This window comes from Chiloscyllium plagiosum, unplaced genomic scaffold (genome assembly GCF_037043375.1).
Source record: "Chiloscyllium plagiosum isolate Xiang-an unplaced genomic scaffold, Cpla_swu_hap1 HiC_scaffold_31, whole genome shotgun sequence".
Taxonomy (NCBI): domain Eukaryota; kingdom Metazoa; phylum Chordata; class Chondrichthyes; order Orectolobiformes; family Hemiscylliidae; genus Chiloscyllium; species Chiloscyllium plagiosum.
The window spans coordinates 38205456-38349634 of NW_028270169.1; the positions used below are offsets into that span (position 1 = coordinate 38205456).

At 42.0% G+C, this 144179-nt stretch overlaps 2 protein-coding genes across 3 annotated transcripts; both read left to right on the forward strand.

The window, feature by feature from the left end:
* Positions 1-651: 651 nt before the first annotated feature.
* LOC122564097 (eosinophil peroxidase-like) lies at positions 652-39669 on the forward strand. The gene is made up of 14 exons (XM_043718658.2): positions 652-725; positions 7159-7252; positions 8753-8928; positions 9651-9783; positions 15189-15318; positions 16580-16786; positions 18197-18551; positions 20049-20209; positions 22346-22604; positions 25227-25397; positions 29049-29286; positions 37262-37467; positions 37827-37988; positions 38278-39669. Exons 1-14 carry the CDS (start codon positions 653-655, stop codon positions 38469-38471), a joined length of 2559 nt encoding a protein of 852 aa, XP_043574593.1. The 5' UTR covers position 652; the 3' UTR covers positions 38472-39669.
* A 14172-nt stretch (positions 39670-53841) lies between these two features.
* On the forward strand, positions 53842-105999 carry LOC122564098 (eosinophil peroxidase-like). Of its 2 annotated transcripts, none has more exons than XM_043718659.2 (14): positions 53842-53926; positions 61725-61795; positions 63798-63891; positions 69264-69439; positions 70594-70726; positions 77133-77262; positions 77768-77974; positions 80729-81083; positions 87575-87735; positions 90965-91223; positions 93561-93731; positions 98670-98907; positions 101295-101500; positions 102717-105999. In XM_043718659.2, the coding sequence occupies exons 1-14, from the start codon at positions 53871-53873 to the stop codon at positions 102923-102925; spliced, it is 2466 nt and encodes an 821-aa protein (XP_043574594.2). In that variant the 5' UTR covers positions 53842-53870; the 3' UTR covers positions 102926-105999. The 2 variants fall into 2 exon arrangements, with proteins under 2 accessions (XP_043574594.2, XP_043574595.2); XM_043718660.2 differs by having other exon boundaries at positions 53846-53926; positions 63798-63859.
* The last annotated feature ends 38180 nt before the right edge of the window (positions 106000-144179 follow it).

The window sequence follows — 144179 nt, forward strand, 5'->3', positions numbered from 1 at the left end:
CATTTTACTGAAGCTCCCTATTACTAATATTGTTAAGGTGTAGTTAGTTGGAAAAATATATTTTGTTTCTGGAGATAAATAGCTAAAAATGAAATGTCAGTGCTTTGCAAGTAATCCAAGTTACATGTGTACATGTTTGTACCTATTTGTCTTGACATGTTTCTATGTATGTGTGTGCTGTGGTGTGTCTGCTTCTAAAGGGTGGCATGGTGGCTCAGTGGTTAGCACTGTTGCCTCATAGCACCACAGACCTGGGCTCGAATCCAGCCTTGGGTGACGGGGTCTTTGTGGAATTTGCACATTCTCCTGTGGCTGTGTGGCTTTCCTCCCACACTCCAAACATATGCAGGTTAGGGGAATTGGCCATGATAGATTGCCTTGTAGTGTTCAGGGACGTGTAGGATAGTCCAGGGGAAATGTATTATAATAGATTAAGGGAATGGGTCTGGGTGGGTTCCCCTTTAGATTCCAGTATGGACTTATTGAGCTAATTGTCCTGTTTCCACACTGTTGGGTTCTTAAAAAATGTCAGTCTGCACTGGGAAACATGGATGGCCTTGCAGAAATGTTCACTTTATATCTTCAAGTTTTACTATATCAGTGATCTGTATGTACAATCCCTGACACATTGTCTAAATGTGGATCTTTCAGAATGGCACCTCTGTGGTCTCTGTGCGTGCTCCTCGCTGCACTTGTCCTGCTTCAGAATGATAAAGCTCATGCAGGTAAGAGTCTAAACTAACAATTCACATCATTAACATTTAGCATGGTACAGTCGGGCAAATTGCTGATGACACAAAGATTGGAGGTGTCGTTGATTGTATCAAGGGCATTTGCAGACTATAACAAGACATTGACAGAATGCAGAGCTGGGCTGAGAAATGGCAGATGGTATTCAACCTGGATAAATGCAAAGCGATGCATTTTGGAAGGTCGAACTTGAATACTGGATATAGGATTAAAGACAGGATTCTTGGCAGGTGGAGGAACAGCGGGATTTTAGTGTTCAAGTGCATAGATCCCTCAAAGTTGCCACTCAAGTGGATAGGGTTGTTAAGAAAGCATTTAGTGTTTTGGCTTTCATTAACAGGGGAATCGAGTTTAAGAGCCGCGATGTTTTGCTGCAGCTCCCTGGTGAGACCACACTTGGAATATGGTGTCCAGTTCTGTTTGCCCTACTATAGGAAAGGTGCGGAGCCTTTGGAGAGGGTACAAAGAAGGTTTACCAGGATGCTGCCTGGACTGGAGGGCTTGTCTTACAAAGAAAGATTAACTAAACTCGGACTTTTCTCTCTGGAAAGAAGGGGGAATAGAGGTGACCTGATTGAGATATACAAGGTAATGAGCGGCTTGGATAGAGTCGAAAGCCAGAGACCTTTCCCCAGGGCAGGATTGACTGTCACAAGGGATCACAGTTTTAAGGTGTTAGGAGGAAGATATAGAGGAGATGTCAGAGATAGGTTTTTTATGCAGAGAGTTGTGAATGCATGGAACACGTTGCCAGCGGTGGTGGTGGAAGCAGAGTCATTAGGGGCATTTAAGTGACTGCTGGACATGTACATGGACAGCAGTGAATTGAGGGATGTGTATGTTAGGTTATTTTATTTTAGATTAGGATTAATCCTAGGCACAACATTGTGGGTCGAAGGGCCTGTTCTGTGCAGTACTTTTCTACGTTCTATGTTCTAAACTGAGCCCAATTCTTCATATTTGCCTCACTTTGCCTCAGGCTAAATCAGGTGTGCAACAGTTTCTGTGTCCTGTGGGAAATGGCTTAGGGAAGTGGACAAGCAAATGTAAGAAGACTACTGTGTTAATGGTATAGAATAGCCTCTTAATAATCATAGTTAAACAAATGCAAAGTTTTTCTTGACAGGACATGCTAATGGAAATTTCTCGCCATAAGTAAGCTTGAAGCAAAGACATGAACAGTTATGCCAAAAATAATACATGATAATGAGGGGATTTAATCTGACAAATGATATTCATTACTTATTTCTTAAATGTAAAAGGTTTTAAATAAAGATATTTATGGCATTGGTAAGTTTAGTAATGAGTCATATTAACTTCTGCAAAATTCGGATCCATTAGATGTTTCACTAAAGTAAAATGTAAGCTACATTCAAGCTTGGAGTTTCTTTCTGCAAGCAAAAGTAATATGTACCCAGGATGTGAAGGACTGATATTTTTAATCAACTTATTCAGACATAGATCTGGTACAAGAGAGGAAACCCTTGAATCCTCACTTTCTAGTCCAGAGTATGGACAATATAACTGCACTGCAAGTCTCCAGAAAGATGAAATGGATATGCCAAGATGAAATTATTCTGAAGTTACCACACAAGCTGAACAGGATCATAACTCATGATGAGATAATAAATATAAATCGCCAATTGATTAGTTATTTCAATACGTTAACCTCCAACATCACGACACTGAATATGACTAACAGGAAACGAACAGTTTATCAGAACTTTCACAGAAAGGCAGCGGATCAATTGAATGCTTTAATGCATTGCTCATTTCTGTTTTCAAGTGACTGCTTGTCAATTAATTAATTATTATAACAGAGCAGGAATTGTTTGCATGACTTCAATGACTGCTGGTTACCTGCTTGATATACCCAGTGCTTACGAATTAACTAAATTCAAATTAACTTTGAATGATTTTACAGCAAATGCTACAACAGGAGAAACAAGCATGGGTCAATGCGTTCAATTAATTTGTATTCTGCAGGAGAGAGGAACATGTGCAGAAGGGAAGAATTGTGATTGATAGCGTAAAGGGGAGACGGTTGTGATTGATAGTGTGACAGGAAGGGGCTTTTACTGACAGTACACGGAGGAACTGGGCTGTCATTGACAGGGTGGAGCTGTCATTTAGAGGGTGAGACTGGGGCTGATATTGAGGGGGAGACAGTGAGGCCATAATTGTTAGATGAGAGAAGTTCACTAATCAGCAGTGCAGGCAAGAGGTGTTGTAATTTTTTTATTCAGTCATGAGATGTGGATTTTACTGAGGAAACGATATATCTTCCATTACCATTGAGAAGGTAATGATGAGCTGCTTTCTTGGTGAAGGAAGTTATTTCCAGATTTTGACCCAATGACAGTGAAAGAACAGTGATAAATTTCCAAGTCAGGGTGTTGTGTGGCTTGGAGAGGAACTTTCAGATGATGGTGTTCCCCTGTATCTATTGACCTTGTCCTTCTGGATATAATGGATATGGATTTGGAAGATGCTGTCTAAGAAGCCTTGGTGAATTTCTACAGTTCCTCTGGTAGACGGCACACACTGCTGCTATGTGTATCAGCGGTATAGGAAATGAACATCAATGGTTGTGAATGTGGTGCCAATGAAGGTGTGCTGCTTTGGTCTGGATAGTCTTGAGCTTCTTGAGTGTTTATAGAGCTGCATCCATCCAGGAAAATGGGGATTATTCCATCACACTTTTCACTTATGTCTTTTGGACGCTTGTTAGTTCTGAAAACTATGACAAAAATACAGGCCAAGATTAAACAGAAAAAGAAAGCCTATGATAGTCACAAAAAAACTTAACACTGCAGAAAGCCTATAGGAATACAGACAGCACAGGGATTAAGTTTAAAAAAAAAAGGAAATCAGAGCAAGGGCATGTAAAAATATTAGCCATCAAGACAAATGAAAACCTAAAAAAGATGTTTTACCAGCATATAAAGAGCAAAAGGATAGTTAAGGAAAAAGTAGGACCTATCAGAGGTGAAGAAGGAAACTTGTGTGAAGATGCAGAGATTATGGGAAAAACTTTAAATCAATATTTTGTCTCTGTATTCACAAGGGAAAGGGATGATGCAGATATGGTAATCCAAGAGGAGTAGTGTGAAATATTGTACAAGGTAATAATAATACAAGAGGAAGTGTTCAAGGAATTGGAATCCTTGAAAGTGGATAAGTCGCCAGAGCTGAATAGATTATTGCCTAGAATATTGAAGATGGTCAGGAAGGAAATAACAGAGGATTATTTTCTAAACTTCAATAGACGCAGGTGAGGTGTAGGGGGGACTGGAGAAATGCAAATGTGTTCTATTGTTTATAAAAGGTACAATGGAAATGCCAATAAATTATAGGCCATTTAATCTTACTTCAACAGTGGACAAATTGTTAGAATCAATCCTGAGAGATTGGATAAACTATCACTTAGAAAGGCATGGACTAGTCAGCTCTTGTGAAGGGAAGGTCATGCTTTATAAATCTGATTGATCATCCTTCTCACAGACTCAAAGAATTAATGAGAGTAATGCAGAAATGAATTTTAGTAAAGCATTTGACAAGGTCCAACATGGCAGACTGGCCAAAAAGGTAAAAGCCCACAGGACAAACAGTAATATGTCAAATTGAATCCAAAGTCAACTTAAATTCAAATTCAATTCAACTTAATAACAAAAAAAAGGATAATGATCGATGGCTGCCCTTGCAAATGGAAAGCTGTTTCAAATAGTGCTTCATAGAGCTCAGTGTTGGCACACTTGCTGTTTGTTTTATACATTAACGATTTGGACTTGAACATAAGGGACACAATTGGGAAATTTGCAGGCTACAGAGAAATTGCTCCAAAATTATATAGGCGGATTGGTGGAGAGGGCAGGAAAGTGGCAGATGGTGTTCAATTCAGATAAGTGTGAGGTAGGTCAAGCAGTAAACCAGAAATACACTATAAATGGGAATATACTGAGAGGCGTAGATGAAGTGAAAGATCTTGCGCATGCAAGTGCACAGGTCCTTCAAGGTAACAGGACAGGTAGGTAAGGTTGTAATGAAGGTAGGTAAAAACAATGACTGCAGATGCTGAAAACCAGATTCTGGATTAGTGGTGCTGGAAGAGCACAGCAGTTCAGGCAGCATCTGAGGAGCAGTAAAATCAACATTTCGAGCAAAAGCCCTTCATCAGGAATAAAGGCAGAGAGCCTGAAGCGTGGAGAGATAAGCTAGAGGAGGTTGGGGGTGGAGAGAAAGTAGCATAGAGTACAATAGGTGAGTGGGGGAAGGGATGAAGGTGATAGGTCGAGGCGGGGGGGAGGGTGGAGTGGATAGGTGGAAAAGAAGATAGGCAGGTCGGACAAGGCCTGGGGACAGTGCTGAGCTGGAAGTTTGGAACTAGGGTGAGGTGGGGGAAGGCGAAATGAGGAAACTGTTGAAGTCCACATTGATGCCCTGGGGTTGAAGTGTTCCGAGGTGGAAGATGAGGCGTTCTTCTTCCAGGTGTCTGGTGGTGAGGGAGAGGCGGTGAAGGAGGCCCAGGACCTGCATATCCTCGGCAAAGTGGGAGGGTGAGTTGAAATGTTGGGCCACAGGGCAGTGGGGTTGATTAGTGCGGGTGTCCTGGAGATGTTCCCTAAAGCGCTCTGCTAGGAGGCGTCCAGTCTCCCCAATGTAGAGAAGACCGCATCAGGAGCAACAGATACAATAAATGATATTGGTGGATGTGCAGGTAAAACTTTGATGGATGTGAAAGGCTCCTTTAGGGCCTTGGATAGAGGTGAGGGAGGAGGTGTGGGCGCAGGTTTTACAGTTCCTGCGGTGGCAGGGGAAGGTGCCAGGATGGGAGGATGGGTTGTGGGGGAACGTGGACCTGACCAGGTAGTCATGGAGGGAACGGTCTTTGCGGAAGGCGGAAAGGGGTGGGAAGGGAAATATATTCCTGGTGGTGGGGTCTGTTTGGAGGTGGCGGAAATGTCGGCGGATGATTTGGTTTATGTGAAGGTTGGTAGGGTGGAAGGTGAGCACCAGGGGTGTTCTGTCCTTGTTACGGTTGGAGGGGTGGGGTCTGAGGGCGGAGGTGCGGGATGTGGATGAGATGCATTGGAGGGCATCTTTAACCACGTGGGAAGGGAAATTGCGGTCTCTAAAGAAGGAGGCCATCTGGTGTGTTCTGTGGTGGAATTGGTCCTCCTGGGAGCAGATACGACGGAGGCGGAGGAATTGGGAATACGGGATGGCATTTTTGCAGGAGGTGGGGTGGAAAGAGGTATAATCCAGGTAGCTGTGGGAGTCGGTGGGTTTGTAAAACATGTCAGTGTCAAGTCGGTCATCATTAATGGAGGCTGTGGGAAGTTGTAATGAAGGTATATGGAATGATCTCTCCATCATTAGCAGAGATATAGAATACAAAAGTCAGGATATAATGACGAAACTATGGAAGACACTGCTGAGGCCACAGCTGGAGTATTGTGTGCAGATCTGGTCACCACTTACAGGAAGGACGTAATTGCCTGGAGAGAGTGCAGAGAAGATTTACTAAGGTGTTGCCAGGGCTGAAGAATTGTAGCTATGATGAGTGATTGGAGAGTTTGGGATTGTTTTCCTTGGAACAGAGAAGACTGAGGGGTGACATGATGGTGATATATAAAATTGTGAAAGATAGAATAGACTGGAGGAAACTGTTTCCCTTCCCAGTGAGTTCAAAAACGAGAGTCATTGATTCAAACTGAGTGGCAGAAGGATTTGAGCGGATGTGAGGTGAAAGTTTCTTTATGTAAAGTGAGGTGGGTATTTGGAATTCACTGCAGAGTTAGTGGTGGTGACAGAGACCCGAAACTCTTTTAAAGAGTACCCAGATTTGCACTTTAACTGCTTTAAACTGCAGTGCTTTGGGCCGTGTGCAAGAAGATGATATTAGAAAGGGCACCTGGGTGACTTTGGGTTGGCATGGACAAGATGGTCCAAATGCTATCCTTCTGGGCTGTACCATTTTAATGATTCTAATACATAAATAATTGTTGAGATTGAGACAATCCCAATGTTTTGGGAGAGTAGTTGTGGCAGAGAATACTGGTGAAGGATATGGCTTAATATGTACAAAGCTTCTATTTAACTTTGACTGTGCGTCCATATCCTCTCCTGTCCCTCTATCAATGGGATTTTAAGATGTACCCTACCATTTTCTTTAAATGATGGCGATTGTTCCCAAATTACTTTTGTTTCATTTTCTAACACTGTAGATTAAAGAAGAAAGTAAAAGTATTTCAGTACATTAACAGGTTGTTAGTTTCACTTTAACAATTTTACAATACTTCCATGTATTCAGCTTTTCACTCAATCTTTCCAAACCTTTTAGTCGAAGAATGCTTTTATGTCCCTACTGATTCTGTGTGACTGAGAGGTGTTGTGTTTCTACTGTAGATGACGACAAATCCTTGGGCAGTCCATTTGTACAAAGAGCTGTACGGGAAGCCATTGAACTGGTGGACAAAGCGTACAAGGAGACCAGAGTTAGGTGGGTTCTTTGCTTATGTAGCAGTGTCAGGTTGGGTTCTCTATAAAGAGCTCAACTCCTAAAATTTATATGGAATAAGGGCTATCATATTCGCAATGCAAAGAACATTTATTTTGTGAAGAGCAAATTTCAGTAGAGACTGTCAATTTGAAATAAAGAACATGTTGAAAATACTCAGCAGGTATGGCAGCTTTTGTACAGAGAGAAAAAGTGAATATTTCATGTCTGCCATCTTTGATCAGTTTTTTGGTGTGCTAATTCACTCAAAGATCTGGTATTGAGGTAATCGACTAACCTTATTCTGGGCCTATAAACCTGAGCTCTGGATACTCCAGGTGGCAGAAACAGTTTATTTGCAATCTTTAAAGAACTATACACATTTTTGTAATATCATGCTACGTTCATATATGACCAAAGCAAAATGTACCTATTCTACTCACCCTCTTCTCAAAGCACATTAGATTAGATTAGATTACTCACAGTGTGGAAACAGGCCCTTCGACCCAACAAGTCCACACCGACCCGCCGAAGCACAACCCACCCAGACCCATTCCCCTACATTTACCCCTGCCCCTAACACTACAGGCAATTTAGCATGGCCAATTCACCTAACCTGCACGTTTTTGGACTGTGGGAGGAAACCGGAGCACCCGGAGGAAACCCACGCAGACACGGGGAGAATGTGCAAACTCCACACAGTCAGTCGCCTGAGGCGGGAATTGAACCCGGGTCTCTGGCACTGTGAGGCAACGGTGCTAACCACTGTGCCAACCTGCCGCCCACATGCTAGGAATCAAATTAGCGTGCCATTATTACAGCATTTTTCCATTGTGAACCATGTGAAAAATGCATGGTTCTCCAGCTGCTATTACAGCAAGACCTCTACAATATTACAATGCAACCCCTTAGGACAAAATGCCAGCATACAACTTCCCTTCCCTATTGTGTAGTGTTGATACAGTACTATGTTAAAGCTGCAATTTGTAGCGTTCACTTGAAACTGCCATATTGAGCAGCACCAGTAGATGGAGATAGAAGAAAAGCCGGAGCTAGAATAGAAAAGCTATCACTAAAATATCTAGATTGTTTAATTCTACAATATTAAATGCTCATCTCTCTCAAGTCCAAAGAATCCCGAATCAGTCAAAAACCTCAAAACTTGCTTGTTGTACTTTCTATTTGTCATTCTCTCGGGTACCTAAATCCCTCTGAGTGCCAAAATGATTCTCACCTTTTAACACAAAGCCTTCTACAATTGCTTTACCTATTGCTGCCTTATTTCCAACCACCTTGCAGCTTTCTTTAGTCCCCAGCTTTGTATCATCAGAAAACTTGCACATAGTGCACGCATGCTATTATTGAAGCCACTGCTCAGTGAGTGGATCTCCATCACTGATTTTAAACACTGAGCTTGTTCGTTGTAACATGCGATAGCTGTAGTCTGAGTCAGGATCTGAATCCCTCATTATCTCTGTCTGATTTGAGTCTATTATTTTCCAGCCAAAAACAGCATCTGAGCAAAAGATCCTTGAGTGCTGGTGACCTCCTGCGTTTCTTCAAACACCCAGTGGCAACAACCAGGGTTGCAGTGCGATCAGCAGAGTACATGGAAAACACACTGCGCCTCATTCAGCAGCATGTCCATCGAGTCCACAAACGCTCACTGAATGCAACAGGTCAGTTAGAGAACAAGGGACTGGGACCTGGAGCAGATACAGATGGGCTTCCATTGGCCCAGTCTCCTCCTTCTAACGTTCCCAGTGAATGATGGGTTAGTTTTAGAAATCCCTGTGATTTTACAAATCCCTAACAAATTGAGCTATGTAGGATGATTCAGAAAAGCCAGGTTTGCAGGAGGATGGTGCGGGAAGAGGTCAGGGTGAGTGTGAGCCAGGGCAGAACAGCGCTTGATGATTGAATTCAGTAAACCGAGAGGCAATATCCTGTCTGATCTTCAGCAGCTTACCCTGCATTTTACCGGATTGCTTCTTGTGTCAGATACCTGCCCCAATGCTCTGCAGTCAGTCTGTCCCATCCTTTCAGCAAGAGCAGGATCAAGGTGGATTTCCTCGGTATCAGCTCTAGCTGTTGACCAATGTGAGAGGCTGTCCTCTCATAAACATCTCCGGAAGCAGCCTGTTTGGGAGCTGGGGAAAGTCTCTCATACATAATTATGTGAATCAGAGATCAAACCCCCAGTGGTGCAACAGCAAACCACACAGTGGTACAAAGCAACAGACAGAACATGGAGTGTTGTGAATGTCTGCACCGTTATCTAACCAAGAATTTACCAACTATAAATACGGGGACTCCTATTGAACTGGTTATTTAACTGGTGTAATTAATGAGTGAATTTCTCAGAGATCAGAACTGGTTAACGAGTGTGTGTTTCCTCCAGATTTATTAACACCAGCTGACCTGGATACCATTGCACGTGTCACAGGCTGTCTGGCCATACGTCAACCTCCAATATGTAAAGACGACTGTTTTTCAGACCGATACAGGACTTTCACCTCTGTGTGCAACAACAGGTAGGAACTGATGCTGCTACCTGACCATTTTGTTAAGTTCCAAGAAGGACCAGGAAGTCAAAATATTTAACAGGTGGAGCTGAACATGTGAGTCCAATCACATGATATAATGATGCCATCTGGTCTAACCTTGCTGTCTGTTTACTCAACAGACGGTAAAGTTAGGCCAAACTCTTCTCACCCGAAATGGCAGATGACATCATTATATCACATGAATGGATCCTTAAAGTGACAGTCCAACAAACACACACAAACATTCAACATTCCGCCCCCCACCCCACACACCCCACTTTACATTAGAGATTCCTGCAATGAAAATATCCACGATATTGACAATCATGTATACCACACTTGCTAGGTAAGATGTTCTAGAAGATGTCGATTCCTGTGTGGCTGTCAGGGTTCTTCATGTGTCTATTTATTTTTTTCATAGACTTAGACATCATCTGTCACTGTCCTTTTCCTGAAATCACTGAATGTTTGAACAGTGTTGTGCTATTCTTCACGAAGGTACTGAATTGACAAATGGCCAAAGTGTTTAATAGTGGGAGCTTTATGAAGGAGATGTTTATTTTGAAGGCATCAAGGTTAAAGTACCCTGCTCCCATGCAAAATGTTCAGTGATGTCATCAGTACGTCATGTGAGTGGACTTTTAAAGGGACAGTCCACCAAATGTACACACACTGGATTGGTCGCCTATAGACACGAGACGTTGTAGTGTGGAAAAGACATTCAGATCAACTCTTCAAAACAATGCACCAGAGATAACATCAGTTGAAGATCTACAGATTATGTGTGAAATAGAAACCTGGATCCAGCTGACAATGCAATAGCAACACCTGAGGGAGGCATTTGATGAATGTCTGCATTTCTTTATCTTCATTCTAATTAACATGTGTTGATAAACTGTGAACTATGAGCACACACAAAAAAACCATGAAGAAAGCTAGCTCTTCTGAATAAAAGAAATGAGTGTGTTTCATTTCTGTCATTTCTGCGGGGGATGGTCAACATTCTTTTATCATGTGGTGATTGGATGATGTTTTCTCATACACTCGCAAAGGACAGGCCTACAACTGGTCAGCAGCAGCTTCAGAAGCCAGCACAAAGTAATGACAGGTTCCAGCCTCCACATGCTACAGACTGAAGGCATTTTCAGACTCTGCCATATTTCAGGCTTCAGACAAAGCAACTTGCATTGATATAGTGGCCTTAACATGGAAAACTATCCCAAAGTGTCACATAGAAGTATACTGAAAGAAAATGGATAAAATGCGTTGAGGTTGAAGGATTGTCAATTTGAAGAGTATGTTTCAAGTGTGGATTCTGAGATAACAACATCCTTTCAGCAGCAGATGAACTGATAGAGGGGAAAAGACAGATAAGATTGCAGAGTGGCTTGTCATTGTGAAGACAAGTTTCAAAAATATAGATTCAAAGTTCCTCAGGCTTTTCTGGGCAAAGGCAGACCATTGAAGCCAGACAAGGGACCTGCTTTCATAGAAGCAAAGCAAGCATATGTCATAGAGCTGTACGGCATGGAAACAACTCATCCAAGCTGACCAGATCTAGATACAAGAATAAAGTTAGCTGATATCCCTATGTTTGTTCACAATCATATTAATCAGCAACATCTCGGTGAATAAGAAGAGATTCTTCAGGGACTCTGGAAATAATGAGTCTAGGATTTGGAAGTGTTAGGCCACTGAACAGTTCCTCCTTCTGAGCTGCGCAATCTCCATTTTTAGTTTATTTTCATCTCCTAACATTTTTAATCTCTCTCTCTCTCTCTCCCCGTTAGATGAATATCTAATATTATCTCTATTGTTGCAGTTGTTTTTACAAATGATGTCTTCCACATTTGCGACAAGGGTTAATTTTACCTTAATACCTTAATCCCAAGGCTAAGCAACATATAAAATGTCTTTTGCCTCTTCTAAATTAACAGCTATAAACGATAAGCAACAGAAGCAAGAAGAGGCTGTTTGTTTCCTCAGGCCTGTCAACCATTCAAAATGTCATGACTGATATACCTCAAGCCTCAACTCCTCTAACATAGCTTCTCAGTGCCCTGAACTCCTGATATTACAAAATTCCATCCAATCCTTCTTTAAGTACTTATAAGGATTTTGTCTCAACAGCTCTCTGCAATTGAGACTTCCAGGCATTCACTATTGTCCAGAAGAAAAATTCCTTTACATCCACTTTAGTTTATATGATTCCCCTTATTCTGTAAAAATATTGCCTAGTTAAAGATAGCCCCATAAGTGGAAACATTTTCTCTCCAACCATTCTGTCAAGGCCCCTCAGAATCTTGTATATTTAAATAAGATCATTCTCCTAAATATTAATGATTAACAGTCTAACATGTTTTGTCATTCCTAATAAGTCAACGCATTCATCCCAGGAACTGCCAGTTAAATCTGTTTTGAATTGTCTCTAGTGCCAATAATTCCTTCCTTAAAAAAGGGAACCAAAATTGTACACAGTTCTCTAGGTGAATTGAATTGAATTGAATTTATTGTCACGTGTACCGAGGCACTGTGAAAAGCTTTGTCTTGCAAGCAATACAGGCAGATCACAGAGTTAAATAGCATAGATAGTAAATAATAGGTGAACAGCGGCAAAATCAAAACACAGGTACAGGCAAATGCTAAGAGTTTATGAGTCCATTCGGTATTCTAACAACAGTAGGGTACAAACTGTTTTGAAACCAGCTGGTGCGTGTGTTCAGGCGTCTGTACCTTCTCTCCAATGTAGAAAAGAATTGCCAGGGTGAGATGGATCTTTGAGAATGCTGGCGGCCTTTCCTTGACAGCAGGCCTGGTAGATGGATTCTATAGATGGGAGGTTGGCCTTTGTGATTGTCCAGGCCGAGTTCACCACTCTCTGCAACCGTGTCCAATCTTGAATGGTACAGTTGCCATACCAGGTGTGGCCTCAACAGAACGCTGTATGCTTATAACAAGTTTTACCTTATTTTTAAACTCCAACCCCTCAGCAATAAAGACCAAAATTCCATTTGCCTTCTTAAGTACTTTCGGCTCCTGCATGCTAACTTCTTGTATTTCATGTTCGAGAACATCCAGATCACCCCACCCAGCCCTGCACTGGACCTTTCTGATGTCTCTCTCTGTCTTCCATGTAAGTAACAGTCTGCTTTTCAGCTCTTCCTCACAAAGTGAATGACCTCACACTTCCTTAAATTGGACTCCATCTGCCAGCTTTTTGCCCACTTGCTCAGTCTATCCTTATCCCCACGCAGATTATAGGGCCCCTCAAAGATCAGCAAGTCGGCCTTTGTGTGGTCAGCAGAAAATGGGGGAGATACTAAATGAGTATTTTCCATCAGTATTTACTATGGAAAAGGATTTGGGAGATATAGACTGTAGGGAAATAGATGGTGGCATCCTGCAAAATGTCAAGATTACAGAGGAGGAAGTGCTGGATGTCTTGAAATGGTAAAGGTGGATAAATCCCCAGGACCAGATCAGATGTACTCTAGAACCCTGTGGGAAGCTAGAGAAGTGATTGCTGGGCCTCTTGCTGAGATATTTGTATCATCGATAGTCACAGGTGAGGTGCCGGAAGACTGAAGGTTGGCAAACGTGGTGCCACTGTTTAAGAAGGGTGGTAAGAATAAGCTAGGGAACTAAGTTGTTGGAGGGAACCCTGAGGGATGGGATGTACATATATTTGGAAGGGCAAGGACTGATTCGGGATAGTCAACATGGCTTTGTGCATGGGGAGTCAGGTCTCACAAACTTGATTGAGTTTTTTGAAGAAGTAACAAAGAGGATTGATGAGGGCAGAGCGGTAGATGTGATCTGTATGGACTTCAGTAAGGCGTTCAATAAGGTTCCCCATGGGAGACTGATTAGTAAGGTTAGATCTCACGGAATACAGGGAGAACTAGCCATTTGGATTCAGAACTGGCTCAAAGATAGAAAACAGAGGGTGGTGGTGGAGAGTTGTTTTTCAGACTGGAGGCCTGCGTCCTCTACTTTTTGTCATTTACATAAATGATTTGGATGCGAGCATAAGGGGTACAGTCAGTAAGTTTGCAGATGACACCAAAATTGGAGGTGTAGTGGACAGTGAAGAGGGTTACCTCAGATTACAACAGGATCTTGATCAGATGGGCCAATGGGCTAAGAATTGGCAGATAGAGTTTAATTCAGATAAATGCGAGGTGCTGCATTTTGGGAAAGCAAATCTTAGCAGGACTTAAACACTTAATGGTAAGGTCCTAGGGAGTATTGCTGAACAAAGAGGCCTTGGAGTGCAGGTTCATAGCTCCTTGAAAGTGGAGTCACAGGATAGTGAAGAAGGCATTTGGTATGCTTTCCTTTATTGGTCAGAGTATTGAGTACAGGAGTTGGGAGGTCATGTGTGGCTGTACAGGACATTGGTTTGGCCACTGTTGGAATATTGCATGCAATTCTAGTCTCCTTCCTATCAGAAAGATGTTGTGAAAGTTAAAAGGGTTCAGAAAATATTTACAAGGATGTTGCCAGGGTTGGAGGATTTGAGCTATGGGGAGAGGTTGAACAGGCTGGGGTTGTTTTCCCTGGAGCATCGGAGGCTGAGGGGTGATATAATAGAAGTTTACAAAATTATGAGGGACAGGATAGGATAAATAGACAAAGTCTTTTCCCTGGGGTGGGGGAGTCCAGAACTAGAGGGCATAGGTTTAGGGTGAGAGGGGAAAGATATAAAAGAGACCTACAGGACAACTTTTTCACACAGAGGGTGGTACGTGTATGGAATGAGCTGCCAGAGGAAGTGGTGGACACTGGTACAATTGCAACATTTAAGAGGCTGTTGGATGGGTATATGAATAGGAAGGGTTTGGAGGGATATGGGCTGGGTGCTGGCAGGTGGCACTAGATTGGGTTGGGATATCTGGTTGGCATGGGCGGGTTGGACCGAAGCATCTGTTTCCATGCTGTACACCTCTATGACTCTATGACTCTATCTGTGGCCAATATTCCCCCATGAGGTGAGTTTTGGATCTATCTCTGTTTTGAGTATTAGTTTGTAAGTGGCTGGAAAGGACCAGTTGCTAATTGGTTCCCTGTTCTCCACCCAAGGTGACTGCCCTTTTTAATGAAACCAGTGGAAAAGGTGGGTAGGTGAGGTGGGTAATCCTTCCCAAAATAACAACTGGCCCTGAGCTGTTTAGATCAGGGACAATAATCATTTACAACTTTTACTTAATGCCATTGTTTGTTAATTATTACGTTAATTGAAAGAAAATTCCTGCAGAAAACGTCGAACAGCCACTTGCTGTCAGTCCTTTACTGCGATATTGTTTGTGCCAGTTCCCCTCAAACTAATTTCTTCTTTTGGATCAGGTGTCCTGCGTGCAAAGAAATGAATGTTTTGTTTTCCTGATTTCCAGGAGGAAGCCTCGCCTGGGATCATCCCACATTGCATTCACCCGATGGCTCCCACCTCGCTATGAAGATGAGTTTTCACTTCCACTGGGCTGGACTCCAAGCAGACGAGTATCAGGATTCACTCTGCCACTGGTAACTATGCACACTTCAGGCAGAAATAAATCTGGTTCACTGAAAAACCTACTCTCAAATGTATTGAACCCCACCTTCCAGGAAGCAGGCAGTGGGTGTGCTAGTACAGTGTCCTTTCACTTAGCAATAAATCCAATCCAGTCAGATGGAATGAAGCTCTTTTTTTCATCCTTTAGCAATCTTTAACAAGTTGTCTCTGTATCGAAAAAGCCCAGTTCCTAAAGGGCACAGCCACAAAATAAAGTGCTGCTCCTTAATGCAGTACAAACTAGCTGCAGGTTTGTAGCCACACTTAGAAAGACTGTTGTATGAAGAGATGCACAAATGACCTTGAATAAAAGCCAACTGTGAACTATCTTTGGAGCTGTATCTTTAGAGGGTTGGCTAGATTAATTCCAGTAATGAAAGACTTGTCTTACAAAGAGACAATGAGCAATTTAGGCCTATATTCACCAGAGTTTAGGAGAATGAGAGGCAATCTATAAGATGCAAAAGTAGATGTTTACCCCTTATGGGACAATCAAGAATGAGAGTTCATAGTTTTAGGCTAAGATGTGGCAGATTTAAAAGCAATGTGGATTACTTTTCTCTAAGTGACATGAATCTGTGGAATTCGCTAACCAGAGTGCCATGGTTGCTAAAACACTGTGCAAATTTGGGGAAGAGTTGGACACATTTTTAATTAGTAATGTGCTAAAAGGTTAAGGGCAGTGGGCACAAAATGAGACCAGCCATGGTTGATTAAATGAGAGTGCAGGCTTGAGAGGTTGAATTGCCTGTTCGCAATTTTTATATTTTTATATTTTTATTAACAGAAAAATACATTTGTGGGCGGCACGGTGGCACAGTGGTTAGCACTGCTGCCTCACAGCGCCAGAGACCTGGGTTCAATTCCCGCCTCAGGCGACTGACTGTGTGGAGTTTGCACGTTCTCCTCCGGGTGCTCCGGTTTCCTCCCACAGTCCAAAGATGTGCAGGTCAGGTAAATTGGCCATTCTAAATTGCCTGTAGTGTTAGGTAAGGGGTAAATGTAGGGGTATGGGTGGGTTGCGCTTCGACGGGGCGGTGTGGACTTGTTGGGCCGAAGGGCCTGTTTCCACACTGTAAGTAATCTAATCTAATCTAATCTAATCTAAAAAAAAGAACAGTATGTTTAATCAATGCCCCCTTAGTTGCAAACATAATGATGATATAAAGATGGTGTGATGATAGATTAACCTTTGTCCTGTTTTCCTGTAATGAATACTTTCTGCTTCTCCAGGCTCGCGAAGTGTCCAATAAAATCTTGAGAACACGCAATGAAGACGTGGTCAATGATTTAGAGGTCACTCACTTGTTTATGCAGTGGGGTCAGTGGATTGATCACGATATGAGTTTAACCCCTCATTCTGGCAGCATCCAGACCTTCAATGATGGCATTGACTGTGAAAGAACCTGTGTTCAAAGAAATCCCTGTTTCCCAATACGGGTGAGAGCTCTGTTCAACTTCATTCTGAAATAGCGTTTGAGTTTTTGCTCTGTTTCCTGACCACAATGAAAAAAGTCCTGGATCAATAATCTATCCAAGTATTCTTGGACAAAATTATCCCACAAACACAAAACGCACCCGTGACCAAATTGTATGTTTTTATGGGAATAGTTGAAGGATTATTTTCATTAGGTGAGAGGATGAATTGGGCTTAAAATTTCTCCTTGTGTTGTTAAGGAGACAGTGTTGAATTATATTACATCTTAAGGAGATCCCATCTTATTTTTCTCAAGATGAGTTCCTTGACTCTTTACTCATCTGTCAAAGCTGGTAGAAGATTATGCAATTGGATTTGAATCAGGAAGGGAGAGCAGTAGGGATCAGTGAAGATTGGTTTGGAGCATGATGTTTCACTTTAGCTGTGCAGTCAGGGGACCAGATATGTTTCTAGGCTTCACATTTCAGAAAGACACTTTTAATAATGTATTGTCTTAGAAATGTAGAAACATTAAAAATGGGCAGACTAGAGGGAGGCTATTTAGCTGTCATATCTGTACTGGTCAAAAAAAGTAACATTGCGTTATCACATTTTCCAATTCTATATTTTTTCACCTTCAAGCACACATTTTATAAAAAGAACAGTGAGGGTTTTCTGCCTCTACCACTCTTTCAGACAGTATGTTCCACATCCCCAGGACTTCTGTGGGGCTGCAGATCCCTCCTCAACTGCCTTCTCATCATCATTTCGCACTGGCTATTCACCTCTCTGTAAAACAAAACTGATCCTTCTTATCCACTCTGCAGGACCCTCCAAGTGTTATTTACTTCAGAGTAAGCCACCTTGTCATTTGCAGCTTGCTAGTGTGATAAGCCAACTATAAGTCTCTGGTTCCTGAGGGCAGCTGATGTCTCTTAGCCAACTGACAGAGAGGTAGAGTGACTCTTATTTCTATATGGTGAAGGTTTAATACCACTTTTAGGCATGGGAACCGTGGACAGAATTTAAAATTTACAACCTATAATGGTCAGTATACCTCCAGTGGGTAGTAAATGTCTGCCATATTGAAGCTTTGCACCAGAAATAACTGTTTCTGAATGTCTGAACTTACTGACTCCAGACAGACTATTTTCTTCCAATTTACATTCACAACGTATTCCAAACTCAGGGATCAGTTCCATAATTTGTCTGGTTTTTGAAGGCAAGTGATACCAACAGCATGAGTTCAATTGTCAGGCTGACAACCATAAAGTTGCCCTTCAATGAGCTGTGGGAACTCACATGTTATACTCACTACCAGTCATCTCTCTCTGTGATGAGTCAGCAGTCCTGTGCTCCTCTTAGACTTTCTATTCCTCTGGATGTATTTATAATTAACTATGTTTGACAGATTTCTGCACCTTTCCTGACAGATCCCTCGAGGTGACACAAGAATCAAGAACCAGAGTATATGCTTGCCATTCATCCGGTCAGCTCCTGCGTGTGGCAGCGGTGAGCTGGGCTCATTGTTTGGAGATGTCAACACTCGGCAGCAGATGAACGTACTTACTGCTTTCATTGATGTGAATGAGGTCTATGGCAGCACGGACTGTGTGGCCAACAAACTCAGAAACCTCACTAATGAGCTTGGCCTGATGGCTGTCAACACGGAATATTCTGACAATGGGCGAGAATATTTACCATTTAACACCATTTCAAGCAACCTTTGTGGAAGTATGGGGGAAAGTTGTCTAACCAATGAAAATTCAACTCCGTGTTTTATAGCTGGTGAGTAACAGTTGGATTTAGAAATCCTGTCTCAAGTCACTTTTGTATGGGACATTCTTTTTACATACACAGCTCCAGCTTTACTATTGTTTAACACACATCACAGGAATTTACATATAAAGGTGTTAGGCAACAGTGATGCAAAAGTTGGTTGATTAACTAGAAATGAACACCAAAGCTTCCAACTTGATGATTGTGTGCACTTACTGAGCTTCAAGAACAGCAGTCACCATATTGACAAAGATACAGATAGAGAGATCAATTTCTAGGATATGTCCCCAAAGTTCCACAGTGGTTCTGCTGTTTTCTCTCTCTTGCTCTCTCTCTCTCTCTCTCTCTCTCTCTCTCTATATATATATATATTTCAGTTTCTAACTATGTCTTAGTAGCCTGTGTAGAATCTCAGAAATACCCACTGGATGAGTGTTCCTCAAGTGATTAAAAAGTCAGCCAATCTGATTGCAGAGTAAGTAAACTTTGAGGTATCAGAAATTGCCTCAACTAGATGTTGGTAAGGCAGATACTCTGGAGTGGATTGAGGGCAGGGCCAGGAATGACATTAGCAACAGCAGCACACCTATTCCGCATTGCTATGCATTAACACCAAAACAATTAGCTGCAGGTTACACAGGGATAACGGGGCTTTGTGGCAAAAAGGGCCAAAAAGTCTGGGATCAAATCCTAACAGTTCTGGGTATGTCATAATGCTTGTGCACGTTGACTAAAAATAATTCTGATTCTTCACTACTTTGGGACAGGGACTGAAAACAGACATTTCACATCCTCTTTGTATATTTAAGGAATCTAATGTCAGTATTGGGATAATATCAAGAGAAAGTCTACAGATTCCAAGCAAATCTGGCATCAAGTATGTTGTGACACTGTTAGGACCTAGGTCTGATGCTTTGACATGAACGCTGTGATGACACTTTACACCAAGAGAGGGTCTAAAGATCAAATGTCAATTCTACATTTCTCCAAGATATATCCAGTCTCAATCCTACAGCAGAGTTCCTTCTTTCTGAGTGCAATGATAGCAGTGTGAAGAAACAAGTGATGTGGTAGCCTGGTGTGGAGAATAAACTGTATGCCAAAGAAAAGGAAGGGATGACACCTAACGACAATAAAAACAGGAAAGATGACTCAAAACTAGAGGAAAGAAAGGGAGCAATTTCTAACAGGGGATTTCTAAGCAACTGTGATTGTTACTGAGGTTGAGTAAGCCACATCATAAAACAGATGGGATAACCCACCTTAAACTTTGCTAAGGGTGATTCATTGTTGTTCTATTGAATGGGTAACACCATCTGGTTGTTAGAATGGAATGTATAATGCTGTTTGAGGTTCAAGCTTGTGCTTCCTTAAATCCCTGGATTTCTTGATCTTCCTGAACCATCTAATCCATACTCAAGTGACAGTTCTTTTGGATATTTCTCTATGTCTCTGTCTCCTTCATTAAGAAGACAATGGTAAATCCAACACTGATCCTGTTCGCAGGGGATGTACGTGTCAATGAACAACTGGGGGTATTAACCTTCCATACAGTGTTTCTCCGGGAACACAATCGTTTAGCGAGAGAGTTGAAGAAGCTGAACCCTCACTGGAGCGGAGAAACAACCTATCAGGAAGCGAGAAAAATCCTGGGAGCCTTTCAGCAGGTACAGAGAAAATCTCTAGGGTAACATCACAATAATTCAACTCTCTAACTAAATTCCAAATCCCATCATAGCAAGTTGTGGGACTGAATTTAATATATTTGTTCTAAACAGCAGACACTATTTTTATTTTTAAAATCTATCCTTCAAAAAGCAATCCTGTTTCCTTCTCCAAGGTTGAACTACATGTGATATTAGCCCTACACCATGTCATAGAGTCATAGAGTCCTCCAACATGGAGACAGGCCTTTTGGCCCAAACTGGTCCATGCCGACCAAAATGTCTGCCCATGCTAACCCCATTTCTCTGAACTTGGCCCATATCCATCCTGATGAAGGGCTTTTGCCCGAAACATTGATTTACCTGCTCCTTGGATGCTGCCTGACGTGCTGTGCTTTTCCAGCACCACTCTAATCTAGACTCTGATTTCCAGCATCTGCAGTCCTCATTTTTGCTTTGCCATATCCTTCTAATCCTTTCCTATCCATATAGTTGTCCAAATGCCTTTTAAATGTTGCTCACGTACCTGCCTCAACCACTTCTGCTGGCGGCTCATTCCATACTCATGCCATCCTCTGTGTACAAAACATTGCTCCTCAGGTTCCCTTTCATTCTTTCCCCTCTAACCTCTAGTTGCCCTGGTCATTGATTCCCCAGCCTGGGAAAAAGACTGAGTGCATGCCTCTCACGATGTTATACACTTCAGAAGGTTCCCCCTCAGTCTCCTAGACTCTAAAGAGAAAAGTGTTAGCTTGTCCAACCTCCCTCTATAATTCAGACCATTGAGTCCTGACAACATCCTTGTGCATTTCTTCTGCAGTCTTTCCAGTTTAGTAACATCCTTCTTAAGCAAGGTGAGCAAAACTAAATACAATACTCCAAAAGCAGCCTCACAATGTCCTGTACAATTGCACCATAACTTTCCAACTTCTATACTCAGTGCCTTGACTGATAAAGGCCAGTGTGCCAAAAGCCTTCTTCACTGCCCGGTCCACCAGTGGATGGGTCTTTGTATTTCTAACAAAGGGTTGTAATGCTGCCATGCCTGTTTTGCCCACATCCTGATCTAACTCAGTACTGAAGAGTATAGTCACCTGGACATTGGTGGAAGCTGCAAGGAAAGCAATCAAGAAAGAAGACTTTTGAAGTTAATAATATAAACTAACGAACGCCGGATGCTGGAGATCTGAAACAGAAGTAGAAATTGCTGGAGAAACTCTGGCAGCATCTGTGGGAAGAAAGCAGAGCTAACATTTTGACTGAGTTCTAATGAAGAGTCACTGGACTTGAAACATTAACTCTGCTCTCTTCCCACAGATGCTGCCAAACCTGCTGAGTTTTACCAGCAATTTCCGATTTTGATTCATGAAGTTACGTTCATTTACTTTGAAAGAAGACTGTTGCAGCTGACCTTTTATGAGAAATATGAACAGAATTGGCAAAACTCAGCTAAGCACGTTGCCCATCTTGTTGAAATGTTGAAATCTGAGGAGATGTTTCTTCAACGTGAAGAGTCAGAAGGAAAGCCATGAGAAATGGTCAGTGGGTTTTGGCTAAAATTCCTACAGGAAGGAACGTAAGGGGGAGCAAAGGGGTGCCCTCCTCACACTACCCCCTCCCCCACCCACGCTTGTTCTGGCAGTAAGGATGTCTGACCCCCTCCCCACCTCCCACCCACCCCGTGTTCAGACTCTATGGAGGCCCTGATCTCCCCCCCCCACCATGTTCATATAGTGGGGAGGCCCCAATCTCCCCCCTCCACACCCCCACCTCTCCATGTTCAGACAGCGGAGAGGCCCTGTGCACACCCTCATGTTCGGTCAGTGGTGAGGCCCTGATCTGGGGTCACACAGTGTGTTAAATTCAGATGATTGCTTCGTACTGTGGTAAGTATTTAATGAAATGAGACTGATTCACATGAAAATCTTGCGGTAAAGGCCAATTTGCAGTCCTTCTCACTCCCACACCTCAGCAATGGTGAAAACACGAATCCTTCTCTCTGTGCCAGAGCTGTAACCATTTAATATCCAGTGGCAAATAGATAATTTGTTAATGCTCTTAATGGTCCCTGTTAAATGGATTATTTTTACATCTCGTTGTACTGATTTTTAACAATGTTCTCGTTTCTCACTGCTACAGATAATAAACCACAGAGACTATGTTCCCCTGGTAATCGGAGAGGAGGCAACAATGAAATATCTCTCACCTTATGAAGGCTATGATGAATCTATCGATCCTGGTATTGCCAATGTAATTGCAACAGCAGCTTTCCGTTTTGGACATCTCAGCATTCAGCCAAAGCTATTCCGCGTTAATGAAAACTACCAGGAACACCCACAATTCAAAAGCCTTGACCTGCACCAGGCTTTCTTCACTCCCTGGAGACTGATCAAGGAAGGTAGGTAACAATCTTTAATATGATGGCAGCAATCTCATCCTGAGAGATTGCAGTGAGACTGGAGTCTTCTGATACAGATACTTCAGAACAATCTAGTTCAGGGTTAGAAACTGATGTATGTCACCCCTTCATATTCCAAGGCATAAAACATCCAGAAGTGCAAAGACAGCTCTTGAATTTTATTCATTTAATTGTTTCCAAGTAGCAGTTAGTGACATGAGTTACATTGGCTGGTTAGCCGTTGATTGTCGCCTTAGACATGTCTTGAATACACTGATTAGGCATGGCTTGGAGTTAATCGAATTCGTTAGGGATCCTGCACAGCAGACAGAAACACCAATGTGGATGGAAACACCAAAGGGAGGATATGAATAGTACAGTTTTGCTGAGATGAAGGCCACAGTCTGAAAGCTCCCATCAGTTGCCTCAATATGCAGAGATTTCATTACCCCAGTGACCAAGTAGTTATTGAATATAGAAAACATCAGTGTGTGCAATTTTGAGATTCAAGTGATTTATTTCTTCTCCAGCTGTATTGCACAGGCAGATACAGGAGAAAGTGATTGACAGAAAACCAGGAGAATCACTTTCACCGTGGCTGATGAATTTGTCCCAGAATTCACATTCAGGTGCTGATAAAATGATGCAAATGGACAAATCTTCTAGTCAGTCACTTAAATACTGAAGTCAGATAAATATAAGGTGGACTGTTCACACTTCAAACAAATCCTGCACATTTTGGTTTGGATATCAACCCTTGGGATATTAATCCATCCTTTTTACGTTTATTAACCTAAGGATTTGGATTAAAATCCTCTTACTTCAGCAAGTCCAGACGTTTGTCACTTGCTCTCTATAATAGCTAGTTACTACCAGTGCTGCCTTCAGTATGTTATCTGAATGTTGACAAGTCTCACACCTTGCCTCTTGACTCTGGTTGAACCTGCCAGGTCACATTCTTCATGGAATGTACAATTATATCTGTTGCTAAGTTACAAATGGATTATTCTGAATGATGGAAATTGGAAAGCAAAGCAAAAAATGCTGCAATATTCGGCAGATCTGGCAGCATGTCAAAAGAGAGAAACTGAGTGAATATTTTGTTTTTCTGTCTCCACAGATGCTGCCTGACCTGTTGAGTATTTCCACAATGGATGTAGGTTTGCTCGCTGAGCTGGAAGGTTCAGTTACAGATGTTTCATCACCATACTAGGCAACATCATCAAACAGCCTCTGGATGAAGCACTGGTGGTATGGAATCCAAGTCAATGTGTTTGTTGATAGAGTTCTGGTTGGAATGCCATGCTTCTAACAATTCTCACGCATGTCTCTATTTGGCTTGTCCTAGGATGGATGTGTTGTCCCAGTCAAAATGGTGTCCTTCCTCGTTTGTATGTAAAGATACTAGTGAGAGTGGGTCATGTCTTTTTGTGGCTAGTTGGTGTTCATATATCCTGGTGGCTAGTTTTCCACCTGTTCAGACAAACAGTCAGAAATCTGAAGAAGGGCTTATGCCCGAAACGTCGATTCTCCTATTCCCTGGATGCTGCCTGACCTGCTGCGCTTTTCCAGCAACACATTTTCAGCTCTGATCTCCAGCATCTGCAGTCCTCACTTTCTCCTCCAGTCAGAAATCTAGCCAGGACAAGCCAAACAGAGACACGCGTGAGAGTTCTTAGAAGCATGGCACTCCAACCGGAACTTTATCAACAAACACATTGACTTGAATCCCAGTTACCGCCCCTTGAGAAAAAGAATAGGAAATGACATCACCATAGGAAATGATGCCACCAACTCAAGAAAACCTGAACCCCTAAATAAAAAGTGGGCATACCACCAGTGCTTCATCCAAAGGCTCACTGATGATGTTAGTGCGTATGGTGATGAAATGTCTGAAACCAAACCTTCCAGCTCAGCGAGCAAACTTACATCCACAACTTCATCCTGAGCTACAAATCTTCTCAATAATCACTGTTTCCACAATGTTCTGTTTTTGTTTACAAACCCTTGCTGTTATTGGGTTGGGTTGGTTTCTGTGCCTGAATATGACTCTGATCTGCATTGTTTGCATTATTCATTCACCATTCATCAATGACTAACTTCTCCCTATAGAGAAGGATAGGATTCCAGTCTGTGTTCAGTAGTGAAGAACTTTTTATCTCCATTCTGGGCAACTGTAGATTATTGAGAATGTTCAGCACAATCAGAATTCAGGAGATTATTCCAAGTGAAGTCCTACACTTTCTCTTCAATTTATTCCAGATGCTAATGCAGGGTGATACCTGATAACAAATAGTTACAGTTTAATGCAATGAACAGCGGTCTATCCTCTGTTTTACTGCTGTCAAGAGGAACAGCTGTCTAGCATTGCCATTTACCCTTGTGTCAGTGTTGGTTTAGGTACTTCAGCCTCAAGGGTAAAAGAACTCATTATGGGTATAGTTTCAATGGTGCTTTTATTGGGTAATAGTCATTGTCACAGATATTCCTGTTTTGCTCAGTTGGAGATATTTAATGTGCAGCATCATTCACTGTACCACCAGCTGCATGTCAGACAGTATGTTGTCAAACTGGGAGATGGATGAAGGGGTCTTGTTTTGTGTATGTGTCTGTGTGTATTAGGTGGAGTCGATCCCCTCATGCGAGGGTTGTTGGGCAGACCAGCCAAACTACAGAGACAGGACAAGATGTTACCAGACGAATTGCGAGAGAAACTGTTTGAACTGACCGCTCATTTAGGAATGGACCTGGGTTCCCTGAATATGCAGCGTTCCCGAGATCATGGACTCCCAGGTAAGTAGAAAGCAAACACTGGATGAGTTTGACTCTGAAAAGCAAATTTGTAAAAATATGAGTTAATACAATAATTTCAATGTCTGGAGCCACATTATCAAGAGGTCAGCAGGAACATATTGGTTATACTCACTGAGAAAAACTGATTTCCCTCAGCATTATTGGGAATGATATGGAAAGGCTGATGAAAGGCTGAAATCCAGTGCTGGGTAGTAGAGAGCAGGTACTGAGTGAGGAACTGAGGAACAATCTGTGGAATCATCTTACAATCATCAGAGACTGCGGAAAATGGGATCAGAATCACACCTCTGGGTATCTTATCTGCTGTTATAGGATACATGTCTGAGATCTCGCAATAATTCCCTCTGAATTATATCTGGGATTATTTGCCAGGATGGATTCAGTCAGGAGACTTTATCAGAGGGATGATCATCAGGAAAATATTGACTGAGGAGTTTTGTTTTTAACAATAAAGATAAATTAAGGTTATTTACTCGCCAATATTTACCAGTGAGTACTTGTAACTTATGTTTGCTGAGAAGTATCAGACATGAAATATTTACCAGAGACTATTAATTGATATGTACTGACCAGAGATGATTTGCTGGAATTCATGCCATGAATTCTGTAAAGAAGTAGAGACCAATATGTGGAGATATGTTCTCATTGTAAAGAATTGGGAAAGAAAGTGATTTTGTCAGTAGACTATTAATCCAAAAACTCAGCTGATGTTCTGGGCACCTGGATTAAAATCCTGTCAAAGCTGGTGGTGTAGCTTGAATTCTGAAAATATCTGGCATTAAGAACTTACTGTTGGCCATCAAATCATTGTCATTTGTCAGGGCAAAAAAGACCCATCTGGCTCACAAATGTCTTTCAGGGAAGGAAACCCACTGTCCCACCATATCTAGCCTAGGTATGACTCTGAACCTACAGATCTGTGGTTGATTCTCAACTACCCTCTGAAATGGTCCGTCACCTTCTGAAGGCCAACTAGGGATGGGCAATAAATGTTGGCCATCTGGCGATGCTCAGGTCCCACGAGTGAAAAAGCAAAAATGAGTTAGAACATAGAACATAGAACAGTACAGCACAGTACAGGCCCTTTCGGGCCACGATTTTGTGCCGAGCATCTTAATCTAAGATCAACCTAACCTACACACCCCTCAATTTACTGCCATCCATGTGCTTGCCCAGCAGTCGCTTAAATGTCGCTAATGTATCTGACTCTGCTACCACCACTGGCAGTGCATTCCACCACTCTCTGCACAAAAAAACTACCTCTGACATCTCCCATATACCTTCCTCCAGTCACCCTAAAATTATGACCCCGCGTGACAGCCATTTCTGCCCTGGGGAAATGTCTCTGTCTATTGTATCTATGCTTCTCATTACCTGGTACATCTTTATCAAGTTACCTCTCTTCCTTCTTCTCTCCAATGTGAAAAGCCCTAGCTCACTCAACCTCTCTTCATATGACATGCCCTCCAATCCAGGCAGCATCCTGGTAAATCTCCTCTGCATCCTCTGTAAAGCATTTACATCCTTCCTATGTGAGGCGAGCAGAACTGGACACGATATTCCAAATGTGGTCTAACCAGAGCTCTATAGAGCTGCATTAAAACCTCATAGCTCTCAAACTCAGTGCCCCTGCTAATGGGAGCCATATACTTTCTTAGCACCTCTATCAACTTGGGTGGCAACATTGAGGGATATATGGACATGGACCCCAAGATCCCACTATTCCTCCACACTGCCGAGAATCCTGTCTTTAACCCTGTATTCAGCATTTGATTTTGATCTTTCAAAATGAATCACTTTGCATTTATCCAGGTTGAACTAGATCTGCCACTTCTCAGCTCAGCTCTGCATCCTGCCATGTCTTGTTGTAGCCCTCAACACTATCTACAACACCACTGACCTTTGAGTCATTGGCAAACTTACTAATCCACCCTTCCACTTCTTCACTCAAGTCAGTTATAAAAACTACGAAGAGTAGAGACCAAAAACAGATCTGTGTGGGCCATCACTGGTTACCGACCTCCAGGCAGAAATACTTTCAATCCACTACCACTCGCTGTCATCTTTCAGCAAGCCAGTTCTGTATCCAGACAGCCAAATTTCCCAGTATCCCATGCCTCCTGAATGAGCCTACTGTGGGGAACCTTATCAAATGCCTTACTGAAATCCATATACACCACATCCACTGCTCAACCTTCATCAACTTGTCTCATCACATCCTCAAAGAACTCAACCAGGCTTGTGAGGCATGAATCAGTTGCTTTTGGCTGGCTACTAGGTAGCTGACTTGGAGCTCTCTGGATGAAACCATTCATTATCTGCAATACAGTGGTGACTAGGGGATAGGTTTTCAACTATACCTTCACAGCAAATTAACACTCAAACACAGGCTGGTACACATGACAATGTTCAGCCCACACCAATAGAGTTGAAATTGGCTTAGTAATCTCTATTTTTGTGCATTTGTCAAAGAGCAAAACACAACATTGTCTACAGTTTGGGACATAATTTGCAGAGGTGGCTTGCTATGGGCAGCTATTCTCAGCCCTTTATTGCCACTGTGACAAGAGGTCATAGTGCAGACTGAAGTTTCGTTCACATCTTTAGATGCACCATCCCATCAATCACGCACACAGCATTCGCCAGCTGGCCAACATTGATTGCCCATCTCTAGTTGGCCCTGAGAAGGTGGTAGACCATTCCAGAGGGCAGTTCAGTCAACCACGTAATGGGTCTGGAGTCACATGTAGGCCAAACCAGATGAATGTACACCTGCACTTATTTTGATTTTTGCAGCAATCCTCTTTTTATAAAAAAATTTTGAATTAAAGACTAAAAATGTCCATAATATTTTGGGGTTCTAAGCCATTATTGTGATAGTAATTACTAGAGATTCACTGTGGTTGAATAATTTATGGGTGAATATTTAATGATTGATTTATTTATAAAAGAATATTTTTCAAATAGATTTTATGGAAAAATATTTAGCATTCATTATTTCCAGGGTGTACTTACCAAGAAATAGCTAAAAGAATGTTTACCAGAAAATGTTTGCAGCATATTGGGATGTCCTAAATTCCCAAAGGACCCAAAAGTAATGAGTTACTTTTGTAATATATTGAATGTTGGAATCTAGGAATCATTTTTAGCACAAAGGACGATGGTCACAATTGTTGGTACTCAAGCGTCTCAGGAAGTGCAAAGTCTTTTAATCACACCAACTCCGCCAGCTTGAGTCCTTAGTCTGAGGCAGTACCACTAGATGGAGACATGAGACAGCATCCATTCAAATCCACAAATCCATTTTGAATGAGTTATGGTGAGATATAACAAGAAGAGTACTTCCAGAACATTCTACAAAGCTTCAGAAAGGCATTGCCATTATCTGATGGTTAGCGGGCCAAAGTTAATTGTGGTGCTGGTGGGATGATGCAGCTGAGATGTGAACGAAACTTTAGTCTGCACTGTGATGTCTTGTAACTATAAAGGCAATAAGGTACTGAGAATATCACCAAATCTTTGAATCTCAGTGTCTATGTCATAATAAAATAAAGTTTATTGTGCACATTTTTTCCAGTGTTTAGTTGCTGACAGATATATTTTATGTTTCACACTCTCTGAACTTCACAGGTTACTATGCTTGGCGGAGATTCTGTGGCCTTTCAGCATCCAGAAGTCAGTTTCAGCTCTTCAGGATCCTCCGCAGTCGTGATTTAGCAAGAAAACTAATCAGCTTGTATCGAACTCCAGAAAATATTGACGTGTGGGTGGGGGCAATCTCCGAACCCTTCGTAAAAGGTGGCAGAGTGGGCCCTTTGTTGGCTTGTTTAATAGGACAACAATTCAAGAACCTGAGAGATGGCGACAGGTAAGGGACAATAGTAGCAGCAAAATAAAACTTAAAAGCGTTAACATTCATTGAGGTGAGGGTTTATATTTCACAATAAAGGCACTGCAGTTCAGAGATACAGAGCTACCAGCCTGGGGACTAGTAGGTTCAGTCATTAATTATGTTGTTGGGTAAAGCAGATAGAGGGAGTGCTGAAAGATTGTCAATGGCGTTTTCTTCTCCATAATTATGTTGTATAACAGCCAATTGAAAACCCAACAGACCATGAGGACCCCAAGTAGCCTCAACCACTTAGTCCCCTGAGGAAATGTAAGGGTTAAAAACATGCAAAATAACATTAATGTAAATGTCTGGGCCTGAGTTCACTGGAAAGGTGAAACAAATCGTAATGCAGTAAGATATTTCCAGAGTAAAATTATCAAAATATTGAACATGTAAAGCTGAATTAACCTCGTCTGCCCATTGCATTGGGAAAAATATGGCCCTAAAGTCATGATGCAATCACTGTGCTATTCCTAATCCAGAAGCTCCTCTGTTTCAGAAGGGACCCTGAGTACTGTATTTAAATTAAGGCCTGACAATGAAGGGAATCCCTCACCTCCCGTTTCCTTGCTGATAGCACTATAGATGTACCTACACAAGATTGACTAACTGCGGTTCAAGAAGGTGGCCCACCATCACCTTTTCAAGGACAATAAGGAAGTGCGGCAAATGCTGGCAAGGTTTACTCTCTATAAAAGAATAAGCCGAAGAAAAGAAATCCCCTGCTCTGGATGGGTCCTCTACTGGCAGCAATATAATGAGGCCAGTCACAAAGTAATCCTCAGCCTACTTCCTGCAGGGATGGTTCAGCATTCCGTCTGTTGGCCAATCCTTCCAGCCCAGAGTCAGTGTCTAGTTCATAATTGTTGGGAGACCAGTTGGTAAAAAGTTTGGTTCAGAAGAATCAACCATCAATACACAACAGGAAGTTGTTTACAGTTAATGTGTAACTGTAGGTAACTGCTTATGACAGCTCGCTATCATGGACTCTTCAGGAAAGGTAAGAGAGGTCAGCAGGTAGTGCAGGAGTCTTCTGTGGCCATCCCCATTTCAAACGAGTATGCTGTTTTGGAAAATGTAGGGGGTGATGGATTCTTAGGGGAATGTAACAAGAATTGGTACAGTGCTGAAGAAAGCCATTTGGCGGATCGTGCCTGTGCCAGTTCAAGAGCAGAGGGATGTGATGGATGGCAGTTATAGGAAGGAAAAAAGTTTCAGATACAGTCACATAGATGGGTTAACTCCAGGAAAGATAAGAGAGGTAGGCAGATGGTGCAGGAGTCTTCTGTGGCTATCCCCATTTCAAACGAGTACGCTGTTTTGGAAAATATAGAGGGTGATGGATTCTAAGGGGAATGTAACAAGAACAGTCAAGTTTCTTGTATCAAGACTGGCTCTAATGCAATGAGGGGTACATCGGGTTCCAAGATATCTCTAGTCCAAGGCACAGGCAGACATTTCTGTGTCCAGCAGTGAAACATCAGAATGATATGTTCCTTCCCTGGTGCCAGGATCAAGGATGTCTCAGAGAGGGTGCAGAATGTTCTCAACGGGGAGAGGGACCAGCAGGAGGTCATTGGACACATTGGAACCAACGACATAGGAAGGGAAAAGGATGAGATTCTGAAGGGAGAATACAGAGAGTTAGGCAGGAATTTAAAAAGGAGGTCTCCAAGAGTAGTAATATCTGGATTACTCCCAGCACTATGAGCTAGTGAGGGCAGGAATAGGACGATAGAGCAGATGAATGCATGGCTGAGGAGCTGGTGTATGGGAGAAGGATTCACATTTTTGGATCTTTGAATCTCTTCTGGGGTAGAAGTGACCTGGACAAGAAGGTTGGATTACACCTGAATTGGAAGGGGACTAATATACTGGCAGGGAGATTTGCCAGAGCTGCTCGGGAGGATTTAAATTAGTAAGGTGGGGGGGGGGGGGAAGGGAGAGGACTCAGGGAGATAGTGAGGAAAGAGATCAATCTGAGACTGGTACAGTTGAGAAAAGAAGCGAGTCAAACAGTCAGGGCAGGCAGGGACAAAGCAGAGAATAAGGTAGGACTGATAAATTAAACTGCATTTATTTCAATGTAAGAGGCCTAACAGGGAAGGCAGATGAACCCAGGGCATGGTTAGGAACATGGAACTGGGATATCATAGCAATTACAGAAACATGGCTCAGGGATGGACAGGACTGGCAGCTTAATGTTCCAGGATACAAACGCTACAGGAAGGATAGAAAGGGAGGCAAGGGAGGAGGAGGCGTGGTATTTTTGGCAAGTTATTTGGATGGAACTGAGAAATAAGAAAGGGATGATCACCTTATTGAGATTGTACTATAGACCCCATAATAGTCATAGGGAAATTGGGAAACAGATTTGTAAGGAGATCTCAGTTATCTGTAGGAATTAGAATGGTTATGGTAGGGCATTTTAACTTTCCAAACATAGGCTGGGACTGCCATAGTGTTAAGGGTTTAGATGGAGAGGAATTTGTTAAGTGTGTACAAAAGACTTTTCTGATTCAATATGTGGATGTACCTACTAGAGAAGGTGCAAAACTTGACCTACTCATAGACTCGTAGACTCATAGAGATGTACAGCACGGAAACAGACCCTTCGGTCCAACCCGTCCATGCCGACCAGATATCCCAACCCAATCTAGTCCCACCTGCCAGCACTCGGCCCACATCCCTCCAAACCCTTCCTATTCATATACCCATCCAAATGCCTCTTAAGTGTTGCAATTGTTCAAGCCTCCACCACTTCCTCTGGCATTCCATAACCAAACCACCCTCTGTGTGAAATAGTTGCCCCTTAGGTCTCTTTTATATCTTTCCCCTCTCAACCTAAACCTATGCCCTCTAGTTCTGGACTCCCCGCCCCCAGGGAAAAGACTTTGCCTATTTACCCTATCCATGCCCCTCATAATTTTATAAACCTCTATAAAGTCACCCCTCAGCCTCCGACGTTCCAGGGAAATCAGCCCCAGTCTGTTCAGTCTCTCCCTATAGCTCAAATACTCCAACCCTGGCAACATCCTTGTAAATCTTTTCTGAACCCTTTCCTGGGAAATAAGGCAGGGCAAGTGACTGAGGTGTCAGTGGGGGAGCACTTTGGGGCCAGCGACCATAATTATATTAGTTTTAAAATAGTGATGGAAAGGATAGACCAGATCTAAAAGTTGAAGTTCTAAGTTGGAGGAAGGCTAATTTTGACAGTATTAAGCAAGAACTTTCAAAAGCTGATTGGGGGTAGATGTTCACAGCGAAAGAGATGGCTGGAAAATGGGAAGCCTTCAGAAATGAGATAACAAGAGTCCAAAGACATTATTTTCATAGCAAGGTTTGAGATGATTTGTAGCTCAGGTTGAGGTTCTGGATGTAAGTTTGCTTGCTGAGCTGGAAGGTTCTTTTCCAGACGTCTCGTCACCCTACTAGGTAACATCATCAGTGGAGCTCCGGGCGAAGCACTGCTGTTGATTTCTGCTTTAATTTTATTATAAATAGAAAGGGAAATAGATGGTGACATCTTGAAAAATGTCCATATTACAGAGGAGGAAGTGCTGGATGTCTTGAAATACATAAAAGTGGATAAATCCCCAGGACCTGATTAGGTGTACTCTAGAACTCTGTGGGAAGCTAGGGAAGTGATTGATGGGCCACTTGCTGAGATATTTGTATCACTGATAGTCACAGGTATGTGCCGGAAGACTGGAGGTTGGCTAACGTGGTACCACTGTTTAAGAAGGGTGGTAAGGAAAAGCAAGGGAACTAGAGACCAGTGAGCCTGACGTCGGTGGTGGGCAAATTGTTGGAGGGAATTCCGAGGGACAGGATGTATCGGTATTTGGAAAGGCAAGACTGATTAGGGATAGTCAACATGGCTTTGTGCGTGGGAAATCATGTCTCACAAACTTTATTGAGTTTTTTGAAGAAGGAACAAAGAGGGTCCACTGCAGAGTATTGGATGTGATCGATATGAACTTCAGTAAGGCGTTCAGCAAGTTCCCCATGGGAGACTGATTAGCAAGGTTAGATCTCACAGAAAACAGGGAGAACTAGTCATTTGGATACAGAACTGGCTCAAAGGTAGAAGACAGAGGGTGGTGGTGAAGGGTTGTTTTTCAGACTGGAGGCCTGTGACCAATGAAGTGCCACAAGGATCGGTGCTGAGTCCACTACTTTTTGGCATTTACATAAATGATTTGGTTGTGAGCATAAGAGGTATAGTTTGTCAATGTACAGGACATTGGTTAGGCCACTTTTGAAATTTGTGTGCAATTCTGGTCTCCTTCCTATTGGAAGGATGTTCTGAAACTTGAAAGGATTCAGAAAAGATTTAAAAGGATCTTGCCCAGAGTTGGAGGATTTGAGCTATAGGGAGAGGTTAAATAGGCTGGGACTGTTTTCCCTGGAGTGTCAGAGGCTGAGGGGAGATCTTATCGAGGTTTATAAAATATGAGGGGCATGAATAGGGTAAATAGTCAAAGTCTCTTCCCTGGGGTGGGGAAGTCCAGAACTAGAGACCATAAGTTTAGGGTGAGAGGGGAAAGATATAAAAGAGACCTAAGGGGAAACGTTTTTTCATGCAGAGGGTGGTGCGTGTATGGAATGAGCTGCCAGAGGAAGTGGTGGAGGTTAGTACGATTGCAATGTTTAAAAGGCATTTGGGTGGGTATATGAATAGGAAGGGTTTAGAGGGATATGGGCCAGGTGCTGGCAGGTGGGACTAGATTACGTTGGGATATCTGGTCGGCATGGACAGGTTGGTCCCAAGTGTCTGTTTCTGTGCTGTGTGTCTCTATGACTCTATGACTAATGCCAATCTCCTGCTTTTTTCCCACACCCTTACACATTATTTTCATCCAAATAGCCACCCAAGGTCCATCCTGAGTGCTTCAATTGAACCTGCCTCCTCAACATTTCCAGGCAGCACATTCTGTATCCCAACTGTGTGAGAAAGTTTCATTTTCTCACATCATCCTTGCTTCATTTGCACATCACTTTAAATCGATACCATCATGTTCTGGTTCTTTTTAGAAATGGGAACAGCTTCTCCCTAAATACTCTATCCAGCCCTGCTCAAGGCTTTGACTTCTCTATTAGATCTCCCCTTGACTGCCTTCTCTCCTGTACATCTCTCCCTGAAAACACTCACTGGGTGAGGCAATACCTGTCCAGTGCAGGTGTTGACAAAGGGAGATTGTGTTGTCATGATAGCATTAAACTAATAATCCAGAGGATCAGTCTGTTGCTCCGGGGGTCTGGGATCAAATCCCACTGTAGCAGCACATGGAATTTGATTTCAATTAATAAACCTGGAATTGAACAACCAATTAGTAAAAACAAAAATCAAGTAAGAAACTATCATCAAACCCATCTAGTTCATCAATGTCTTAGAGGGAAGCAAATCTGCCATCCTTAACTGGTTTGGCTTTCATGTGACCCAAGACCCATGTTGCTTGAGTCTGAACTGCTCTCTGATATGGCCGAGCAAACCATTCCATTCAAACAGTTAGGGATTGAGAATAAATGTTGACAGTGAAGCCCAAAACCCAGGAAAGAATTTTTTAGAAAAAACATTTTGGATTGATGATCTTTGTTTGGAAGTGGAAAGTCTCACAGTAAAGTGTCAGAGAGAGAAAATAGAGTAAAGACAACCTTAGAAATTAATTGTAAAATAACCAGCTGCTTCACTCTTGTATGATGAACATATTAGAGTCATAGAGCCATAGAGATGTACAGCATGGAAACAAACCCTTCGGTCCAACCCGCCCATGCCAACCAGATATCCCAACCCAATCTAGTCCCACCTGCCAGTACCCAGCCCATATCCCTCCAAATCCTTCCTATTCATATACCCATTCAAATGCCTTTTAAATGTTGCAATTGTACCAGCCTCCACCACTTCCTCTGGCAGCTCATTCCATACATGTACAACCCTCTGCGTGAAAAGGTTGCCTCTTAGGTCTCTTTTATATCTTTCCCCTCTCACCCTAAACCTATGCCCTCTAGTTCTGGACTCACCCACCCCAGGGAAAAGACTTTGTCTATTTATCCTATCCATGCGCCTCATAATTTTGTAAAGCTCTACAAAGTCACCCCTCAGCCTCCAACGCTCCAGGGAAAACAGTCCCAGCCTGTTCAGCCTCTCCCTATAGCTCAAATCCTCCAACCTTGGCAACATCCTTGTAAATATTTTCTGAACCATTTCAAGTTTCACAACATCTTTCTGATATGAAGGAGACCAGAATTGCATACAATATTCCAACAGTGGCCTAACCAATGTCCTGTACAGCCGCAACATGACCTTCCAACTCCTGTACTCAATACTCTGACCAATAAAGGAAAGCATACCAAATGCCTTCTTCATTATCCTATCTACCTGCGACTCCACTTTCAAGGAGCTATGGATCTGCACTCCAAGGTTTCTTTGTTCAGCAACACTCCCTAGGACCTTACCATTAAGTGTATAAGTCCTGCTAAGATTTGCTTTCCCAAAGTGCAGCACCTCGCATTTATCTGAATTAAACTCCATCTGCCACTTCTCAGCCCATTGGCCCATCTGATCAAGATCCTGTTGTAATCTGAGGTAACCCTCATTGCTGTCCACTACACCTCCAATTTTGGTGTTATCTGCAAATTTACGAACTATATCTCTTATGCTCACATCCAAATCATTCATGTAAATGATGAAAAGTAGTGGATCTAGCACAGATTCTTCAGGCACTCCACTGGTCACAGACCTCCAATCTGAAAAACAACCACCCTCTGTCTTCTACCTCTGAGCCAGTTCTGTATCCAAATGGCTAGTTCTCCCTGTATTCCATGATATCTAACCTCGCGAACCAGTCTCCCATAGTGAACTTTGTCAAATGCCTTGTTGAAGTCCATATCGATCACATCTACCACTCTGCCCTCATCAATCCTCTTTGTTCCTTCTTCAAAAAACTCAATCAAGTTTGTGAGACATGATATCCCACACACAAAGCCATGTTAACTATCCCTAATCAGTCCTTGCCTTTCCAAATACATGTACATCCTGTCCCTCAGGATTCCTTTCAACAACTTGCCCACCACCAACATCAGGCTCACTGGGCAATAGTTCCCTGGCTTGTCCTTACCACCCTTCTTAGACAGTGGCACCACGTTAGCCAACCTCCAGTCTTCCAGCACCTCACCTGTGACTATCAGTGATTCAAATATCTCGGCAAGTGGCCCATCAATCACTTCCCTAGCTTCCCACAGAGTTCTAGGGTTCACCTCATCAAATCCTGGGGTGTTATCCATCTTTATGCGTTTCTAGACATCCAGCACTTCCTCCTCTGTATAATGGACATTTTTCAAGATGTCACTATCTATTTCCCTACATTCTATATCTTCCATGTCCTTTTCCACAGTAATTACTGATGCAAAATACTCGTTTAGTATCTCCCCTATTTTCTGCGGCTCCACACAAATGCCGCCTTGCTGATCTTTGAGGGGCCTTATTCTCTCCCTTTTGTCCATAATGTATTTGTAAAAACTCTTTGGATTCTCCATAATTCTACTTGCCAAAGCTATCTCATGTCCCCTTTTTGCCCTCCTGATTTCCCTCTTAAGTATATTCCTACTGCCTTTATACTCTTCTAAGGATTCACTCGAACTATCCTGTCTATACCTTACATATGGAGAGGAGTAAAAATGATGCCAAAGGAAAGGAGACAACAATGGTATCCATCCTTACTCTGAACACAATGAACAGTCCTGGTTACATCTTCAGGTTGAATCTATTCCTTCAATGGTGAAAAGTGCAAGTTTACTGTATCGGGGTCAGTAAATATCTTCCCCCATCACCCTCTCCGTTGTCCAGCTCCGATAGTTCACCTGTAATCTTGCCCACCTGCCAACACAATTTAGGTCTTGATCTGAAAATGTCAGGTGCTTAACAATTAAACTTCCCTTTGTTCTTCAGATTCTGGTGGGAAAATGATGGCGTTTTTTCTGGTAGCCAACGTCAGGCTCTTCAAAAAATCTCCATGTCCAGGATAATCTGTGATAACACAGGGATTGAGTTTCTTCCTCGGAATGCCTTTAAATTCCATCAATATCCACAAGGATACGTTCACTGCAGTGAGATCCCAAAGGTCGACTTGAGTGCCTGGAGGGAGGATGCACAAGGTATGGGATGATCGGACTCGGCCCCATCTGCAGAAAGCTGGCATTATCAATCAGTTATGTTTGAGTATGAAACAATTAAACTCTGATGGTATAATAAAAGGCCAAAAGGAATGTGAGAGCTCAGTTTCTGAAGTACCTGAAACATTCTCTCTCTTTTTGTTGATTCTAATATTTTATTCAAAAGTATTTATTTCATCTGGAACATTTTCCATCTGCACTTGTGACTAAGTCCGGCAGCACCTTGGAGAGAAATCAGTTAACATTTCGGGTCTGGTGACCTTTCTTCAGAACTGGGGAATAAAATAGGATAGCTCCAGGTTTCCTTTTTCCTAATTAGTGTCTGTTTGTTCTCTCCCCAGTAACCCCCTGTGGCTCTGTTCCTGTTGTTAAGCATGCCCATTTCTCCATCTGTAAGTCTTCAGTCAGATATACCTGCGAGTCCAGATTCAAACTGGTGGGAGGAGACACGATAACCTGTCTGAGTAATGGACAGTGGAACCAAGAACCACCTAGCTGTGTAGGTAAGAGCCGAATTCCAGTGGATTGCATTAGGACTGCCAATGGTTGGCATCGGGTGTAAAAGGTTAAATCTAAACATAGAAACAGAAATTTTCACCTCCATCATCTGAGCACTGACCTGTGATAAGCGGTCACCTTTCAAATCCTCCACCTGTGACCCCTGCACTGTTATCTCCGGCTACCCCTCTCTTTCTGTGAACATGTATGTTTATCCCAAATGATTTAATGAGAATTATTAAATAAATCTTTGATGCAAATAAAAATGATGATCATGTCTTGCAATTCTTTCAGATCCCCAGTCAACTGGATATCACAATGTTCGAATTAAAGTAATACAAGGAGGTAAAGGTAGTTGTGTACCAAAAGGACCTAATGGAGAATGCATTCAATCTGCATCACAAAATGATGTGGAAAAGGTTCAACTCAATGAAAAGAATGTGAAAATAAAAGATGCAATTCTATCTGGAAAGAAGAACAACAGCTAGAGAGGTTACAAAGATCAAATAGAAATATTTACTTGTCAAATATCTGGGTTTATCAATTTTCTTAATACTGTGGAGTGAGCAGAAGCATCATTGTGTACCTTTATAAAATAAAATTGGGCTATATTAAGTGTCTCGGGGCAGGATGCCAAATATGGGAGAAATACTTTTTGGGAAATAGCATCCTTCAGCTAAATTCTGGTGATCAAGCTTGATTTGAGCTTGAGCTGGTTCCTTAATCTATTACCGACTGTTTCCTGGCCTGCTTACTTTACAGTTTAATTACTTTGCTTTCCTTCCAGACATATATAAAGATCTTTCCAAGTAAATTGTTAGCAAAATTTGCTTTAGGGGTTTCTTAGAAACTGAGCTGGGTAATCAGGAGCCACTCCTGGTTCTTTATAGTAGACAAGCTGATTTCCATAATTCTCATGTGTAGAGCAAATCCATCCTCAGGTCTGATCTTGGGATCTGGCTCAGTCACAGATTCTTTTCCCAATATTATTTCAGGGCTCCCAGAGTGATTCAGCCAAAGAGCTGAGATGTTACCAACAAATCTCTGAGTTACCAAATTAGATTCACCTTCAGTGTGGAAATAGGCCCTTCAGCCCAAAAAGTCCACACCGACCCTCCGAAGAGTAACCCACCCAGACCCATGTCCCTCTGACAAAGGCATCTGACAATATGGACAATTTAGCATGGCCAATTCACCTGACCTGCACATCTTTGGACTGTGGGAGGAAACCCATTTTTTCACAATTAACATTTCTACCTGTAGCACATTTTGGACGAGCCATGTAGCAAAAATCTATTTTTGACAATGGATGGCAGTGAGAATATCTAATTATGGACACTTCTATGAGAGGGGCTGGTTAGCTTGGATGGCTGGTCTCTGATGCAGATTTGACAGCAACACTGTGGGTTCAATTCCTACACTGACTGAGGTTAGTATGAAAGACTCCCCTTCTCAATCTCTTCTCACTTGTTGTTAATTGGGTTCAATTATTAATGTGTGCATAAAATTTAATACATTAACTACAAAATGTCTAATCACACTGAGTGATGTAATGAATCATGTCTGAATTTTCTGGATACAATGTGACAAATTGTTTTCAAATTGTTTATTTCAATGAAAGTTCAAATGTTGAAGTGCGAGATCTCAATTGCATGGAACTTACAATAAATTCACAAGGACACTGACTGTATTTCCTCCGTGTCGTTTATTCGCTGTTGCTGCTGCTCTCACAGGTTGGCAGTGTCCATCACATGCCATCTCTGTCTGTTCCAGTTGTGCAGGACACACTGTACAATGATTATATCGTACATTCTGTACAGATTGTTCCAAGCTTCAGAAACATCTTTTCAGGAGGCCCCTCATCTGTTCGACTGTGATGTCAGAAGTAGAATGGGATGCTTTGTATCTACATTCCACCCTGAATCAGGAGTTGTATTGTGAAGAAATCAGCCAACAGGGGTGGTACAGCTCCAGGCCATGCCTGGGCCCGGGTACCTGACGACGGAGGCATTGGCATTCCAGCTGCAGAGCTGTGCGGGGTTTTGGGGACACCTGAGTGTTTGCAGATCGAGGGATGGACTTTGTGACTTTGTGCTTTTTCTGGCAGCGAGGACTCATGGCGGACTCAAGGGGTGGGGAGTGATGTACTAGACGTTACACTTTCTTTTGGCTGCTCCTTTTATTTCTGCTTCTGTCTTAAATTCTGAATTTTGTATCCTAAGGTGCACCAGAGATTGGTGACTGTACTCTTATATTCCTGGACTGAAATACACAGGACAATGAAATCTAAATCTAAGACAAAATAAACCAAAGGCTGCAATATTAAAGGGAGTGCAGAAGCAGCACCACCTGGATGTTTCGGTGCAAAAATCGCTGAAGGTGGCAATGAAAGAGCCATTAAGAATGCACTTGGCATTGTGGACTTTATAAATAGAGGTGCAGAGTATAAGAGAGGAGAATGTAAGTTGCTTTAACTTCAACTGGTGTGTTGCACTTAATCCTGGACTCCATACTTTAGGAAGCATGTGAAGGCATTGCAGACATTACAGAAAAGATTCAAGAGAATTTTCAAAGGATGAGAAACTTAATTATGTAGAAAGATTGGAGAACTGTGCCTTATTGGATAAAAGAAGGTTGATAGGAGATTTGATGGAATTGCTCAAGATAATGAGAGGGTCAGACGAGATCAGTTAGTGAGAAAATGTTCCCATCAGTGGAAGGATCAAAGACCAGAGGGCGCAGATTGAAAGGATTTCACAAAAGAACACATAACAACATGAAGAAAAGCATTTTCAGCCAGCAAGTGGTTATAAGGAATGCAGGGTGTGGTGATGGAAGGATCAAAGAAGGCTTTCAAAGGGGAATTGGATCATCGTAATTCAAAATTACAGACAGTATGGTCTGACAGGTTTCCTTCTCTGTGCGTTTAATTATTCAATTAATTCTGTGCGATATCTGTTAACAAAGGGATGGTATGCCTCAAACAATTGTGTTACCTCATGCATTATGCTGAAAGGGACCTCTCGATCTGCCTTGGCCAAATTGGCAAGAGAATCTGGAAAATTTCTCATCAATCTTGCTTATTGACAGGCTACAACACTGATAATGATCTTGGATAGTTTCTTCCTATTTCTTGTATGGTGTTACTTCTGTCTGTGCCATGAAATAGACAAGCTTCCTTAAAACATAAAACACCTTTATTCTAACATATTTCATCTTTCTATAATTTAAAGCCATGTCACTGAATGCTCTCCAACTTATCTGATTGATATAATTTGCCAGCAAGAACTGGTTCACTAATGTCCTTCAGGAAAGGAAATCTGCCATCCTTACCCAGTCTGATCTATATGTGACTCCAGACCTTCTGGGCATTTAGGATATGCAAAAACATTGAGGTCAATGTACCATGAATGAATTTTTTAAAAGTGCATAATCCAGTCCCCTGATTCTTTTACACACCTCAAACAAATTGATTCTGACATCTACCATTTTCTAGATTCTGGGCAGAGCCTTCCCAGCCGTGAATGATATGGTGACAATCTGGGAGAATAGCATGAAATGTTCAGTGAGGCCTTTCTCAGCACCAAGCCTGACAAGTTGCAACTTCCAACCAAGTTCCAGATGTCATGGCAAAATTCTTGCTCAGGAGCAGGGAGATGCGTCCTCAAGGGGCGGCACGGTGGCTCAGTGGTTAGCACTGCAGCCCCACAGCGCCAGGGACCTTAAGCGACTGTCTGTGTGGAGTTTGCACATTCTCCCTTTGTCTACGTGTCTTTCCTCTGGGTGCTCCGGTTTGCTCCCACAGTCCAAAGATGTGTAGGTCAGGTGAATTGGCCATGCTAAATTGCCCATAGTGTTAGGTGCATTAGTCAGAGGGAAATGGGTCTGGGTGGGTTACTCTTTGGAGGGTCGGTGTGGACATTTTGGGCTGAAGGGCCTTTTTCCACATGGTAGGGAATCTAATCAAGTAGCCTGCTGCTCTGAACCTCCATCTTAGACACTGGCACCAACATCCCAGAGCATGCCCAGGGCAGCAGCCACACTGGTACCTGACAGATACTACTGCTTCATCGTTGCACCTCTCCATTCCACTTCTGCACTTCAGTGCTGTGTTTTGGACAATACCAGTGCCTCTGAGTGTCAGGCTACTGACAGGACACCATGGTCACTTAAGGACAAGTATCACCTCATAAATTGGACCAAGAAGAATCTCAGGGCTGCTTGCTCACTCTCTTTGCTCTTTGCATCCACCTGGACAATCCCAGCATTCCTGCTTCATATTGTTTTTACAAATAGAAGAGGGAGCAGTCAATTCAGTATAGGCCTAATGAATTCAATCTCTCTGCATAAGACAGACCCCTCATCTCCAGAATCAGTCTAGTGAAGCTCTTCTTGTCTTGCCTTGGTGTTGTCTTGTATTTTCGTATTAGGTCCCCTCAGACAGACTTCAAAGGCTTGGAATGCTTTTATTTTGCCTCGTCTTTTGATGCAGACACAGAGCAAGGCAGCTTATTATGGTTCTCAGCATTTACTAGTCAAAAGGGTTAAACATGTTGCTCTACAGCACATTGCTGCACTAATTTCACACATACAGGATATGCCAGCAGTTTAAGCAGCAAAGACACTGCATTTACCTCTCCCAAATAGCCTTTCCTCCAACACAGAAGGCCTCAGTCAAGTCAAGAGGACTGCCAGCAGTCAGGGGATCCCGGCACAGTCAGTCAAGGGCATGCAATATTTGCTCACTGTCCAGGGGTCAGTTGTCTGGTCAGATGATCATGGTTAGGGGTTCTGTTTCATTGCAGTCTGAGATGTGAGTCTGTATGCCCAGTGCAAGCAGTCAGGGGATTCACATTTTTGTCAGGAAGCTGAATGGAAATAGGGTTAGCCAAAGGCTGAACTCTAAACCCATCACAGTCAGGGGTCCAGTCAGTTATCAGTCAGAGCTGTCTGTCCATTCTAGTCAGGGTAGTGGGCCATTGTCAGCCTTTAGGCTCTGTTCAATGAACATTAAGGAAGGAGCTGTCTGGGAACACGGCTATCATAGGGAAATGGGGGGAATGAATACTGGAGATTGGAGGCAGCAACCTCAATGCTGAGGGGATAAGGACAGTGAATGGGAGAAATTCAAAATATAGAGCAAGAGCCAGGAATACATGGGACGCTGCAACAGTGTGTTTAAATGTTGATATCATCACTGTGGCCTCAACAGGGGGTCCACATTTCACAATGGTGGTTAACACTAAACTGTGGGGTTTCAGGAATAAAGATTTAATTTGCAGGTGTAACTCCAAGTGGTAGTGGAAGCATGTAGGGGATCAGTAATGATGGGCGGTCTATGAAATGCCAGGTAGAAAAATACATGGAGCTTTGGGATGATTATGACTAGGCTGAGCCTAGCACCCATGGAGCTGAGGCTAAGTGTGCCTTGTATTGCCTTCTGTTATTTATCAATTTCTAATCCTATCAAACCCTCGAAATGGAAAATGGCTGTGATCACACCAAGATTGGGTAGTGTTTTTGTCTCTGGGCCAAAACGTGGGCTCCATCTCTGAGCAATGGGAGCCCCTTCAGAGGCAATTACATCAGTCATACATTTGTAGAGAGCAGCTTGAAGTCATTTCCAATTAGACCTGTATAGGGTGTAATTGCTGCAAGCAATCTTTCCTACCTCACTGGTCCTTTCAGACTGAAGATAGGTATCACTGTGAAGGAGAGGTAATCTCAGGCAACCTTAAAAGAGACCCCAATACACAAGGATAATGCAAGATCTTATAGGCTACAGAAAGTATGAAACTGGTTCAGTCTCAACTTGATATGTGTTGATAATATAAAATGTTCTTGTGTGCACTGTTGTATTTTATGGTAGGTGGGGACCGTGAAAGAAAGGTTCAATACTTGTGTGGGACTTGTAATGTCCAATGGTCTTAACTCAACTTCCCAGCCTAGTTTTCTTTTGAGGTTTTCCTCTATAGGATCGAATCTATTCTGTATGTCCAGTAATCAGGCTCTTTGTGTGGCTGCTCAGACTGGATTTACCCTCTTGTCTATTAATGGGCTTTTACTGCTCTCACTGCTTTTCTCTAAGAAGTTTGTATCCCCTCTTACTGCTTGTAAAAGTTGCCATTTACTTACTTGGTGAATTCTGTATAGGGGTTTTCTGCAGGAATTTTACCTTCAAACCTGCTGTTTAGCTCTGTGCCTGTTATGGCTGTTAGTTGATCTAAAAGCTGTTATGATTTTGTTTTGGAAAAGTGTTTTTCTTAAGTTCTCTTCCTTAACATTTGTATTCTATTCCAGTCAATTTCTGGTCTGGTCCTTAACTTCAGTTCTGCTATAATTTTGTAAGCGTGGAATCCTATCACTGACACTATTTTTTTTGTCATGTGGTTTTTGGGTCATACCTGAGAGTTTGAGGTTGAGTTGACAGGTTGAGGAGAAGGCAAAATCAACAAAAGTTTTCAGGCTTAGGAGTCTGTAGAATTCTATTGATTGCCTATTAATACTAAACACAACAAAAAATGGTAAACTGAGACATACTAGGTTCGGAGCTATTTATTATTTGTTAAGGGACTGTAAGCTACTTATGCTTCTAGCTTAATTCCACTTCCAATCTAATTAACTCCTCCCACACTGAGCTATTTATGTCATATGGGAGGCAGTTTTGTGATCTCATTGTAAGGGTGTTCTAGGGTCCTGCAGCTCTTATTCAGTACTTTGCGCTAAAGATTTTGCAAGTGTCTGAGATGGAACTATGCTTTCGTTGGTGCTGCTCACATGCATAACATTACAGTAGTGTAAGCTGAACAAATGATGACATATTTCATTAACGCTTTGAGATCAACTGCCTTTAGTAAGTGAACACTACTCGAATCTTGGTGCAATCTGTAGGTCATTCTCTATTATGATCAGTTCTCAGAACTAACTAACATCTCTCCAGTTGCAACAGAGGTTTAAGTATTTCATTTAGCACATAATGACACGCTTTTGCAATTACAATATAGCTAAATATTTTAATTATAAGCAATTAGGAGATAATTTCAGGGCTTCCATGAGTTTAAGAGTGAACAGGTTTGTTAACTGCTAAATAATAAAGACACCATGTTAAGCATTAAGACTTGGACCACACACAAATACAAAGTTAAATCAAAATGGGGATCATCATGAAAGAAGATAAAAGAATACATTGTTGAAAGTCGTTTGGATGTCCTTGAGGCTAAGGTTTCAACTTGAGACATCGGTTTCTTAGACTCAAAGTATTAGCAAAGGTTACAGTTATCTTTTAAATTCTTGGCTCTCTGAAACTTCTTTTTGATCGGTGTTGTCACTGGATATTTTATTTCTTTGTTTCTTGAGAGAGAGAGAGAAAGACCCTTCTTCTGTCTATGTTGAGTTGTGCAGACTAAAATTCACCTGCTCCAGCTTGTCTAGGATTCTCTAATGTATTGGCAGCACACCCTGTAAAAGTAGATCTGCCAACAAGGCAGAATGGCAATCAGCAGTGTAGGCTGCATTGGGTACAGGTACTGCACAGGATCAGGAACCCAGTCTGTAGCATGGATAAGGCTGCCTCCCAGGAGCACTCCTTTGCTGTCTCAGCACACATTCTCCTTGTGTCGTGCCCTTATTCTCCATGCCTTGTCTTGCATTGGCAATTGGCACAGTCACAGCAAGAGGCAAGTGGCCAAGCTGAGCAGCAGTCCTCAATCAACGGCACTTATCTTACATCAGTGTGCCATGCCAGCCTAGCAGCTGTAACAAGTGGCAGCAGCATTCATGACAAACACATGGCATAAATAGCAAGCAATGGAACATGCCTGAGAGGATTAGGATGTCTGCTTCATAGTGGAGCCCTTTGGAGGTTTGGTTGAGTGACACCTGATGCAGTGTAGATGTTGACAATTCTCCAGCATTCTCTGAGGACACTGGTCCTCTCTGTCCATGACTGCCACCAACTCGTCCAATGATACAGACAGCCAATTGCAGGACTTCCTCCACTTAGGCAGTGTCTGATGTGTACAGGCAATGTGTCAGTGAACTGCCTGCATTGCTCCAGTTTCTCCCCAATAAAGACTGGTGCCTCCTGTATGCCTGCCTGTCACTGCTGCTCCTCCCTGGGTAACTGGTGTTACGTAAGTAGTATACCTGTTAGGGCTGGTGCATGTGTGGGAAACGTGTTGACATGTTCCTAGGGTGTGAGGAGGCAGCGTGGAGGGTATGCAGGATTAGTGGTGAGGGAGGATGAAGGAAAATGAGAGCAAGCAAGGGAAGGTGTTTCATGCAATACAGTGGGTGAGACTTAGTGGGAAATGGGTGCAGTGGCAGAGATACAGTGAGTGGGAAGTAGCAAAGAGAAGTGTATGGCACTTTGTCTGGCAGGGTGGAGAAAGTGATTCACCTTCTTCTTGCAATCCTCCTCCCCTTGGAGTTAGCACTGACCCAGGTAGCAAATTCTGACCATGTCGACACAATCTGGTGGCGTGGCCTCTTCAGCTGATCATCCCGGAAGATGACTTCCCTCTTCCGGACAATCCCTGTCTACAAGGGACCTGACTTCCAGGTCCCTCCCTGAGGGGGGTGTATTCCAGATTCCCCATCTCGGACATCTTCCCCAACCGAGGGAAAGCTTTCAGATACCAGTGCTCCTGCTGGTGAACAGCAGCTTAGGAAGATGGCATGGTTGCAAGGGGTGCTGGTGATAGGTCGGATCTCTGGTGAGTGACGTGTTGCTCTGGTAATGACACATGCGGTGAAAATTGGACATGAAAGCTGGATTGCCAATAATTGTGACAAGTTTGGTAAGAATCACTCAGCCAAACTTGATATAGTTGCACTTTGCCAAAAAAAACTACTAGATTCAGCCCCATATTTTATATAATCGAAATAACTTTGTTTCAATCGTTTGAATAAATATTAAAGAGCAAAGGACTTACTCCAAACCTATGGTACAACACTAGTTTCACAAGCCCAAGCAAAACCATACTTTTTGATAGCACATTTCTACTTTTGGTTTTGGTGGATAGTTATTGATGGATACAAAGCTGTAATAAACTTGGAAGTTATTCACAAAGGGGCTGCAACATCATCTTTATTCATGATCTTGTGTTGTCCTAGATTAAGCAAACTAGCTGCAGGCATTACTGCTCTGAAGTTTGAAGTGGAAAAGAGGAGATAAATTGGAATATGGATACTTGTTAACAGTGAATTGGAGTTTTGAAAGCTTTCTGTTGTCAAGAATGAAACAATACTGATAGCACATGCTGGATAGTGAGCACATGTCATTAACAGAACCCTGAAGAGATGTCTGATTATGTCATTAAGATTAAAATGTAAGTATTGAACATTATTAGGGCATAAAAAGAAAACGGGCACAAACCTAAGCTGTAACGCTTTATAATCCTACTCCACTGTTTAATAGATAACAGCTGATCATCAACTTCAACTCAACATTCCCAATCTACCACTGTCTTCCCTAGTGTCCAAAAATCTTTCAATATCATTCTATTGATCCTACCAACATGTGGAGAGGCATCTTCCATCTGTTTGGCTGTTAAATGACTGCAGGTCAGGGGCTTGAACTTCCTGCTGCCTGGAGTTTACGTCATTGCCTGGTCTCTGCCCTCACATTGCTGCCTGCAGCATTGACTTCTCACTCCACTGGTTCCACCTTGAAATTCTGGGCTTGGTGGCTGCAGGCTGTTGTTCTTGATGTTATCGACGGATTCAGAATTGGGGAATTCCAGAAAATAATTTCAATGAGTAGGGACAGGAAATAAACAATTAGCAACAAAGCCCTCCAAACTAACATTCAGTAGTGACGTCAATGTTTACGAATACCTGTAGTTTTAATTATTAGTACCCTTCAAACCAGTCTTCATTTACCCATCACCAGACACTGACAATGCCATCACTAACTGAATGAGCTACATGGGAAGTCAAATAATAGTTTCCCACGCAACAATGGAACACAGTAAGCATCCAAGATCCAACTTCTAAACACAGTTTGTGTGCATCACTGGCAAACCCCAGCATTTGATTTTCAATTTCTGATCAATAATGGCCCTTGAGGTTGTTAATAATGGAAGATTTGATGATGGCCATTGAAGGCTAAGGGAAAGCAGTTAGACTGTTGCTTGTTGAACAAACTGGTTGACTTGGACTTCTCTAAGCTGAGTGCTATTTATGATTTCCAGACCTTTCCAAACAAAAAGGTGGGCTGCATGAATATTGCAAATGGAATTGAACGCTATCAGCACAAGCATGGATCCACTTCGGACCTTATGATGGGGAGAAGCTTGGAGCTAAAAATAGTTGATAGGATCCTGACTTGAAGAACTCTTACAGCAATGTCTTGTGGCTCAGATAACAAGCTCCAACAATCATAAGAATTTTCATTTGTGTGAGTGAAGATGCCAGCCAGTAGTGACTTCTTCCCCTTCAATCACGTCACTTCCAGTTTTCCTAGGTCTCCCTGATTTTTCCTAGGTCATCATTACTCAAATGCTACTCCTCGCTGATGTCAAAGGCAGTGAGTTTTACATCATCTGTACAATTTAGCTCTTTTGTCTTCATTTAAACAAAGACCATACTGGAGCCTGGAGACAAATTGTCCCGATGGAACCCAAACCAAGCAAGACTGAACAGATTGATAACACTAACAATGCCATCTCGTTCTGAAGCACAGGTCTTCAGGGATGTTAACCTTTACTGTTCCCAGAGTTCTCAGCTTTTCTTGACATCATGTGGAATGAATTGAATAGGTTGTAGGCTGACATCTGTGACAGCTGGAATCAAAATAAGAGATCAGTATGACACATTCACTCAATTCCTGTGGTGGAAAATGGTTATGAATTTAATTTCATATCAATGATTGAATGTAGTCTTCCTCATATTAATTGTCCAATTCGCCCACATTCTTGTGCCAAGTTTTCAGAGCTTTAATCTGATCCTTTGATTGTGAAACTCCTTAGTCTCCTATATGATGTGCTTCTTTAGCTTATGTAGAAGGTATTGTGTCCTTACAAAGTTAAAAATTCATGTTTGTTGCCCCTCTGTTCTGCACATCTCATTGACCACTGGATTTGTATTAATGGTACCTATCTTATGATCTGAACATGCGAGCAATCCATAACATTTGTGAAGCAGACAGTTTTAACAATTACTAGATGGCAACATTGAATTCTGCCCATCAACAAGGTTTTATTATAAGGTTTTCAAAAAGGACAGGACAGATCGAGGACCACAAAGGAGGGTCAAAGGCAGTGAGTGGGAAAATAAAATTTAAAAAAACAAATAGAGAAATGTACAGCCTTCAAGGCTTGATGTTGAGAACAAAAAGCCCCATTTTGCAATCAAATGTTGCTCATCAGGGTGAGATTCTTGTTCATGAGCAGGAGAGATCCATAACATGGGTTATGGCTCATTATCACCCCCTGCTACTACTTAATCTCACCTTATTAATATGTAGACTTCCATTTTACCACTGGCAGGATAAAAGCTAAATGCTGGAAATTCCTGACAGGAAAGTCAGAGTGGATACTCCTGCTCACCATGTGTTTCTCCAGACCTTCATTTTAGACACCCAGCACCATCAATTCAGGACACACTGTATTGCCAATGGCCACACACACCCCTTGTCCAAGGTCAGTGCTGCACAAGGGGAAGTATCCACTCCATGCTCAATTTGTCAATTCCCTTTAATATCTTATTTCTTGATCAGATTTCCTCGCATTCTTCCAAACTCTAGGAAGTATAGGCCTAAACTGTTTAACTGTTCTTCAGGAAACAAACTGCTCATCTCAGGAATCAATCTAGTGAATCTCCCCTGAACTGCCTCCAGCACAATTACATCCCTCCTCAAGTAAAAGGATCAATACTCCGGTGCAGTTCCACTAATGTCTTGTGCAGTTGCAGCAACACTTCCAATATTTTATTATCTAGTCGTTTAGCTATAAATAGTAAAATTCCATTTGTCTTCTTTATTAGTAGTTATACCTGCAGACTAGTTTTCTGTGATTCATGCAAGAGGACATTCACATTCCTCTGCATGAAACATGCTTCTGTTTCTAAATAAAAGCAAATTACTGCGGATTGTTTCTCTTCATTTAAATGATAAGTTGTTTTACTGTTCCATAGTCGGTCAAATCTCAGGTGGCGATGAAACAAGCTACAGACGAGAGGTAGAAGACCTGGAAAAATGGTGCATTGAGAATAACCTAGCTCTCAATGCCGGCAAGGAACTCATTATTGACTTTTGGTGGGATGTTACTCATGCCCCCCTACACATTAACAGCACAGAGGTGGAACGAGCGGAGAGTGTCAAGCTCCTGGGAGTAGTCACTTCCTTTAAGACACTAGGAAGCCATCAGGACCAGGGGACTTGTCTGCCTTCAATCCCAATAGTTTGCTCGGCACTTTTTTTCCCGAGTGACGGTAATTGTTCTGCATTCCTCCCTTTCTATAACCTCTGCATTACCTGTTACTATTGGAATGCTACTAGCTTCCTCCATCCTGAAAACTGAGGCAAACTATGGATTTAGTGTCTCCACCACTCTATGGTCCCAACTATTAATTCCCAGAATCATTCTCCAAGGGACCAACATTCACTTTTGCTATCGTCTTCCCTTTTATATATTTATAAAAACTTTCACAATCGGTTTTTATCGAGTTATATAGTTATAGAGTTATACAGCACAGAAGCAGACCCTTCTGCCTATTTCATCTATGCCACTAGATATCCTAAATTAATTTAGTCCTATTTGCCAGCATTTGGCCAATATCCCTCTAAATCTTCCTATGCATGTACCCGTCCAGATTCATTTTAAATGTTGTAATTGTACCAGCCTCCACCATGTCCTCTGACAGCTCACTCCATACACACACCACCCTCTATGCAAATAAGTTGCCCCTTAGGTCCCTTTTGAATCCTCCCCATTTACCTTAAATCTATACCCTCTAGTTTTGGGCTCCCCCTTCCCTGAGAAAAAAAACCTTGTCTATTCACCCTATACATGACTTTATAAAGCTCTAAAAGGTCACCCCTCAGCTCCAGGGAAATGGCCCCAGCTTATTTAGACTCCCCTGGTAGAGCAAACCCTCTAACCCTGGCAACATCCTTGTAAATCTTTTCTGCATGCGTCATGAACATCAACTAGCCACAAAAAGACATGACCCACTCTCACTAGTATCTTCTCATACAGATAAGGAAGGATACCACTTCGACTGGGACCACACATCCATTGTAGGACAAGACAAACACAGGTATGCACAAGAATTCTGAGAAGTGTGGCATTCCAACCGAAACTCTATCAACAAACGCATTGACTCGTATCCCATTTACCACCCCCTGAGAAAAAGAACAGGAAATGACATCACCACAGGCAATGATGTTGCCACATGAAATGACATCACTGACTAATGGAAACCCAAGCAGGTAAATAGAAAGCGGGCCATACCACCAGTGCTTCATCCGGAGGCTCACTGATGACGTTACCGAGTATGATGATGAAACATCTGAAAATGAACCTTCCAGCTCAGCGAGACAAACCTACATCCAGAACCTCAACCTGAGCTACAAATTTTCTCAAAACTTGCTTACTTCGTGCTTGTTTTCTTTCATAATTTCTGTTTTTTCTTTTCATTACTTTATTAGTAACCACCCCTATTAATAGGAATGATTCTTTGTTACTTTTACTTCAATGTATATGGATTGTATTCTGTCTTACTGATGGCCAATGCCATGTTTTAATACAGCCAGTATGTTATCTGCTTAAAAAAGTATAACTGCTCTTTGTTTTCCCTCTCTTTTTTAAACATATTATACTCTACATAGTTTAATTGCCAGCCCTAATATTTCTGTTTCAGCAATTCTTGAAATGTCTAGTTCCTTACAATGTGATTTCACTAGTTCCCTTTTCTCATTATGCTCATTCTACACTTTAGTATGTAGGCATTTTATTAACAATTCTCTCACTTCACTTTTGACCATATTTGAACACATTAGTTCTATTTATTCCCTGGCCATTTAAGTTCTCCATGTATGATGTTGTTCACTGCACTTCTTTTCTGTTTCATATTGTGCTTCACCTATTTTCTATAGCTCTCTCCCCAGTCTTAACAGCATAAGGTTTTGACTGTTTTCCCAGCAGGGCATGTCCCATTCTGGTTCAGGGAACGTTTGTCCCATTGCTCACTTCCTTCTTCTTGCTATTGGCAATGTGCCATGCAAAGGAGCCCATCTTGCCTAAACATGCCCTTCAGCTAAATGCTAATTCTCTCCACAAATTTGCATGTGGTTTGGGTAATAATCCAGAGATAATTATGTTTGACGTGCTTATTTATGACTTAGCTCCTACTTCTCCACCAACAGGGCTCATTCTCTGTGATGTGCTCGGATTCAGATCACCCAACTTTTCCCTTTCTTTCTCAAATTACTCTTCTGTTGCCTCCAGATATCCCTTACCCTGGCATCAGGTAGGTTGCTTATCCTTAAGTGTTCTTGCTTGTTGTGGCAGAATACACAATTTAACCTCTTGATCACAGAATTGCCCCATCACTACAAGATTTCTATTCTGTTTTTCTCCATCTCCTCCTTGATTTTAGATAACCTTCTGAGTCACAATGCCTTAGGATATACAGGGTATTGTGGCTGCCTTCCTCACATTATTCCCTTTGTCCTCACAGATAGGGAACTGGACAGCAGCCACATTTACAACGTATCCTTCCCAAACTTCCTTAAATCCCCAATGCCAAATTCCCTGGCAGTTATCTCTTCCCCATTCTTGATTATGGGATTTTCTCTGATGGATTACTGTGATCTGGAGAAAACTATGCAGAAATTCTTCTTCAACCACCTCTGTCACTGCCCCTCATCCCCAACCTTCCATGCATTCTGGGGCATCTCCAACTCACTCTCTAGCACAATGAGTTGAAATGGCTCAGCCAGAGCATTTCCAGTCTTTGTTGTAATTGCTCAGTTTCACTTAAAACTAATGTATTGGTGCTTCTCTAAAAGTGTGTGCTATTCTAGCACATTTATTGAACCAGTTAGAATCCAGTCATAGAATCCCTACAGTGTGGAAACAAGCCCTTTGGCCCAACTAGCCCACGCTGACCTTCCGAAGAGTATCCCATCTTAACCCGTTCCCCATTACCGGTTATTTTCAAAGATTCTGTAAGCATAAAAATTGTCCAGCTGAGATTTACTGGATCATAAATCCCATTGACTGTTGTTTGATCATTTTGTTTTCCAAGAAAATTCCGTGAAGATGCCCATTTCTCACATGAAACAAAATTTGCAAATATTAAAACCAACACAAAATGCATAACATCGAAAGATTTCAACGCTCGTGAATCTCAAACTCATGGAAGCCGTTGGATTACTTTCTGTATTATTAACGCAACTTCTGCTTATGTCATTTCAATTTGTTGTGATACATATCAAGTGACAAGAAAACTGAAATAATTCATAGTTAAAAATCACACAACACCAGGTTATAGCCCAAGAGGTTTAATTAGAAATAAACCTGTTGGACTATAACCTGGTCTTGTGTGATTTTTAACTTTGTACACCCCAGTCCAACACTAGCACCTCCAAACCAGAAATAATTAACTACTTACACAGCATCTAAGAATAGCATTGAGGAGAATCTGCACTTTTGACCATTCACCAGGTTTGAGTTTATGTAACACTGAGATTGCATTTAATTGTAAAGACACACACTCTGAGCTGACTTGGATGGGGTGGGGCTTATATGAAAGTGGGAGTTTGCCTTCCAGACTGATGTTTTCACCTCTCCCAGCCTGGAGCATTGATAGGTTTTTGGGGTGGGAGGAGTAGGTCAGGGGGCTGAAACAGCAACTTAAGTTGGTTGTAACAGCCTTTCATCATGGTATTGCTGAAAAATAATAGACAGAGTGGACAGAGTCCTGCTGGATGTCATAGGTAAGACTTTATCTAAAATAAAACATTTATCTATATGTCATTGGAATTGAGGCTTGTATATATGTATGGGGTGTTACAGGGTGAGAATTGAGTTTTGCAATGTCTCTCCAATCAAATAGTCTTTTAACATTCCCTGTCATTACATTATGGAAGTCCATAAAATTACAAAAGATTTTGATTGAGATAGATTGTGAAGCTTCCACTTGTCGGGAAAAACAAGCCTGCAGGCCATTCGTACAGTGGCTCATCAAGAAATCAAATCCAGAATTCAGAGGAAATTTCATTCCCTTTAGAACATGGATGTCACTAATACAGGAAGTGTAGGTGTTGAATAATATAGATACGCCAAGGGGACATGAAGGAGAAGATAATAGGGTGTTATGGAGATAGAATTTAACAAGACCGAATGGAAGGAGTGACAGGAAGGACTAGTTGAGTTGAATGGCCTGTTTCTATGCTGTATATTTTGATATGTGGTCACAAACCAAGAAACACAGCAGCCAATTTTGTTGAAGGAAGGTATCATCAATATCATGAAATGACAACCAAGCAATGTATTTTAGTCACTTCCAGTTTGGGATAAATAATGTCAGTGGCAAATAGAGTTTAATCCTGAAAAGTGTATGATGACGCACTTTGGGAGGACTAACAAGGCAAGGAAGTAGATAATGAATAGTAGGACCCAAAGGAGCACAGAAGAACAGATGTTCCTCTTGTGTATGTCCATAGATCTTTGAAAGAAACAACAAGGTGGATAAGGCAGTTAAAATGATATGTATGGGATATTTATCTTTATTAGTCAAGTCATTGAAAGCAACAGTTGAGATGTTATGATAGAGCTGGAAAAGATGTTTAGTTAGGCCACAACTGGAGTAGAGCAGTGCTGGTCGCCACACAATAATTGTACTAAAGAGGGTGCAGAAACATTTCACCAGACTGGTGTCTGCCCTGGAGTGCTTCAACTAAGAAGACAGACTGGATAGGCTAGCTACTCACTCACTTCGGATATTACTCCACATCCATGAAAAATGGTGACTGTGCCATCTATTTTCCCTTTCTTCATATCTGCCTCTCTCTCATTCCAGGAGGAAAACAGCCCACAACAGGGCAGAAAGTGTTAAGGCAGGGGGAGGGCTGGTTTCTCATCTGTTACAAGAGATGATCCTGACTCTGACCACCCCGAGTAGCTGACTGATTGTGTCCAAGCCTCTGGACTGGTATTGAAGGTTGCCCTTTACTTACTGAGCCAATCCCCTTAAGCAAAACCTAACTCCTTCAACTTGACAAACACGACAAGCTCTGCCTTTGTGTTTGTACTTAAATGGAAAGGTGAGGCAGAAGTACCATGAGCCTGGGATCTGTGACTGAAGGAACAAAGTGCAAAAAGGCAAGACAATGTAACGCAGCAATGCTGTGAGCAGCCAGGTAGGTTCTGAGTGAGTGAGTACCAAGAGAAAAAGTGAAAAGCCAGGAGACACAGCTGGACCAGTGCATGAGCCGGGTATATGTCTCTGAACACTCAATGTCCTTACTGCAGTTTTGCAATGATAGTGCCCGCCATAGCCCAAAGTGCAACATTGAAGTGTGGAAATATCCTGTACATGGATTGTAGAAACGCCATGGGGGTTGTGATAGCTGGCATGTGTTGGATGCCAATGTCTGTGGGTGTGAGATACTTGTAGCCAATGCCATGGAGTATGCCTGAGGTACAGGTTTCCTTTGCAGTCAGTGGCAAGGTAAGTCTGCCAGGTACCCACTCTGGTTTCTATATTGAGTTTTCTTGTCATTTAACTTGTTGGATATGTCTGGGAAGCTAGAAGTTGAGTATTAATGAGGCAAGTTGAGCCATCTACAAAGCAATGATTCCCATTATTTCGAAACTTGTCACTACCCAGTTAAAAATTCATCAAACTGCTCATGAAAAGCATAAAAGATGGAACAAGATGTTCCCAACATGAAGATCAGCCTTGTTGGACTCTTTTGTTACTTTGCCACAAATCCCACCTTTACCCATGCCACTCAGACTCTATTAGCTTGCACCTATGACATTGTATTACGATACTGTAGACAGCTCCACTGAGTTTTTCTGAAATATCACCAGATCAGTTCTTCAATTTGCTCGGCTTAATATCTCATCTGAAAGGCAGGGCTGCCTTAGCACTGCACTGGGCTGTCAGCCAGGAACAGGAGGATGAAAACAGGCAGGATCATGTGATTTTGAACCCACAACCAGCTGCCTCAGGGGTGATAGTGCTGTTGGGTAAACCATAGCTGGAATCTTTAATATACCATAACTGTATTTAAGGGTTCTTTGGGAGTTCTGGGGTTTTTGCCTCCACTTCCAAAAGACTCACAGATCCTCCTCTAAAACTGTGCAGACCCTGTGAGGTAATTCTCCATGCTTGAGAGTTAATATTTTTACATCCAAGTGAACATTTGACACCATATGTCAAAACTCACCACACGTGAGCATTGTTGAGATCAGTGAATGAATGAAATTGGCCTGATTGCTAAAACAGCAGATCTGTCTCTGACGCTAGTGACCCAGACTAGTGCAGTTAAGAACTGTCAAAAAAGTTTGTCCAAGCATTTTACAATCAACCTCATTTTACAAGGCAGTGAAGAGAAGCCAAAATATTTATTTTTTTGGAGGGCTTTTCCTGAGATTTCTTCAATAGCTACTTTTTGATTTTCAGCAGCTAAGTTTTTGTTTTCTGGGATTTTTAAAATTCACTTTAACTCATTATTAAGTATTACAGTAACCTGGTCACAATTCCTCTGTATATAAATTGATATTTGCAATATCTGGACTCACAAAGAAGAAAACTAGAACAATTTATCAAAGTCCTCACTCACTAAACTTGAAACCACAACATACAAGGAGAACATTAATATACTTTAAGTAAAAGTATTTAATTTAGCATAAAAAGTAGGTACAAGTTAGCAACAAAAACTTTATTTTTCAAAATAATTAATACACACTTCTGTACACAAAAAGCCACCACTCTAAACACATCTTCTGCAAACTGGTACAGTCACAGTTTATGTGTTTACAGCATAGATACACAAACTTGGAACATTTTAATTAGTTACTACCTTTTTTACTGCATCACTGATCTCAAACCCAGATTTAAATTTAACAATTGACCAACTGTTAATTACGATCGCATTTACTACATACTTCCCACCCACATATAATAGATCCAGAATATTCAGTCTTAAGCTAGTTTAAGCTACGCTTATTTTCAAGACATTCACTATTTCAGTAATTTAAGTTTTCCTGGTTCTGAGTCAGCTGAATCTTTCCTTATTGATAGATTCAATTAACTCTCCTTTGCAGCCTCTCTCTCTGAATCCCTTCCACTTTCAGCTTCTTTCTCATACCCAAAGATTTGTTCCGACCCATACAGCGTCACAAAGCCCCTTCTTCTCTTCCCCATTACAAACCCTATCCTCCACACCAGCCACAATCCCTTTCCTTCCTCACTTGCAGTCCTCTTCTTCTCTCCAACACCTCCCCAGTTCCCTTCATCACTCTCCTCCTTCTTGTCCTCCCTTGCAGCACTCATCATCTCCCCATATACCGCACACCATTCCTCTTTCTTCAACCTCCCACAGCCTTTGTTTCCTGCATGCCCCTTCTCCCTGTCCAAACACTGTTCACACGAGTGACACACTGGCTACAGCAACTTATCTGCTCTTCCCGTCATGGGCTGGGGTTCTCTCTCGTATTTGCTACTGATGAGGTCACTAGAGGAGCAGAGAGAAACAGTCTGTGATTGGGGAAATAGCCCCTCAGAGATTTTGCCCATGTTCAGTGTTAATGGTTCTCCACTTTGGCCCCTGTATTTGAATATTCCTCGGTATTTTAATGGCTTTTGACGTTGAATTCACCTGCTGCCCCTGTCTAAACTCAGCTCTGATGGTGAGGGAGATGTGGCCAAGATTCTTAGGAATAATTTAGCAACATGAACTGCCGTCATGCCAGAGGAAGTTTCTGGAGTTTCTAACTGTAATTTACATTGTTTACATTTAATTTATGAATTAAATTCTTTATCATTGACCCCATAAATTCATCAACTATGTCAGCACTGGAGGAGACCCAGTCAATATGATTCTCACATTTTAATAAAAATTATAATACCCTGAGGAGCTTCAACCCCATCACATTAAAGTAGTTACTCTTTTATCCAGAGGAGACAGGTGTTGAGTCTATTTCTAAAAGTATTAAGAATAATTGAGAATTCTTGCATGACTATTTATGATGTAATATTGCACCTGTATGATTATAATTATCTTGATTACACCTTTTAGATTCAGATAGGTTCTTATTTTAAACAGAATCTGGTCAAACTGGAAATGTCAACATTTTATGCAAATATTTAATCTACATCAATATTATTAAATGCAAGTTTCAAGAATATTGTAATAGAAGATGTTGGAAGTCTTAAGGTGAGTTTCATCTGATTTCTGAGGCTGGATTTGTCTGAAAAGAACATGCTACTTCTGTTTTCCCTTTTGAATATTTAGATGGATGACATTCAGAATATTTACTAATTAGTATTATTCTCAATTACAAGCACTTTGCATCTTTTAAAGATTGATATTTTTGTCTTGTAGTTTATTGTATGCACTACATAGTTACTCTTCTGTTTAGTCTCTGTTGTTGTGCCTTTTCCCATTTTCAGTTTAGCTTTTGTGACTACCCACTTCAATATATTTCAGTACACCAGTTATTTAAGCCATCCAATATTCTTTCCCCTATATTTATAAAAGTCTATTTAAACCACATATATTTGAGTTTATGTTGCTTATCAGTGAGTAAACTTACATACCTAGCCTACATCTCTGAAAGGGATTCTACTGTCCATTAAGTCACAGCTCTAGTCTGAAGCAATCTTTAAATTTAGTTATTTTAATGTTAAATACTTGACCATTACAGTGATATTTGTTGTCTGTCTCTCAAATCACATTGAACCTGATTTCCATCAAGCCATTTAGAAATGCGTTCATTAAGAGCAGCAGAGATCAATCTAGCAAAATGTTTTTGATTGTGATAAAGAGTGAAGTATATACCGAAATAACAGTAAAAGTTCATCCAGATTTATGCCTCAATTCAATAATTTGGTATGATTTGACATTATCACCATATGTACCGATATCTCCAATAATTTCCATGCATTGTTAGGGAACTTTCTCTGACACTTTGACAGACAGTATAGTTTGTATATGAATTATTTTCATTAATTAAAGGAAAGAAAATAACAAGCAAATTGTAGATGAAATCACACCATTTCTGAACATAAGAACACTTTCTATATAAACCCCATTCTTTGTTAATGTTGAACAGTCTGTATATAAATGACATTGCTAATCCCTTTGTTATAGTTCAGTGTGAATATTCTAGTAATTGACAGGGTATTGCATTTTATCTTTGTCCATTAACTTTGATGGGAGCACCATCACACCTGTGCAGAACCTTACTATTATCACTACCTTCAAGATTTTAATACTTAGTAGAATTAGCACATTCCGGTTTCTATTTCTGGATACTATTAGAGAAAACCTTAAGATGGTTTTGTGCAGTTGTCACAGGTTATGGATTTGTGTGTCTCTCTCTATTCATGTCTGTGACAGTGCTGTTATGTGTCTGCACATTTGTCTGTCTGTTCCTGCAATAATACTTACCTTTGGTCTCTATCCCTTAATACCTTAGCTTAACAAAAAAAACCTATGTCAGATTTAAAATTAAAATCTGATCCACATTCCACTATAATTTGTGGAAGAGAGGTGCAAACATCAATTATCATTTGTGTATAAAAATGCTGTTACAGGAAGAATATTATTAAGCGAGAGAGGGTTCAAAGATTATTTGCCAAAATGTTGCTGGAAATGGAGAGACTTTTGTTACTGGAGATTAGAAGGTTGAGAGGTGACCTTACAGAGATTTATAAAATCATGAGGGTTATAGATAAGGTGTTTGGTAAATGTCCTTTCTTTGGATTTGAGGATTTCAAGGTTAGGGAGCATATTTTTAAGGTGAAAGGAGAAAGATTTTAAAAAGACATGAGGTGTAACCTCTCTACACAAAGAGTGGTTTGTATATGGAATGAACTTTCAGAGGGTATAGGTACAATTATAATGTTTAAAAGACATTTGGGTAAGCACAGGGATAAGAAATGTTTGGGGGAATATGGGCCAAACGCAGGAAGGCGGGACTAGTATAGTTTGGGATTATGGTCAGCATGGACTGTTTGGACTGAAAGGTCTGTTTCCATGCTGGATGACTCTGTGATTCTCAGACTATAACATCTCTCCAGAATGGTCTGACCCTAATTCTCAGACTGTGCTACTAGTTCTCAAACTATTTCCACTGGTTAGGGATTTATCTTCATCAACCAGTTCTTTTCCTGTCAATAGCTTGAAGGCTTTGATCAGATCACCCCTTAACTTTCTAAATTCTTGAGGCCTAATTTGTGTAATCTCATCTCATAACTTAATCCCAAAGTCCAGGAATCATTCTTGTAGACCTATGTTATACTGTCTCTGTAGTAAGTTAAAAATCACACAACACCAGGTTATAGTCCAACAGGTTTAATTAGAAGCACACTAGCTTTCGGAGTGACATTCCTTCATCCTGTTGGACTATAACCTGGTGTTGTGTGATTTTTAACTTTGTACACCCCAGTCCAACACCGGCATCTCCAAATCATGTCTCTGTAGTGATTAGAATGAGGTAAGTCACGTGGACCTCATAGAGTTCCCTGATTGGGGCTGTTGATCTGGTCCATTCGAAGCCCCGGCTGACAGATAAGAACAGGAGTGTCAAAGATTCTGCTCACTCGGAGGGCTGGCTCTGAGAGAGCTGGATCAGTGTCAAGGACTCTCCATGCATAGAGAAATGGTGACTTGGTGATGGGATACTGGCCTCTGAGGAATTAATTTACCCTCCAAAGATATGATGCCCTGATCTGCTCAGTACTCAGGTGGGGTCTGACCTGGATTCTGTATAAGTCCAACATAACTTCTGCACCCTGTATTGTAGTCCTCTTAAAATAAAAGCCACAATTTCATTTGCATTTATTGATTATTTTCTGCACCTCTTTGTGACTTTTTATTGACTGATGTACCTGAAACCCCAAATCTCTTTGGACATCTACTGCATTTAACTTCATACAATCTAGAAAGTACTCTGATAAATCCTTTTACAGTTCAAATTAAATAACCTCAGACTTGTTTACATTGAACTCTATCTGCCACAGTTTTGCCCATTCAGGGGAGTCAATGGCCTAGTGGTATAATCCAGGGCCAGTAATGATCGGTACCTGGGTTTGAATCCTTCCATGGCAAATGGTGGAATTTGGATTCAATTAAAATCTGGAACTAGAGGTCTAATGATGACCATGAAACCAGTGTCAGTTGTCAGGAAAACCCATCTGGTAGACTAATGTCCTTTAGGGAAGAAAATCTGCAATCCTTACCTGGTCTAGTTTACATGTGACTCCATATGTACAGCAATGTAGGGGTTGCCTCTTAACTGCCTCCTGGGCAATTAGGGATGGGCAATAAATGCTGGCCTAGCCAGTGACACCTACATCCTGTGAATGAAAAAAAATTGTACTTTGTCTATCAATTTTGTAATTTTATGCTATCATCTATAGAGTCTACAATTCCACCTACATATATGACCTTTTCATATTTATATCCTAGATGTTTGAACTGTCGGCTTTCTAGCTTTACTATATTAGTGATCTCTCTGTCCAGTCCCTGACTCATGTACTGCATGTCAATCTTGCAGAATGCCACCTCTGTGGTCCCTCAGTGTGCTCCTCACAGGATTCCTACTTCAAACTGATGGAGTTTGTGCAGGTAAGAGACTGAACCTTACTCCCCAGATCCGTCTTGCCTAACTTCACTGAGTGAGAGACAAATGAGACCAACAACTCAAATCTTTCTCATATAAACTGGCAAAGTAGGAGAGGTTGAATCTGACTCTCCAGTTCTTGATGTGCACCGGTCCCTAAAGTTAGCAGGACAGGTGGATAATGTTGTAAAGAAGGCATATGGAATAATCTCCTTCATTGGCAGAGATATAGAATACAAAAGTAAAGATATAATGATGAAATGATATAAGACACTGCTGAGGCCACAACTGGAGCATTGTGTGCATTTCTGGTCACCACATTACAGGAAGGATGTAATTGGTCTAGAGAGAGTGCAGAGAAGACTTACTGGGATGTTACCATGTCTGGAGAATTATAGCTTCAAGGAGAGGTTGGAGAGGTTGGGATTGCTTTCCTTGGAACAAAGAAGGCTGAGGGGTGACATGATTGAGGTCTACAAAATTGTGAGGGGTAGAGATAGAGTAGACTGTAAGAACCTGTTTCCCTTGACAGAGAGTTCAAAAACTGGGGTCATAGATTCAAGCTGAGTACCAGGAGGATTAGAGGGGACTTGTGGAAAAAACTTTTTTACACAGATGGAATTGATTGCCTGAGTTGGTGCTGGGGGCAGATACACTAAACTTATTTAAAAAGTAACTGAATCTACACCTTAACTGCTATAAGCCACAGGGCTATGGCTGTGTGCAGGAAGATATGATTTAAAAGGGCACTTGGATGTCTTTTTATCAGCATGGACAAGATGGACCAAATGGCCACCGTCTTTGCTGTATCATTTCCATGGTTCTGTGGTTCTACCTCTCTGACCTCACCACAGACTAGATGATACCAAGAGTGTCTCCTCAATTTTGTTGAGGTGCAGGGTAGGCTTTCTGTGACATGGTGCATTGGTACTTCCTTTCAATCTTACCATTTTAACAGTATTATCTACAATGTAAGGTGAGTGTAGACAGAATAAGATAAACAGATTAAGAAGATTATTTACAGTGTGGAAACTGGCCCTCCAGCCCAACTAGTCCACACTGACCCTCCAAAGAGAAACCCACCCAGACCCATTCCCCTACACCTAACACTATGGGCAATTTAGCATGGACAATTCACCTAACCCGCACATCTTTGGACTATGGGAGGAAACCAGAGCACCCGGAGGAAACCCACGCAGACACAGGGAGAATGTGCTAGGACAGTTGCCTGAGGCAGGAACTGAACCTGGGTCTCTGGCACTGTGAGGCAGCAATACTAACCACTGCTTCACCGTGCCACCCATTATCTTGTTAATGATACCAAAGAATTTCTTAATAGCCAATATTAAACAATTGCACAGTATTTTTCAACAGGATATGCCAGAGGAAATTCCTTGCAGTCAAATATTGAGTGAGCTTTGAGCAGCTAAGATGGGAACAGCGAAACTAAAAAGCAATGTCGGATAACAAGGACAGGACATCACCTGACTTTCGCTGACATGAATAGGGATTCATCATTTTTCACTTAATTTTAAAGGTTTTAATTTAATCTTCATTTCTTTGTAATAAACGTTGTTTTATCGCTAAAGCAAAAGTGTGGGCTTGATTCAGTGAGGGACCACTTTATTAAAACCAAAACCGATAAACGTATGATCCATCAAACCAGGTTCTCTCTTAGATCTGACTTCTCTAATATTAGCAGGAGCTGAGATCATAACAATAAGATGTATTCTATCATGTTTGGAATGGAGACACTTGTTCCCAATTTCCAACCTAGTTCATCAGGTAAAAGAGAAAGAAGAGTGCCGCTGAACTGTATAAGTTTCAATATAACAGCCAGTTCCAGTTAATGACCTTCTCACTCAATTTTAAAGTCCTGCAATCTCTAAGAATATTTCAATACATCCTATTATACCATCTCTGTTATTGCAAAATACTCACAGGTAGAAGCTGCCCTAGGGCCTTTCTCAGCATGAGTAATTCAGAGGCGCTGTGTTTCTGTTATAGGTGGTGACAAATCCCTGGGCAGTCCTTTTGTACAAACAGCTGTACGTGAAGCCATTGAACAGGTGAATAAAGCATACACGGAGACAAGAATTAAGTAGGTTTTTAACCTTCTTATCTTATTTCCCTCCGATTTTGTTATCTGTTACTTAATTCAATTCACCCACACCAATTTGCCAGCAATTTGTTAGAGAATTTAATACATTTATATTTGTTCAGACGAGACCTAACTAATTAAGGAAAGACAGTACTCTTTGGATTGAAAATGTTACAAAGTTTCTTAAAACAAAAAGGTATACTTAAAGGTAATATTCACAAGATACTGTCTTAGAACAGAAGATGATAAGATTTAGGAACAGCATTTGACCCATTGAGGCTGTTCCACCATTCGATCATGGTTAATATGTTTCTTAACCCCATTCTCCTGCCTTCTCCCCTTAAACCAAGATCCCTTTACAAATCAAGAACCTAACTATCCCTGTCTTAAGTACGCTCACTGACTTCTCTTCACAGCCTTCTGCGGCAATGAGTTCCAGAGATTTACTACCCTCTGGCTGAAAAAAGTCCTCTTCACCTCAGTTCGAAAGAGTCGTCCCTTCACTCTGAGGCTGTGCCCTCAGGTCCTAGTATCTCCTACTGGTGGAAACATCTTCTTCACATCCACTTTATCCAGGCCTCTCAGTCTACTATTTGTCAATACTGTCTGTCCTATTACTTGCCCTGGAAACTTTAATAACTTTCACTGACCCCTCCCGCCCTTTAACGTTTTCCATAATTTTTCATGTAAATGAATCCACCCCACTACTATATAGTTGAAAGGTCTATCCACAATCTGAGTCATGTGATTCACCAGTAGTCTGGTCCCAGCCTGAGTCAGGTGGAGCCCAGTCCACTGAAACAGCTCTCTCCTTCCCCAGTACTGGTGTCAATGTCCCATGAATTTGAACCTTTTTATCCTATATTATTCTTTGAACCATGCATTCTCTACTTTAATCTTTTTGACCCTAATTTGGTCGTGGCTCAAGTAGTAACCTGGAGATTATAACATTTCTGGTTCAGATTTTTAACTTAGCCCCAGGCTACCCAAATACACTCAGTAAACTTCTTTTGGCTTTCTATCTATACCGTTAGATATGGACCACATGGACCACAAACCTGGATCTTTCCCCTCCCACTCCAAGTTCCTCTGCAGCCCAGGAGAGACATCTTATCAATCACGGCATAGAGAATAATGTCTATTCCCCTGGTTATATATCCCTGAGACGGGATTTGCAACTGGATTTCTCTTTTCTCCCCCCTCTCTTGAATGGTTCCTTGTACCGTGGTGCAACTGTCAGTTTGTTCCTACTGCCCCCACTCTCATCCACATAGGGAGCAAGAAGCTCAAACCTATTAGACAAGCTCAAGGACTGAGGTTCCTACAGCACTATTCACTGGATCCCTCAACCTGCCTCATTCATAGTCACACCTTCCTGTCCCTGAACACTGACTGAATTCAAAAGTAGTTAATCTAAGGGGTGTGGCTGCCTCCTGGAAAACAGCGTCCAGGTAATTTTCTTCGTCCTTGATGAGTCACATTGCTTGAAGCCCGGACTTTAGTTCATTAATTCTGAGCCGGAGATCCTCCAGCAACCGTCACTTGAGTAAGATGTGGTCACTATGGATCACAATAGGGTCCACCAGCTCCCATATCATGCAGGTATAACACATCGCCTGGCTTGCCTCTCTATTTTAATGACTTCATTCGTGATATGCTTTTAAAAACATTTCCTATTGGAATTTTAAATTGTAAACAACATTTCTCCTAATTACCTTCAATCTGACTGTAACCCAGGATAATTAAAATAATAGCTTTTACCAATCAATGGATTTATAGTTTTCCTGTGATGTTACTGCTTGTTTTGTGCTGGGCTCCCAATCCTTGGCTTCAATTTATCCTGTTAAAATAACCTACAAAGACCTTACAAAGTACGAACCAACAAAAAGCAAGCAAAAAGCACCTCTTCCCCTTGGCAGTGAATTAAAATCCCACCAAACTATATACACACTTGGTCTATGTCTCACTCTGACACGATCTCTTTCCTTTTCGTGTGCAGTTTACAGTCTTGGGCATATTCCAAAGTGCAAATATGATTCATGCCTCAAGCGTCTTCAGGGCTTCACTGCAACAAAACGTTACAGAGCCCAGCTTTTAAGTCCCGAGTCACTCTCCTTCTGCCTCAGAATCTGGCTTTTCTTAACAGCATTTTTTAATATTACTTTTCTCAATAGACAGTAGTCAGATGACCATACAAAAATATAATGAAGTTTGTTTCACATAGTCTTTTAATCTGATTTTAAGCATTATTTCTAATCATTGAACTGAACGCCGAAAGGCTGTGATTAGCCTTTCTTCTGGGACCTTTATCAATTATCCAAAATACTTTAATGTTGTAATAATTTGTCTGAAACTGCACTTTCTCACACAAACACATTTATAAGAGTTGAACTTCAATTTCAAATGAAAACCCAATGTTTCGACTGTCATTAAGCTTCATTAATTGTAACGAAATCAACATTTAATCATTTGATTCATGTCTGGTCACGACCATTTTATAGTAATTAGGATCTTATGACGATGCATGTGATTAGTACAAAATACAAAATGGCCTATTTGGCTATGTATCAATATCAAAATGGCTTCCTTGGCCTTGTTACAGCATTACAGGAGACATAACATAAAAAGAGTGTAATTAAACCATCTCATCCAACACTGTAACATTGTCAGGTTGGTTTGTCCCCAAAGGATCAGCTCATTGAATTTATGTGGAGGTGATGTACTTTGGTGGGAAGAACATTAGGGGATAATATAAAACAGGGGATACAATTCTAAAGGTGGTGCAGGAGCCAAGTAACCTGAGTGGAGACGTGTGTAGATCACAGAAGGTGGAACGTCAGATGGAGAGAGAAATTAACAAAGTATGCATTGTTCTTAGCTTTATTAATAAGAATATAAAGTACAAGAGCAAAGAGTGATGTTGATCTTGTATAAGACACTTGCAAGACCTCAACCGGAGTATCGTATACCGCACTGGGTAACACACTACAGGTAAAGTGTGAATGCACTGGAGAGAGTGCAGGAGGGGTTTACTAGAATGGTTCCAAGATGAGAAACTTCAGCCATGTGGATAGATTGTATAGGTTGGGAATCATCTCCTTGGAGAGAAGAAGGCTGAGAAGAAATTTGATAAAGGTTTTCAAAACCATGAGTAGGTTGAACAAAATAGATAGGAAGTGTGGGGAGAGTGGGCCCAGTGTTGGTGGGGGGTTAGAGTGAGCCCAGGGGTGTGAGAGAGTGAGCCCAGTGTGGGAGGGGGAGAGTGAGACCAGTGTGGGGAGGTGGGTGGGGTGAGGCAGAAGAGTGAGCCCAGTGTGGGAGGGGGAGAGTGAACCCAGTGTAGGGGGTTTGGGGTGTTGGGGGGTGAAGAGTGACCCCAGTGTGGGAGGGGGGAGAGTAAGCCCAGTGTGGGAGGGGAAGAGTGAGCCCAGTGTGGGGAGGTGGGGTGGGGAAGAGTGACCCCAGTGTGGGGGCGGGAGAGTGAGCCCAGTGTGGGGGGGTTGGGGTGTTGGGGGGGTGGGGAAGAGTGAGCCCAGTGTAGGAGGGGGAGAGTGAGCCCAGTGTGGGGAGGTGGGGGTGGGGAAGAGTGAGCACAGTGTGGGAGGGGGAGAGTGAGCCCAGTATGGGGAGGTGGGGGTGGGGAAGAGTGACCGCAGTGTGGGAGGGGGAGAGTGAGCCCAGTATGGGGGGATGGGGTATGGGGGGGGGGGAAGAGTGAGCCCAGTGTGGGCGGGGGAGAGTGAGCCCAGTGTGGGGTGGTGGGGGCGTGTGTGGGGGGAAGAGTGAGCCCAGTGTGGGAGGGGGAGAATGAGCCCAGTGTGGGGATGTGGGGGGAGTGAGCCCAGCGTGGGGTGTGGGGGGGAAGAGTGAGCCCAGTGTGGGAGGGGAGAGTGAGTTGAGTGTGTGGGGGGGGGGGGGGGGGGGGCTGGGTAGTAAGCCCAGCATGAGAAGGGAGAGTGAGCCAAGTGCGGGGGGAGGGTGAGCCCAGTGCGGGCGGGGAGAGTGAGCCCAAAGCGAGGGAAGGGTGAGCCCAGTGCAGGGGGAGAGTGAGCTGAGTGTGAGAGAGGGGAGTGAGTCCAGTGCGGGGGGAGAGTGAGCCCAGTGCGGGGGGAGAGTGAGCCTAGTGTGGGAGGAGAGAGTGAGCCCAGTGCAGGGGGATGGTGAGCCCAGTGGAGGGGGAGGGTGAGCCCAGTGCAGGGGGAGGTTGCGCCCAGTGTGGGAGGGGGAGAGTGAGCCCAGTGTGGGAGGACAGTGAGCCCAGTGTGAGAGAGGACAGTGAGCCCAGTGTGGGAGGAGAGAGTGAGCCCAGCGCAGGGAGAGGTTGAGCCCAGCGTGGGAGGGGAGAGTGAGCTGAGTGTGAGAGAGGAGAGTGAGTCCAGTGCGGGGGGAGAGTGAGCCCAGTGTGGGAGGGGAGAGTGAGCCCAGTGCGGGGGGAGAGTGAGCTGAGTGTGAGAGAGGAGAGTGAGCTCAGTTTGGGAGGAGAGTGAGCGCAGTGCGGGGGGAAGAGTGAGCCCAGTGTGGGAGGGGAGAGTGAGCCCAGTGCGGGGGGAAAGTGAGCTGAGTGTGAGAGAGGAGAGTGAGCCCAGTTTGGGAGGAGAGTGAGCCCAGTGTGGGAGGAGAGTGAGCCCAGTGTGGGAGGGGAGAGTGAGCCCAGTGTGGGAGGGGAGAGTGAGCCCAGTGTGGGAGGGGAGTGAGCCCAGTGTGGAAGGGGAGTGAGCCTAGTGTGGGAGGGGAGAGTGAGCCCAGTGTGGGAGGGGAGTGAGCCCAGTGTGGGAGGGGATAGTGAGCCTAGTGTGGGAGGGAAGTGAGCCCAGTGTGGGAGGGGAGTGAGCGCAGTGTGGGAGGGGAGTGAGCCCAGTGTGGGAGGGGATAGTGAGCCTAGTGTGGGAGGGAAGTGAGCCCAGTGTGGGAGGGGAGTGAGCCCAGTGTGGGAGGGGATAGTGAGCCTAGTGTGGGAGGGAAGTGAGCCCAGTGTGGGAGGGGAGTGAGCGCAGTGTGGGAGGGGATAGTGAGCCTAGTGTGGGAGGGGAGTGAGCCCAGTGTGGGAGGGGAGAGTGAGCCCAGTGTGGGAGGAGAGTGAGCCCAGTGTGGGAGGGGAGAGTGAGACCAGCATGGAGAGAGTGATGGATGTCTCTTTATTCTATATCTTTTCATTTTTCTCTTTTTACTTTAACTATCAAAATGGTGCTATATTGGAATAGCTTTTCACTGTATTTTATTGTAATTCCTGCTGTAAAATACGTGCCAATAAAATCATTCATTGTTTATCATTCATCACTGAGCTTGTTCGTTGTAACATGTGATAGCTATAGTCTGAGTCAGGATCTGAATTCCTCATTATCTCTGTCTGATCTGTGTCTATTATTTTCCAGCCAAAAACAGCAGCTAAGCAAAAGATCCTTGAAGCCTTCTGACCTCCTGCGTTTCTTCAAACACCCATTGGCAGAAACCAGGGTTGCAGTGCGGTCAGCAGAGTACATGGAAAACACACTGCGCCTCATTCAGCAGCATGTCTATCGAGTCCACAAACGCTCACTGAATGTAACAGGTCAGTTAGAGAACAAGGGACTGGGACCTGGAGCAGATACAGATGGGCTTCCATTGGCCCAGTCTCCTCCTTCTAACGTTCCCAGTGAATGATGGCTTGGTTTTAGAAATCCCTGTGATTTTACAAATCCATAACAAATTGAGCCATGTCGGATGATTCAGAAAAGCCAGGTTTGCAGGAGGATGATGCAGGCAGAGGTCAGGGTGAGTGTGAGCCAGGGCGGAACAGCGCTGGTGATTGAATTCAGTAAACTGAGAGGCAATATCCTGTCTGATCTTCAGCAGCTTACCCTGCATTTTACCGGAATGCTCAGTTCAAGACTTACTTCTTGTGTCAGATACCTGCCCTAATGCTCTGCAGTCAGTCTGTCCCATCCTTTCAGCAAGAGCAGGATCAGGGTGGATTTCCTGGGTATCAGCTCTAAGTGTTGACCAATGTGAGAGGCTGTCCTCTCATAAACATCTCCGGAAGCAGCCTGTTTGGGAGCTGGGGAAAGTCTCTCATACATAGTTATGTGGATCAGAGATCAAACCCTCAGTGGTGCAAACAGCAAACCACACAGTGGCACAAAGCAACAGACAGAACATGGAATGTTGTGAACATCTGCACTGTGACACTAGAATAGAGTGTATTAGATAGGAGCAGCAAGAGGCCATTCAGCCCTTGTGGCCTACTGTGCCATTCAGAGATCATGGCTGGTCTTCTATTCCCTGTATCTCTGGTTACTTCACTAATACAATCAACAACATTACACTTTGGATGCAATGAATTGGCAAATATCTTCACAGAAGCATGATGAAACAAGCAAAGAAAGATGTATAAGGTTAGATATCCAAAATCTTCATAACAGAGGTAGATTTTAAGGTGTATTTAATTACAGAAATGGGCTAGAACATGAACACATGTAGAGAGGGATTTCTAGCAGTTAGGAGCTAGGAAACAGTCACCAATAGTGAAGCAATTCTAACTGATGATGGAATTAGAGGAACACAAATACTTCAAAGAATCATTGGAGGGCTGAGGGTCTCAGGAAATTTCTGATTGCATCTGTCATTGGTCCTTCCATGACAAGAAATTCAATTGTTGTTTAACCAATGAATTTTGAGTGAATTTCTCAGAGTTCAGAACTGCTAATAAGTGTGTGTTTCCTGCAGATTTGTTAACACCGAATGACTTAGACACCATTGCAAGTATCACAGGCTGTCTAGCCATACGTCAGCCCCCAATATGTAAATACAACTGTTTCTCAGACCAATACAGGACCTTCACCTCTGTGTGCAACAACAGGTAGGAACTGATGCTGCAGGTGACTATTGTCTACTCTACTTTCAGCAAATAACTGCTTAACAAATATCCTCATTCTCAAGCAATCTCTCAGGACAGAGGATACCTTGCTTTGATATTGGCCAATTGGAACGTTAGATGAACTTGAGCATCTCCATTCACTTGCCAGGCAGGGGAGTGGGGATTTGGAGGCAAGGGGTCCCAATTGCACTGTATAATCCAGTCTGAGATGGAAATGAGGAGAAATTTCATTTCTCAAAGTGTCATGATCTTTGGAATCAGTACCCAGGAGGCTGAGTCATTGAATATTTGCAGCACCAAATTTGGCAGATTTTTAATTGATTAGAGAATCGAGGATTGTTGGGCAGCAAGCAAAAAAACTGGAGTTGAGTCCAGCATCAGACCATCTATAACCCAAACAAATGGCAGAGCAGATCATGAAATGTTGAATGGCTTACTCCTGCTCCTGTTTGTCATGTTCATGTGGTCTTTCATTTGATTTAATTTGATTTATTGTCATGTGTACCTAAGTACAGTGAAAAACTTTGTTTATGAGCAATACAAGCAGATCAGAGTAAGCAAAGACATATAGCTCATGGGGTGAAAGAAAGCTTAGACAGAGACATATTGGTTACGTCACACAGCAGGTGTGCTAGGCAAGCTCAACATTAACAAGATCAGCATTCTTTGAAGTTAGGAAGGCTTACATATAAAGTCTAATGAGCATCACCATGATTTCAATCAACCTTGGAATTATTCTGCTTTATCGTTAAAAAGACCTGCATTTCTAACACTGACATTAGCCCCATTATTCTCCTCTCCAAACCGATGTAAAATTCAATCGTATTATCATCACTGCTATTGAGAGGAACCCTTACTAAAATGTCATTAACTAATCTTGACACAATGTAGCTGTAAGCAACTTGAAAGCATTCTATGAATTCCCCATTGAGATACAATTACCAATCTGATTTCTCCAGTTTATATATAAGCACTGATGTTTATTGTGGTACCTTTATCATAAGCACTGAGTATTATTTCCAGTGCACTTCTTCCAAATAGACAGTCCATTCAACAGTCTAATAATGGCAGGGAAGAAGCTGTTCCTAACCTGCTGGTCCGTGTGCTCAAGCTTCTCTATTTTCTGCTTGACAGAAGAGGTTGTTGAAGAGCACTGCCAGGGTGCAATGAGACTTGATGATTTTGGTAGCATTTCCATGGCAACGAGCCATGTAAATTGAATCCAAGAATGGAAGATTGGCTCCTATGATGGTCTGGGCTGTAGTTTCTTATGGTCCTGGGCAGAGCAGTTGCCATACCAGGCCATGATGTACCTGGACAGTATGCTTTCTGTGGTGCATCTGGAGAAGTTGGTGAGGGTCCTTATGGTCATGCCAAATTTCCTGAGCCACCTGAGGAAGCAGAGGCTTGACTCTGGCATCTATGTGGGAAGTCCAGGACAGGTTGTCAACTATCATCTGTCCGAGGACGCTCTCCGCCCTCTCAACCTCAGCTCCATTGACGCAGATGTGGGTATATTCTCTTCCTTCCTTTCTGAAATCAAATGATTCAGAAACATGAGTGATTAGTGATGAGGAAAAAAAGACATTCTTTCATGCATAAAGGCATTGCTGGATATAAGAACAAAGAACAAGAAAAAAGAACCTGTTTTCTTCTTTTACTCTGGCCCTATTGAGTAGTGCTTGTAATTTGTGATTTTAACTAGTGACGTGGGTGATTTAGTGGTGATTTATTTTCTGAAAAAGGAGCTTTCTCCTTCCCCAGTGGAGAAGGCCTTTAATCAGGGAAAGGTCCAGAAGAGAGAGGTGGAAACTGGTTTTTGTGCTAAACTATAGATCTACAAGAAAATCCTTTGAAATCTCTGAAAGGTCTTGCTGCCTAATTCAACTGTAGTCATCAGACTGTTAAACATCGGAGACAAGTATTTAAATAAGAGTAACAAGGTGGGCCTGAAAGCTGAGCCAACTGAAGTGAACAAGGATATTAGGGTAGGGGATAGATCAATAAAGAAGCAGTGGCAGACATTTAGTGAGATATTTCAAAGTAGGTGCATCACTACAATGGAGAAAAATACCAAGAAATAAACTCAACGTCTGTGGTTATCTAAAGAAGTTAGGGAAAGCGTCACACTTAAGGAAAAAGTAATCATTCTGCAAAGATAAGTAGCAGGTTAAATTAAATTAGATTACCTACAGTATGGAAACAGGCCCTTCAGTCCAACAAGTCCACACCAATCCTTTGAGGGGCAACCCACCCAGACCGACTCCAAGACCCCATATTTCCCCTGACTAATGCACCTAATGCACCTAACACTCTGGGCAATTTAGCATGGCCAATTCACCTAACCTGCACATCTTCGGATTGCGGGAGGAAAGCGGAGCACCTGGAGGAAACCCACATAGACACGGGGAGAATGTGCAAACTCCACACAGACAATCACCTGAGGCTGGATTTGAACCTGTGAGGCAGGAGTGCTAACCACTGAGCCACCCTTAAATGGCTCATGACAATTCCAAAAACAACAGGGAATGACTAAAAATTTAATCAGGACAAATAAATTGGTGCATGAGAGGAAACTAGCTAGAAATGTGAAAACAAATAGCCAGAGTTTCTACAGGTATCTGAAAAAGAGAGGAGTAAGTAAAGTGAATGTTAGGTCTCTGGAGGGTGAGAATGGGGAGTTAATATTAGATAGAAAAGAAATAATGGATGTAGTGATTACATTTGTTGCTTCTGTAGAGGATAAAAAGAGCATCTCATTCATATCAAGAAACAGATTGAAGGAAAAGTGGCACTTGATGAAGCAGTAACCACTAGGGAAGTGGTATTGAACAAATTGATAGAGCTATAAGTTAATAAGTCTCTGGGTCCTGATGGACTTCATTCTAAGGTCTTAAAAGAGGTGACTAAATGGCAGTAGGTATATTGTTGTTAATTTTCAAAACTTCATTAGATTTTGCAAAGGTTCCATCAGATTGGAAAGTAGCAATAAGCCGTCCACTCTAGAAGGGACAAAGGATGAAACTGGAAAAAATATATGCCAGTTAATTTTTATATTTTTGGAAGCTATTTAATTTGATTATTAAGAAGATTGAAGCTGAACAGTTGAAAAAACTCAAGATACTTGGAAGAGTTGTGTTTTTGTGAAAGAAAAATGGCGTTTAACCAATTTTATTGGTGTTCTTTGAAGGATAAAGGGGAGCTTGTTGATGCACAGTACTCGGATTTGCAAAAGTCTTTTGACAAGGTTCAACATAAAAAGATACTATTCAAAGTAGGAGCTCATGATGCAGGCTGCAACACATTAGCATGGAGAGAAGGTTGGTTGGCTGGCAAAAACAGACACTGTACATAATGGGTCATATTTAGATAGGTTGGATATGATAGTGGTGTTCCACAGAGGTCTGCTGGGCCCTTAAAATGTGTGAGTGACATTAAGATAGGTGAGAAAGTATAAAAGTGATGCATATCAAATGAATAGACTAAGTGAGTGGGCAAAAATCTGACAGATGATGTATAATGTGAGAAAATGTAAAAGTGTTTACATTGGCAGTAAACTTTTTTAAAAAGGCTTACTTCAACAAAGAACCACTACAGAATTCTGAAGTGCAGAAAGATTTAGATGCTCTATTCCAGGAGTCATAACAAGCTAGAATGTAAATGCAGCAAGTGATTGAGAAGGCTAGGGGAATGCAATCCTTTTATACAAGAGGAACCGAATGTAAAAGGAAGGACATTATTCTTCCATTATACACAACCACAAATGAATTTAAGATTGCTCAGAGGAGGTTTACTAGATTGATACCTGGAATGAGCAGATTGCCTGATGAAGAAAGAGTGAACAAGCGGGGTTTGTTTTTGTTGGAGTTGAGATTGATTGAAGATGTTCAGATTCTGAACAGTCTTGACAAGATGATGGTGATTGGATATTTACTCTTATGACTGAGTCTAGAACACTTTTAAAATTAGAGGTGGGACAGAAATGAGAGGATTATTTGTTTTCTCTGAGGATTGTGTGACTTTGGAACTCTCTGCCTCAGAAAGTGACAGAGCTGGGGTTATTGAATACTTTTAAGGAGGATACAGATAGACCTTTGGTAGGCAAGGAAAACACAAGCTATCAGGGGTAGATGAGAATGTGGAATTCAGAACAGAAACAGATCAGCCATGACCTTTATTGGATGACGGAGGTGGCTTGAAAGGCTTAATGGTTTCCTGCTAGTCCTAATTTGGTAAATTCATATCGATGTATGTATTCCATGAAATATTTTAAGAAGCAGAGCTAACTGTCTTCAGCAAGCAGCTGGAAGCTGATTCTATGTCTGTGGATGATCTTACCAATGTGTAACATTGTTATGCTGGGAGGGGAGCTGAACAATTTGTTTGTTGGGATTGCAGAGATAATGATAGAGGATTCAAATGGAAACAATTTTCAGATTCAGGAACCAATTTGCGGACATCCCACCAAACTGGACAAATGAGAGAGGAATTGGAAGAGAATTGTATAGTTGACCATGTTATATTTTGCATAAAGGTTTAGTAATAATAAGAGTCTGACTGCGGTTACTGTAACATTTATCCACATCATTAGTAACCTCAGAACCCATACTGTGTGTAATTCAAGATACTTAACAAGAATCCAGTTCTTGAGGTATATACTTGGCTAACATGTCAGGGACATCAGACCAAATCATATTGGTAGTTACCCAATAAACCACATCAATGTTGGGTTTTAAACAGTCAGTTATGGAAGAAAGACTGAGATGAAGAATTAATCTTGGACAATATTCCAGAGCTTATCACTTCAGCAGTATAAAGCTCAGCCATTAATGACAGAGCAATTAAAACCAAGAATAATTAGATGAGCACAGATATCTTAGAGGATTGATGGAGGAGATTACTCAAAGGAAGAGGTCATGGAGGAATTGAAAAATCCGGGGCAGAATTTTAAATTCAAAGTATTGCTTAACAAGGAGTCAATTTAGAGCTCAGCAGGTATGAAGGAAATGTGTGAAGTGGCCTTGTTATGGGTGAGACCATGGGCAGCAGAGTTTTGGATGGATTCAAGATTACCCAGAGTATAATGTATGAGGTTAACCAGGTGTATGATGGAATAGTTAATACTAGAGGTAGCAAAGCATGGATGAAGGCTTCCGCAACAGATAAACTGAAGCAGGAGCATAGGCAGATAAATTTACATCCCAGGGGCAAAGTTAGCAACAAAACATAAGTGTGTTTCAACTTAAGACAGTTGCATGGAGAAGGATTAAGGTGTTAGTAAGGGAACAGAATCTCTCACAGGTCTGAAGACAATGACTTCGGTTTTCCCAATTTTAATCGAAGGGACTTCATGCTTGTCCAGTACTGGCTGTTGGAGAAACAGTTTGGTCATTTACAGTAGAGGAGTTAAGAGAAATGGTGCAGAAGTGACATACCTCCCCAGTATCCTAAAAACTTTCAAGGGTCAATTTCAGCAATCCAAGGAAGGTATCACGCTTAACACATTTGTATACACACCTGCCCTCTCCGTCCCTGGCCATTCCCTTGTGGAATTCATACTCAAAAGACTTTTTGCTTCTTACAAGGATAATTTCCCGCTGCCTTGGCAAAGCAGCCAACATTATCAAAGATCCCTTCCAGCCTGGTTATAATCACTTCCACCCTCTTCTGTTGGGCAGAAGATACAAAAGTTTGAAAATACATGCCAACAGATTTAGGAACATTCCCCAATGTTATCAGAGCCACAGAGATGTACAGCATGGAATCAGACCCTTCGGTCCAACCTGTCCATGCCGACCAGATATCCAAACCCAATCTAGTCCCACCTGCCAGCACCCGGCCCATATCCCTCCAAACACTTCCTATTCATATACCCATCCAAATGCCTCTTAAATGTTGCAGTTGTATCTTGTAAATGGACCCCTCATATATTAGGGTTGATCTTTCTCTGTACCTTCTCTATAGCTGTAACACTATATTCTGCATTCTGTACTGTTACCTAGGTGTACCTTCTCAGGTGTGATTTTGTTGGTTAGCATGCAAAACAATACTTTTCACTATATCTCAGTATGTGACAATAATAAATCAAATCAAACATTACCCATTGTTTATCTTTTGTCCTCCTTCAGGTATTGATGTTCTTCACTTCAATCCCTCCTTTGATCTCAGATGGAATTCTAACTTTTTCTCCATCACTAAAGTTGTTTTTACTGAGCTTGGTTTCTACCTGCGAGCCAAAAAATTATTTTTAATATCACCAACTCTTAACTTAGCATAAAACGTAAGCATTTGCGAGATATTAATTCTGCCCAGATGTCTAGGAAAACTCTTCCAACAGCTCTTACACTCATAAAAATATAGAAATGAACATTTTTTGTTTGATTTTCAGAATGAAGCCTCGCCTGGGATCATCCCACACTGCACTCACCCGATGGCTCCCACCTCTCTATGAGGATGGATTTTCACTTCCACTGGGCTGGACTCCAAACAAGCGAATATTAAGATTCCCTCTGCCACTGGTAACTATTCCCACGTGAGGCAGAAATAAATCTGATTCGCTGAAAAATCTACTGCCAACTGTACAGAACCCCATCTTACTGGGAGCAGGCAGTGGGTGTGTTAGTACAGTGTCCTTTCACTTAGCAATAAATCCAATCCAGTCAGATGGGGTGAAGCTCATTTCTCTCTTTCCATCCTTTAACATTCTTTTATGACTTATCCCTACATTGAATGAACCCAATTCCTAAGAGTACAGGCACAGAACAAAACAGAGAGCAACATTTGGAAAGACCACACTGCAGACTGATGTGTGAAATGGTCTCCTTTGTGAGACAGTCTAAAGAACATTTCCATCTCCTTTTGGATACCTCTGGAGCTGCTCTGATGCGGTGTCAGCCTTCATTAGTGTCCCCATATGTACTAACACAGCTCAAAGAGCAGATCAGGGTGCCTTGAAAATGGTGTGATGATAGATTAACCTTTGCATTGTTTTCTTGTCATGAAAATTTTCTATTTCTCATCCAGGTTCGCAAAGTGTCAAATACAATCCTGAGAACACCCAATGAAGCCGTAGTCATGGATACAGAAATCTCTCACATGTTAATGCAGTGGGGTCAATGGATTGATCACGATATGAGCTTAAGCCCCCATTCTGGCAGCATCCAGACCTTCAATGATGGCATTGACTGTGAAAGAACCTGCTTTCAAAGAAATCCCTGTTTCCCAATACAGGTGAGAGCTCTGTTCAACTTCATTCTGAAATAGCGTTTTGAGTTTTTGTATTTTGTCCACATGGAATTAAAGAAATCTTATATTAACAATCTATTCAAGTCCTGTTAGACAAAATATTCCCATAAGCAGGAAATTCAAAAAAACCGAATTGGTTGTTGTCTTGGCCTTAGTGTTGATGTTGGTATTGGTCTTGGTTTCGGTGTCAGAGTTTTGGTGTAAAGAATCAGGAGCTAGAAATTCATTAATTTCCATTTATTCGCATTGGGTCACAATCATTTTGCTGCCTAAGCCATTGAAAACAAAATAGTCAGCATTCAAAGCACCTCGGTGTAGTATGATGACAACCAGCTTCTGTACACTCCTAGAACATTGTACTGGTCCCTTACGCATGAAATGTTTCATGTAAAAATATACATTGACACAGAGTGGTAGCTCATGCTGCTGTGGTGGGACTAGCACCTGCAGACTCACAGTATGGCTGATGACTTTGGAAATCCCCTATCCTGGGAAAGACTGGTACTCTTTCATCACGGAAGTTCCACCTTCAGCCACATCTCCCCCTGATATGTGTACTCTTGTCCTCTGCCCAGTTCTTCCAGGAAAAGCAAACTGCAGCAAACTACATACAGCATATGGTGGGGTCTCTCTGAGTAGAATACAAAGGCTACAGTCATCTTCACAATCATTGGGTGCGCCATCCTCGCCTGATTTAAAACTCCAGGCCATGTTGTTGATTCATATAAAATCCTCCTGAGACTCTGCTCATTATCAGTGCAGGATTGATACTCATAGGAGGCACTTTGGAGGTAGGGATTTCGAAAGAACACTCTTCCATTCACATTAATTTACCCACTCCTCCTCTTCATATATGATTTATATTGTAGAATCTGTAGCACTGCAAATACTGCCCCCTTATCTGTGAAAGGAATGTTATTTTCTGCCTGTGACCAGCAAAACACTCCATAATCTTCCAGTAACTCACCACAGTGTTTCCAACGAACTTTCATTTCAGCACGTCAGTCAAAGCACCTCAATTGCAATTTGTTGACAAGACGTACAAATACCCCTAAAAACAAGGTCCATCTTGTTCTTTAATACTTTGAATAAGAGAGACATTGTCTGCATATTTATTGACCAGCTGTGGTCAACCATAAGGTCTGTGTCTGCCAGCACTTTCACAAGACACAACCTTGAGGGCTACACCAATTCCGTAACATTGAGTAACATTCAAGTATTGCAGAGCATTAGGCAGGTCTTAGTAGTGTCACCAGAATTACTCTAGCATCCCATATTCTGTGTACTCCAAAATTCTGGGTACTCCAAAAAACAGTGATTTTCGAACATGCTGTCAAGAGGAGCACCTCTATGTTCCATATTTGGATATTTGTAGTTTAACAGCCAGATAAGCTCCAAGTAGACCTGGTTTCTGAGAGCTGTGGGGGATCCAGTTGCCTCATGGTTAACAATTCTGTAGTGGGATTCTCAAAAGAGCACTGGAGACTCTTCTTTGTAAATGCAGGGGATCACTGTCTGTTTCGGACATGGGCAATACACACTGACTTTTTTAGCTTTCACTGACAGGAGGCCTCAGCTTGTAGTAAGAGACAGTGGCATAGCAGTAATAATAGAGTGGGTGTGATGCACAGGTATTATCAGTGGACTTGTCAACCAGAAACCCTTGCTAATCTGTGGAGATAATAAAACAAAGGACTACAAATGCTGGAAATCAGAAACAAAAACAGAAATCACTGGAGAAATTTAGCAGGTCTGGCAGCATCGGTACAGAGAAAACAGAACCAACATTATGGGTCCAGTGAATTTTTGTGAGAAATACTAGTGGCTAGGGAAATATGGTATATATGCTGAAGACAGGCAGTGGAAGTTTGGGGAAAGGAATAAGTAAATAGGTGGAGACAGAGCTCAAAGAGTGAGAGAGACAGGGCCTGGGGGTGTTCAGGTGAGTAAAGGACATTGAGGAAGTTGTACAGGTTCTGAAATTATTGAACTTGATATTGGGTTCTGAAGATTGCAAGGTCCCCAAGCGGAAAATGAGGTGCTGTTCTTCCAGCTTGCACTGAGCTTGACTGGCGCACTGCAGCAAGCCTGAGACCGAGATATCGGTCAGGGATCACAGTGACTTGCTGAAATGTCAGGCAACTGGAAGCTCAGGGGTTTTTTTGCAGATAGATCATAGGTTTTCTGTGAAACAATCTCCCAGTTTATGTTTTATTTCTCTAATTAAAGAAGACCATGGCCCAAGCAGCAATGAGGTCATTGATTCAAATTAAAGTTGGTGAATTAAATGTGGAATTAAAAGCCTGCCAGATGTTGACCATGTAACTATTACTGATTGCTGTAAAGCCCATCTCCTTCACTAAAGTCCTGTAGAGAAGGAAATCTGCCATCCTTGCCTGGTTTTCTCTGTTCTGTGTGTAACTTAGAGTTGATTCGTGGCTGCCTTCTGAAATGAGCCTAAAAAATCATTCAACTCAAATACAATGAGAGTAATAAATGCTGCATAGTTGGTGATGTCCACATCCCGTGAGCAAATAATCTTTAAAAAATCCAAATCCTACGGAGGTTTTTCTGTTTACCTTGGCACTGTGTACCCATCCTCGAGCAGTTGACTTTCTAATCAACTGAAATGTCACTAATTTGCTCAGCCCCAATTTTCTTTCTACTCTTCTTATTAGTGTTTGTAAAACAGTTTGTGACTGAACTGTTGTTGAAAGTGTTCTGCACCTTTCCTGACAGATCCCTCGAGGTGACACAAGAATCAAGAACCAGAGTATATGCTTGCCATTCATCCGGTCAGCTCCTGCGTGTGGCAGCGGTGAGCTGGGCTCATTGTTTGGTGATGTCAACACTCGGCAGCAGATGAACGTACTTACTGCTTTCATTGATGTGAATGAGGTCTATGGCAGCACGGACTGTGTGGCCAACAAACTCAGAAACCTCACTAATGAACTTGGCTTGATGGCTGTCAACACGGAATATTCTGACAATGGGCGAGAATATTTACCATTTAACACCATTTCAAGCAACCTTTGTGGAAGTATGGGGGAAAGTTATTTCACCAATGAAAATTCAACTCCGTGTTTTATAGCTGGTGAGTAACAGCGGATTAAGAAATCTGGTCCCGTGCCACCTTCATAGGGGATATTCCTTTCACTTACACAGGTTTGCCCTGACAGATATTGGCCTAAAACATCATAGGTTTAAAAGGGGCACTAAGCTTACAACTTGGTGGATGTCTGCAAATTCTGAACTGATAGTGCCAGCCACTATCTTGATCAATGTAGAAAAACAGGCAACCATTTTGAGGCTACTTTCCCACAAATTTGACAGTGGTTTTGGCAGAACTCAGCAGTCATAGAGATGTACAGCATGGAAACAGACCCTTCGGTCCAACCCATCCATGCCGACCAGATATCCCAATCCAATCTAGTCCCACTTGCCAGCACCCGGCCCATATCCCTCCAAACCCTTCTTATTCATATACCCAGCCAAATGCCTCTTAAATGTTGCAATTGTACCAGCTTCCACCACTTCCTCTGGCAGCTCATTCCATACACGTACCATTCTCTGTGTGAAAAAGTTGCCCCTTAGGTCCCTTTTATATCTTTCCCCTCTCACCCTAAACCTATGCCCTATAGTTCTGGACTCCCCAACTCCAGGGAAAAGACTTTGCCTGCTCAGTGGTTAGCACTGCTGTCTCACAGCACCAGGGTCCCAGGTTCAATTCCAACCTTGGGCGACTGTCTGTGTGGAGTTTGCACGTTCTCCCCGTGTCTGTGTGGGTTTCCTCAAGTGCTCTTGTTTCCTCCCACAGTCCAAAGATGCGCAGGTCAGGGGTGAATTGGCCATGCTAAAATGCCCATACTGTGAGGTGCATTAGTCAGAGGGAAATGGGACTGGGTGGGTTACTCTTCAGAGGGTCGGTGTGGACTTGTTGGGCCGAAGGACTTGTAGGGAATCTAATCTAATCAGTCACTGCTGCTTCTCGGGAGCCTCATAGAGTCGTAGAAATGTACAGCATAGAAATAGACACATTGGTCCAAGTCGTCCACGCTGACCAGATATCCTAAACTAATCTAGTCCCATTTGCCAGCATTTGGTCTATATCCCTCTAAACCCTTCCTATTCGTGTACCCATCCAATGCCTTTTAAATGTTGTAATTGTGCCAGTCTCCATCACTTCCTCTGCAGCTTACACCCACTCACCACCCACTCCATGAAAAAGTTGCCCTTTAGGTCCATTTTAAATCTTTACCCTCTCACCTTAAACCAATGCCTTCTAGTTCTGAACTTCCCCATCCTGAGAAAAAAACCTTGTTTATTTACCTTGTTTATCTGTGCATGCCTCTCATGATTTTCTAGATCTCTATAAGGTCTATAGCCTCAGCTTCCGACGCTCCAGGAAAAACAGCCCCAGCCTATTCAACCCCTCCCTGTAGCTCAAACCCTCCCACCCTGGCAACATCCTTGTAAATCTTTTCTGAATCCTTTCATGTTTTACAACATTCTTCCCATAGCAGGGAAACCAGAATGGCATGCAGTTTTCCAATAGTAGCCTAACCAACGTCCTGTACAGCTGCAACATGACCTCCCAACTCCTGTATTCAATGTACTGACCAATAAAGGCAAGCATACAAAAGACCTTCTTCACTATCTTATCTACCTGCAACTCCACTTTCAAGGAACTGTGAGGTCCAAGGTCTCTTTGTTTCACAACGTTCCCTGGGGAGAAAGTGAGGACTGCAGATGCTGGAGATCAGAGCTGAAAATGTGTTGCTGGAAGGATGTGTTTTCCAGCAACACATTTTCAGCAACGTTCCCTGGGGCCCTACCATTAAGTGTATATGTCCTGCTCTGATTTGCCTTTCTAAAATGCAGCACCTAACATTTATCTAAATTAAACTCTATCTCTATGGGCCACTCCTCGGCCCATTGGCCTATCTGATCAAGACCCCGTTGGAATCTGAGGCAAATGGACTTCACTACACGTCCAATTTTGGTATCATTTGCAAGCTTACTAATCATTCCACCTATATTCACACCAAATCATTGATTTAAATGATGAAAATCAGAGAGCCCAGCACCGATCCTTGTCACACACCTCTGGCCACAGGCATCCAGTCTGAAAAGCAACCCTCCACCACCTCATCTGTCTTCTAACTTTGAGCCAGTTCTGTATCGAAGTAGCTATTTCTCCCTGTATTCCGTGTGATCTAACCTTGCTCACCAGTCTACCAAGAGTAATCTTGTCGAACACCTTAATGAAGTCCATATATATATATATCACGTCCACTGCTCTGCCTTCATCAATCCTCCCTGTTACTTCTTCAAGAAACTCAATCAAGTTTGTGAGACACGATTTCCCACGCACAACGCCATGTTGAATGTCCTTAATCAGTCCTTGCCTTTCCAAATACATGTACATCCTATCCGTCAGGATTCCTTACCACCTTTCCTAAATAATGGCACCACGTTAACCAACCTCCAGTCTTCTGCCACCTTGTTGTGGCTATCGATGGCACAAATATCTCACAAAGGGGCCCAGCAATCACTTCCCTGGCTTCTCACAGAGTTCTAGGGTACACCTGATCAGGTCCTGGGGATTTATCCACTTTTATATGTTTTAAGATATCCAGCACCTTCTCCTCTGTAAGGACATTTTTTCAGAATGTCGCTATTTATTTCCTCAAGTTCTATATCTTATATATCCTTCTCCATAGTAAACATTGATGCAAAATACTCATTTTGTATCTCCCCCATCTCCTGCGGTTCCATACATAGGCTGCCTTTTTGATCTTTAAGAGCCCTATTCTCTCCCTAGGTATCCTTTTGTCCTTAATGTATTTGTACAATTCTTCTGGATTCTACTTAACCCTATTTGCCAAAGCTATCTCATGTCCCCTTTTTGCCCTCCTGATTTCCCTCTTAAGTATACTACTGCCTTTATACTCTTCTAAGGATTCACTCGATCCCTGCTGTCTAGGCCTGACATATGCTTCCTGCTTATTCTTGACCAAAACCCCAATTTCTTTAGTCATCCAGCATTCTCTATACCTATCAGTTTTCCCTTTCACCCTAACAGAAACATGCTGTCTCTGGACTCTTGTTATCTCATTTTTGAAGGCTTCCCATTTTCCAGCCATCCCTTTACCTGTGAACATCTGCCCACAACCAACTTTTGAAAGTTCTTGCCTTATACTGTCAGAACTGGACTTCCTCCAGCTTAAAACTTTAACTTTTAGATTCAGTCTATCCTTTTCCATTACTGTTATAAATCTAGCAGAATTATGGTTGCTGGCCCCAAAATACTCCCCCACTGACATCTCAGTCACCTGCCCTGCCTTATTTCCCAGGAGCAGGTCAAGTTTTACACCTTCTCTCGTAGGTACATCCACATACTGAATCAGAAAATTTTCTTGTACGCACTTAACAAATTCCTTTCCATCTAAACCCTTAACACTATGGCAGTTCCAGCCAATGTTTGGAAAGTTAAAATCTCCTATCATAACCACGCTGTTATTCTTACAGATAACTGAGTTCTCCTTACAAATTTGCTTTTCAATTTCCCTCTGACTATTAGGGGGTCTATAATATAATCCCAATAATGTGATCATCACTTTCTTATTTTTCAGTTCCGCCCAAATAATTTCCCTGGATGTATTCCCAAGAATATCCTCCCTAAGTCCAGCCATAATTCTATCCCTTATCAAAAACACCATCCCCCCTCCTCTCTTGCCCCCTTTTCTATATTCCCTACAGCATTTGTATCCTGGAATATTAAGCTGCCAGTCCTGTCATTCACTGAGCCATGTCTCTGTAATTGCTATCATACCCCAGTTCCATGTTCCTAACCATGCCCTGAGTTCATCTGACTTCCCTGTTATGCTTCTTGCATTGAAATAAATGCGGTTTAATTTATCAATCCTACCTCATTCTCTATTTTATTCCTGCCTGCCCTAACTGTTTTACTTGCTCCATTTCCCAACTGTGCCAGTCTCAGTCTGATCACTTTCCTCACTATCTCCCTGGGTCTCACCCACCAAACCTGCCACCAAACCTCCTCCCCCTGTGCCACTCTATCCCACCACCTTACAAGTTTAAATCCTCCTGAGTAGCTCTAGCAAATCTCCCTGCCAGTATATTAGTCCCCTTCCAATTCAGGTGCAATCTGCCTTTCTTATACAGGTCTCTTCAACCTGAGAAGAGATTCCAATGATCAAAAATATGAATCCTTCTCCCATACACTGCTCTTCAGCCATACATTCATCTGCTCTATCCTCCTATTCCTACCCTCACTAGCTCGTAGCACTGGAAGTAATTCAGACATCACTTCCTTCGAGAGCTCCTTTTTAAATTCTTGCCTAACTTCCTATATTCTCTCCTCAAAATCTCGTCCTTATCTCTTCCGATGTCATTGGTTCCAATGTGTACAATGACCTTCTGCTGGTCCCTATCCCCTTTGAGAATATTTTGTCCCCTCTCCAAGATATCCTTGATCCGGACACCAAGGAGACAACACACCATTCTGATGTCTTGCTGTCAGCCACAGAATCATCTGTCTGTGTCCCTATCACAATCGTTCACCTCTAACCTAGCGTATCCCTCATTACATTAGAGCTAATCATACCAGAACCCTGGCTGCCAGTACTACATTCCCCTGAGAGTCCATCACCCACTACATTTTCCAAATAAGCATACTTGTTTGAGATGGGGATGGCCCCAGGAGACTCCTGCACTATCTTCCTCCCTCTCCTACCTTTTCTGGAGGTCCCCCATTTATCTAACTGTATCTTCGGTTTAACTCCCTCCCTGCAACTGCCAACCATCCCCTAGCTCCTGTAAATTCCCCATTGCCTCTAGCTGCCACTCTAACTGATTCATAATCATCATTAACATGGAAGCTGTCTCCTATATCTGACAGGAAGAGCACATCACTCTGCTAACAGCCATCTTTGCACCTTAACAATCTAAAGACCTTGAAAATAGTGCAGTTTTCGCTGCACTAAAATCATGCTAGTTTAGGACCTATGTTTTCATATTTTTAAAGTTTAAGCAACAGACAGATCTTAATAACTAGATATGATTTTAAAAAACTCTATTCACTATTGTAGATTTACAAAAGAAAACCAGTAAGATTTGAAAAGCCATTTAGCTGCTGTCCTGCAGTGAGCTCCAACATTCAGGTTTCTCCAAGTTCAGCTGTGTATTTTGCTGTTTGTTTATTTTTCTTAGAACAAGCTCCGATGTCCAGGCATACTTGAAAGCAGGCAGCAGCTACTGCTGGGTCAGACAGCAGAGGAGGTTTCTTTTTCTGTATGAATCACTACCCATGTGGTCACTACCTTTGTCTGTTTTCCTCCTTTTTAAAATGCTGTTGTTTTGATTTTTCTTTCCCAATTTTCCAAAGCAATGCAACAATATAAAATAGTAATTACTGCTCCTAGAATTCAAGGAAATCAGTTCCAACACCTAAACTACCTCAAAAAAGGAGCAGCTCTTACGGCCACAACTTTTTTCCATTTCCTCCATCTTGGATTACCCAGAATTTCCAGGCTCCTTTACAGATTTCATGGGAAGAATAGAGAGAAATCAACAGCACAAGCTAGAACCAGTCAGATTTGATAAGAAAATTAACTGATCATCTCTGTACAGTGAGTTCTCATTGGAGCATTCACAAAAGTGACATTTCAGCAAAAAATATTTTTTGTGGAATTCTGTCTATCCTATAAAATCCAAACATAAAATTATGAGGACATTAACAATGAACTTAATTTTCCAATACCTCTTAGTAAAACAAAATGCCCCAAGATGCTTCAACAAAGTGTTGTAATGACCCACAAGGAGAGGTTGGGTTAAATGATGAAGAGCTGAATCAAAGAGGTAAGTTTGAAGGAGTGGAATAAAGGTGGGAATGAGTATGTGGGATGTAAGGAAAGTGCTGTTGCTTGGTTCAAGTGGCCATTCATGGCAGAATGATTAAAATTGGGAATACAGAAGAGGCAGAATTAAATTAGTGCAGGAAGTTTAGAAGTTTCTGCACCTGGAACATATAAGATCCTGAGTGTGTGCTGCCTGGTGAGGGAGGCTGGAACTAATGTTGCAATTTTAAAATACTAGGTCTCCCATTTCAGATAGAGATGAAGAGATCTTTTTCTCATAGAGGTTTGTAAGACCTCAGAATTCTCTCACCATCACCCACCCCCGCAAGTTTAGAAGGCTGGATCATTAAATACTTTAAAACCAGACTTATGTAGATTCTTGACGAATGAAGGGCTCACTGGGTTTAATGAGTAGGCATGAAAATACATTTTAAGCCACAACCACATCAACCATGGTCATATGGAATAGAAAAGCAAGCTCCCCTAATCCTACTCATAATTCATACTTTATTTATGTACCTGGCTGTTAAAATGGGGTGTATAATGTTCTCTGAGCTTCTTTCTCATACTTCCTGAATACCTTGGATTTCCTGATTCTACTGCGCCACCATACTCAGGTGGCTGTTCTGTTACGTATTTCTCCATATCTCTGTCTCCTTCATTAACAAGACAATGGTGAGCCCAACACTGATCCTGTTCACAGGGGATGTACGTGCCAATGAACAACTGGCATTGACAGCTACGCACACCGTATTTCTCCGGGAGCACAATCGTTTAGCGAGAGAGTTGAAGAAGCTGAACCCTCACTGGAGCGGAGAAACAACCTATCAGGAAGCGAGAAAAATCCTGGGAGCTTTTCAGCAGGTACAGAGAAAATGTCACTGGTAACGTCACGGTAATTCAAGTCACTGACTAAATTCCAAATCCCATCACAGCAAGTTGTGGGATTGAATTTAATAAATCTCGGGGGAAATCTCTGACACCACAGCAGCCGATCTGTGGGAATACCACCGTGTACAAGTTTCCCTGCAAGTCATATGCCATCCTGACTTGGAAATACATTACCATTCCTTCATAATCACTGGATCAACTTCTGTAAAGGGACTACAAATATTTTAAAACACCAGACAAAACCAAACAAGCTCGGAGTTTGGATGATATCAGTGTGCTCCAATTTGCTCTGTGGTTTGTGGATATCTTCACAGAAACCCAGCAGTAAATGCTTCTCAAAATTGCAAGTGGAAACAATTAATTGCAGCTTTGTTTGAAGGATTATTGCTATTTTTTAGAAAATGGTGATAATTTGCTTTAATATAATGTTAGCATTTTTGTATAGAATGTAGTGTTAGACCATTCCCACTCAATGTTTTCACTTTGTCTACACACATATCAGGTCCCTCACCATTGGAACAGACACGATAGATTTAGAGTCATAGAGATGTACAGCACAGAAACAGATCCTTCGGTCCAACTCGTCTATGCTGACCAAATATCCTAAACTAATCTAGTCCCATTTGTCAGCACTTGGTCCATATCCCTCTAAACCCTTCCTATTCATATTCCCATGCAGACGCCTTTTAAATGCTGTAATTGTACCAGCCTCCACCACTTCCTCGAGCAGTTCTTTATCAACTTTTACAATACAGTCAATATTTCCATCAGACTGGCGATGTTTCCCGGCATGTTCAACTTTGCACAGTTCAGTAGCATTCACTGTCTTGTTCTAAGATGTTGCATGTTCAATCAATGCTTTTCCAAAAGAATGAGCTGACTCACATTACCCTGTCTTCATTGGCTATCTCCAATATTGCACCAATGCAAAGTATAGGAACCATGATGCCCTTCTTTCCTGCCTTTTGCTATGAAATCAACTTCTTTTGACTAGTAGAGAATTATACATCTTTATCCAAATATTTGAGCTTGGTAGGAGTCAGGGTGGGGGCATAATGGGCAATACTAGAATTTTCTTTCAGTGGATACTGACCTGGAAATGTTTTTGATTGACTCAACTTTGGTGTTCGATAAAAGTTTGGATAATGTTGCATATCATTGAAGGTGGCATCATAGAGGTACAAGGTGGGTTCAGGGCAGCTCTCGTTATGGGTATATTCTGGACCAACCCCCGGAAATGAATTCTTGACTCACATTTAACCAAATGAAGCAGGTAGGTTGACCATTTTGTTGATTTGGATGTCATCACATTATGAAACATATTCAGCTCGGTCAGTGAGTGCTCGAAAATGAACACCTTCCCTCATATTGGCTGTAGTATTACAAAGAGTGAGAAATTTAAAATATCAGGCACAGGACAGTTCATCACCAGGATGTGACCGATAGTGCAGAATACAGGACTATATAAAATCAGCATGCACGTTGACTTTGCTGCAACGTGATCTCGGGTCAGACAGCAGGATGTCCATGTTCTGGGGTCAGACAGAGTTGACCGTGTTCTGGGGTCAGACAGAATTGTCTGTGTTCTGGGGTCAGGTAGAGTTGCCCATGTTCTGGGGTCAGACAGAATTGTCTGTGCTCTGGGGTCAGACAGAGTTGTTGTGTTCTAGAGTCAGACAGTGTTATCCATGTTCTGGGGTCAGACAGAGTTGTCATGTTCTGGAGTCAAACAGTGTCATCCATGTTCTGCAGTCAGACAGCAGGATGTCTGTCTGCTGTGGTCAGACAGAATTGTCTGTCTGATGTGGTCAAAGTTGTCCATGCTCTGGGGTCAGACAGAATTGTCTGTGTTCTGGGGTGAGACAGAGTTGTCACGTTCTGGAGTCAGACCGTGTTATCCATGTTCTGGAGTCACACAGAGTTGACGTGTTCTGGAGTCAGACAGTGTTATCCATGTTCTGGGGTCAGACAGAGTTGTCATGTTCTGGAGTCAGACAGTGTTATCCATGTTCTGGAGTCAGACAGAGTTGTCGTGTTCTGGAGTCAGACAGTGTTATCCATGTTCTGGAGTCAGACAGAGTTGTCATGTTCTGGAGTCAGACAGTGTTATCTATGTTCTGGGGTCAGACAGAATTGTCTGTGCTCTGGGGTCAGACAGAGTTGTCGTGTTCTGGAGTCAGACAGTGTTATCCATGTTCTGGGGTCAGACAGAGTTGTCATGTTCTGGAGTCAGACAGTGTTATCCATGTTCTGGGGTCAGACAGAGTTGTCCGCGTTCTGGGTTCAGACAGTGGGCTGCCTTTGTTCAGTTAAAGGCTGAACTTAACAATTTCAGCTCCTATACCTGATTGTTACTTCCTGAAGCCTCACTACACACCCAGGTCTTAGGGTAAAGGACAATCTGCTCTCACTGTCACTCCCAAACCTCAACAATGGCAGAAGCTTTCTGTGTAGACTGAGGAAAGCCCACCTCCCACCCCCACTATCCTCACTACATTCTACACAGGGTTCATTGAGAGTATCTTGAGCTGCTGATTCACTGCCTGGTTCGGGAGTTGCACCATCTCAGATCATAAAACCCTACAACAATAGTGAGGACAGCCGAAAAGACCATCAGGGTCTCTCTCCCCTCCATTACAGACAATTACACCACATGCTGCATCCAAAAGGCTAAGAGCATTGTGGAAGACCCCACACACACTTCACTCAACCTGTTCTCCCTCCTGCCATCTGGCAGAAGGTACTGGAACATTTGGTTTCTCACGGTGCAACAGTTTCTCCCCTCCAAGCCATCAGGCTCCTTAACACAGTATGATCGGACTCTTTTCCAGCTGAAATTCCTTGCATGACTTCAAATTGCTGCTAGAACAATGTCTATCAATTATTATTCTTCTATTACACTGTAACTTGCATGTTTTGCACTTCTTAAGGACTTTATACTGCCCTTTGTATTTGTGCTGTCTATGTAGCACCCTCGATCCTGGAGGAACACTATCTAGTTTTTAACTGTATCATTTGTAGACGGTAGAAGTGACAAATAACATAGCTACTCTACTCTAACTTAATTCTTCTGTCTGTGCAAGAGCTGTAACCAATAACATCCAGCAAAAAAAAAATCATTTTCAAGCCCAACACTTACTCATCTCTTTTGAAGTGATTATTTTTAGGTTTCATCAAGCTGATTATTTTTCATTTTCTACAGATAATAACCTATAGAGACTTTGCTCCCCTGGTAATCGGAGACGAGGCAACAATGAAATATCTCTCATCTTATGAAGGCTATGATGAATCTATCGATCCTGGTATTGCCAATGTTGTCTCCACAGCAGCTTTCCGATTTGGACATCTCATGATTAACCCAAAGCTATTCCGTCTTGATGAAAACTACCAGGAACACCCACAATTCAAAAGCCTTGACCTGCACCAGGCTTTCTTCACTCCCTGGAGACTGATCAAGGAAGGTAGGTAACAATCTTTAATATGATGGCAGCAATCTCATCCTGAGAGATTGCAGTGAGACTGAGAGCAGCTTTCCACTGCAGTAATGGGCAAATAGTCTCATGATTACACTATAACTAGGTTCTAGCTGTAAATGAGTGTGAGACATTATATCAAGCTTAATATTTAATTACCTCTGGTCCCAGTTGTAAAAGTTATTTTAACCTATATAGAGTTTAGTTCCAGGCAAGGAAGTATTTTTTGAAGTCTAATTACTGTTATGATGTAGATAATACAGCAGGCAGTATGCATGCTGCAGCAAACTCTCACCAACAATGTGATACTGATAAGTTGAACTATTTTTGTAATTTGATTTGATTTATTATTGCCACATGTACCTAACTGTAGTGAAAGGTTTTGTTTTGCATGCAGTGCAGGCAGATCATTCCATTCAAAGTGAATAATGGTAATAGAACAGTGTGAGAAGTACAATGTTACAGCTGCAGAGAAAGAAGATCCACCCTAAAGTTAAAATTTGCAAGATTCATTTAGAATCAAGATACAGGATAGCATTTTGCAGGAGGTAGGGTGGGAAGAGGTGTAATCCAGGTAGCTGTGGGAGTCGGTGGGTTTGTAAAAAATGTCAGTGTAAAGTCAGTTGTCATTGATGCAGATGGAGAGGTCCAGGAAGGGGAGGGAGGTGTCAGAGATGGTCCAGGTGAATTTAAGGTCATGGTGGAATGTGTTGGTGAAGTTGATGAACTGTTCAATGTCCTCACGGGAGCACGAGGTGGCGCCGATGCAGTCATCAATGTAGCGGAGGAAGAGGTGGGGGGTAGTGCCGGTGTAACTACGGAAGATGGACTGTTCTACGTAGCCAACAAAGAGACAGGCATAGCTGGGGCCCATATGGGTGCCCATGGCTACCCCTTTGGTCTGGAGGAAGTGGAAAGATTTGAAGGAGAAATTGTTAAGGATGAGGACCAGTTCAGCCAAACGAATGAGTGTCAGTGGAAGGGTATCGGTGGGGACGTCGGGAGAGGAAGACACAGATGAAGGTGAGTGCAGGGAGGAAATTGGAAACAAAATTGATTTATTTTTCAAATTCCGGAAGAGAAAGAGAGAAGCAGCACCAATGATGTTGTTGATATACCAGAGAAAGAGGTTCACTTAATCTAATCTACTGTATTCACTGCTCACAATGCCGTCTCCTCTACATTGGGGAGACGAAGTGTAAACTGAGCGACTCCTTTGCAGAACACCTATGTTCTATCCTCAAAAATGACTGAGCTTTTTCGGACTTTCCATTTCAACACACCGTCGTGTTCCCTGGCTAATTTTCCGCTTAGGGATTCTGCAGCCTCTGGACTCCATATCAAATTCAATAACTTTAGGGTCTGAGCACCATCTCCTTAACCCAACCCATACATACCAGGCCCTTTCATCACAAGGATTGCTACCACAAACAACTCATTGTCAGCCATTAACAGTCCACAGTAGCAGCTCTTGATTCTCCCAGGCCGACCTTTACCCATTCCTTTGTCTGTCCAACTATGTTTCTATCAGGGCTCCAACTCCACCTATCATTTATTCTTTCCCCCTCCAACTCCTACCCCTTCTTTACCATAAATGCCAACCTTTTTTATGGGTGGCACGGTGGCACGGTGGTTAGCACTGCTGCCTCACAGCGCCAGAGACCCGGGTTCAATTCCCGCCTCAGGCAACTGACTGTGTGGAGTTTGCACATTCTCCCCGTGTCTGCGTGGGTTTCCTCCGGGTGCTCCGGTTTCCTCCCACAGTCCAAAGATGTGCAGGGTCAGGTGAATTAGCCATGCTAAATTGCCCGTAGTGTTAGGTAAGGGGTAAATGTACGGGCATGGGTGGGTTACGCTTCGGCGGGTCGGTGTGGACTTGTTGGGCCGAAGGGCCTGTTTCCACACTGTAATGTAATCTAAACAAAATCTAAACAAATCTAAACAAAATCTTTTCTGAGCTGTCATCAGTTCTGAGGAACATTAACTCTGATTAACTCCACAGATGCTGTTAGACCTGGAGAGTTTCTCCAGCAATTTTTGATTTTCTTTTTGATTTTCAGAATCCATAGTTCTTTGTTTTTTTTTGTGTCAGTGTTGGTTTAGGGACTTCAGCCTGAAGGGTAAAAGAACTCATTATGGGTATAGTTTCAATGGTGCTTTTATTGGGTAATAGTCATTGTCACAGATATTTCTGTTTTGCTCAGTTGGAGATATTTAATGTGCAGCATCATTCACTGTACCACCAGCTGCATGTCAGACAGTATGTTGTCAAACTGGGAGATGGATGAAGGGGTCTTGTTTTGTGTATGTGTCTGTGTGTATTAGGTGGAGTCGATCCCCTCATGCGAGGGTTGTTGGGCAGACCAGCCAAACTACAGAGACAGGACAAGATGTTACCAGACGAATTGCGGGAGAAACTGTTTGAACTGACCACTCATTTAGGAATGGACCTGGGTTCCCTGAATATGCAGCGTTCCCGGGATCATGGACTCCCAGGTAAGTAGAAAGCAAACACTGGGTAGAGTTTGACTCTGAAAAGCAAATTTGTAAAAATGTGAGTTAATACAATAATTTCAATGTCTGGAGCCACATTATCAAGAGGCCAGCAGGAACATATTGGTTATACTCACTGAGAAAAACTGATTTCACTCAGCGCTGATTGGAAATGATATGGAAAGGCTGATGAAAGGCTGAAGTCCAGTGCTGGGTAGTAGAGAGTAGGTATTGGGTGAGGAACTGAGAAACAATCTATGGGATCATCTTAAAATCATCAGAGACTGTGGAAAATGGGATCAGAATCACACCTCTGGGTATCTCAGCTGCTATTATATGTCACATGATTGAAAGGGCACATCAGCTCCTCTCTGAAATGCCAGAGAGCATTTACAAGGGAAAGTGGGCTTTAGCAAGGAGTACATGAAGGAAAACTACCAAAACCTAGCAAGGGAGTTTCCACTTTTAGGTTCTGTGTTGTTCATGACATACTTTAGCTGACTTTGCAAGAAGGCAAGAGACATTTCTTGAGTTCATCATTTGAAATCTGTATTTTGGAAATGGAGTGACCTCTGATGAGTGCCACTAATGAATCAGTGAAGGCATAATAACTACATTTGGCCCAAGAAGAATCTCAAACTCAAAGTTGTTAATTCCTACCTCAGGATAGAAATAGTGATTGACTTTGCCCACATTTCATGTGTTGGCAGCCATCTTGTGAAGTTACTGTATAGTTAACTTGTGATCTGACATGGCAAGGTTCCAATTGTATGTTCATGTGGGTGACCTGCAGTTTTCACCTGCCACCCATAGATTTCTCCATTCTCATGTTTCATTTTCAGTTTCCCTTCCTGCAGCCCCAGTGACTTTACAGTCGCCCCCTCATTTTGGTTAAGCCCCTTTATTTCATTGCCTGTGTGCCCATTTTACTATCTGAATCTATGATTTTTGGAAATTTTCAAGCCTTTGTTGGTGCCATCCCCTCCCAAAGTGGAGGTCAGCATTATGTGAATGTCTCTATTGATGGCTCCTGGTGCCCTTTTACTCAGTATAAAATGTCATCTTACGATCTGAAATTGCTCCCTATAAGTGTCTATTCCCTCATCAACCCAGTATAATGAATCCTATTCCAGACTAGAGCTGTTCGCTTTCCCCAGGGCTCATTGGACTACACCCCATAAGCTCCTGCCCACTATGGACCCAACCACTAGGGTTGACTGTGGCCTACCTCTTGGACAGACTTAACAGAAAAGGCCCAACTGACTACTGCCCACCTACAGACACTGTCTCAATAGCAGCTCCGCCTACCTAAATCCCAGATTGGTTGCACTTGACCTTCAGAATTTAAAAAAAAATGAATTCATTTAAATTCTGGCTAAGCCAGCAGTTATGAGCCCATTGCTGTGGGCCTGAAGTCACATGCAGGCGAGACCAAATAAGAATGGGTGTTTCCTTCTGTAAAGGATATTAGTGAATGGGTATTAGGAGACATTAAGGATGCAGATGCTGGAGAAGTCAGAGTTGATAAAGTGTAGCGCTGGAAAAAAGCACAGCAGGTCAGGCAGCATCTGAGGAGCAAGAGAGTTAATGTTTCTGGCTTAACCCTTCATGACTTCATCCAATAATCCACAAAGTATTTGTGATCATCATTAGATACTTAATTCCGGAGCCTGATTGAATTCCTCTTTCTGCCAAGGCTGGGATTTGAATACAGGTCCCCAGAATATCACCTGGCTCTCTGGATTAAAGTCTAGCAATAATCCCATCGCCTCCCCTATAAGGACACAGATCCCTCGATTCACTAAAGACCAAGCACCTGACTGATTGATTGTGGTCAGGTTCCTGTAGTCAGGTGAGCCTCTTGTCTGTGGCAGTACCCTCTGACTGATGCAATCTCCCTTCACCCCACCAAGGACTTTTTCCCTTTGTCTTTCACACATCAACATTTACTTGAAGTGTGCTTGCTGTGTCAGTTGCTCTGAGATTGCTGTAGCACGGTATTGTACAGATATACAGCCATCCCCTACCTGTCTGAAACATAAATGTTCAGTGTTCTCTTTCATCACAAGCTATTGGCCTTTCCACCAACATTGAAAAAGAACAAGCTAAACAGCAATGATTGCCAATCTGTAACTGAATGCTCAGGTCCTCATGCACTAGAATATCAACGCAAGCTACAGAGTCCAGCATAACAGCTGTCACTGGAAAGCTGTAAAAAAATACTGAGGAAATGTTGGAGAAAACCAGCAAGTCTGGCATTTTCTGTGGAAGCCTCTATTTCTCTTTCCAGAGAGGCTGGAAACCTGAAACTAAGCATTACAGTCAATTTGCTCTAAGAAAGTAATGTCACCCACGTAGAGACTGAATACATTCAAGTGCTAAAGTCAGGATGTACTAAGAAAGAAAATTAATGCGAGTGTCCATGTCACTGCTTAAGCATTCTGCACAGAAGCATGTGACGTGTGGCTGTCTCTGTGTGCCAAGAGACCTGACAGAAGCATGAGTATTATAGGTGTTGAGGGCTTCTAAGGGCTTCTGAGTTGCTCCGAGAGTGGGCAAGGGGATGTGGTGAGGATGGCAGTTTGCTGATGCCCACTTGCTCAGATGAAAGATCAGGGAGCAAGATGCCCATGGACCATACAGGGACATGGTGAAGAAGAGGTTGTGACCTAATGGATAGTATGAGTATTCAGTGAGCTGCAGCTACCATCTATCGCTCTCTTTTAGGTGTTGGGTTTTTAAACCATCTAGTTTGTCTCTGGAGAAGGGGAGAATTGGAAGTGCAATACAGTGAGTTTGGTATGGCTGAGGAAAGAAATGGCTGAAGAAATGAATAATTACTTTGCATCATTCTTTACAGTAGAAGACATGAGTAACATCCCAAAAATTCAAGAGAGTTAGGGAGAAGAGATAAGTACGGTAGCCGTCACCAAGGAGAAGGTGTTAGAAAAACTGGAAGATCTGAAAGTGGATACATCACCTGGACCTGATGGGCTATACCCCAGAGTTCTGAAGGGGAAAGCTGAAGAGATAGTGGGGGAGGTTTAGATGTGAGCTTTCAGAGATCATTGGAGTCACAGAGGGTCCCAGAGGACTGGAAAATCGCTAATGTAACCCCTCCATTAATTAAGAAGGGAGCAAGGTAAAAGACTGGAAATCATAGGTCGATTAGCCTGACCTCAGTTGTTGGTAAGAGTTTGGAGTTTGTTGTGAAGGATGAGATTTCTGAATACTTGGAAGTGCATGCAAAATAGGACAAAGTCAGCATGGTTTCGTCAAGGGGAGGTCATGCCTGACAAATCTACTAGAGTTCTTGGAAGAGGTAATGAGGAGGTTAAACCAAGAACAGCTAATGGACGTTATCTATCTGGACTTTCAGAAGACCTTTGATAAAGTGCCATACAAGACAAGGGCCCCTGGTGTTAGAGGCAAGATGCTAGCATGGATAGAAGCATGGCTATCTGGCAGAAAGCAGAGAGTGGGGATAAAAAGGTCCTTTTCAGGATGGAAGCCAGTGACTAGTGGTGTTTCACATGGCTCGGTGTTAGGACCACAACTTTTCACTTTATACATTAACGATTTAGATGAAGGAACTGAGGGCATTCTGGCTAAGTTTGCAGAGGGTACAAAGGTAGGTGGAGGGCAGGTAGTATTGAGGAGGCATGAAAGCTGCAGAAGGATTTAGACAAGTTAGGAGAGTGAGCAAATAAGTGGCAGATGGAATACACTGTGGGAAAGTGTGAGGCCATGCACTTTGGTCGGACGAATAGAGGCATGGAGTATTTTCTAAATGGGGAGAAAATTCAGAAATTGGAAGTGCAAAGGGAGTCCTAGTTCAGGTTTCTCTTAAGGTAAACTTGCAGGTTGAGTTGGTAGTTAGGAAGGCAAATACAACATTGTCATTCATCTCGAGAGGACTAGAATAGAAAAGCAGAAGTACTTTTGAGGCTTTATAAGGCTCTAGTCAGACCACATTTGGAGTATTGTGTGCAACTTTGGGCCCCATATCTCGGGTAAGGTGTATTGGCCCTGGAGAAGATTCAGAGGAGGTTCATGAGAATGATCCAAGGAATGAAAGGCTTAACATATGAGGAACCTTTGAGGACTCTGGGACTATACTTGATAGTGTTTAGAAGGATGAGGAGGGATCTGATTGAAATTTACAGAATACTGAATGGCCTGGACAAAATGGACATTGGAAATATGTTTCCATTTGTAGGAGACATGAGGACGCACAGGCACAGCCTTAGAGTAAAGGGAAGATCTTTTAGAACAGAAATAAGGAGACATTTCTTCAGCCAGAGAGCGGTGAATCTGCGGAATTCATTGCCACAGAAGGCTGTAGAGACTAGATCATTGAGTGTATTTAAAACAGATATAGATAAGTTCTTAATTGCCAAGGGGATCAAAGGTTACGGAGAGAAAGTGGGAAAATGGGGTTGGAAAAACTTATCAGCCATGATTGAACGGTGGAGCAGACTCAATGGGCCAAGTGGCCTAATTTCTGCTCCTATAGTCTTCTGGTCTTAAATGAGATGCCACTGCATGGAAATAGGCTAGTCATTTTTGAAGGACAAGATTCTGAAGTCATCATTTAAGGTTTGAGGGAAATCAAGCCAGATTTTCTCAATATTAAAATCCGACCAATTTATTCTTGCCTTATTTAGTTACTTCACTCCCCACCAGAGAGGAAAATATATGTCTGTATCACTGTATCATTCTATGAACCTTCATTCATTTAGCTTCAGAAAGTCTTTATCAGAGACCTAACAGCTGATCTCTCGCCAAACATTTTAACCTCAGCATTTATGTAGCAATAAAATAAAATTTATTGCACTTTTTCCAATGTAACATATAGTAGACAGATATATTTTATAGTAGGCAGATCTGTCATATACATAACAGATATATTTTATGTTTCACACTCTCTGAACTTCACAGGTTACAATGCTTGGCGGAGATTCTGTGGCCTTTCAGCACCCAGAAATCAGGGTCAGCTCTCTAAGGTCCTCTGCAATACTGCTTTAGCAAAGAAACTCATCGACTTGTATGGAACTCCAGAAAATATCGACGTGTGGTTAGGGGCAATCTCCGAACCCTTCGTAAAAGGTGGCAGAGTAGGCCCTTTGTTGGCTTGTTTAATAGGACAACAATTCAAGAATCTGAGAGATGGAGACAGGTAAGGAACAAAAAAAGTTACAAATTTTGAGATTCATTGATTTGGGGCCTCATAGTTGTGGGCTTTTGTGACACAATGGTAGTATCCCTACCTCTGAGCCTGAAGGCATGGGTTCAAGTGCCATCTGCTTCAGAGATATCTCATAACATTTAGAAACAGTGTGAAATGCCTTCATAGTACCAATGGTGAAAGATGGGGATGTTTGGTTTGGTTATGGCAATTGGTCAGCAGCAAACCTACAGTCCCCATGCTACAGTTAATGCCTTCCAATCCCAGTTATTCTGCCCCAGAGGCTTTCCAAGCTCAGTGCAAGAGCTCCTCAGATTCAGGAACAAGCCTCTATATTAGGTGCTAATCCAGACCCTATGATGCATTGAGGACCTCGCTTGAATTTCCAGAGTGTATTTTGCTCTGTGCACACTCCACCCAGTCAGACCAAGTTGAGAAGCAGGATGGATAAGTTCCAAATTACATTTCTGGTGCTCAGTGGGAACATGGAGTGAGCAGCTCCCCCTTAAAATTAACCACCTACTGCCCAGCTCACCATTCTCATCGGCTATTATTGGTCTGGGCCTGTCCAAATTTCATGGGACATCTAGTTTGTGTATGCATGGTAATCAGCTTTAGTACATGGCTTAGCCATCCTACCATCAGCAATGCCAATTGAGCCATTCCTTGCAAGTTCAGAGTTAACATCTAGTCCATTTAGTCACAACATGCAGTTATATTCACACAGCACGGAAAATGACCCTTTGGTCCAACTCGTTCATGTCGATCAGGTTTCCCAAACTGTAATGGTCCAATTTGCCTGCGTTTGGTCCATATCCCTTTAAGCCTGTTCAAATGTCTTTTAAATATTGTAAGTGTACCGGCATCTACACGTCCTCTGCCATCTCGTTCCATATATGAACCACCCTTTGTGTGAAAAAGTTACCCCTCAGCTCCCTTTTAAATCTTACTCTTCTCACCTTAAACTTATGCCCCATAGTTCGGAACCACCACTGCCCCCACCCCACCCCTACCGGGAAAAGGTATTTGCGATTCAGCTTATCTATTCCCCTTATGATCTTATAAACCTCTATCAGGTCACCCCTCAATCTCCCAAACCCCAGGGAATAAGTCCCAGCCTATCCAGCCTCTCCTTATACCTCAGACTTTCCAGTCCTGGTAACATCCTTGTACATCGTTTCTGCATCCTTTCCAATTTAATAATATTCTTCCTGTAGCAAGTCAACCAGAATTGCGCACAATATTCCAAAAGTGGCCTCACCATTGTCCTGTACAGCCACAACATGACAGCCCAAGTCCTGTACTCAATACTCTGACCAATGGAGGTCAGCGTGCCAAACACCTTCTTCACCATCCTGTTTATCCTTGACACCATTTTTAAGGAACTATGTACCTCTGTTCGACAACACTACTCGGGGCCCTACTATTAACAGTACGAGACCTGCTCTTGTTCGTCTTACCAAAATACAATACCACACATTTATTTCAATTACACTGCATCTGCCATTCCTCAGCCTTTGGCCCAGTGGTTAGCACAGCTGCCTCAGCGCCAAGGACTTAGGTTCAATTTCACCCTTGGGAGACTATCTATATAGAGTTTGCACATTCTCCCTGTCTCTGCATGGGTTTCCTTTGGGTGCTCCCATTTCATCCCACACTCCAAAGATGTGCAGGTTATGTGTATTGGCCATACTGAATTTCCCATAATGTCCAGAGATGTGCAGGCTAGGTGGATTAGCTATATGAAATGCAAGGTTATAGGGTAGGGGTGTGGGCTGGGTGGGATGGTCTTCGGAAGTTCAATGTGGACTCAATAGGCTGAATGGCTTGCTTCCACACTGTAGGGATTCTATTCTACGATCAAGATTCTGTTGTAGACTTAGATAACCTTCTTTACTGTCCACTATACCACCAATTTTGGTGTCATCCACAATCTTACTAACCGTGCTTCCTATATTCCCATTGAAATCATTTACATAAATGACAAACAATAGTGGATCCAGCACTATTTGCTGTGGGACATTACTGGTTGCTGGCCTCCAGTCTGAAAAATAATCCTCCACCATCAGCATTGTTTTGATCTAAAACATTACAGTTTAAAGAATGGTCAAGACAAAAAGTGACAAGTGTGTTTTCTGCATCTTACAGTGAATACAATTGCTTATATTAAATCTTTAGACTAAGAAACAATTCAGGAAATCCAAATCCCTCTCCCTCATCATAATCTTACATGGGATCAATGAACATCCGTTAACACTCCCAGCCTTCTCAGCAGCTCATTCAGTCAGGAATGTCAGGACACTGTTTTAATCAACAAGTTGTCTCTGATCTGAAAATTCCAGAGACTTAACAATAAATGATCTCCCTTTGTTTTTCAGATTCTGGTGGGAAAATGATGAAACATTTCCTGCCCACCAGCGTCAGGCTCTTAAAGACATCTCCTTGTCCAGGATAATCTGTGATAACACAGGGATTCAGTTCCTTCCTCAGAATGACTTTAAATTCCGTCCATTCCCAATTGGATATGTAAACTGCAGTGAGATCCCACAGGTCGACCTGAGTGCATGGAAGGAAGATTTAGAAGGTATGGGGTGATAGGACTGGGCCCAGCCTTCATTATGGTATTAAGCTGGTATTATGGTTCAGTTATTTTTGTCTATAATGCTGATCAAATGTGCTGGTGTAATACATGAGCAAAGGAAAGCTCAGAGATGAGACTGTGAACAGTCACTGAGGTGAAGAACGATAACATTAGAAGCAGGAAGTGTAGAGCTAACTATTAGATCAGCTCATTTATTCACCTCCTTGACCTGCCACTAAAATCACTGTCATCATCGAATTGCATATACCTTGAATCAACTCCCATAATTGATCAATTCCTCCTCTCCCCAGAACCAGCTAATTATTTCCTGAACCCATTTATGCCATCTACACTTCTCTGATAATGTATTTGCTGCTTTTGGCTTATCTCCATTCTTATTTAATCCCTTCAATCACTGTCAGTTTACTGCCTCACCAAAGCAAATGTGAAAGTGCAGCATTCATCCAAAACTGCACTGGAGTGCAAGTCTGAATTTTTGACTTCGCCCACATTTTTCTAAAACATTGAGAGTGACATGAACTGGACTAGAGTCCAGTGGTATCCAGTGTCAAGGTATAGTTTCTGCAAGTTAGCTTCAGGATAGATAGTCATGTTGAGTAGTCATTCTGTGGACAGTTGGTAAGTTGTGTTTGCCAATTTTCCTGGTGATGAATGAAAGAAATATTGGTTCGCACCGTCCTTCTATGGATGCAAAGTGGACTTTTTTTTTCATTATAAACAGGATGTTTCTTTGAAAGCTGAGTCAGTGGGTGAATCATGTGGAGAATGTAACTGATCATTACTGAGAAGATGGAATATACAAATCAATCAATGTCCTGATCATTTGTTACTTTCAGGGGTCAAGAGGAAATTCCTCTCAGTTTCTCCATGTGCTTAGTTGGGAATCGGGGATTGGATAAATATGTGCTTGCTTGATATCGAAACAAATCCTCCTTGCAAGTGTGCTTGACTGAAAGGGTGTTTATCATTTCACATTTACTTCTGTTTTCATATGTGGCAAACACTGTGAGGTGGAAATTGTTTCCACATTCTACATCATCCACTCCACGGTGAATCTTCATTTATCTTTCTTTACTAACTTGCCTGTTTAGCTTCTAGCAACCTAAACATTGTTTTGTGATGTGCGTGATGCTTCAAATATTCTCCATGCCTCTCAGCTTTCTTTCTCCTAATTAATATCGGTTTGTTCCATCTACAGTGACTCCTTGTGGCTCAGTTCCTCTTGTTGATCACGGCCACTTCTCCATCTGTAAATCTTCAGTCAGGTATGGCTGTAAGTCCGGATATGAACTGATGGGGGGAGACACGATAACCTGTCTGAGTAATGGACAGTGGAACCGAGAACCACCTGGCTGCATAAATGCACACGGAATCCAGTGCATCGTGACTGCCAATGGTTGGCATTGAGTCCAAAAGATTAAAAATAAAAACAAAAAACAGAAATTGCCACTGCCATCATCAGAGTGCTAATCTGTGATGAGGTCACCTCTCAAATCATCGTCCCCCTTCCTTCACCGACCCCACCATACACATTCCATTGTCTCTTATTGATCTTCTCTTTCTGGAAATGTTAGCACTAGCTTGAAGCTTAGATGTTACAGTTTAAAATCAGAACATGCTGAAAAAATTCAGCAGGTCTGGCAGCATCTGTGAAGGCAGAAATAGGCTTAAAATTATGAATCCAATATGACTGTAATTCAGAACAATCAGTTCTGGAAAAGAGTCATATTGCACTCAAAACATTACATCTGTTTCTGTCTCCACAAGATATTGCCAGACCAACTGACTTCTCCAGTACTTGTTTTTATTTCTGACCTCTTGTATCTGCAATAATTTGCACTTTTAAGATAAAAGCGCTGATCCACCCTCGGAATTCTTTCAGAACTCAATCAGTCAAGACCACATAAAGTTCAAAATCCCACTGGACCAATAGCATTGAAAGGACATAAATGTGGCACTGAACCAAAAATGCCTACCTGGACATGCTTTAAACCGGTGCTATAATTTCAAAAGAACCAGATAAAATCAAACTTTAGTTTAACAAACTAAAACAAGGAAAGCCAATTCATTGCAGCCAGAGAGATTATAAATATGGAAAAGGAATGTTCAGTTGTCAGATATCTGGGGTGTATCAATTTTTGAATAAGCAGAAATGTAATTGAGTTCTTAAAGACACAAGATCCACAAGACCGTGTAACCATAAGGAGCAGAATTAGACTTCTTAGCCCATCAAGTCTACTCTACTATTCAACCAAAGCTGATCTGTTTCTCAACACCATTCTCCTGCCTTCTCCCTGTAACCCTTGATCCCCTTATCAATCAAGAAACTATCTATCTCTGTCATAAAAACATTGAATGACTTGAACCCCACAGCCCTCTGTGGCAATGAGCTCCAGAGATTCACCATCCTTTGGCTGAAGAAATTCCTCCTCAGCTCAGTTTGAAAAGATCTCCTTTCACTCTGAGGCTGTGCCCTCAGGTCCATGTCTCTCCTTCCAGTGGAAAGATCTTCTCCACTTCCACTGTATCCAAACCTCTCAGTATTCTGTACATTTTATTGAGAACCCACCTCAACCTTCTAAATTCCATTGAGTATAGACCTAGAGTCTTCAGCCATTCCTCATATGACAAGTCCTTCACCCTAAGATCATTCCTGTGAATCTCCTCTGAACCCCCTTCAAACTATTGCTGGATATCTTTAGTAACCTGAGCTCAGAAACCTAGGCACCACCTGTAACTGAGATATATTTTCACAGATGAATATAAAACAATTTCTTAATCACACAGCAAACATGATTTCCTCAATTCATTTTCTGAATATTTTGAATTTTGGTTTGTTTTATTACACACACACACACACACACCCCACCAAAAAAAAATCTGGCCCATTGAGAGAATGTTAAAGGAATAATTGACTGTAGCATTTCAATGCATTGGTAGAAATTCCAACATTTTCTTTGCTTCTTTGTCAATTTCAGTACATGAATTAGAAGTGAGACTGTTCATCATGATTCTCAATCGATAGCCCCTTCAACTAACTGAGTTCCATTCACTATAAATTTATTTTTAACAGTTGTGGAAACTTTAGTCCTACTTAAAGTTCATGTACCATTCACGTACCATTCACCTCCCTGTTTAACTCATCAATTCTCTGTCAATGTTCTACATTGTCAGTCTCAGCAACTCCTGAAATGCATTGAAATGTTTAACTTGTGCTCATTACTTCTCACCTGGGCCAAACTATAGACATTGCAAACTGATTGGCCCACCTTTAGGCGTCAGATTTTGAAAAAAATATTCAATGTGACCTTACGATAACATAATGTAACAGACAAGTTAATAGGACAGTAAATCTCCCATGTACATAAACACATGACTAACAACCATTTAGAGGAATATCTACATTTTCTGTGCTGTCAATACCATCAATACTGTCAATTACAAATTATACTGTGATAAACAATTTGAAGAAAATAAGGTTTTTTACTGCTTTGTTGCGAGCACCCGAGCTACAAATCTTCTTACAAACTTTGTTGTAGTTAATGCTTGCTATTGTATTGTCAGAATATCTCGATCATCGAGAGACTCTTCCATGAAATTCATTATTGAATATTCATATAAGGACACAATGTTGGGTCATTGTGTCTGCTAAAGGCTGACTCTGCAAATTCAAATTCAGTGCTGTTAGTAACTGAATATTGGGAACAGATGCTTTATATCCCAAATGCTGTCTAACATTAGAAAGATAAAATAGTTCTCATTTGTGTTCTTAACTCTACACTCATGGGGCCATCAATCTGTTCCTATTTACTATTGTTTATTGTTGTGACTGTTTTGCTGTGACATGCCATGAAACTAGTTTCATCAAACCTGCTTGTCAATCTTTGACCAATTGAATTCCTGTGATAGATCTTGGCCAATGAGAATTCTCTTTCACGTCCACCAACAATCTAAAGATAGTATTTTTTGGAAAGGATCAAGGTGAGATTTACAATGTGACAGATCACCTATCATCAGGTTAACAATGTGTTCATAATCCAGACCAGTTTCAGCTGGTTTCAGCTCCAGCCCCTCACTCACTAGTTCTCCATCAACAGTTCTTCCCCCTCACAGAATGAAAATTATGAGATGGAGGTGTGTTGCTCCTGGTTTCTTTGAGGCTGATCCTTCATTAACACTGATGATTGATTCTTTTATTCCATATAAAGTAGGTTGGTATTCTTCTGCTTTGATCATGTGGTCTTAGAATAGAATTGGATCCAATTATTAATGTAGGTATAAATTATATTGGCCTAAAATGGATAATGTGCCTAATTCTAAATAAATTTTTCGTGGCTCAGTTTTGAACACAGTGGCTACTCATCTGCGGACATCAGCTTGGTAGAACTGTCCTTTCAAAATGTTTATTTCTATGAAAACACACGGTATGAAAATCAAAATCCTGATATTATGATATTTACAATAAAGTCACATGAACTCTGGGTTCTCACCTCTCATTGCTTCTCACTGTCATTTATAGATAATGATTTATAAGTTAACCCAGTTTGGGCAATTTGATTTTTTTGTTTACAAGTTTGCAAAAAGGTCTAGCCGGCAAATACCAGCCTGTTCCATATAATTATCATACTTTACCAAAAACACCAACAAGCATCTTACTCTTTAGCTATCGTTTAGTTTACTGAGATGATGTAACACTGGATCAAGAACTGAAAGTCAATTAGACAGGAAAACATGAAAAAGGCCTCACTGAAATATTTCAGGAGATCACACTAACAATGACTTTTACTGTTCTTTACCTAATTTCTGTGATCAGCCACGAAATGGTGATGCTCCCTTTTGAAATGGTATAATGAATTAAAACTTAGTTACCAATTTGTTCAACTGGTTTCTTCTCTGGAAAATGAAAACAAATCCACATTGAGTCTATTTCATTCTTTGCGTAACTTATAAGCATCTGATATTTCCCGCCCTATCTAATTGAAATAATTTGTCAACAAGTCCAATGCTTTCGTGCGAGTACTCACAAGGAAATTGTCATTGATACCAATCTTTTTCTATGATATATGATATTTGGGTGGATAACCTTTTCAAACTTATCTCAGCATCAGGAGATGTGATGACTGGAGGAGGAACACCTCATCTTCTCTCATGGGAGCCTCCAACCACAAGGAATCAATGTCAATTTCACCAGTTTCCTCATTTCCCCTTCCCCCACCTTATCCTAGATCCAACCCTCCAAATCAGCACAACCCTCTTGAACTGTCCTACCTGTCCATCTTCCTTCCCACCTATCGACTCCACCCTCCACTCCAACCTATCACCATCACCTCCCCACGCCCCCCCAACTCCATCCACCTACCACATTCCTAGGTACCTTCATTCCAGTCCCACTCCTATTCCGAGTTATCTATGAGACCCCTTGCACCCTCATCCTTCCCAAACATTCCTGATGAAGAGCTTATGCTCGAAATGTCGACTCTCCTGCTCCTTGGATACTGCTTGACCGGCTGTGCTTTTCCAGCGCCACACTTTTTGACTCTGATCTCAGCATCAGTCTTCTGGCCCTTGTTTAATTCTTTTGCCAAATGTCAATATTGCCCATGTCAGGGGACCAAACCTATACATCTTTCTCATTGAAACCTGGTCTCATACAAGGGCAAACTGGATGTTTTTCTTTTCATACTGGATTATCCTATGAACATAACCCAGTTCATTACTTCGAAAAGTTATGCGCTCCAATACCATGACTTGGTTCTTTTTAATGACAGGTTTCAGTTGTGGAAATATGACACACTCATTAAATTGCAGAAGTGCATGCTTCAGAGATCTGGAATCCTTGACAATGCAACTTACCAAACAAAAATAATTAAAATATCAATACACTGCATCTTTACCACTACTAAAATAGCCGTGAATCATTTAATAACTTGACGTTTTGCCATAATATATGTTCAAGATGAATGGAGGATGTGGGGAGTAGTTCAAAATAGATGTTTTCACAGAAAGGGTGGTGGGTACCTGGAACACATTGCCAGAGGAGGTGGTGGAAACAGGTACAATAGGAGCATTCAAGAGTCACCTAGACAAATACATGAATAGGAAGGATATAGAGAGATAAGGATCCTGTTGGTGAAGACAGCTTTAGTATGGAAGGGCAAAATATTTTGGCGCAGGCTTGGAGGGCTGAAGGGCCTATTCCTGTGCTGTGTTGTTCTTCGTTCTATAAGTACATCAACTGCAAATTCTCAAGATCTATTTGATAAGTGGTAATATCTACCACCAGCAAAAATTGCTGGATAGTACACAGACTCTCATTAAATCAAGCAAATTGGGAGATCTGGTAATGTTGATAAGAACTATAATAAAAGTGTTAAAATGTGGGCGGCACGGTGGCACAGTAGTTAGCACTGCTGCCTCACAGCGCCTGAGACCCGGGTTCAATTCCCGCCTCAGGCGACTGACTGTGTGGAGTTTGCACGTTCTCCCTGTGTCTGCGTGGGTTTCCTCCGGGTGCTCCGGTTTCCTCCCACAGTCCAAAGATGTGCAGGGTCAGGTGAATTGGCCATACTAAATTGCCCGTAATGTTAGGTAAGGGGTAAATGTAGGGGTATGGGTGGGTTTCGCTTTGGCGGGTCGGTGTGGACTTGTTGGGCCGAAGGGCCTGTTTCCACACTGTAATGTAATCTAATCTAATCTAATCTAATACATTGTTTAAAACAGGCAATAAACATAACAAGCAGGAGAAAGTGTTGGCTACATGCCCCCTCAAGTTCACTCCGTCATTCAAAAAGATCATAGTCTGTCTTCTACCTTGGTTCCAATTTTCCTATCCCATTTTACTTTATTTTTCGATTTCCAAAGGCTGAGTGATCTCATTCCTGAATTTACTCCACAGAGTACTCATGGTTTCTGGGTAGAGAATTCTGAATACCCAGATTATTCCTTCTTATGAAATTATAGTCTCTTGTGCGAGATTCTCCACCAACAGAAAACAGCCTTCCTGCATCTGTCCTCTAAGAATCTCGTATCTAAGATCACCTTGCATTCTTCTAAACACTTTACAATGGGGGGTATAGCAAGTTCAGGAACTAAATTAACAAATGCCTGCTGCCCTCCAGATTGTGAATAGATATCCATAGTACTGTAAGCTTCAGGTACCTGGCCCACTTATATTGATAGGATGGCAATTAAGGGCTAGATTTAGCAGTCAGTAATGAATAGTGCTTACTGCTATATGAGGTAATGGTTCTAAATGCATTATGTGGGACAATACACACATCCTAAGAGAGGCAAAGTAAAGACACACTCAAAAATTCTTAGAGACATGGCATTCAAACCAGAACTCCATCAATAAACACATCAATTTAGATTATATCTCTTGAAAAAAAGAACCGGAACTGAAATCACCCACCTTAAGAAACCAAGACCTATAAATAGATTAGGTTTTCACAATGTGAAAACAGGCCATTTGGCCCAATAAGTCCACACTGACCCTCCAAAGAGTAACCCAATCAGACCCATTTCCCTACACTTACTCCTGACTAATGCACCTAACACTATGGTCAATTCAGTATGGCCAATTCACCTGACCTGCACATTTTTGGACAGTGGGAGGAAACCGGAGTACCCAGAGGAAAACCATGCGGCCACGGGGAGAATGAACAAACTCCGTACAGACAGTCGCCCGAGGCAGGAATCAAACCCAGGTGCTGTGAGGCAGCAATGTTAACCACTGAGCCACTGTGCTGCCCATGAGGTGGGCCATTCCACCAGCACTCCACCGGAGACTCTCACTGATGATGCTACCTAATATAGTGACGAAACATCTGAAAACAAACCTTCAAGCTCAGCGAGCTAACTTATATACTTAGCATTATGTTCATGTTACATTGGCTTCTTCCATTCCACTAATATCATATACAGACTTTGGGTGGAGACAAGGAGTTCTACTCTAACTTGTGGAGGGAGTCAATGTATCTGTACCAGCTCACTAGAGTCCTCATAACGATGCCTGATCAAATATAGTTGTTCTTATTGCTATCATGCAATAAACCTTCATGTTATCCAAGAACACTACTGCTTCTGTGGATACTGCTTCAGTGATGTCCTCTCTACCTCTCACAATGAGACAGGCCGATGTCAGAGACAAAGAAAGATTAGCGACTGTGAAAACAAATTATACCTAATACCACATACTAATAGAGGTGGTGAATGCCACAAGTAGTGTCACTTGGGAAAATACCACATTCAGGACTAACCTCAAAGAATTTAACAATCCCTGCTGTACAAATCCAACCCCCTTCTTGATAGCAACATAAATATTTCCCAAATCAAAGGGATTTCCCTGATTACAGAACTGTGACACCAGAAAGCAGGCTAACCAGCCAGTCACATTACAGTATTCTCATAAATAACAAACTGAGAAGGTAAAATGCACAAATTATCTTCCACATTTAATTGAAACATTCGGATAGCAACACACACTGTGGATAATATATATTCCAGCCACAAAGTATCGATAGTGATAAGACTAGATGCTTCGGGCCTGGTATGTCAATCAGACAAATTGCTTTGTTCTGAATGGCAATGAGCATCTTAGATGTTGTTGAAACTACAATGATTCTAGCAAATATGAAATATTCCATCATACTCCAGACTTGCAATCCATAGTTGGTGCAAAGCTTTTGAAGAGTCAGGTGCTGAGGCCTTCATCACAAAGTACCTAATCTCTGAACTGTGTCACACCGATTTCCAGAGATGCTTGTACTTTCACAGTCAGCCATGAGAGTTTACTGCTAGGTGTTATTTTCTGATGTACTCTCGAGCCATTCTTCGAACTCTCACGCAGTCTCTCCTGAAACTCCTGATCTCTATCTTTCTTCCCATTTAAAGTACCATTGTTTTTGGTTTTTATTTTAAAGTTTCAAAAACAAAACATAAACTTAGAAAAAAAGTCAGCATTACTTCTCCAGAAAAACGAGAAAATCTGCTCCAACACTTAAAAAAAAAACTCAAAAAAAGGTGCAGCTTTTTCAGGCACAATTCTCTGCTGTCTTCCATTTTGGAATCACTTGAATAAGTTCTGTTAGTGGATCATAATACCAAGCCATTCTAAATGATGGACTCTGATTCACCTAATCTCTGTGGTGTATCTCAATGCTTCCACCAATTAATGTTCATCAAGTCTACAATTCATCAACAAAGCAAAAACAGTAGATAGTCACCAGCAGAAGCCTTTCTCATCTATGTTTGATTGAAAGCCACGTGACTCCAGTGTTTAGGACTCCTCGGGCCATTTCATTCCAAATATAGACTGTTATATCACCATCTTAGAGAGCCAAGAATGATGATAAAGGAAGGTGGCAAATTAGCTGATATGAACATTTATATAGTTATTTGAACATGACTAAGGTAGACTATTGTTTAAATAATCTGTGGTACAGCTCACCCAACCTTGCTATTTGCGCTCAAATGTTAGTATGGAGGAGTTTGTTACATCAACTAGGATGAGTGTCCCTTTGTCACTGTTGAATGATTCATCTGGTTTTATTTTCATAAATCTATTAACAGTTCACCTCAACTAATAGGGAGTTCGACTTTTCAAGGATAGAAATAAACACGATACATCTTGTCAAGGAGAAGTCTTAATCCTTGCCCCTATATTAAAGCTGAGACTTTCTTGTGCATGTGTCAGCAACACTAGGTAGGGTCTGGAGAAGCCTGCTTCACAGCAATCCATTCCCTCAGAGATTTGTAATAAGGTCAGCAGTGAAACATTTTACTGTTTACATTAAGGACATATTTTTCATAAATCAAAACAGTGACAGAAGTTGTCAAACAGGTATAAGACATAGGGGCAGAATTAGGCCATTTGACTGAATGAGTTTGCTCTGCCATTCAATCATGGCTGATATGTTTCTCAACCCCTATTCCCCCTGCCTTGGCCCCATAACCTTTGAACCCCTTATTAATCAAGAACCTATCTTTCTCAGTCTTAAATACACTTAGTGTCTTGGCCTCGACAGCGTTCTGCTGCAATGAGTTCCACAGGTTAACCATCCTCTGGCTGAAGAAATTCCTCCTCATCTTAGTTCTAAAGGATCAACTCTTCACTCTGAGGCTGTGCCGTCAGGTGCTATCTTCTCCTACTAATGGAAACATCTTCTCCATGTCCACTCTATCCAGGCCTCTCAGTATTCCCATCCTTCTAAATTCCATCGAGTACGTACCCAGATTCCTCAACTGCTCCTCATACGACAAGCCCTTCAACCTCCAGATTGTTTTTGTAAACCTCCTCTCAAACCCTCCAACTCCAACACATCCTTCCTTCAAATGGCCCAAAATCAGTCACAATATTCCAAATGCATTCTGACCAGAGCCTTATACAGCCTCAGCAGTACATCTCTGTTCTTCTATTCCAGCCCTCTTGAAGTGAATACTAACGCTGCATTTGCCTTCCTCACTGCCAATTGAACCTGAATGTTAACCTTAAGAAAATCCTGAACCAGGACTCCTAAGTCCATTTATGTTTCAGATTTCCAAAGCCATTTAGAAAATAATCCACAACTCTACTCTTCATATCAAAGTACATAGCATCGCACTTTTCACAATGTATTCCATCTGCCAATTCATTGCCCACTCTTATAGCCTGTCCAAGTCCTTTTGCAGCCTCCGTGATCCTGTCCTTCCATGTATTTTTGTGTTATCTGCAAATTTAGCAACGATGTCCTCAGTTCCTTCATCCAGATCATTAATTTATAACATGAATAGCTGTGATACCAACACTGACCCCTGTGGAAATCCATGAGTCACAGCCTGCCATCCTGAGAAAGACTGCTTTATCCCCAGTCAGCCAATCCTCTGTCCCCTAACACCGTGGGTTCTTATCTCATATAACAGTCACCTATGCAGCACCTTGTCAAAGGCTTTCTGGAAACCCAAATCGATCACATCCAATGGCTCTCCATCATCTAATTTGCTTGTTACCTCCTCAAAGAATTCAAATAGATTTGTCAGGCATGACCTCCCCTTGAATCCCCCAGTTCTCACCTGAACAGGCAGGCAATGCAGAGTCACTTTCAAAGTACAGCGGCCCCTCACAATACATTATACTCATCTTTATAGGTTTAAGTTACAAAGACGTTAAATAATTTGTAAATGCAGATAAGACATAAATATGTTATCTGATCCACCCTCAAATCTGCAGTAAAATTATGCATTATAAATGATATATTCTTCACTCAACTTTGCACAATACCATGCATGGTTCATCGTTGTTGAGTCATCCATTTGTAAGGCAGGCGTTTCATTGTAGAAACAACATTTCAACGAGATAGCTGCCTCACCTCTGTTCACTGACTGTTGCCTCGTTACTGTTGTCACATGCATATTCCAAATTATTTGACTTCTTTGAAACTTACATAAATCACACAAATCACAAAGTGATTGATACAACCTTCAGGATTCTAACCTGACTAATATACATAGATATGAATGCCAGAGCCTCCCATTGATGATGAATGAAACTAAAAATAGAAAAGTCACCAGTGGAGGAGTGCAAATTGATGTGTTTTTTTGCTCTTTGTTTTCAGGAAATGGGCATTGCTGGTGAGGCCAGCACATATTGCTCATCTCTTATAAATGTCTAAAAAGGGGTCAATAAACTCCTCTAGGCTATTATACAGGGCAGTTATGAGTCAGTCTCATTACTGTGGGTCTCGGTTCACACATGTACCAGGTTGGGTTAGCACGCCAGGTTTCGTCCCCTAACTAGAAAGTTGGTTTGACATTTTTTTACCGCACAATACTGATTACTGACCAACTTTCTTTTCCAGATTTAGTTCAATGTAATTGAATTTAATTCATAAACTGCCCTGATAGGACTTAAATGTCTAACCCATAGAATAATAGCCTAATTCTCTTTGTCTAGAAACATAATTACAGTATCATGTCCAAAAGATTTCAGTAGAGGAATCAAAAGATGATCAAAGCATAACTCAGGATACCAGCTTGACATTAGAATGTGCCCAGGTAATCTCTAGAACAGGCAGTAGACAGTGCTGAAACAAAGTGCAGGACACAGTGAAATGGTAGAATCTAACCTAGGGTCAAGGGCATAAGTTTAAATGTAATGAGTATTACCTTTCATTAACAAGATAGGACCCCAGATGCTCCAACAGCAGCTGGAACATCTGGGTGTTGAGGGCAGGCTAGACATAGGGAGCTGATGTGAGAGATCAGAGCTGCAAGGCTTTCCAGAGACAGGCTAAGATAACATGGTGTTCCAAGAATAAGCTGGAGCCCAAAGAGTAGGGTTGGTATTATGTATGTCATTGTGCGTGTGCTGCCCCTTTAAGACAATGGGTTGGGTGAGTCAAAGGAAGAGTTAGAGGGGTAGTCTAAAGCTAATTGTGGAGCAGAGAGGGCACACAATAAAGTATTCCCTGTTCCAGTTTATCCTCAGTTTACCGTGTTTTTTATTTATGGTTCTAGGGAACCACATTCGCAACAATTCGCAACGAGAATGAGATCTGGCCCACAAACTGTGGGCGAGGGGCATTTTTTTAAATTGGGAGGAAGGACGTCACCCAGACTTTGAAAATGGTGTGCAATTGTGGAGGTATTGCCAAGGGCAATGCTCGTAGGGGATATGAGCTACAGGATGAAGAGATGAAGAGAGGAGCACCGAACCGAGAGCTTACTGAAGTCGTCACGTAAAGCAGTCGCAAGAGGGCTTGATTACAGGCGAAAGCAGAGATGTACAGTGTGTTGACACAGATATTGATGGAGCAGCCGATGCAGAGCCATTCACTGAGGAGACTTGGGCTACTAGACTTGAGTGGGGGATACATTTTTGCTTGAGGGAAAACAAACTGATGGCCTATTTGGAGTGATTAGACCATTTGGTAAAGAGACAGACAGTTGGGTGCTGTGCACCAAATGTTTTGACACATTTTTAAAGGTGAATAAGGTGGCCAAAGACATTATTTTACAAGTTTTCTTGAATACCATAGGGAGCAAGATATCCACAATTCTAACGAGTCTAGTGCAATCAGAAAATCCCACACAGAAGTCACATTAAGAACTATGCGAAGTGTTAGGGAACTATTTTGCTCCAAAGCCACTGATGATCATGGAATATTTCCGCTTTTATGAACAAGTACAACATGAAGGACAGTCCATAGTCCAATTTGTGGCTGCCTTAAAGAGTTTAGTGAATTTGGAGGACGCCTTGTGGGGCCATTTTGGTTTGTGACTCCCAACAAGAAGCCATCCAACGGAAGCTACTAACGAGAAGAGACCTAGATTGCAAGACAGCGTTGAACATTGCTACAGGGAGAGCTACAGGGAGAGGCTGAATAGGCTGGGGCTGTTTTCCCTGGAACGTCGGAGGCTGAGGGATGACCTTATAGAGGTTTATAAAAACATCAAGGGCATGGATACGATAAATAGACAAAGTCTTTTCCCTGGGGTGGGGGAGTCCAGAACTAGAGGGCATTGGTTTAGGATGAGAGGGTGAGAGGGGAAAGATATAAAAGAGACCTAAGGAACAACTTTTTCATGCAGAGGGTGGTACGTGTATGGAATGAGCTGCCAGAGGAAGTGGTGGAGGCTGGTACAATTGCAACATTTAAAAGGCATCTGGATGGGTATATGAATAGGAAGAGTTTGGAGGGATATGGGCAGGGTGCTGGCAGATTGGGTTGGGATATCTGATCGGCATGGATAAGTTGGACCAAAGGGTCTGTTTCCATGCTGTACATCTCTATGACTCTAAATGAAAGGAGTAGAAATTAAACTTCAGTTGAAGCAGGAGGCTCCTTTCAAGATGTCTGAAGGTACATTCTGTACTGTTCATCATGGGCCTGAAGTGGAGGCAGAATTGGAACAGCTGGTGAACCTGGAAGCATCGAAAAAACTAACCACTCCAATGATTTCTGTTTTAAAAACAGCGCAGTGAGAATTTCTGGTGACTTTAAAGTCACAGTCAACCTAGCCCAGCCCTGTGTGTGGATCACTAATGGTTATGGATATCCACTCCATGTAGCCTGAGATGGAGTTCATGGAATCAATATCAGCAGAAGCAAACATTGACCAACTGGACGAAATGTTTGCCAGGTTCACAAAGTCATGAGTGACAATCTTCCACAGCTTGTGGCGCAGGAGTTTGAGGAGTATCTGAAAGATTATTGAGTCAGACATGTGAGATCAACTCCATATCACCCTGCAACAAACATCCAGGCAGGGAGATTCGTCCTAACCTTAAAGCAAGCCTCAATGTTGCTAGCTCGGCAATTCAACAAGCTCCTAAGCATGTACAGGAACATAGCACTGATGACGACCCAGTGCTGGCCAGTGTCCTTAATGGCTTTTAATTGCTCTGGATGGTTGGTCACAGAGCAATGCCATGCCACTCCGGTAGGACTTTGGGGTGGACTGGGCAGATTGTCATCGCAGTTTTTTCATCTCAGAAATAGCCTCCTGCTCTCCCTCAGATAGGTGCCCAGACTCAGGGTTGGGACTTGGGCACACACAACGCTCCTGCTCGCCACCCCCGACATGTAAAAAGTTCTTGTTTTTGTTAAGTCTTTCATTAATTGCTCTGGATTTCCAGGCACAGAGATCTGCCACGCCCGGGTGCCTTCAGGGTGGAATGCAAAACATTAAGCTTTCAGCCCTTTTTGTTCTCTTTCCGTAATAACCTCCTGTCCACGCAGTAGGGACGGGAATCAAGGCTGCAGGGCTTCTATCACCTAGAATGCTCCTGCTAACCACCCACGCCCGAGAAATGTTCTTGACATTGTTAAATCTCACAAAATTGCTCCGGTACCACACTTTTTGACACTGATCTCTAGCATCTGCAGTCCTCACTTTCTCCCAGCATCCTTAATGTTCTACTGCCAGCTGAGAACGATGATTGACTCACTGTGGCCAGAAGAGATCAGAGAGGTGGAAGACCAAAAGGCAGATGGTCAGAAAGGGAGGAACATGGTGATCAAGGGAAAAAGAGGATAAACTGTTTTGGCCCAGAATTAAACATCTGGGGAAAAATGGGTCCCAGTGGTAGTGGTGGCTCAAACAGAACTGTTGCCATATACAGTACAGGCTAAGGATGAATTGGTCTGGAGAGACAAGGACCAGCCAGCCGCTGGACCTCACCAGTAGGAGGATGTTACTCTGAATACTGTACCAGTCCAGATGGGACCACCGGTGTCAACTAAGTAATGTGTCTCTTAGCCAGGATTGGCCATACCCAGGGAGGAGACAACAGCAGCGTCACAAGGCAACAACAACCAATCAGCAAGGGGTATGCCTGCAGAACAGCAGGAGCTTATGGAAGCCTGGGAGACTACATTAGAAAAGGTTCCTGAGGTGAGGAGACTGTCTTTGAAAAATTGCCATCCCCCGAGAGACTGATCATGTCAGTGTAACAATAGAATGCAGGCAAGCAGGAAAGATCCCGAAAGGATTACGGATCACGAACCCACTTAGGTCGACCTACAACACAGACTACGCAGAGAGACTTTGCCAATGCACCTCTCGTAAACTTCTCAATCATCTCGTGCACCAACTCTACAGCAGGCGCCACAACCTTGAAATTCAGATGGAATCCACACTCACAGCCTGCACACAGGATACATCAGTACAATTACGTGACATTGCCAAACAGACAAGGTGACAAAGCTACACCGCTACACCACGTACATGCACACCAAGCACAAAAAACTGGAGAAGCTTGGCATTCTCACCAGTAATTTTATTTTTCTATTAACAGACAATCAATTCTTCAATGTATAATTTCAGTTACATCACACTGTAAATTTTTGCTATAAATTCTGTGTTACGATTGAGCCCTCCACTATCACCTGATGAAGGAGCGTCGCTCAGAAAGCTAGTGTGCTTCCAATTAAACCTGTTGGACTATAACCTGGTGTTGTGTGATTTTTAACAATAGATTGTTTTCTTTTTCTATGCTTTCTTTTAAGTATTTCTGACAATGTTAGCGACAATCCTTGTGTAATATTTAGAATTGTTATGTGTATATAAGGGGAATATGGAAATAAAGGGAGAGGAGTGTGGTGTTGCCCCTTTAAGAGATAGGTCAGGTGACCTGGCCCAGCAACCAGGAGATGCAGTCTCGGATCAGCTCTGGAGTTGAGAGCATGCTCTGTTCTTGTTTGCCTTCTGTCCATTTCGTGTTGTTTTTATGATTCTAGTGAACCACAAAAATAATCGTGGGGTGGTGGGGACAGAGGCTGAAGGAGCACGTTAAACCCTCTGAGGCTGTCGTGACAACTGAGGTCCTTTTGGTTTCTCCTTTATGAAGCAAAGGTTAGGTGTTATGGTGGTAGGTACAGACTCAGCATGGCAAGAAACAGCATAGGCTCCTCATAACAGTCATGATGCAGACTGTCAGTACAGCAGCAGGATCTCAATGACAAGGAAGTTGGACATTCTCAATAAGTGAAACACCCCATCCAGAGGGTTGCATACGGAATGGGAAACGTGTTCTGATAAAGCTGGCTTTAACTCATTGAGACAAAAACTCAAAGATTTAACGCTAGGTAGTGGAATGAGGAGAAAGAGAGAAGTAAAAGAAGAACTGGTGTAGGATGACCATAGACGATGTCAAAGAAAAAGCAGTTCTTCCAGGAACTGTCATTCCAAGTGCTATTTTAAGCATACTTTAAAATGCACATCATTATTTCATCACAGCACATGCAAGGAAAGAAACTGTCACCTTATCTGGCCTAAATGTGCCTCCAGACTCACAGCAATGTGGTTGACATTTCACAACCTGGGGATAATCACTGAAAAGTGAATTATTCTGCTTTGAAATGATGTTCATTTTCATGTTTATAAATATGATTAAATTACCTACAGCATGGAAGCAGGCCCTTCAGCCCAACAAGTCCACACTGACCTTCCAAAGAGTAACCCACCTATGGGCAATTTAGCATGGCCAATTCACCTGACCTGCACATCTTTGGACTGTGGGAGGAAACTCACGCAGACATGGGGAGAATGTGCAAACTCCACATAGACAGGCACCCGAGGTGAGACTCAAACCCGGTTCCCCGGTGCTGTGTGGCAGCAGTGCTAACCACTGAGCCACCGTGCTGCAACTACCTTGCAATGGAGTCGAAACAGTTGGAGCAGCTTATTTGCTTCTCATATTATTATTCTCATGTAATTGTATATCTCATTTATCAGAAACAGTAGAATAATAATTGATACTTATGTAGCATGTTTAACACAATAAAACAAATCACTTTACAGAAATAAAACTGGACATCGAGGCTCACAACGTGCTATTAGAGCAGATGTCCAAAACATGTTGTAGGTCTTAAGGTGAGTTTGAATGGAGGAGAGACGGGCAGGGAAATGTGGAGGTTTAGAGAGGGAATTTTAAGGGCTTTGGTCCTGGGTAACTGAAGGCAAGGTCACAGATGTGGAGTAGTTAAAGCTCAAAGGCCAGAGTTTATGGCATTTTTAAAACTTTGTTTATGAAAAACAGGAAAATATAGAATCCCTACAATGTGGAAACAGGCCCTTCAGCCCAACAAGTACACCCAGACCCATTCCCCTATTACTCTACATTTACTCTGGACTAATGCACCTAGCCTTCATCCCTGAACACAATGGCAACATAGCATGGCCAATTCACCTAACCTGCACATCTTTAGATGGTGGGAGGAAACCAGAGCACTCGGAGGAAAACCACACAGATACTGGGAGAATGTGCAAATTCTACAGACAGTCACCCAAGGCAGGAATCGAACCCAGGTCCCTGGCGCTGTGAGGCAACAGTACTAACCACTGAGCCACTGTGCTGCCCCAAATGCTGGCATAAACTGTGATGTTTGAGAAAACATTTGGGACTTGAATAACTGCAGAATCTCTGTGGACTGTGTCTGGAAGATGTAGAGTACCTCTGTGATTGTGAAGGTTTGGATACAAAATAGGCACTACTGAACAAGTAATGATCTGTTATCATAGAATCCCTACAGTGTGCAAGCAGGCCATTCAGCCCATCAGGTTTACATTGACCCTCTGAAGAGCATCCAACCCAGACCTCTACCTATCCCTGGAATCCTGCATTTACCATGGCAAATCCACCTCAACTGCACAGCCCTGATGGTATGGGAAATTTAGCATGGCCATTCCACCCCAACTTGCACAACTTTGGATTGTTGGAGGAAACCAGAGCACCTAGAGGAAACTCGTGCAGTCACATGGAGAATGAACAAACTCCACACAGTCACCCAAGGGTGGAATCATACCTGGAGTGTGGAGCTCTGAGATAGTAGTGCTAACCACTGAGCCTCTGTGCCACCCATTTGTTACATTCTTCTGTTTGGTGTCATTCTGTTTTCCTTCAAAATATTTTAGTTTTGAATTGTAAAAGAGCTCAAAATATTTTTTTAAAATTTCACATAAAAGAAATAATTTCCACAGAAAGGGTCTAAAACATGCTCCAAAGTTCCATAACAAATACATCTCTCATTCAGGCCTTCAATTGGATTTCATTATGAACTGTACGGAGTTATGTCAACATGACAACTTGGAAATAATTCTGATTGAACTGAGTGGTGCATGTTAGTTTTATTCTGCAGATGAGCAAAAGGTCCCTTAGGTATTTATAGTTCTTGATTTTTATTCCTTTTGTAAAGTCGTGAATCTATGAATTACTGCAACTGCTTATTTTCAATTAATTTCAATTTTATTTTAGAGCTGTCAGCCTTATGGCAGCTGTTGACACTTTTTTTGAATTTCTTGGTTTTCTGGTTTGGCCTGTATGCACAGATCATGGTGGATTTTTTTTACTAAAGAAATGGAATTCTTTTGTTGTTTTTTCATTGGGCATGGGCGTAGCAGGCTCAGCTAGAATTTACTGCCCATCCCTAATTGACCAGAGGGCAGATAAGAGTCAACGCCATCGCTGTGAGTCTGGAGGTAGATGCAAGCCGGGCCATGTGAGAATGGCAGATTTCCTCCCTTCCTGAAATTCACTATTTGGATTTGGATAACACTTATCCTTCATTTTTGTTTCAAATTTATAGGTTGAAGAGATAGAAGCACATCCAATAGACAAGCTTTATTGGAGCTAACATAACACCAGGAATGTCTACGAGATTGATGCCACTAATACCCAATAAACAAAGAATGCTTTGCAACATGTAAACCATATCCTCTGATCATAGTCTCATCAACAGAACTTAGACTTTCCAGTTTGCTGGGATCATGTTGTAGGCTGAAGGGCCCGTTCCTGTGCTGTACAGTTCTATGTCCAATTGTATGTAGAATTATGAAAGATAAGTATGATGTTGGTATATAAATGTGTCACAAATATATGTACCCAGGGTGTAAGTACACAAGTTATTACAAAAGCATGTTAGTAGTCATGCAGACCACTTTTCTTGTCACATACATGCTCAAAATTTACATCAACGGCTTACTGTTCTTCAAAATTCATTTAACACACATTAACAACAGTCAGTATCTCTCAGAACCTTCACTCCTTAGCAACCCGAATACATCATTCTAAAGAAGGGTCGTGAGGCTTGCAACATGACCTCTATTTCCCTCACTACTGATGGTGCCATACTTGCTGAGTGTCTCCCGCAATTTCTGTCTTTGTAACCCAAATAGATATTCTTCACCCACACTCCAATATTGCTCAACGGGCACTCTATTGTAAGACCAACTCATGAACACTCTACAAGCCAACCATTCTGTACTTAAACTACTTGGAATCTATTTATTGTCTGGGGTCTGGGACTTGATGAGCTCAAACATAGCTATGCCAGTGAGACAGTTGACACTTTCCTTTTCCAAGCAGTCGAACGATGATGAACTAGACAGCCATTCCATCAGTTCAATTCAGTCAGATAGCTCATAAAGAATCATTGGGATAATATATATCTGAACAATTCTGTTAAATTTCATAATACAATTTTGAAAAAACACCAAAGAGAAATAAACCATTCAGCTCCTATTGTGGCTGTTGGGATAGTTTTGGGCTTGTGGTGAGTAAGTAACTGTTGGGGTAGTGCTGACTGTGTGTGGGCTACAACTGAATATGTGGCTGATGGCTAGTGATACACATGTATGTGGTGGGCCAGTGGTGAATCCATTTATACAGCAAGTTTAAACTACTTAGGCTAGTGGTTCTGTGCTGGGTTTGTGATGCATATGTTCCCAGTGAAGTGTAGAGGTGAGGTTGTGTCACCTAGGTTGGTTGAGTATGTCTGTCCAGTTAGACTAATGGTTAGTATATGTGTGAATACTGACATGCGGTCATATGTTGTACCTCATGCCACCTCATCTCTGTTCGAACAGGGCTATGCTAATAGAATTAGAATCCCTACAGTATAGAAACAGGCCCTTCAGCCCAACAAGTCCAAACCAACCCTCCAAAGATTAACCCACCTAGACCCATTCCCCTACCCTATTACTCTGCATGTACCCCTGACTAATGCACATAGCCTACACATCCCTGAATACTCCAGGCAATTTAGCATGGCCAATTCACCTAACCAATTCACCTATCCACACAATCCTGCACATCTTTGGATTGTGGGAGGTAACCCACAAAGACAGGGGGAGGATGTGCAAACCCAACAAAGACGACACCCGAGGGTGGAATCGGACCTGGGTCTCTGGTGCTGTGAGGCAGCAGTGCTAACCACTGAGCCACCATGCAGCCCTCTCTAAGATTATGTCCTATGGTCCTAGACTCTCCAGTAAGAGGAAACAACCTCTCCACATCTATTCTGTCAAGTCTTTTAAGAATCTTGTATACTTCAATAAGATTTCCTCTCATTCTTCTAAACACCAATGAGTACAGGCCCAGCCTACTGAACTTGTCATCATAAGAACATCCATCCATACCTGGGAACACACTTGTGAACCTTCTCTGGACTGCCACCAGTTCCAGTATATCTTTCCTTAGATTAAGTGACCAAAATTGTTCACAGAATTGTAGGTGTGGTCCAACATTCCTTTCTATAGATTTAGCAAGATGTCCCTTTTCTTTCAAACAAACACAGAGAATGCTGCAGAAACTCAGTAGGTTTGGCAGCAAGTTTCAAGAGAGAAACACAGTTAGCATTTCAAGGCCAAATTTGACTCTTCTTCAAATCTATTTTGATAATTTATCTCCTTTAAAGTAAAGGCAACATTCAATTTGCTTTCCCTATTACCCACTGATCTTGGGTGCTTGCTTGTTGTGATTCATAAATGAGGGCCCTCAAATCCCTCTGTGTTACAGCTTTCTGCAGTCTTTCTCCATTTAAATAATATTCAGCTCCCCTTCTTCTGGCCAAATGCATAACCTCACATTATATTCCATCTGCCAAGTATTGTTCACTCATTTGACTTCCTTATGTATCTCTTTGTATCATCCTCACCATTTACCTTCCCATCTATCTTTGTGTCATCTGTAAACTTGGCTATCATACATTCTACTTTCTTCACCTGAGTTAGTAATATATACCATGAATAAATGTGTCTCCGGCACTGATCTCTGTGGCACTCCACCAGTTAAAACATGCTGCATGTCACATTATTTCTTAATATTTATTTCTTAATTATATTCAGGGTCTTTGTTTCCACAGCCCCATGTGGCAGAGAATTCCATAAGTTTACCACTTCCTGAGTGAAAAGATCTCATTTCTAAATGGCCCATCCCATATCATAAAACCATAACACCTTGTTTTGGACCCTCAGGCAGGAAAAATATCATCTGTGTGTTCAGTCCGTCGTGGCTATCAGAATTTTATATGTTTCTATGATATCCCTGGTCATTCTTCTAAACTCTTCTCATTACAGGCATAAACAGCTGATTCTCACCTGATTCAACAATCCATTTCAGAATCAATCTGGTGAACCTTTGCTGCACTTCTATGACAAGAGGGCATCGCATTCCTCTATATTTTTTACAGTACACCAGGTGTGGTCTTAACAAGGCTCTATACAGCTTCAGCAAGACATCTCTGCTTCTGTACTCAAGGTTCCTCCTCGTCTCTTTCTACATTCACTCTTTCACTGTACTCTGAAAATTAAGTTTGAAAATTGATCCCTGTTCCCTTTCTACTGCTCTTCCCCTACACTAAGCTCAAGCTTTGGCTTCAGAAACAGCAACTAAATAATTGATCCGTGAAAACTGCTGGCTGTTTGTTAATGTGTATGCCATCATTCGTTTCATTATTAGGGGTCTCTGTCTCATTGTCCTGGTTTTTGAGATCTAGTACAGGGCTCTACTTCCAGCAATCACATTATCTGGCTTTAATATTTTGCTATCGTGAAAAATCTCTGGAAGGTCACTGCCAGGAATCATGTTTGATGATCATTAATGACAAGGAGAGGTAAAGTGCCTTAATTGTCAAGATATGTGCCCACTGTTCAAATTCACAGTGAATCTTTGAATTAAACTCTTTAGTGGATTGAAATGCAACTTAACTCAAAGAATGCAGTGGCCTCTTGAGGAGCTGAATTGAAATATTGAAAACACCTCACACCTCAACACAGTTTACAAATGTGCCCCAACTCAAACTCACCCACCCACCATCACCATGTAAAGATACCAGAATTTTAGCCTTTACTGTCTCACAGATTAAATCAGTCTTAAAGGAATTACTTGCCATTTTGAACCTTATACTACTGTTCAGGTTTAATTAATGAATATACAAAGATCTTGAGGATGGGTCAAATTAGCTCAAAGTTGTAAGACTGTTTCCAGTGCCAGGGAACTTTGTTCTCCAACTCTTACACCTACCGCTCCCACCTCCACCCCCCCCCCCCCCCCCCCCCCAACCCCCACACACCTCCGCCCCCACCCCCGACACACACACACAACATAGCACTGTCCTACATTAGTCCCAGCATTACCAATCCGACCTCCTCCACTTTTAATGCCTTTCCTCAAATTGGAATGAGAGACTTCTTTGCCCCACTTATTCTTACACTCATACCCTCAAATGTTTATAATGCCCTCTTGGCAAATTAGTTTCCTTTAGCTCACAGTTACATAGGGCTGAAGGAGACCATTCAGCTCATCATGCCTGCACTGGCATTTTTAGTTGGTAGTTGCTTGACACTCCCAGCAGAGTAATGAAATAGTGGTGCCATTTTCTCCAATGAGGTGGGCCAAGAGTCAATCATGGCCAATCTGTTCAGATGAGTCAATAAATGTCACCAACAAACTCCACCTTGGTTATTACCTCATTTATTCTCACCAACAGTTTCCAATATAATTTATTACAACTAAAGATTCAATCAATTTGAGTCTGCCTAAGACTTCTTGAAATTGTTTCACCTAGGCAAAGATTAATCAATTTTTTTTGTGCAGAAGTATTTAGCACACAATCTTGAAGTGAGCAAGGACAGATCCACATGAAATGAATCCTGACATGATTAGAAGGGCACCTCAGCACAATTGGCAAAGAGAAGCTGCAGAGCATTGGAGAGAACGAGGCTGCAGACTACAACTACCAGGGTGTTGCAGGCTCTCTCTTTACTTCTGTCTTTCAATATACTTCTAACATGCAACATTGCCTGACATCACCCCGTCTCAGCTCATCAGCTGCCAAACCCTTATGCATGCCTTTCTTATCTCTAGACTCAAGTATTCCCAATTACTGCTGCTGATGTCTTATGTATCACCATCTGTAAGCATAAAGTCATTCAAAACTCGTCTGTCCATTTCTTGCAGCCAGTCCCAATCCCCTATCAGCCCTGTATTCGTTGACCCACATCAGCTCCAAGTCAAGAAACATCTTGATTTAAAAATTTTCAACTTTGTTTTCAAATCCATACTAGCCATACCCATCCCATCACCGTTCTTCCCTCCAGGGTGGTTCTGGCCTCTAGCGCATTCTCAATTTTAATTGCTCCACCAATGGTGGTCATGCCTTCAGATGCCTGGGTATTAAGTTCCATACACTCCTCATACCTTTCTACCTCTTTGTCTCACTTTCCTACTTTAAGACATTCCATAACAACTATCTCTTCAAGCAAACTCTGAAAATTTGACATAATGGGCAGAAATTTATTGGGGGGATGGCTTACACTCTCCAGAGCGGCGGTCTGTGGCAAGCTGACAGGCCAACAACAAGCCTGTCCCACACCCGTAAAGTGCTGCTGGTTAATAAGACTGCTGCCCCTCAGTGGGAGGAGGTCCCACCCACTGGAGCTGCTGTGGCAGAACTCTGTAGTGGTCACTACTGGTACTGCAGGCAGGTCCACAAAAATGCCCAATGGATTCCAGAGTCAGGTAAGTTGCAGGGGGAATGGGGGGGATGTTTCAGGCAAGGTCTTATTTTAAATCTCAGGAAAGATGTGAGGTTCAAGTGGTCCACAAATGGGGATAGGATGAAGGGGGTATGATCATATCAGCATGAATGTCTCAATGGGTATAGGGTATCCCTTAAAGAAAGTACTCCCTTCCTTCCCACCATCTTAAACACATCATTAAAAAAACAGGAATCCCACTGTCACTTGTGTGTAGAACTGTTTTATGGCATAGGCAGTAACATTGGAGTCAAGCTTAATAAAGCTTAGTTAACCCTTAATTATGAAGTTACATATGGTGGGCAGGCTGTGAACTTCAGCATCACTTCTCTCTAAAGGAAATGAACTGGAAATGGGTGGTAAGGTGGTCAGGGTTAGCCACTCGATCTATATTACATGCCCTCCTCATCAAAAACACATCCAGCAGGGACATTAATCTCCAGCCCAATATCTCCTCTTATGGCTTATACCTTTGTTCTACATTGCTCCTGTTAAATGCCTTGGGACATTTCATGATGTTAAATACATTACTTTAACGCAAGCTGCTATTATTGTTTCTTGTTTACATTCTACATGCCTTAGAGTCATGGGTGTGGGCAAGGGTGTAGAGTTGGAGAACTTTTACAGAGGGTGGGGAGTTACTCAACCATTCAAAAATAAGGATTAGAAGATCAAAATTGATTGACTTAGGCTTACATCATCATCCACAAATATGGTGCTTGTCCTTTCCTGTTGTCTGCACAAAGCATCACAAACACTCAAACTCTCCTTACAAAAGAGAACACCGCATCAATAAGAGGAGGGGACCTGGGAGCTGGCCTTCTAATAACAGGCACCATGATGGTTACTAGCAATACATTGCCATAGGCTCAGTAAGAAGTAGGTAATGTTTTAAGATGCTGTAAATGTCAGTAATGACCTGCCATGAAAACCTAAACCTCCTGAGGCACTTGAGTACCAACACTGTCTGACTGAAGGTCTTATGTTATGGATCCTACCTCTTTATAGGTGGTGATGCTGTTGCAAATCCTTTTATTCTTCATCTGAGATATAAGCTAGAGCTACCATAGTGATGAGCTAGTAGCAAGGAGAAGCTTCAGCTAAATAAAACACAAAAGAGGGGTGACATGGTAGTTGGCACTGCTGCCTCACAGCACCAGGGACACAGGTTTGATTCCAGCTTTGGATGCCTGGGTGGAGTTTGCACATTCCCTCTGTGTCTGTGTGGATTTCCTCTGGGTGCTCCGATTTCCTCCCACAATCCAAAGGTTAGGTGGATTGACCAGGTTAAATTGCCCCATAGTTTCCAAGCGAGGTGGGTTCACTATGGTAAACATGGGGTTATGGGTGTGGTGGGACTTGGTGGGCATGGTCTTCAGAGGGTCAGTGCAGACTCGGTTGGCTGATTGGCCTCTGTCAGCACTTTAGGGATTCTATGAGGTATAATGTCTTCATAAAATAACTCCCCCTCAAAATAAGAGGGAGCAGATTCAGGACTAAGTTGAGGAGGAACTTCTTCTCTCAGAGGGTTGTAAATCTGTGAAATTCCCTGCCCAGCGAAGCAGCTGAGGCTGCCTCATTGAATGTTTTCAATAATTTTTGAACAGTAAAGGAATTAAGGGTTATGGTGAGAGGGCGGGTGAGTGAAGCTGAATCCATGAAGTGATCAGTCATGATCTTATTGAACGGTGGAGCACAGTCAAGGCGCCAAGTGGCCTACTCCTGCTCCTAGCTCTTATGTTCAATGTTCTTAAGTTCATAAAGCTTGTTAATCTTCTGTTAAGTAATGAAAGCACTCACTCAGAAAGTTGTCTGTCACCTGCCCATGAATGGAGATCTTCATTTTCGCTGATCAAAGCCTTCTCGGCTTGTCAGTTTCACTGAAGATCTTCCTCCTATGCATTTGCCTCAATGATCCTGGCAAAGTGCTGACAGATTGAGGGACAGCAGCTCTGCAGCAATTTGCACATTTTAGATACTCAATCAGTAGATATTTAGGATCCACGGTAGCTTGGATGTCCCAAATTTGCCATCCAAGCTACCGTGGAGAAACCCAGAAGAGTACTGTATCATATGCGATACCGTACATTCAAATAAAAAATTATGATTGCAGTCAACAAAACCCATTTCCACATATCTTGCTACTTTCACAATTTCATCTTAATATTATAAATTCCTAAAGCCATGTTGCAGCCTGTGTAAATCTGGCTGAAAAGACACTGAGGGGGACAATTTTCTTTGTAAGCCTTCACTTCCACCTTGCTCTCAGCCTCCCCAACCCACTCAACTACAGCCTCTGTGCCCTCCTTGCTATCAGTCTCCTTCACAAACACCTCCTCATCCTTAGCCAGTGGAAAGGAGAACAACTTCCCAGGGGAAGCCCCACTGCAAACCAAGTACTGGCTACAGATGATTACAAAGAAATGTGGCAAATGCACATTTGCATTCCATTGGTATGGGCTGTCTGAGTATTTGCTACTGCTGACGTCACTGTGCATAGAATGCATTTGGTGTAGGTAGGCCCAAAATGGTGTTAGGCGGGGATTCCAGGATTTTGACCCAACAACGCTGAAGGAACAGCATTATATATCTAAGTCATAATGGCGAGTAGCCTCGAGGTCAACATAGTGGTGTTCCCATGTATCTACTGCCCTTTTCCTTCCAGATGATAATGGTTGTGGGCTTAGAGGTTGATGGTTATGGAGCCTTGGTGAATTTCTGTGGTGTAATCTGGAGATGGTACACACTGCTGCTTCTGAGCATCGATGGTGGAGAAAGTGAATGTTTGTAAACGTGGTGCCAATTTAGCAGGATACATTATGCTGTGTAGTGTTTAGCTTCTAGTGTTACTGCAGTAGCATTCATCCAGCTAAGTGGGTAGTATTTCATCACAATTCTGGCTTGTGTTTTGTAGATAATGGACAGGCTTTGGGGAAATCAGAAGATAAGTTACACTCCACAGGATTTCTAGTCTCTGAACTGCTGTAGTTAGAATATTAATTGAATCTAGTTTCTGGTCAATGGTCATGCCTAAGATGCTGATAGTAGAGGAATCAGTGATGGTAACATCATTGAAGTCAAGAATTGATGATCAGACTCTCTCTTGTTGGAGACAGTTATTGCCTGGTATTTGTGTCTAGTGTAAATGCTACTTGCTACTTGTTAATCCAAACCTGGATATTGTCCAACCTTTCTGCAATTGATCATAGATGGCTATTGATTGATAGTTCATCTCCAGACCTGGAGATGGGAAACTGAAAAAGACAAGGGAAGAGCTGAAGATGAACAATACGAAAACATGAGCAGAGTAAAAATTGAAAGCAAAGCTGGTGACATTTTCGAGTTTATTGTCAGAGTAGGAACAGCACTGATACAGTCAATGGTGTAACGGATAAAAAATGTGCAGAGAGCACCTGAATCTGCCAGCAATGAAGAACTTACCATGTACCCTATAAAAAAGCAGATATTTCAAGGAGTCATGTTGTGTTATTGTGATACCCTTTACAAAAAGGAAATCAGTTAAAGGAGAAGTTGTTCAAAACATATTCAGTTAGGTAGAGAAGGATAATGACATGCATAGTGGTTGGACTTTTGTTCCTGGTCAAGGATGGAGGTGTAGAAAGATTGAACCTGAAAAGGGGAAGTTTGGGCCGCAGTGCTGAAGACTGTGTAATTGCTGTGATACACTGGAAGAGTCATAGACATGGCTGGGAAGATACTAGACAAGGGAATAAAATAATGTTGAACTAGGAAAAAGAATCAACTCTGTGATACAGTGATGGGTCTGCTAGGGCAGTCCTTTGTCGACCTTAGGAAAGAAATAAGCCTAAGTTGTTCTGTATAAGAGGGCTATGAGGTTGGAGACCTTTAAATGAGGATCTCCAGAAATGAGGTCCATAACAACTTTACAAACAATGGCTTGATGTTCAGGGCTAGGAACGAGGTTCAAGAAAGGTAGCTTGAGGTACTACAATGCTGGCATTCAGCCTCTGCCATGTAGTGGTCAACATCAGCACCAAACTCAATAGTGGTCATGCTGACAATATTTGGATTCAACTTGAGACATGAGTGCTACAAGTTCAAAGGGAAATGGTTTGAGGGAGTGAGGAGAGAAAATAATTGGGTAGAATCACCTACAGTTCCGAGGATAAGATTTAACGAGGCTAAAGGCCCAGGAATAGAGATGCAGATGGAATGAGGAGTCTGAAGATGAAAGAATGGGTGTGCCGTTTAGGGCAAGACCCCTAGCGAAAACAGTGAAAGCAACAGAAACGAGCTGAAAATGTGTTGCTGGAACAGCACAGCAGGTCAGGCAGCATCCAGGGAACAGGAGAATCGACGTTTCGGGCATAAGCCCTTCTTTAGAAAGCAACAGAAATAAAGCCTAATACTGAAAAGCATGCATTTAAAGTAAGAGAGGGAAATGTGAAGAGTAAGGTTTTTACACAGAGTGGTAGGTGCCTGGAACACGCTACCAGGGGTTGGTAGTATCGGCAGATACAATAGGAGTGTTTAAGGAGCTTTTAGATAAGCACATGAATAAGTAAGGAATGGAGGGGTGTGGGTTATGGGCAGACAGATGGAATTAGTTTAACTTGGCATCACGTTCAGTGCAACATTGCAGGCTAAAGAGCCTGTTCCTGTGCTGCACTGTTCTGCACTCTATCAGAAATACTTTGAGGTGGAGACTGATAGGTATGAAACTTGGAACTTTATTGAGGATTTGTCGTTCATTATCAAGCTAGGGAATCCCAGAAGGGCTAGTGAAGACACGCAAAAAGTACCCAGAGCGGAAGAAGTGGTAGGTCAAAGTGGTGAACACTGGTATCCATAAGTTGTTGAAGTTTGTGACCCTTCACACTTGAAATGAAGAATACTTTGTCGAGACCAGATGACGCAATAAATGGAGTGTATCTCCAGATCTAGATAACTTCACGAGACAAGAAAGTAATGTTGATAAAGAAAGGAATCTAAAGGAGGATGAGTTAAGGCATTGAACATAGACATCAGGTTTGAGAAATCCCAATAACTCTGAGCTGTCTGGGTATCTCATGAAGGCTGACGTTTCATTTACAATCAACATGGAATAACTGTGCGACAGAAACAGTTGCCGGGGAAAGATTTCAGTATTTTCTGTTTTTTTGTTTCAGATCACAACCATCCGCAGTATTTTGTACCTGCATGCTGCGCTAGATGGCACTAGTTTACTGAATCAAAACAGAGCGAAACCTAGAGTGACTAGATTTGGAGAGGCCGGTGTTGGACTGGGGTGTACAAAGTTAAAAATCACACAACACCAGGTTATAGTCCAACAGGTTTAATTGGAAGCACACTAGCTCTAGCTCAGAAAGCTAGTGTGCTTCCAATTAAACCTGTTGGACTACAACCTGGTGTAGAGTGACTAGAGCTGAGACAACGTTAGTAACCAGGAGAGCGAATCGGCTGAGGTTGTACAAAAGTGAATACTTCGCCACAATAATCTAGTTAGGAAGATATAATCCTTGGTGAAAACTAAATACATGGCGGGGGGGGGGTCCTAGTGGTAATGTCCTAATTGTAACATGATTTGGATTGTGATTGTAACAGGGATCCTTGTGATTGGAAACGATTTCCAAGGCGTAACTCAGTGCAACTGGAGATCTTTATCCCCAGAAAGATGTTTGGGTTGGGAGTGGGGAAGCTAAAAGTCTAGCATATAGCTCCCCAGCAGCTTTTCCAAAGATTTTTTAATTTCTGGAGGCAGGTTCCTGTCAATCCTTTCAAATAATCGGACGCCACCATATATTTACATGTATCTCCAACAGTAGTGAAATGTCAATGGAAACTGAAGGCACCGACTTGTGGAGGGGGGTTGGAACATATGAGAACAACCAATTCTGGCGGTTGAGAATGGAGGAGGGCTGGACTACAGCATGATGACTGACATTAGTTTCGTTTTCTTTTTTTAAAAATGAATTATTGATTAGAAAATCGGTACCTCAACAAGACTCGCACTTGTCATGTGACCGCAGGAGTTTATGGGATTATCTCAGTCAGACCTTAACCCTCTCCTGCAGCAAACTGGTGAAGCCCACCTTCACTTGCTCGTTTTAAACGCAGTTGAAAGGTAGCGCCTCCTCAAATACTCCCAATTGTGGTTAAAACGTGGGTAGAATTGCCCGGACCTTGGCTTCATATGCTCCTGTTGGAAATTCCCTCCCTTGAAACACCAACTATCCCCAGCTACTTAACAGCAGTTTGATAATTGAACACTTCTGCTTATGGTCTCTAGCTCGAGAAGCCTCCAGGGATTAACTTTGACCCCCAGCAGTTTGATTATTTCCCCAGAAATAAAACGTTTAATTAAGTAGAGTTGACGTGTCGATGATCTGCCACCTGGGGGTGTAAATGCTGAAGCACCAGTCACTAGGGTAAAGCCCTACCCGGCCCATAAGCATGCCGTGAGTGAGCTCCCTCATGGATTTGTGATAAAACGAGTAATACCAGAGCTAGGTACACAGGGGGTAACTACAGGGGGGTACATAACCAGGCTAGAGTCTATACACAGAGACGGCCAAGTTTAAAAGAAAAGTGGGAGATTGGGGTTGGAAACAAAACCCACGGAATTAAAGGCGTTTGTTGCAAGCCCGGGGAAAAGGGAGTGTTTGGAAACCTCAACGGCAATCTCCCAAGGCGTGGGATAATGATCCCTTACATGGGGGGGTCCTAGTCTGTACTAAAGGAGAAACTGTAGTCAAACAGGATAACGTTTCTGGGGAGTGGGTGGCGGGGAAAAAAAAAGAGCCTGCCAACTCGAGATAACCCACAACCCCTCCTTCCTCAAAAAAAAAGTCACATAAGACACCAGCACAAGAGCAACAAATCTTTATTCCAACTCCTTTTGTTAATTAATTAGTGTTCGAAACTGATAAATGCAGAGATCAACATCCGAAAACATAATTAAACAGTACAAAGACAACTATAGGGAAGACATGGGAATACATTGGACTGAGATCCGCACTGGATCATTGCCCATATTCTTCAAAGGTTCTTGCACGATGGCGTCGATGTTCTGGTCTTCTCTCAGAAGCTCACAGTGCACTCATCCATAAAGTAGGAAACACTACACTGGGTTGAATGGTTTAGTAGTGCTTTCTACTTTATGGATGACTGCACTGTCTATCATTAGGTCCTCTTCCGCATCCCTCCAGCGCTGTCTCCGACTTTTCTTCCCGAACCACGCAGTTTTACATAATTACTTAACATGGAATTCATTTATATTACACAGCAAGTTTCCTTCCCGCTTCCAAAAAGCGAGAGGGATAATACTCCCATGAAATCTCCTGGGAAAGTGCTGGAAACGAGTAATTCCACGTGTTCCAACAAAATAGAGCTTCGCACCCATTACATTTTAGAGCATTGTAGCTATTTTCTGGAGGGGAGTGGCACCCTCCTGAGATCATCCACCCAATTTTACATTTACTGAAGATGTTCATGACGAGAGAGAGAGAGAGAGAGACGGGTCACTCGGCTACCAACCCCAAACGAGTGGGCCATCGGCCTCCAGACAGCAACCCCGAGTTGCACTAAATGGCAAAACTCGAGAGATGGCTGGAGACACCGAGAAACTCCACAAGTTCGGGGAGGGAGGGAGAAACTGTTGGAACCACCACTGGGGCCGGCGGTCCACACTGCTCCGTTACAATCCACCATTCACTCAAGCGAAGCTTAACCAGTTAGACAGACACACCAGCAACAAAACCCTAAATGAATATTGAACAAAAAGCCATCGAGTAATCTACTTCCTCTCGCAATAACAACTAATCTAATTGAAAAATACAATTTCGATCAAATACACATCCCCAATGTTTAAAATTGCTATATTAATTCTTTGAAACTGCATACAACAGTAATATCTCAACTCGCTTTAACGGAACGCAAATGACATTATCCAAAAGCATAATGTTCAATTACCCAATTTCACTCCAGGATCTTACCACCCCAAGGTCTCGGTCTCTGTAAGTAGGACCTTAACGTCTTTGCCGTATTTAACTCTACATTCGCACGTGATTAAAAACCACAGGAAACGTGCAATCGGTTTCGAACCCGCCCAGAGGCCCACTCACAGAATCAAACCGATATATTTGTAACGGTACAAATGACACTTCGCATCCAACGCCTTATTTAAATTATCGGTAGTGATAGTTCACTTTAGCACCAGGCTTTCGATATTGACAGATAAAGTCTACAGAAAGAAAATGATTGTCAGCAGTTTGCAGTCAGTGAATCCATTTCACAAACTACCCTTCCACATTTAATGGAACATTAATATTTTAATTATTTGCATGTTTTCTGCCCAAATTTAGCCTCATTTGACCATTTCTTATCATCAGTTTCTAACACTATGGAGCCCGAAAGTTGAATGACTGTTGCTATCACGTGTTATAGTGTGTCATTCACCTACTTGGGGAAAGAAACCATAAAGTTAGCTACATAATCCAACTTTCCTAATTCTTTATGTTCTTGTGTTTTAGATAATGAATTTAGAGACCACAAAATGACCATGGCTCTGAAGGTTTATTTTACAATGGTTTGAGCAGGCTGTTTGGAGTTTGCAGTTATAATCAGTTAGGGCTCCTGGTATTCTTTTACATTTAAAAATCATTGGAATCATAGCTGCATCCCATACAGGGTCAACACAATGCTCCATTAAATGCTATCCCACCAGTGAGGCCTAGCTACTACAGGACTGAAGCACCTTGTCCATGTCTACACTCTAGTGTAGTCTTGCATAATACATCAAGGTCATGTCTGCCCAGTACTTTGGACTCCAATGACTTAAAGGGATTCTGGCCAAAATTCTGCTCTTAACCAAGATCATCAAAACAGACAAAAGCAAAGGACTGTAGATTTAGAAAATCTGAAAATGAAAGAGGTAATATAACAATACATATCACACTACAGTACAACAATACAGGTTAGTCGGCAACTGTGAAGAAAGAAAGGTGGTCAGCATTCGAGGCTGAGAACCTTTTAATAGAACTGGGAATAATTAGAATAGTTTTTAATTCACTTATGGGAAATGTGCATCATTAGCTGGGTCAGCATTTATTGCCCCTCCCTAGGTGTCTTTGAGAAGGTTGTGGTGAGCTGCCAATTGAAATACATGTGCTTTAGATAGACCCACAATGCCTATAGAGAGGAAATTCCATGATTTTGATCCAGTGACAGTGAAGCAACAGCGGTATATTTCCAAGTCAGGATGGTGAGTGGCTTGGAAGGAAACTTGCAGATGGCCATGTTCCCATGTAATTGCTGTCTTATCTTTCCAGATGGAAATGTTTGTGTATTAGAAGGTGCTGTCTAAGGATCTTTGGTAAATTTCTGCAGTGTATCTTGTAGATAGTACACCTGCTGCTACTGAGCATCAGTGGTGGAAGGAGTGAATACTTGTGGATGTGATGCAATCAAATGGGCTGCTTTGTCCTCACATCCCTGACTTGTACTTTGTAGATGGTGGACAGGCTTTAGGGAATCTTAGCCTCTGACCTGCTCTTGTAGCAACTGTGATTATTAATGAGTCCAGTTCAAATATGCTAAATCTTGTTCCACCAAAAACAGAAATTGCTGGAGAAATTCAGCATGTTTGGCACCATCTGTGGAGAGAAAGCAGAGTTGATGTCTTGGGTTCAATCACCCTTTATCAGAATGAATCAATTCCAAAGAAGAATCACTGGACTCAAAACATTAACTGTGCTTTCTCTCCATGGATGCTGCCAGATTTGCTAAGTTTCTCCAGCAATTTCTGTTTTTGTTTCTGATTTCTTGGTTTTATCATAAGCATTTTGGTTGTTTAAAAGCTATTACATTTATAACCTTGCTTTAGTTCAGATGAAAGGGCTATTCTCAAAGCACTAAGTCTCTTCCCCTCTCCACAAATGATGCTGGCCTACTGAGGATTCCCAACATTTTCTGTTTTGTTAGGATTACTTCAGAGGTGTGTTGAGCAGCTTTACAATGAAAATATTTCATTGTGTGGAGCCATGCACCTTAAAACAATTTAGGATGAAGTTAGAAATTCCTGAAGATTTTTCTTCATATGGTATCCTTGCATGTTCTTTTCTGAGCAGGTCTTTCTGTCCTGAAAATCATCACACCAACTTATGCACTATGTCATTTTTTGGAACCATTCGATATTTATCTATGAATGTCAACATTGTACCTATGCTGCTTTCACAGCAGTTCAACATCAAACAAGGATTTTAAATGAATACTTGACAAGAAAGTTATATTGCTGAAACTCATTTATGTTAATAGATGGAGGGTTAGCCTTTCTAGATATTATATCAATGCTTAATTGTATGTGAAGAATTCTAAATGGAAAAAATGATAACAAAGGTATTAACTTGCCTCTCAATGGAATTAAACCTTGTAAAGAGCTGGATGAGGAAGGAGAGTTTAATTATTTTAGTTTGACCTGGATTTAAATGTATTGCCCGGAAGTAAAAAAAAATGAGATCACTTGCTACACCACAGATGTGGGTTGACTCCCAGGATGTGGCAGAGGTTTTAAACAGTTATTTTTCACTCAATCTTCACTCAAGAAGATGATGCTTAGTTATCAATTGTATATTACAACGCAGATAATAAAATTCCAAATATCAAAGTGTGTGCAGATATAGTGCTAGCTAGAATAAAGGATCTCAAAAAAAATTAAGCTGGTCCTTATCATATTCACAAAAATGTGCTCAAGGAGATAGAGTTATGTCCTACGAACTACCTGCTTGTATTTTAAACAGCTAACTAGGAATTAAAAGTGCTCACATGAATTAGAGAGAGAAACCCATGTGATAAGAATATTTATAGAGAGAAAGCTTAAAAGCAGGAACAGACAATCCCATTAGTTTGGCATCGGTTATCAGCAAGTTGCTGAAGGGATCATTATTGATATGCTGGGCAACACATTAACAGGGTGACACATTAACTGAAATGGGGCTTTTAGAGAACCCTGAAGCAGTTTCTGGAAATAAAGGTTCTCTGTCATCAGTCTGGTTTACTAATTTACTGAACTGATGGAGAACACTAGCCTGGCTAATACTGAATATTGATTTTTATTAAAATATGAGATGAGACTTGGTTTGTGAGGAAACACTGTATAAAAACAAGATTCACATTCCCTTCATAAAAGATTAACCCATAACCTGATTCACATTTTTAAGATTTTGAAATAAATTAGTAGGGGAGAGAAGAAGAATGTTTTCTGTCTGCTAGCGGAGTCTAGGACAAAGACCATAACTTTAAAATCAGAACTAGGCCATTCAAAGAAGGAAATTCAGAAGAAATTCTTTTTCACAAAAAGTGAGATTGAAGTGTGGATTGGTTTTCCACAACAAAACATAGATGCCAGCTCAATTAATAATTTTAAATTAGAGATTTATAGATTTTTGGTAGCCATAGCTATTCACAAATATGAAGCCCAGGCAGATAGTGGCATATGATAAGCCATGACTACGTTGTGTAGCAGTACAGGTTTGATGAGTTGAATGACCTACCCCTGTTCTATCTGATATTTCTGTTTGTCCAAAAGACAATGAAATAAGATTCAATCCTATGGGATTAGCAAGCAGCATTCAGATTGGATGAGGACCACATTTCATTCACGTTGTCAAATTTTAGTTATTGAAGAGAATGAATCTGAATTGAAAATATTAAACTACAGGCAGCGTTATATGCATTGGTAGATAAAATTCATACCTAGGAAATGTGCTTTAATTTAAAAGTTAACTGGAGATAAACCAAAAATGTCTGTGCACTGCAATGTTAGCATTTTTAAAATCTGTGGTGTAGGAAAAGTACCTAGTTGTTATAATGTATGAATCATTAGAAGTTGATGGTGCATTTTCTTTTATTCATTTACATGATATGGGTGTTACTAGCTAGGCCAGCGTTAGTTATTCATCTCTAATTTCCCTTGAGAATAAAGTGGTGAGATGTCTCCTTGAATCACTGCTGTTCTCGGAATGTCAGTGCACATACAGCACTGTTAGGAATGCAGTTCTGGGACATTGGCCCAGCATCATTGAAGGAATGGAAAAATGTTTCCAAGTCAGGATGCTGAGTGGCTTTGTGGAGAGCTTGCAGTTGAAGCTGCCTGATTTATCCATGACCCCTGTCCTTCTTGATGGTAGAAGCTATGTGTTTGGAAGTTGCTGTTGAAGGGTCCTTTGTGAGTTGATGCTGTGCATCCTGTAGTTGGTACTTAGTATGTCATTGTTGGAGAGAATTAATGTTCAAGATGGTGGATGGAGTGCTTTGTCTTGGAGGATGCCACGCTTCTTGAGTGTTGCTGGAGTTAACACTCATCCAGAGAAGTTGGGAATATTTCATCACACTCCTGATTTGTGTCTTGTAGATGGTGGACAAACTTCATGGAATTTGGCAATGAGTTGCTTGCTGCAGAATCCCTAGCCTTTTACCTGTTCTTGTAGGCACTGTATTTATATAGCTGGTCCAATTCAGTTTCTGGTCAATGACAACCCTCAGGATATTGATAGTGGGGTAATGTGCATAGGATGTCAGTGGGAAATAATTAGATTCTCTTTTGTTTGAGATGTTCATTTCCTGGCGCTTCTGTCGTGCAAATTTTACTTGCCACTTATCAGCTAGATGTCATCCAGTTCTTACTATATATGGACATGGACTCGTTAAATATCTGAGGCATTGTGAATACTGTAATCATTAGCTTCTGATCTTGGAAAAAGGTTATTGATGAAGATGGTTGGGTCTAGGACATCACCCTGAGGAATTCTTGCAGTAATGTCCTGGGATTGATATGATTGATTTGTAACAACCACAACCATCTGTCCTGTAATTCCCAATGACCCCCCATTTTACTCAATCTCTTTTTCGTCATACTCAGTCAAATGCTGCCTTGAGATCAAGAGCAATCGCTTTCACCTCCAACTTGGTATTCAATCCTTTTGTTCATGTTTAGAACAAGACAGTAATGGGAGCTGAGTATCTCTGCCAGAAACTAAACTGAGCAGGTTTTTGTTGAGCAAGTGCTATTTGACAGCATTGTTATTGAAGACTTCCGTCATCTTACTGATGATTGAGAGTAGGTTGATGGGAGGAAAATTGGCTAGATTGGATTTGGACAAAGACATACCTGGACAATTTTCCTCATTGCTAAGTATATGCCAATGTTATAGCTGTACAGAAACAGCTAGGAGCATGGCAAAAACAGGAGCACAAGTCTTCAGCACTGTTGCCAGAATGTTGTCAGGACCCGTAGCCACTGCAGTATCTAATGTCATCAGTAGTTTCTTCATATCACGTGGAATGAATTGGATTGGCTGAAGACTGGCATCTGCACTGCTGGTCACTGCCAAAGCAGGCCAAGGCGTCTCAACCACTTGGCACTTCCGGCTGCAGATGGTTTCAGATGCTCCAGCCTTGTTGTTTACACTGAGATGCTGGGCTGCCCCGTCAATGAAGATGGGGAAATTAGTGGACCCTCTTCTGCCTTTTCATGGAGAAAACAGGACTGCAGAGCTTGGCTCTAATTTGTCGGCTGGTTGATCACTTAGCCCTGCCTACCGCATGCTGCTTTCATTGTTTGGCATGCAGGTAATCCTGAGTTGTAGCATCACCATGTTGGACCTCATTTTTCATTGCGCCTGTTGCTGCTGCTGGCATGTCATCCTCTCTCTTAAGTGAACCACTGACCATCCACTACAGTGGTAATGGTAGAGTGAGGAATGTGTCAAGCCATGAGGATACAGATTGTGATTGATTACAATTCTGCTGCTGCTGATGTTCCATAGCATCTCATGAATGCTCAGTTTTTAACTACTAGATTTGTTTCTAATCTATCTTATTTAACAAGGAGGCACGGTAGCTCAGTAGTTAGTGCTGCTGCCTCACAGCGCCAGGCACACAGGTTTGATTCCAGCCTCAGGCGGCTGTCTGTGTGGAGTTTGCACATTCTTCCCATGCCTGTGTTTCCTTTGGGTGCTCCAGTTTCCTCCCACAGTCCAAAGATGCAGGTGAGGTGGATTGCCTGTGCTAAATTGCCCATAGTGTCCAGGGATGTGTAGCTAGGTTGATTAGCAATGGGACATGGAGGGTTACAGGGATAGTATAGGGGATGTGGGTCTGGGTTGGATGGTCTTCAGAGGGGTGGTGACTTGATGGGCTGAAGGGCCTGCTTCCACAGTGTTGGGATTCTGTGATTCTAGTGCCACAAATTGAGCTAGAAGATTGCCTCAATATGAAGGAAGGGGCATTGTCTCCACAAGGACTGCGGCAATCATTCCTATCAATGCTGAAAAGGGATAGATGTAAAAGCAACATGTAAGTCGTGAGAGTGAGATCAAGTAAATTTTCCCTCCTGTTAGTTTTCTCACGATGTGCTGCAGACACAGTCGAACTGCATGTCCTTTAGGACTCAATCAGCCCACTCAGTAGTGAAGCTGCCAAGACAATTTCAGTGCTGAACATTGATGTTCCCCCAGTCATACATTCTGTGCCCCTGCGACTGTCAGGGGGTGGGGGAGAGTGGTTTCTGATTCATCAGCTGAAGGGTGCTCAGTCAGTGATCATCAGCAGGAAATCTCCTTGCCCACTTTTGACCAGACGTCATGGGTCTGGAGTCAGCATTGAGGAATCACAGAGTAACTTCCTCCTGACTGTATAACAGTGTTGCCACTGCTGGTGGGTCTCTGCTGCCAGTGGGACAGGTCATGCTGAGGCACAGTGATGGCAGTGGCTGGAATTTGCCTATATGGTATGATTTTGTGTGTATGACTGTTGCTTGACTGGTCTGTGGGATCAGCTGTCCTATCTTTGACAGAAACTCCCAGATGGTAGGAAGATGACTTTGCCATTAACATTTCTGGTACATAGCCTAATGCCAAGTGATCCATCCATTTTCATTCCTTTTATTAGACTTCAAAGCAGTTTAATACAACTGAATGGTTTGCTAAGCCATTTCAGAGGGTGTTTCAAAGTTGTCCATGCGCAATATGTCTGGAGTCACATGTGGGTCAAACCAGGTAAGGATAGCAGATTTCCATCTATAAAGGTCATTAGTGAATGAGATGGGTTTTTGTGACAATCAACAGTGGTTTCGTGGTCACAATGAGATCAGGTTTGAATTTCAGATTTATTAATTGTATCTAAATTCTACCAACTGCTGTGGAAGTCAATCCCAAGAGCATTTGCCTATGCCTTTCAATTATAGTGACAGGAGGCTATTATTAATGAAGCTTAATTTATATTACCAAAGTGATTAGATACGAATGACATGATGTCTGTAAACATCTCAGTCTCTCTTCTGGAGTTTTTGATTATGTTGTAAATAGTTTGTAAGCATTAGTTCCTGCAATGGACTTGAAGAGCTGTGCTTTTTACTTAGAAAAACAGATTTCAATAAGATTTCTTTGAGGGCATTAGGATAAGGAAAGATTTCAACTCCATGTGGATAGGTTATTTAAGCTAGATGGTTAAACAGGATGATTTTAACTTACACAGTAGGATCAGGTTAGAGTAAATGTTAAAAATTATTTCTTCTGAGAGCTGTCAACCCCAGTATCCAGGTGCTGCAGAGAGCAAATGTTCAAAAGAAAGAAACTTGTTTTTGTGCAGTTTTCACAACCTCAAGAATTTCCAAAGCACTTTACAGTCAATGTAGTATTTCTGAAGTGAAGCCACTTTTGTTATATAGGAAACAGAATTTATACTTAGCAAGTTTCTACAGAAGCAATGAGATAATTCTCAAGCAATCCATCTTAATAATCAAATGTAACTATAATAATAATAGAGGTGTGGTTGACGAATGCATTTTGGTCAGGACATTAGAGAGATCCCCCTTGTTCTACATTTAATATTGCCTTGGCATCTTTTACTTCCACCTAAACAGCAAATGAAGTTTCAGGTAAACGTTGCAAGGTAAATTAGCGTGCTGTGGTATCAGCCTAGAGGTTTTCCACAGTCTTTTACTTTGGGACTTGAAAGTAGATTTTTCTGACTGAATGTCTGGAGTGCTGTCTCAGAGAGACAATGATTGATGTCAATGTGTTCCTAGCAAGGGAGCTATGCCTCCCAGTCAGTAAACGTCTGAGGCTTGTTCCGTCATCAATGTCATTGGAAAGGACTTGCCTAAAAATTTTTCTTAAACTGGCCAAAGATGATTTCCCTACCTTTCTGCCTCTTTCAGAACATATTTGGCTGAAGTGTGTGGATACAGAGGTGGGCAAGGGTGAGCTGGGGAGATGACAACAGATATGATGCAGAAATCGTGCCATGCAAATGTAGAATATTCTTAATTTACCAGATTTACTTTTTTCTGCCCTTCATTTCCATATATTCACTCAGTTTCCCTTTTACGTACATGTGTAGGTGCACGTGCAAATAAATTCATGACAACTTTTGGTTATGAGTAAATGTCTGTACATGTATAAGTTTGGAGGTCAGCTTTATGAAAATGTGTATGAGAATTTCTGTGTTTCTATATTAATATGTATGTACAGGGTTATGTGAATATACATTTGTGAAAAGTCAGTCAGAGTCAATTCTGCTATATTAGTTATTTAAAAAGTGAGCTTTGTCCTATTATTTGCATATTGCCTGCATCAGTAGCTGCAATGGCACAAATTTTAATACTCTGAGGTCAGTCTACCCATAGCAAACAGGAAGCTGCAAATGTTCCACCAATGTCCCTGTAGAAATAACCTGCTAATGAAACAGTACTGCAACATCCCTTGGCACTAGTAACTTAGTGAATAACTCCCATAGGTCTACTGCAGCTGTAGTCATTGGTAACTCCACATTGACCAGAAACTAATTGCTGAGCCACATCACTGCCAAAGGGAAGGCAATTTTAAATTATATCCTCACATATTGTGAATGATAACTGATACTGCAGTTTGAGGGGTATCTAACACTGTGATGAGGCAAGATGATCACAGTTTGGTTTCACAGTTTATGATGTCAGTTTTACACATGAATCTTTGAATGTAGAGGACAAGTTGAGAAGGTAGTCTTTTCTTAAAAAAAAACATCTGAGCTCTTTAGGTTTCCATATATAGGTATAATGAACAAAATCAAGAGAGTTACACACTTTATTAACCTTCAGTCAAGCTTCAGGGAAATTAGTGAATTTTGCTGGAGTAAGCAAGGAGAAACTGGTTCTCACTTGTTATGATAGCAGTAATTGTCACTGGATATGTTTCTTGGGAAATATTGGTTCAAATTTCACTACAGCAGCTGGGAGATTTTAAATTCAGTTAATTAGTGAGCCTAGAATAAGTTTTATTTTCATTAGTAATAATCCTGAAACTTCTGAATTGGTACAAAAATCTAAATGTTTCACCTGTGTTCTTCTAGGGAGAAAATCAACCTTTCTCGTCTGACCTGGTTTCCAAACCTAAGAAAATGTGGTTTAGAGAACTACAGCAAGGAACAGACCTTTTGGTCCCAGGATGGGACCATTCACCACCGCAGATTCACCGACGATGATTAGCCACTGCCCTTTGACCACCGAATTTTGAATATTGGTGGTAGCGTTTGCTTGTTTTAATAACCATTTATTTTTGTTAATAGAATTTTTTTTTTAATTTAACAATGTTTAAAATGTTAGAGAGCAAGCATATCTAAACTATATAAAATTGTCGTTATATTGGTTAAGGTAGTGTTTGCGTTGTTTCCGTAACAACTTATTTTCGTTACAGGAGAGTTTTTTTTTAAGCTTGTATTTTTAAAATATATTTCCTTTTGCTGGTTAAAGTTTGTAATTCATTTTTATATATAAACCAATAAAATGATATTTATTTTACCTCTTTTTTTTATCAATATGTAGTATGTAGTTGTATAAATAAAGTGGACTGAGAAGTATGAAAGAACAGACGGCAGGGAAAACAATCAGTACATATATATATATATTTCCAGTGGTAAATAGTTTCCAGAGGTCAAACGACCCCAGTGGAGAAACGCTGGTGGAGAACTGGCAGTGGCTAATCATCGGTGGCAAATCTGCCGTGGCGACTCGTCACCAACCCTTTGGTCCAACTCGTCCATGTTGACCAGATATCCTAACCTATTCTAGTCCTTTTTGCCAGCACCCGGCCCATATCCCTCGAAACCCTTCTTATCCATATATCCATCCAGATGCCTTTTAAATGCTGCAATTGTACCAGCCGCCACCACTTCTTCTGGCAGCTCATTCCATACAAGCACCACCATCTACGTGAAAATGTTTCCCCTTAGGTCCCTTTTATACCTTTCCCCTCTCACCCTAAACCTATGCCCTCTAGTTCTGGACTTCCCCACCCAGGGAAAAGACTTTGTCTATTTATCCTATCCATGCCCCTGTTTTTTTTTACTGTTA

Coding starts and splice junctions, on each gene's coding strand:
- LOC122564098 (XM_043718659.2), top strand. CDS start 53,871: ATGGTATTGCTGAAAAATAATAGACAGAGTGGACAGAGTCCTGCTGGA. Junction 87,736..90,964: donor TCCTGGGAGCTTTTCAGCAG/GTACAGAGAAAA, acceptor CATTTTCTACAG/ATAATAACCTATAGAGACTT. Junction 93,732..98,669: donor CCGGGATCATGGACTCCCAG/GTAAGTAGAAAG, acceptor TGAACTTCACAG/GTTACAATGCTTGGCGGAGA.
- LOC122564097 (XM_043718658.2), top strand. CDS start 653: ATGGCACCTCTGTGGTCTCTGTGCGTGCTCCTCGCTGCACTTGTCCTG. Junction 15,319..16,579: donor CAGGATTCACTCTGCCACTG/GTAACTATGCAC, acceptor CTGCTTCTCCAG/GCTCGCGAAGTGTCCAATAA. Junction 37,989..38,277: donor AGAACCACCTAGCTGTGTAG/GTAAGAGCCGAA, acceptor CAATTCTTTCAG/ATCCCCAGTCAACTGGATAT.